This window comes from Polypterus senegalus, chromosome 12 (assembly GCF_016835505.1).
Source record: "Polypterus senegalus isolate Bchr_013 chromosome 12, ASM1683550v1, whole genome shotgun sequence".
Taxonomy (NCBI): Eukaryota; Metazoa; Chordata; class Cladistia; order Polypteriformes; family Polypteridae; genus Polypterus; species Polypterus senegalus.
This window is the reverse complement of record NC_053165.1, coordinates 66332756-66461169: the sequence shown is the minus strand read 5'-3', so window position 1 is coordinate 66461169 and position 128414 is coordinate 66332756. Positions and strand designations below refer to the sequence as shown.

Here is a 128414-nt window from a genome sequence, read left to right as displayed (position 1 = left end):
TTGTTGCCCCCCTCAGTCTGCCGTCGGCTTCAGGATTCTTCTCATTCGTGGCTCCATGATGGTATCTGAAGGTGCAGCAGCCGCCTTTTCACATCTCCTTCCCCGAGAGGAAAGCAAACAATTCTTTTTCTTTTCTTATTTTTTTCGTACTAGAAAGTGCTTGTTGTTTTCCTGCAGGTCCTCATTATAACGTGCACCCTTGCGAGGAGCCAGCGGTGTGGCTCAGACAGGAACGTCGGCATTCTGTGTATTCAGGTCACGCTGGAGCCAAGCAGCTGTCAGAAGATGAGGGGCGCAGCACCGTCACCCGCCTGGCCCGCACTCCTCCTCGGCGGAGACGCTAAGCATAACACAGAGTATGTCTAACAGCCACCAACCCTGCACCCCCAGCGCCCCCTTGAAATCTGCAATCCATGCATTGTCATGCACCGGGGATTCTGGATTAACACGGCGGGCGGACACGGTCTGGGGATTTAAGAAGTGGCTGGCAGTGCCCACAATCTGAGTGTCTTATTAAGCCTGGCTGCTCTGCTGATAAGCACTTGTGTCGTTCGTCTCTCTGAGATTTGGGACAGGGGTGGGAGTGGAGTTACTCAGTGGCTGCTTTGGGGTCATTTTGCACCACTTTGGGTAATCCTGTTTGAGTGCTGTTGGTAATGCAGGGGTCTCAAACTCGGCTGCTGGAGGACTGTGGCAAATTGCAGCCACTTTCTAAACTAGTAACTGTCTATGGAGTGCAAGAAGCTGAACGTCCAGCTAACAGTAAGTGCTGAGGTGTTCCAGGCCAAAAAATATCTGTGTGGTGTTCCGAGTAGCTGAATATAATATGAGTGACGTCCGATGTGCCAGAAAGAGGGCACTGCCAAGTCCAAGTCAGCTGACTGGGGAATATGAAGTGACCAAATTGGAGTGATGGGCAGAGGTGCCTCCTGCCTTACACCCGGAGTTGCCCAGGTATGCTCAGGCCACATCCACACCATGGCATTTTTAAACCCAAAAATGACCTCCGTTTCACAGCTTTCATGAAAGTTTCTCCCTCCGTAAGAAAGATGTCTGAAAACAAGTGTGACGTAGACAGTTGCCTGGCAGATAAAGACCTTGAGAGGGCACCACGGGGTTTAGCACAAATCTCTCGTGACTGGTAAATGATTTGCGCACGTATTCAGCATTGACACGCTGTATTGGAATTCCCGTGAGGGGAGACCAATCGCAGAATGAGACCTGGTAATGAGCAGGATCCAGTCGAGGAAGGGCCGAGTAATAAACACGTGGGCACCGATCGACATTACAGTGGTGAAGTTCTCTCACCCAACTGGGCTATTTTTCATGGTCATCTGGGGGAAAAGAAGTGGGCTTTGGTTAGGTGAGTTTTCTTGGGCTACTTTTTTTAAAAAAAAAAGTGGTATTTTGGGCTGTTTTTCAAGCAACACAATTTTTATCATGTTTGTCATCCATCTGGCACCCCTTCCCCTGCTCTTCGCACTTCTTTACCTTTCTAAAATCCCCTCTCCCCCTTTCGTGTGGTGGTATATACCCATTCTGTCACTCAAAGAAGACCCCCAACCTGTCAACTTGGGCTTCAGTATGTACCTAACCCTCTTGTTCTGACGCAGCCCCCCTGCTTTCTGGCGTGTCATTTTTTCTACCACAGGCAGTGTCATTTTTAAGCAGTCGTTGAGCTATACACTTATTAGGAACCTGGCAACCCGGTGCTGTGGCGAGCATATTCAGGGGGTGTGAGGACAAAATGCGAAAATGCAGACTTTTTAAATGAAAATGTAGCCGTGTGGACGGAGCACAATGGCACTTACATTGACTGGTGGGTGCTGCAGTAGCGAGGAGGTGCGGAGCCTGACCTGATGTGGTCCTGCTGCTTACTAAGGGTGACGGACACGAATGGGCTCTCCTCCCTGTTCTTCAAGATTTTGCATATCTCTATTATAAAAGAAAATCCTGAGACGAGACTTTTTCAAAGAGATCATTTCAAGTCTCACGAGATGAGACTTTGGCCATGAGAAGTCTCGCCCTCCTCTCTACCATTTGCGGATAATGGCCCACGCCCTTGGCCCTCTCACCTCTCATTGGTGTGAATGCTTTTGTCAGACATAGTTCCTGCGCTCACAGCTCTTATAAATGTTTATGTTTTCCTCACTTTAAGTTCCCAATTAAAGAAGACTTATTATGTCCAGGTCTTATATTAAGAATTTCATCCCGAACAGAAGAAATGAGTACACGGGCAATCCTAGCACCAAAAAACGATGAAGTCAAATGAATTAACGAGACAACTATTGACTTAAATGCGTATCAATAGACTCTGCTGAAACAGTTGGTGGTGATGGTGCGGAAGATGAAAACAACAACTTACGATAACAAGAAGAATATCTGCAGGCGTTAACACCGTCAGGTCTCCCACCAGCCAAATTACCGTAGAAAGAAGGATGTATCGTAATATAATTGCGTAATTGATGTCTGAGTGATGGGCTATGAAATAGGACAAGATTAGTTGTATTCAAAATTGATCGAATAATTCTGACATGTAAAATTTTAACAGGCAACAAGAAAGGTAATGTAGTACATCATCAGGGGATAGCATTGGACACCAAAGGAGATCTCGATATGCCATTCGTATTAAAACGTTTACAGTTTCCCGTTAGAACAGCTTTTGCTTTGACAATTAACAAATCACAGGAACAAACATTCGAAAAAATTGTTTTATTTATTAGAGAGAAAGAAACAATATTCACTCACAGGCAGTTATACGTTACGTTGTCATGATGCAAGTCCAAAATTTAATTCGATATTGACAATAAGTTTTTACTGAAGTGTTACAGGAAAAGTGTATGTTTAAAAAGTATTTGCGTGTCAATTTCAAATCCAAACAGAACGAAAATGTATAATGCAACGAATGACTCTAACGCAACATGAAACATAATTTACTTTAAAATGATTATTTTTTAATATGGTTAATTACTCGCCGTAATGTAAAATAGTTAGTTCTATTATGCATATGTAACAATTCCCATGAAAATAATAATCTATTTAAATTGTACATCCACATGCGTGTAGGACCTGCCCGGGGGTCGGCAAGCAAAGCGAGCAGGGGCCAAAAAAAAAAAATTGGAAACCGGGAGACAAAAAATGACATCCTTCTCCGGGGTCAGCGCCTCCATCCTGTACGCTGACTCATCAACCCCAGAAATCAGTCCAATGACGGCAGTATCATCGGCAAATGTAATAATGCTGATGGGTGAAGAGCATGTACAGCATGGGACTCAAAACACATCCTTGTGGGGTTCCTGTGTTTATGATTGCTGTTTTTGGACTGTTCTCTATCCTAACTAACTGGAGTCTGCCTGTCATAAAGTCCAGAAGCCAGTTGCAGAGAATAGGTGGCACACCTAGGGAGGAAAGCTTGTTGGTGAGCTGAGCGTGTATCACAGTATTAAAAGCTAAGCTGTAATCAATAAACAGCAATCGGGCATAGCTGGCAGGAAAAGCACAAAATATGGAAAGGTAGAGTCAAGGGAGAAGCTTTACCGTAACTACAATATAACAATCCTTCTAATTTCCACATTATTTACTTATCTCATTTAGTCTGCTGAAAACGTAAAGCTTTCATCGGTCTGCGTTTGTGTGATTGTGAGTTCATATTTGATTTGATTTGATATACTTTGTTCACCCAACTCCTGGAGCTCCTGAATTTGGAATTTGATGGCCATCTCTTTACGATTTTTCTCCTCATTCATTAAATGGAGTCTTTGCTTAGTGGCGCTTATTATCTTCCTCTCCATTTGGCTGAATTACGTCACTTGGCACAGAATTGTTTTATCCTTTATGATTCTGTCACGGGGCGGCACGGTGGTGCAGTGGGTAGCACTGCTGCCTCGCAGTTAGGAGACCCTTAAAGGTTCACTTCCCAGGTCCTCCCTGCGTGGAGTTTGCATGTTCTTCCCATGTCTGTGTGGGTTTCCTCCCACAGTCCAAAGACATGCAGGTTAGGTGCATTGGCGATTCGAAATTGTCCCTAGGGTGTGCTTGGTGTGTCAGTGTTTGTGTGTGTGTGCCCTGCGGTGGGATGGCGCCCTGCCCTGGGTTTGTTTCCTACCTTGCGCCCTGTGTTGGCTCCAGCAGACCCCCATGACCCTGTAGTTAAGTTATAGCGGGTTGGATAATGGATGAATGGATTCTGTTACGACACCATCTTTGTTTTCAGATGTGTGCTGCCATTATGGATGTGATGTTGGGCTGCTAGGGGCGCACTATGAAGCTGCCTCATTTTGACATCAAACCTCCCCATTGCATACGAATTTGCCTTGGGCTGATACTTGATGATGTACGTTTTTAGGCTTTGGTACTCGTTGCTCTTTGATCTCTCTGGTGTTTGTTTTGTTTCCACTTCTTCAGCCGTCTGTTCAGATGTGTTTTCTTTTTTTTGTTTTTCACAGGATGCTCTATTAATCCCCAAAAGGAAATTGTCATTTCACGTGACCTTTGGAGGTCAGGGCACAGGGTCAGCCATTGCCTGGAGCAGTTTTCAGGTGAAGGCCCCAACGGAGTTGGATCCCTCCTGGCAGTAACGGGATTTGAAGCAGCAACCCTCTCGATGCCAGCGCAGACCCTTAGCCTAGTAGTTCAGACTGACGGTGTGTGTGGGAATCAGCAGCACTTTACTGGTCAGCCCTGTGTGCCACCACTAGGGGGCATCAGGCCCTATTTAGGCTTCGTAAAAATCCATGTAATCCTTAAAGTGTTTTCCAAAGTATAGGTTATGTGCTTTATCAATTGCACTCCAATTGCAAGGCTGTAATCTCGGGATGGAATTTTCTTTGCCATTTACACAATGATGGGTAAGTGCTTCAGCATCATTATATAATTTTGCTGCCATGTCTCTAAGCACAGTGAAAAAAAAACTGAGGGAAAGATGTTAAAACACAGAGCGGAGGAGGAGGAGGAGGAGGAGGAAGGAGGGGGCGAGTAAGTGGCCCTTCAGGTCTCTGCTGACATACGTGCTGCTCGGGCAGTGGCGTGTGTGTCAGTCCTCCTCTGAAAGGTGGTGGGTACAAACTGCAGCAGAAGGGGGGTGCTTTTCATCTAAATGTGCGGGAATAGAAAGAGGCCAGGCGCACAGCCAACCCTCCACGAAAAGTAAGAGTTGACCCTCAAGGACTTGGCTAGACACAGCTCTGTCTCTGTGAATCGTGAGGGGCACAAATACAGCGGTCTCTAGTCACATGACCCGTCTCTAGAGTCGTGTAAATAAAAAAATAAAAGCGTGTAACCTAACAGCGGGTACCTCCATGTCGGGTTTGTTATAAAAAATCAAATCAAATCTTGCCTTGGCTTTACTTTTGTATCACCCCCCCATCCAACCCCCAGAGGTTCAGCATAAGGCTTTCTGGTTGTCGTTGGTCAGCTTGTCCCATCTTTTAGTTTCATTAACCTTTCTCATCCCCCGAGTTTGATCTGAACACCCACCGGCTACAGATGTTCCTCACAGACTGGGGTCTCTCCCAGCAGCCCTGGACAGACCACCACTCCATTTCCCAGTTCCATGTCTGCCTTTGGAGATGTGGCAGGATAAGCTAAGCAGGCATTGGTGCATAGGTAATGCCACCCTGGGACACATCACTCACATGTCACTGTCACATACTCTGTGTCCCCAGTTTGGAGTCCCACAGGTTGAGGGAATAGAGGTGGTGACCAGTGTGCCATCATGAATACTTGGCAGGCAGGGACCGACAGCCTGAATATCTCTTTTCATTTATTTATTTATTTTGATGACTGTGGAGACTAGAGCAGCAGACACACAAGTGCTTTTTAATTTCCGCTCTCACAACATGGCAAATGGCCCACATAAACTTTAATTAAAAATGCTTAGGAAAAAAAAAAAACAGAACAGGCTACTTATTGCTAATTTTAGGCCCCAGAATTTAAAATATGATAAAATAACGTGTTCAAGCCCACCTAATCGGAGTCTGCCCTGGTGCCATCAGACTCGATGCAAGAACCAGTGCCCACTCGCACCAGTCAGCATAACACAGTAACTAATTCTAAACCTATAGGTGGGCTGGCTGATCTGAGTAGGGGACAGCTGCAGGGCTCTGGTGATGGCAGTTACCTGCCACTCCAACGGGTGGCGCTGTGTACTAATTCCTCTGCAGAACAGAAGACTGGCTGCCATTCCACTTCCTCTGTCTGCACCCCCTTTCCTGCCAGGAAGCCATATGACCCAGCAGTTCGGCCACCTTCAAGTGACGACTCCTCATTTATTGCCTGTTTTCGTTGTTTATTTTCTGCCTCTGATTTCCAGCTCCTTCATGTTGTTGTGTCTCCTTTTACACCGCGTTATTCTCCATTGTTTTACAAAATCTAGGGGCGAGCCCTCAGAGGTTATGACCTCCGGTTATCAATGGTGGTCTTGGGGAGCATTTCACTCTCCGAATTTCGAAAAACATCCCCTTTTGCTTTCACTTCTCTGGTGTTTGACGCAACTCGGTTTTTCGGCTTTTGTGATTTGTTCTCAGTAGCCATGGAACTGTGGTCTTTGCTTTCGACTATTTTTGGCATTTTTGATTTCACCTTTTGAATAATAGTAATAATGCATTTTATTTACATAGCGTCTTTCCTATGCTTAAGGTGCTTTTTCTTCCAGTTACTATTCAGGTATTCCTGCTAGTTTGCCCTGTGCAATTGCACACACGTTCTCCATCCCAACTAAAACCACACTTGCCGTCACAACCTAACCAGAGCGTAACTTCAGCACATCGTCACTCGGTCGCGACTCTGCTTTGGAACTTCACTGAGACACCGGCTGACGGTCACATCCTCAGGTCAGCAGCAGAGACCGCCAGGACTGCACAGCACAACAGTACGCTCAGTTCTACTTCCCCACCCTCTCGTCCCCCTTTTCTCCACCCAGGTGAGTGTTGTGCTCACTCCAACAGATGGCACATCACAAACAATTCTTGTAATAAAATCTATTACATTTCTCATTCCAACAGAAGGCGCATCACAAACATTACCACAGCTTATACAGATCCCATACCAAATGGCAAATAACAGACATATGCATTGCATTTGTCATTCCAACAGAGGGGCCATCACAGCCATTTATAGTAATTCATTTTATTATTACAAATGTTTGTGATGAGCCATCTGTTGGAACAACAAATTCAATGCATTGTATCACTACATGCACAACAAAATACTTTCCAACAGGTGCACTACAAACTTTTAACACAGAGGTCTATGTCGATTACTCAGATTTCCACCCATCTTAGATTGTGTATCACCTCTTAGTGGTCCATAAGAGTGACGAGAGTGGCTGTGCAGGATGGCCGTCTTTAATTATCCAGTGAGTGTCGTGTAGGTCCTGAAGAGATGGCAGCTGGGTGCCAGTCGTATTCTGTGCCACTTTCACCACCCACTACAGTGCTTTATGATCTTGATCTGAGCAGGTGCAGGACCAGGATGTGATGTTGCCAGCGAGGTTGGACTCCAATGGGCACCTGTAGAAGTCTGTCAGGACAAAAGGAGAAACGTGACCCTCAGATATTTGAGGAAGGTTCATAGTGGTGGGCTTTCTTGACAAGAGCTTGTCAACTCCAAGAACTTTAATACACTCGCCCTCCCCACAGCATCCTCTCTGAAGAAGATGGAGTGTGTTCAGCTTCCTCCTTCATAACCTCCATGGCCATAGTGTTGGTTGTTCTGATATTAAAAGTGAGCCTGTTGTCCTGGCACCTCCTCTCAGTAAGTGGTCTCCTGATTGGTGGTTGATAAGGCCTATGATGATGGGGATTTGGAATGGGGGTCTGATTACACTGTCAGAGGTGACCATGTATTACAGAAGGGGTCTTGGCGTGCTACATTGTGGAGTGACTGCCTTAAGGGTCAATGAAGGAGGGCTACTGCATGTTAGGCGTTCCACAATCCAGCTGCACAGGGTGCTGCTCAGTCCTAAGCTGGGGCGTTTGGTGGTCTGCTTTGATGGCACAAGTGTTCAATAAGGGGCTGTCATCAATCAACAGGACTCTGGTGTAACGGTTTTGGTTATCCAGCATGTTATTACCTATGTTATCACCTCCAGCATCCAACATGGCATCACCTATGGACCGGTTGTGGTCCACTGGCTGGAATATTCTGTTTAATGTGTTCCAGCACCTCTCCGTAGTGAGGGTCAGTGGTCTGTGGTCACTCAGACAGCCCACCTTTGTTTTCTTATAGTTGTTGGCCTTCTGAAGCGGGTGTGGTGCACAATGAAAGATGTCACTGAAGATGTCACTTGCGGTGTTTAGGACCCATGACCCCTGAAGTGCTGAATGGACGTGAATGTACAGAAACAAGGAGTGAGGGTCTGCTACTTGTCACAGTCCAGGTGGGTGTAGACGGCATTGAGTGAATCGTGGAGCCCGATGTCCTAACAGCCCCCCACAGTGTGTGTGTGCTGAGACCACTGTGGGGCGCTCAAACCCTGGGAGGAGTTTGGGTGTAAATCCAGTAATGGACAGACCCCCACCCCACAGACCATGGCAGACTCACGCAGACACCAGCCAGACGTGTCACTTGTCACTGCTAACCAGTCACCTCCACGCTGCCCTCTAAAGCACCTGCTGGCCGTAATTCCAAATGAGGCCATTAAACAGTAATGGAGCTCATTCCATCTTTATTCTGCGGCTCTGTCGATTGCCAGCCTCATTACTCGGGGAACATAAAATATTTTCCAAATGTCTAATAATGAATTTCCTCGTTAATTCACTTGCACACGGTTACACTCCAGCGCTGGTGTCTTTAAAAGGTGAGGCTCTGTGTGCCCTCGTCTCACTGCCCCCTGAATTCGGGAACAGGCAGCAAAATGTCACACGGAGGAAAGCAAAGGCCACTCAATCAATTGCAGTCCTCGCGTTGAAACGCTTAACGTGAGCAATGGAGGGCCGGGGGAGCGGCCAGGACGCGCAAATGTAAATTTCAGACGCCTTTATTAACGCTGCCCTGCACAGGGTTTCTCCCTTTAGAGCACGATCGCATTTTATAACGTGTTATAAATGGACATAAATTGCTTTTCGACACATGCGCTGCTCCTGCCGTTCGCGACGGTGCCCGCCAGGTCCATGCAGTGCGCACAGTCTCCACTTGGGGGCAACAGAGACACACTCCTCTGGGACTCAACGCCGGAGGGACGGGCGTCCTGTCGCTGGGCCTTCAACAAGTGGCACTTTGAGCTCGTCGCCATTCCAGAGTTTTAAAAATGAACTTCCTCTTCTGAATGCAACTGCAGTGCATATGTACTCACACGTGCTGCAGAGTGTCACAACAGGGGCAGCGCAACTGCAAAAAAAACCAACAATGCGCCCCCCCAACCCCCCGAATAAGCACCAACACCGACGAGAAGGTCAGCGACTCAGCCTGCCTTGGCCATTTGGTTTGATGAGCGCTAAGAGGCCTGCACGTCATATTCTGGGTACACTCGTCACCCCCGTGGAGGTGAGCGCAGCCAATGGAGGTTTGGCTGGGGGGGCCTTGCATAGGTCTCTGCTGCATGTTTCTACGGAAGAGTAAAGTGGACACCTGAGCACCTGACATTCTCGTGACAGGCTGCGGTTCCTTCATGTGTGACATGTTGATTTGTACATGCAAGTAAGAATCTCACTGTACTCTGCACCCGTGACAGGATACGGCTTAGAAATACAGGTAGATAGATAATAGGAAAGGCGCTATATAAAAAATAGATAATATGAAAGGCACTATATAATAGATAGATAATATGAAAGGTACTTTATGATAGATAATGCGAGGCGCTATATAATAGATAGATAATATGAAAGGCCCTATATGATAGATAGATTGATAGATAATACGAAATGCACTATATAACAGATAATATGAAAGGCCCTATATGATAGATTGAGAGATAGATAATATGAAAGGTGCTATATAATAGATAATATGAAAGGCACTATATAATAAAAATATAGATAAGGTGCTATATAATAGAAAAAACAATAGGAATATTAAAGGCATTATATAATAGATAGATAGATGCCAAAGGCATTATATGATAGATAGACAGATAGATAGATAGATGTGAAAGGCACTATATTATAAATAGAAAGAAAGATTGTGTGGTATGAGTGACAAAATTGCAAAGTCCCAAAGAAAGTTAGTGTGCTAGTAGGGCCACCCGATTTAATCCTGGTGGCCTAAGGAACAAAAGTAAATAAACAGGAGCACAATGGCGTAGGAACATAAAGAACTGGCAATCAACTTGATATTCACCTTGCCATGCTATCTTAAAGTAAGATGGCTGCTTTGGTCCAAACTGTAACCCCACCTTCCAGGGATGTTCACTTTTTTACCATCTGGCTTGGAAGAGGTGGAGATTCTCTGGCTCATTTGCCCTCATTGGGCGTCTTCTTGGCATTTTTAAGCAAAACCTTTAGTGACAGCACCCCCTCTTGTCCTTAAGTGGTACTACATACCTCAGGTAAGCCTGAGTTTCCAGAGAGAGCATCCATTTATTTTCTTATCCGCCTAACCTGGGCTGGATTGTAGTGAAGTGGGAGCCTATCCCAACATGAACACACACACACACATTAGGGCCAATTTTAACAACACCATTTAAAGGATGCAATTCAATAGCAAAACTTTCCAAGATCTGGAAAATGGTGGTCAATACAGTGGAATCAGTAGAGGAGCAAAGTGGTGGGCACGTTTTAAAACCAACAGCTGCCCCTGAGCCCTCACCTCCAACACACTGAGCACTCCAAGTGTAAAAAATACGCGTGTGTAACCGTAGAATGCTGAAAGACGTCAGATCATATAAAGGTTGTTTGTGTCATCGGCTGAATAAAGAGGTAACAGTTACTTACACAGCAGCCTTTTTTCCAGACTCTCTGGGTTTCCAGTTTTTTTTTTGTTTTTTTTGCTTTCTTTTGTTTCTCAACTTGTCTTACTAGTTAGTAGTTAGATGAAGATTAGATTTCATCAGGCTTCTGATGATGGCCATTAGAAACTGGATACGTGGATTTTAAATTTATTGATGATGTGCAGTCAACGCTCGTCTTGATTGACCTTATAGGAGGGGACATGAAGATTACCAGGAGGGCACTTTATATCTGCAACACCTGGAAATGTAAAAGACACAGAAAATAAAAGCGGGCTGTAATACAGTATGTTGTAATGAACTCGTGGCACTGTGATCACAAGCAGCTAAGCTTCACTGGACCACTGGAGCTGGGGAGGATGATGTGAGAATAAAAGGAAGGCAAGAAGGATTCCGAATTGGAATTTAAGAGAAATGTTTGATTGCTGTCAAATAAAATGGACGAACTGTCTGGTGTCACCTCGGCTCATGAAGCATACAAGTGCAGTGAGAGCTGCCTTAAGCCTGATGGACCTGACACTGGACGGGTCTCATTGTATTCAACCAGACAGAAACTCAGTGTGAAAGAGAAAGGATGTAAAAGGAAGAATATTATGGTTTGTAATTTAGACAATGAGAAGTCAAGCAGAATGACACATTTTATCGGCCAACTGAACAGATCACAATATGCAAGCCTTCAAGTCAGCTCAGGCCCCTTCTTCAGGCAATCAGCTGCATCCTCACCTCATCTGTAGTGAAGAGCAGGGGAGTGGGACCCGATGTAGCAGATGTTGCAGCAACGATGTTGGAGTGAAGCAACAGGAAGAAGCAAAACCTGCCTCGGCAATGATGGAAGAGGAAACCTATGACCTGTGACAGATTGCAGAAGCTACACACAAGAAAAGCTGTGGGACCAGATATAGGAGGCGTGTGGTGTCCTCTGTCACCTGGTCAGTCTGTCCCAAAGGTGTCAGAAAGTGACACTGCTATGGAAAATGTGCCAATTGTTCCTTTTCTAATGAAGACAAGTGCCTCTTCACCTAGTGACTACAGATCAGTGCCACTTATGTCTCACATCATGAAGACCTTTGAGAGGCTGGTCCTGGACTATATGAGCCCTCTTATGGTAGACCACCTGGACCCCCTGCAGTGGTGGATGCAATTATCCATCAGCTGCACAAGGCTTATTCTCAAATGGACAAAGCTGAAAGCAGTGTGACAATGTTGTTTTTTTGACTTCTTCAGTGATGGCCGGTGCAATTTTCTATGGTGTTGGTGTGCAGGGCCGGTCCCATCACTTCAAGAGAGGCCCACCAGATCAACAAACTAATTTAAAAAAAAAGCAGGCTTAGTTATGGGACTCTCCCCGGAGGTCATAGTGAAGGAGAGAATGAAAACAAAACTGAGCGCCATCATGAACAATGCTGCACATCTTCTCTGTGACACACAAACACTTAGGACTTTCAGCCAACAGCTGATTCAGCAGAAGTGCAACAAGAAACACAACGGGGTACGTAATGCCATCAGCAATGTCACTGGGCCTGAGACTGGCAAGTCAGTTCATTTTCTTCCTTTTTTTGTTATTGTGGTGTGTGTTCAGACCATAGTGTATGCATAAATAAATTTATCTGTTTATTTACTCTATTTAATGAGCATCTGTAAAAATCAAAACTTCCTCCTGGGGACAAATAGTGGTCTATCTATCTATCTATCTATCTATCTATCTATCTATCTATCTATCTATCTATCTATCTATCTACTGTATTATATAGTGCCTTTCACATCTATCTATTATATAATGCCTTATCTATCTATTATATGGTCCCTTTCACATCTGTCTGTCTATCTATCTATTATATAGTCCCTTTCACGTCTGTCTGTCTATCTATCTATTATATAGTCCATTTCACATTTATCTTTCATTATATAGAGCCTTTCACATCTATCTATCAATGAAAGGTGCAAGTCGTCAGATGCTAAATTGATGCATGAAATGAAATCTAACAACATCAGCATTGGGCACGGTGCGCTGTCCGTCGGCGGAGTGGCTTTCCTGTTTGCTCCTACGTTTGCATCATGCCGAAGTCCCTAAAGCCTAAATCTCGGCGACATTCCAGAACTAACTCGGGATCTTCAGGATTGTTGTGTCCATTCCCGTCTCCATTGCTTGTGCTAAGTGACAGCTGAAAGGGAGTGTCGCTTGTCCCGCGGTCACCTCTTGTCCTGTTGACGTGAAAGGGGGCGTTACCTTATGCACCTTGAAATACTTAATATGAGACTGTCGCTCTATTACTCTTTTTACACTTTTAAAAACAGATCGAGGTGCCCACACACTTTTCAGTGTAGTACAGCAGAGTGCAGGTCGATGACGGCCATCCTCCTGCAAAGAAAGGCGAGAAGTAAAATTGAAGGAGCGCGAGTTTCGCAGCAACCCTTCAACATAAACGTGAAAGCTCCGCCTCCTGGCCCGGCGCGCATGCGCGCTGCCCTCTCCTGGCTAAGGGTTAGAGGGCTTTGTTCAGACACCGGGACGTTGTTGTTTACAAGCGGTCGTTTTTCTAAACTCTGAAGCGAGAGCTGTTGGAGTCAAGAATAGCATACACGTCGTGTTTACTTTTGTTCTTTGGAAGTATTGTTTCGCTTGTGAAGACAACTTAACGGCGGCCGCTGAGATATTTCAGACTTGCTTTTTGTGTACAAACAAAAGTGGGTCCGGAGCTTCTTAAGGTGGAATTGCGCCTCTGTGGCCCCGTCGACCATGGGGAGCTCTCTGCAGTAAAATACGGCGGTCCTCTTCAGCGCCATCATGACTGACAAGCGATCGCTTTTCGCCGAGAGGCAGCCCATGGAATTGGGAGGAAACGGGCAACTTTCCAGCTGCCGGGAGCCTAGCAGCAGCGCAGCCAGGGGCTTCTTTGTAGGGGTCCCCAGATCCTGATCTAAATCATCCATCCCTCCCTCTCTCCCACCCCACTCCTACATTCGCACCCCCAGCGTTTAGAAATTCAGTCCAGGAATAAAAGGGAAGGCTTGCCAGGCATCGGTGTGTAAGAGCATCAAAGGGAGAGATGGAGTCCGTAGGAAAATTCGAATTCAGTCGGAAAGATCTGATCGGGCACGGCGCATTTGCCGTGGTTTTCAAGGGAAGACACAAGGAGGTAAGCCCCGCATTCTTCGATAGGTACGTGGATTTGACGTGCCGCGTCATGGCTAACCAATGCTTTCGTGACATCGCGGGCCTACGGGCAAGTCGTTATGGTACTACCTTAACTCGAGGCCTGCGAAAAGTGGCAGGAGAACCGACGTGCGGGGAAAACATGAAACGGTTGATTTTGTCACCCTTTGGGTTCAAAATGGATAAGAGGAGGGGGCGACACGCTATGTACCTCTTGTGACTTCAGGGCACGATCTGTACTAAAGTTAATGTCGTGAGTCACTTGGCACACGTTCCCCACTTGCCCACCCAGCACCGATGTGTGTCAAACGCGTTGACAAGGAGATCCCCTCATCTGGCAAGGGCCATCGTGTCGGGTGCTAACGGTACCTCGTGGCTTTGGGCATGTTGGGACATGTAGCGACGGCAGGGGCATCCATCCGAAACCGTCAAATGGAGTGGCTGCTGGAGCCTGTGCCTTTGGTCTGACCGCACACCATTTGTTTTTACTCCAGAAACAAGACTGTGAGGTCGCTGTCAAGTGCATCAACAAGAAGAACCTCGCCAAGTCGCAGACGCTTTTGGGCAAGGAGATCAAGATATTAAAAGTAAGTGTGCTGTTCGTGGCTTGATGTTCAAATGTGTCTGTCACGGCCATTGTATAACTGTTTTTGTTTTCTTATTTCTGTCTCTCGAAGGAACTTAAACATGAGAACATCGTGGCGTTGTACGACTTCCAGGTAATGCTTTAAATATTTAATTATATGCCTCTGTTAGTACTGCCCAGCGTACCTCATTGTATTTGGGGCCAAAGAGGCTGACGGCCACCAACAAAAATGAGCCTTTATTAGGAGGAGTGGCCTCGCGCCGAGATTCTTTTATTTGTCATCGTCAATGCTCTCAGCTCCACAGCCGCCGTCCCGGACGCGCAGCCTTTTGGTTTGTTTTGTTGCTGCACGCTGTCAGTCACATGACCCTGCTTTGACAGCTAGCCTTCCTCGCTGTTGATTGGTGAATGGAGACTTTGCGTCATTTTGCTTTCCGCTGAGGCTCTTGGGAAATGTAGTTGTCCATGTTTTGAAGATCAGTTTTAAAGCTTTGGTCGTTTTTCCTCTTCGCCTACAATTCCCATCACGGGTAGAGATGAGCGCATGAAAGTTTTATTTGTGGTAGTTCTTAGAAGTCATTGTGGGGATTGGATTACGTTATGTAGGTCAGTGGTTCAAATGTAGTGAGAAATATATATATATATATATATATATATATTTATACAAGCAGGAGGTAGTAATTTTGACCTACGGTACAATCTGTGTTGTGATTTAGGCCTCACGGACATGTTTTCCTTAAACTAAATGCACTGAATGTTTAATGTTAAGCTATTTTAAGACTTTCATAAAATAAAGAAAAAAAAATCAGATCACAATCACAAATACAAATTTTTCAACATTTGTTGTAAGTGTTTTCTTTTTTTATTAAAATGAAAAATCTGAATTGGCATAAGACAGCCCGGATTTGTCGTGTTGATAAGAAATGTAATGTTTTACTTCCTAAAGTAGAAGTACTTGCAAACATTATAATGTGTGATTCAATTTAAATGTTTAAAGTCTAAATATTCTCGAATGTAATAGAAATGTGTTCTTTTTCTCTCTTTGATAGAGGTCCATTGGGTTCTTGATGTGTAGTAAAGGATCAAAAACATCATATTCATCAACCCTCATGCTTATGCTTGAAATTTGTCTTTTTTAATCTTTTGGGAGTGGCTGTTAGAGGGCAGGACCACCGGTAAATAATTAAATACCTGCAATATTATTATATTCATCATCAGCAACCTTGACATAGTATAAAACAATACTCCATGTGCCTATATTACTGATCCTCAGTTTTTCAAAATTTTGTGAAAAGGAATAACTTTGGCCTCTCACATCCAAGTGGGAGCTGAACCTGTGAAGTTAGTTAATGTGACATGCACAGCTGCTGGTCTGTCTGATCATTGTTGCCAAATTGGTTTACTTTTTTTAGTAAGGTTGTAATTTCCTGCACACATATGGCACAATATGACCTATAAATGGTGGTTTTTAAAACTTCCTGGGGGCCAGAAATGGGTGGCGTGTGGGTGCTCTAAAAGCTCAATGTGTTGCATAACTCGCCTTCAAGGCGCATTAAGTGCCATATCACGTGTGAGGGTTTTCTCATAACTGTGAATCAGGAGGCGCCGGGCAAAAAAACAAACATGTCAGAGTGTTCAAATATAATTGGTCTGAGCACGTTAACCGTAAACATGAATATAAGATATTTGCACTGTAGTAACATAAGACCTGTTGCATGCTGATTAGCACACACGTGTAACAATGCTACTGTACACTGTGCATCTGACATAAAAGAGCACATACACAATCTATAATAAAATGTTCCACAAGTGGAAACCATTAAAATTAAAATTAATCTTTTGTTTTCAGAGTAAAAAAAAATGACTCCAAAAAATGGATGCCCTTTTATTTCCTGATTGAAGGCCTTACTGACCCGTTGGCTGCATTTGCTGCCTAAATCTCTGAAGAATTGATGATGTTTATATTTCCTTTTAAGTTAAAAATGAATATTGACCCTGTGCTTGATGAGACTTCTACTGCAGCTCGGGGGTTTGGCTGCTTTCTCATTCCTCCATGCTATGGACTGCTGTTACAGGGTCCTCTGCTGTATAAATGCTGAAAACCCCCTCAAATTCAGAGTCTGTTTTCATAAAAAGTGCATTGATGTGTCGAGCACTTGCTCTCACAGCCACAGCTCCCAGTCCCATTTTATCACAAGGCCTGTATCAGTACATGGCTCCTAACCCTCCTCACTCTACACATTACATTTGTGCCTTGGTGGTCCTGATCGATTTAAAAACAAGCCTAGGGATGCAGTTTAAACATTTATGGACCGATGTTGCGATTGGCCGCCTCTTGAATCTTGAAACCTGCTGTCCAGCTAATGTCCACTGATCTGTGTGATGTGCGCTGCCAGCTTTCACATCACGATACACCAGGCAGACAGTAGTTGTGTGAAAGTGCAAGTTCTCTGCTTTCAATGAAAGATGTTTTCTTTTGTCTTTGTGTTTCATTTCCAGTATGTGGTAATGTCATACAGTAACCAATAAAAGGCCACATTTCACATTGCCAGTAAATTCAATACAACAAAAATATTGTCTCATGTCTATATGTGTATATTTAAATGTTTGTATTTGTGCGTTTATAAGTTATGTAATGTATACATTTACAAGTTTGGCTCACACCTTTATCCAAGGCAGCTTATAAACATTGGAGATACAGTTGGTTACTTTTCTTTTGTTTTCCAGTTGGAGTGCAGGAGAGTGAAGTGACTTGCTGGGGGTCACACATGATCACTTGGTGCTGGGGGTCCTCAAACTCGATCCTGGGGACCCTCAGTGGCTGCAGGTCCGATTCCTAATCAGTGACAACACCTGATAGCACTGATCTCATTTAATTAGCTGGGGTTTTTGTTTCTTTTATTCTCCATTCAGAAAAGTACAGCAGCATGGTTTTTACATTTATTAGACACTTAGAAATATTTCTGCTTTTGCTATCGATTTAAATGCTTAACTCTCTTTGCTGATTTCATTATATTTTGCCCTTTCTCTGTGCAGTTTGCTCCCTTCATTATATCTTAATAGTGACAATTTAAAATGAGCAGAGCAGACCCCCAGGCAAACAACACTGACTCACGAAAGGCTGCAACTACTTTAGTGTTGGACTCTGTAATTAGTAAATAATGGACTAATTAATCAATTAGTATATAAATGGAAAAGTGGAATGAAAATAAAGATGAAAATCTTGTTAAAAAGAAAAAAATACATTATTCCCATAAAACTGCTTATTATATTATATATATATATATATATTTGCAGCTGGAGGTCCACAAAGGGAGAAAATGAATGACGTATCATAAAGTAGTTTTTATTCCTGAGCTTTCAACCTACCAGGGGTCTTCATCAGAGGATAATGCTTAGACATACAAGAATCAAAGGCAATATATAGCAATAACTTATGGGTGGGGGGGGGCAAACTTAAGAAGAACTTATTCATAATAAACAAGACTTTACACCCAATAACCTCGACCACATGGACATAGCCACCCCTCCACCCATAAGTTATTGCTATATATTGCCTTTGATTCTTGTATGTCTAAGCATTATCCTCTGATGAAGACCCCTGGTAGGGGTTGAAAGCTCAGAAATAAAAACTACTTTATGATACGTCATTCATTTTCTCCCTTTGTGGACCTCCAGCTGCAAATATGCAAACCGTATCACAGACCTTCTCTTCCATATATATATAATATAATATTTTAACCAAACTTAGTTTTCTAATTTCTATATTGCTCCCAAAACACAGAACTTGTGAAATAACACATCACTTAATTAGCCCTGGAGTCCAATTGAAAACGGAAGCTGGTGGGAACAAAAACCTGCAGCTACAGGGGTGCCTAAGGACTGAAGATGACAGACCACTGGTGTTGACGCACACCAGTGATTTGTCCCGCCAAGGCGTCGTCGGTGTGCTGCAGCAGAAACACAGACACAGTGAGGTCACCTTGACCTGTTGATGGCACAAACGTGGCCTTAGCAGACATGCAATCCCAGTCGTTTACACATCCGTCCCTTCCACTGTTCATGCAAATTCTTTACTTCAATGTGTGCTGGTCACTGTGTCACTCGTTGTGCTGGTCACTGTGTCACTCGTTGTGCTGGTCACTGTGTCACTCGTTGTGCTGGTCACTGTGTCACTCGTTGTTCCTGTCAGTGTGTAACACAAGTATGCTGTGCCAGTTTAGGGAATCGAGTGCTGCTTGTTTGTTTGTTTGTCTCTTTTCATTTGCGTTGGCGTCACTGGAGATTGTCCACACTCATCGCTGTCTCCTGTCCGTTTTGACATTGTGTTTCTACTGAGCAGCTTTTCAAGCGTAATGACGTATATTTGAAGAGTTTGTCCTCTGGCAGTTTTCTTCTTGCCTTTTAGTTTTCAACTGTATGTGTTAAGAAATAAAAAAATAAGTGGCGCAGTGGTGCCATGCGTAACTGTGTCGATGTTTCATGCAGTCAGAGCTGTGGACTGGCATTCAGATCAGAGCAGGTAACACAGCAAGCGGGCTGGCCAGCCGGGGCTAAAGCTGAGACTGATGGTGGAGGAGGCTCCCGGCCCTCTCAGTCCATTCATAGCAAGTTTAGTGTTGGTGTTCACCTTTATGTTATTTGTGTTTTATTGTATCAGAGAGCAGTACTGCATTTGAAAATGGCAGGAAGTCGTATTAAATATAAAATCAAAGTTGACTGTTGTCCCAAAGATGTTTGTGTGACATGGATTAAAGTGCCCCGCTGTCTTCTGGGAATGCCAGTTCTGTAACTGGCATTGCTCGGGTGGGCTCCACCTCCTGAGCCTGGTCTGCTTGACTTTTTGAGGGTCCTCTTAGATTAGTTTAGGTAAACTTTATTAATCCAAAGATTCGCTTATTAGTGCCATATAATGCCTACCTGCAAAAACGTACTGACAGGCTGACCCATTACTCAATTAGAGTTGCTTCCTAGTTTTGGTTTTTTTTTTTTTGAAATAATAATTTTTTCCATACTGTTTATTATTCAAATGTTTACTTTTTTCTGTTTTTCGTAATCTCTGTCTTCTTTCATGGGCAGCACGCTGATCTGGGTGTCGTTCCCGGCCCTCTCACTGTCTGTGTGTGGCTTACCCGCTGCAGGTGCCATTGTGTTTCGGGGGTCTGCTCTCATCCTTCCCCACGCTGGTTATTGTTTTGTTCCTGCTGTTTCCAAGATGCTCTGTGTACCCCTTCAGCAGACAAAGCGGGTTGAACAAAACTGGCTGCATGTTCATATCCGCATGTTCTCTAACTTTTAAAGAAAAGCTCACTAGGTTATAACAGTTGTTTGGCCCCTGGTGCCCCCAGCCTGACCGGTCTGGTGCCCACCTTCCAGAGGACACACATTACAGTGTGTTCTGATTGGTTGTCATGGCAGCAGCTGATATTGCAGCCCACGTCTGTGCCCTTAGTAACCGTGAAGTGGCACGTTGGATTCACTGCCGATGTGCTTCAGAATGAACGGTGAGATGCGAGGAGAATTGAGTCATCCGCTGTGTCAGGCGCGCCTCGCATGCTTCAGAGTCCAATTTCTCTGCCTGTGCCGGCCGTCGTGTTTTACTGGTTTGGGGAGTTTTCTTTAAACTTGACTGTGAAGTTTGACCTGTGACTCATAACAAACAAATTTACATTCTTGTGCTGACGTGATCTACATGAGTAGTTTTCTTCGGAAGGTTTTAGCAGAAGTGTACATTTCTTTCTTGGGTTCAGGTTAAGAATAAACGGATGAGCAGAAGTGAAATGCTAGCTTTTTCTTTGTGTAAACTTGGAAGGTTTGATTTGGTAGACATAAACGGGTTCATCCTATCGAGATTCAGGCTGTGCTTCTTACTGTCCGTCTGTCTGTGTGTATGTGGCGTGGGCTGAGCGCCGTTTTAGTAGGAGTTGATGCTGAAAGTCAGGCTGGATGGATTGGGATTACTCGGTGGGCCGGCAGCAACGTCCTCATATTTTTATTTTAACTCGTCCTGCACCGTTGTACTATCGGTGAACTCAGGTGTTCTTGTTTTTAAGTTATTCATTTATCTTTTTTTTGAACCTGAGTTTGTGTTTAGCACTATCCATTAAATGCTGCCTAGGTAAGCTTTAGCTGACTATGATTGATTATTATATTAAATATTGTGAATTAAATAAAGCCATTAGTCAGGGAATGCAAAATGAAATGAAACCTGGGGGATCAGATCGTGGAGCGTTGATGGCTGAAGTATTAAAAAGTAATTTGTTTGGGTCTCTTGAGGAATCTGCAGTGTAAGCGAAGTGACTGGACTGCATGTGAAGCTATAAAGGATGGTGGTGCATCAAGTAAGATAAATTGAATTTTCTCTTCAGGAAAGTGAAGTTGTACAGAGAGAGTAGCCATGCCTTATGGGAGAAAAACCTGGTTAAGGAATACACGACAAGAACATTTATCTAGTCCAAGGGCTTTTTTATTTATTTATTCTTTTTTGTTTAACTTTTACAAGAAAAAGTAATGAAGACGGAAGACAGACGTAAGGTGTTTGGGAAGAAGTTATCTCTTTGTAATCCAGAACAAATATAATTGCGTTTTCAAGCCGGCTTAAACTCTACAAACTCTTTGGGTCAAATTTGATCCGTTTTTGTGATTTAAATCTTCTCATATAATACACTACTGTGGCTCTCCTTTTGTCTGTCCAGGATTTTAAATCACCTGTAGTTCGCAAACCGTTTGACCTATTGATATAACATTTGGTACACATATGCTATGTGACCTCAACTGTCTGATTTTTGGGGTGATGATTTGAATTCCTCTTTTTATTTTATTGTTGAGTCGACTCTTGCATGCGTACGGGCGCCGTTCTCATTCTTTACCACCTTCTCCATCACTTCCCCTACCTCTTCATATCTTAAATCATTCTTGAGGCAGATTGAAGACTTGAGTGCCAACTTAAATGAAAAATTAAGAAAGATGTACTAAGTAATTGCAACACAAACTCTGACTTAATCAGTTTTAGATGGCGACGAAAGAAGAGAAGAAGTGGGCCGCTAGGGTGGGGAAAAGAAGAGCTGCTCAGGAAGCAGCAAGCACATCAACCTCTGAGCAAATAAATGTTAAACATACAGAGAAAGAAAGAGGATGAAAACTATAAGTTGAGTGTATTCACCTTACTGGTAATAAATAAAAGCACTGTAAATATCCTCTGTTAAACTGAAAAAAATAAAATAAACAACATGTCTAAATGTCACCTGTTCTAAAAGTTAGGATTATTAAGACTGTCAGCCAGTATTAAAAAGGTTTGGGTTCAGAAATTGGGTGTCAGAATCGGCTCACAAAACACCTGTACTGTTCGGCATATGAAGACATTGTAGGGGGGCATTTAGTTGGGTTCATCAGGCACATGGCAGGATCTACCCCAGGAAGGGGCACCAGTCAGTTGAAGCGTCTTCTAATGAAAACATGTTTTGGACCATCTAGTTACCAGACACAGTTCCAATAACTAAAGATCTGAAAGTGAGCTGGACATTTAAATAAGTAGTAAATTATTAAACTGTCAAAAGAATCCCCAAGTTAGAGGCATTTGGTTAGGATGATGTGTTTGTGCTGAATGGTTGTAATTGGCCTGAGGCTCTTGATTTTGAACATTTGTATGGGAAACATCTGCCTCTTCTCCTGTAACGTATTTGTCACCTTAGTTCATAGAGCCATCCAAGTGAAGATGGCGTCACACCGCATTTACTTTGTAATGCCAGGTGAAGATCGAGCACAACGTGGACTTATAAAAACTCCTCCCTTGGAAGAGGGGCCCTGTTAGCACTGAAGTTTATTTCCCTGGCGTTCCTGGTGGTACTTTTTGGCAGACCCGACTTGTACAACCCAACCTTTTTCCTGATATTTTCTTTTGTTTCTCTCTGTCAGCCTGATGATCAGCCTGCTTGCCAGAGTGTGTGGGAGGATAAACAAAACAAATCCAATTGAACAATATGGGCATTAATGCGTGAAAAGGGTAGAAGTGCTTCAAAATGTCTTCTGTTACAGCGTATGAGTTTGGAACTGTGATTCCTTGCAGAATTCCAAGTTGACGAAGCCAGCTTTGTGAGTTCTCGTTGCTAATCATTCAGGGCGCGGAACGCTGTGTGTCTTGCTTTCTTTTTCCTCATCCTCTTCTTTGACCTCCCTGTCCGTACAAGTGGGCTTTAATGAGCAACTCACTCCACCCAAATGGGAAAGGCCAACTCCTGCTGCTAGACACAACATGGGCTAATTTGACTTGCAGGATGGTTTCATATCTGAGATGTTGGTTCATGGAAATAATTAATTGAAGCAGAAAAGAAATGTTGCCAGCTGTGGCATGGTGCCATGTTTGCCATTTTATTCAGTTTTTTTGTTCTTTTTTCCTCTGTGATTCTCATTTTTTTTCACCTGGTTGGAGGTCCGTGTAGTTTATGTCCGTCTACCTGTTTAATTTTAATTAAAATATTTTGTGGAAAATAAAAGAAAGACCTGCGGTGGGCTGGTGCCCTGCCTGGGGTTTGTTTCCTGCCTTGCGCTCTATGTTGGGTGGGTTTGACTGCAGCGGACCCCCTGTAACCCTGTACTTCGGATAGTGGACTGGATAATGGATGAATGGATAAAAGAAAGACATCAAGCAAAAGGAAGGATTGAATACCAGAAAATGAAAAGATTGGCAGGCAAAATGATGTTGGGTACAATGAACTACATATTTATATAACTGGATTTTCCGTTGCGCAAAAGAATTGGGTTCTGATAAAGAAATGAATTGGAAAATAAAAGCCGTTAGCCCCTGGAGTCACGTAGCATTTGCCTGGTTTGAAGGGGCGTACGCACGTTTGAAGTGGTCTGTAATTAGTTTTTGTCCTTGACGTGACAGTGCCTGCTCATTCACATTTTACTCTTGAGTTGGCCATTAATGTGAATGTCAGTCCTAAATGATGGGGGACATAAAAAAAGGTGGTGGCTGCGAAGAATGTTTAAAAGGCACAGCCAAGTGTAAAGTGGCGACTGGTGTACCCCATGGGTATGATGATGAGAGTGGGCACCACGTGTGCGGATGGCAGCCTTCTTCCATGGATGGTCTTGAGCGTCTTGTGTGCTCTTAGTGACCCCAGCTGAAATGTTTAAAGTGGAGCTGACAGTGTGCACTCGCTGGCTGTGTGTGTGTGTCTGTGTGGTAAAGGGGCAAGATGTCTTCATTGGTAGGCCATTGTTTATGAGAGAGTCTGAGAAGTGGCCATTATCCAGTTATGTTTTATAACGGTTCTAGTGATGCACCAATATGGAAATTCTGGGCGATACTGATAACCGTTGTGTTTTTGTCCAATCTTTGCCAATACCCATAACCAAAGGCCGATATATATATATTTTTTTTTACTTCAGGTATAAATGTTTTAGGTATGCTGAAAATATTTTATGCATTATCAATGAAAAAAAACGGTAGCATGTGAAACAGAAATTAACTTTTTATTAACTTGCTGAATTTTATGCTCTTTTTTTCTATATAACCAACCAGTACTTTGTGGGGGAAAAAGAGCAAGATATGGCTCATCTCTATAGAAAAAATACTCCCAAGTCATGTACAAAAATCTGCTTAACATACACATTTTGAGTAACTTAAGCACATCAAGACACCATGCCATTGGGTATATTAACAAAAAAAATGAATGAATATTCTTTGTGTTATAATCAGACATATATTACTTTAAGTAAAACTGAAATAAAGAGTACAATGAGGCCAGTAACCCTGGGCTTAAGTTGGCTTCTTTAAAAGTACAAATGGTAGGTTTTCCTTAACAAAAAGAAGCATTTCTGCCTTTTCACCAGCAAGCCTGTTTCTCTTTTCATTTAATAATAATAATAATAATAATTCTTTGCATTTACATAGCGCTTTTCTCACTACTCAAAGCGCTCAGCAATTGCAGGTTAAGGGCCTTGCTCAAGGGCCCAACAGAGCAGAGTCCCTTTTGGCATTTATGGGATTCAAACTGGCAACCTTCCGATTGCCAGTGCATATCCCTAGCCTCAGAGCCACCACTCCGCCAGATATACGTATATATATTTGACACAGCTGAAAACGGCGTTCACTGTCTACACTGGTAAAAGGTGCCGATACTTGATCACTGCCTTGGCCAAGGTTGGGAAATGGGCTGCATTGCTTTTCCAATACTGGAGGGCGCAGTTATTTCTGGAGATAGGGGCTCACTGAGATAGTTATTCAGCTGGAAAAAAAAAAGTTTACAAACGTTTACCTATATTATAATAAAAAATAATAAATTATTATTAGGTTGACCAGATATGTGGTAAAGAAAAAAAGGACAACCACCTGTACCAACCACAGCCATTAATAAAACAGTTGTGATGTTGAAAGCTTGATGCATAATGATTTGAGTCATATAAAGGGCATTCTTGTTGACAAGCCTGAATTTATATCGGTTAAAATGTACACATCTGACCGATTTCGATGTCGTCATTTAATGAACATCGGCCGATAACAGTACAGTTCCCGATATATCGTGCATCTCTAAACGGTTCCCTTGGATTATTGACCGAGGGGGTCCCCCAGGCTGCTTGTTGAGTTCTTCCCATTGGTGGCTTGCAAAGTAAACAGGAAAGTTGAAGTAATTTGTGACATTTAAATGTTTGAGTAGAACATACCAAGGCAGTTTGTCAATTCACTGTTTCTCTCTCTGACTGGCTCATGGGTAACCGTAGTTTTATCTTTTGCCGTTCCAATCCTTTATTTGCCTCTGCTGTTGTTATACACAGTGCCCAGTGTTGGATGCCCTGACATTTTATTCTCCCAGTGTCATTATCTGGTGACTCTTTGCCGGAGGCTCCTCGCTGATATCTGGAAGGTTGCCGGTTCAAATCATCTTAACTGCTACAAGTTGGGCCCTGAACCAGAGGTTTGCTCCAGGGGTGTTCGTTGTATTATGGCTGACCCTCTGCTCTGACCCCAAAAGTTCATGTGAAAAGACAATTTCCTCTCAGAGTAGATTCAAAATTAATATGTCTTTTTTTGACGATTTTGTATTTTAACCGGCAGCTAGTGGGTAGTGTTTGTACATCTCTGGCTGTGATAGATTTCCTGAAGGGAAATTTAGCTTTCACAAAAGCTCAAGAAATAAAGAAAATGTATGATAAATGACAATAACAACCTTCTTCAGACATATACAGGAATTAAAAGAAGAAAAAAAATTCTGACTTGGTTAAAAGTAAGAGAGCAGCCCCAGCAAGGCACTTAAAAGGTACAGTAAGGAGCTCATCGGTTTGTGTCCCCCTTGTGTTTGAGAGCAAGCGCTTTGAGTCGATATATAAATATAATTATTAATGTTGTATATGCCCCAGTAGCAGTTCTTGACACACTTAGGTTGTCCATAACGGCCATCATTCTTGTGTTCTTTCTCTCCTCCACTTCTACCTCCATCTGGGGCTACCTTCTTAATGAGCGCGTTGATTCGGTGGGCTTCTCTTGAAGTGATGTTCCCAACTCAGCCCAACACAGCCTGGCCATCACAGACTTACAGAAAATGGAAAGGGTGTCCCTGTCCACAGTAAAGGAGGATAGTCTCCGCCATTCATCTGTCCTTGGACCAGTCCAACCTCTCCTTGATGTGAATCATCGGACTCTTCTCGGCCGTGAATTCTAAGAACTGTCATGACCATCTGTATGGAGTGGTCCAGCTAAGCTCCTGGTGATTGAATTACTCGTCTGTCTTGACGGGACATTTAGATAGTTCATGGTGATGGAAGTTTCTAGGGAGGGCCTGTGATTGGTGGAGCAGTAGCCAATGAAGGTTGACAAGCACAAAAGCTGCAGTTGTCTCTGAGCTGCGCCTCAAGTGACCTCCTCAGCCTTTTGCTGAAAGTGTGGCTGTAATGGAGAGGTGGGGGGTTAAGCATCTCTCGACATCCTTTGTTTTTCTGCCTCTTTGTTATCCCTCGCTCTTTTTTCACCTGTTTGGCACTCACTAAGTGTGTTTCTCCTCCGTTGAGCCGGTTGGGGGGAGATGGGAGCTGGTATTTGTCTGTTAGGGCTCTGTAAGGGGGCAGCAGTGGTGGTTCAGCTGTGTGGCACGGGGCACCTTGGGTCTCACTTTAACACGTCCTTGCTCTGTATGTGCAGAGAAACACAGGGCTGTGCTGGCTTATGTTTGAATCTTGAAAACTGTGTCATTGAAGTTTGAGTCGGCTTTGTAATTTCCTCCCTTGTTGTCGTGGGAATATAAAAGAGCAGTCCGCAGTCATCTTGCACTTGTTGCCTCTTCTCTCAGAGCCCAGCCAAGTTTTCCTTTTTTATTTTTGTTTTTTGACTTCCCCACTTGCCCTTTTATAGTCAGCAAATGTAAATTCGGCATGAGAGAACATGTTGAGTGCAGTTCATTGTAGCTTATCACGTCAACTTCAGTCTGCAGGGCCTGTTTCTTAATAACTAGTTAATAACAAGTTCCGTTTTTATTTTTCCAATGATTCACACTTTGAGTTTTTAGAATTTTTTTTTAATGGAAGAAAGAAGAAATGGCTACAATAACACGAGCAGCAGTGCAATGGCACTCGGCACTCCTTTTAAACACAACTGTACCTTAATGCGCTTCATCACAATAGTGAAAGTGTTCTTCTAGCTTTAAGAGATTTTGTATTTAGTGTTAGGCTTTTGCCATTCTCTAATTTTAATTTTTATTTAGGTTTTTGTTCTTGTTTTTAGTTTTTCTGTTTCAGCAATTAACTTAGTTTTTGTCAAATTGTATTATTTTTATATACAGTAGTCTTTCATGGACTCCTTTTTCTTTTTAGCTTATCAAGTTGTATGTCGTCATGTTGTACCTGTCAATTTAATACGTACAATTAAACTGTCTGTGACGGAGCTCACGTTTCTGATGATAATGTGGATGTTTGAGGCTTCCGGCATATTCAGAAAACGCACAAATCAAATGGCAAGTGCGCTCTGAAGTCATTTGTCACTTGAACCTGCAATACGTTTGAGCAAAGGTGTTTTTTTTTTTTTTATTTCAAAGATGCTTTTTTTATTTTTGTGATTTCATATTCAAGCAGTGAGATCAATGCACACCTATACTCCTATTTTATAATTTTTTGGTATAACTACTGATGTTGTCTATAAATCATCTATGCCTTTTGAGACTAGATTTTTTTTCAGGGTTTTCTAATGTTGCTCATTTTTACATACTTTTGAAGTTACTGCGTTAATAAGAACAATAGCACAGATACAGATGAGATTTTAAATGTATACAGTGCATTTCTTCCATTTTATAATAAATACTATATACATGTACACAGGGTGAGTTAAAATTTGAAATGGCAGAAACAATTTATTGACAAAACATACTTGATGATTTACAGGAACGTCTCAACCTGTTAGCCATCACGTTCACCACACAAAAACAACCGAGTGACAGAACCATTTACAGCCTGGACACACACAGATGATGCCACAGTCCGTATTCTGTCCTTCACGTCACTGATATCATGAACTTTCCTGCTATACACGCACTCCTTCACCATAATACACATAACCAGAAATCACCGGGTGTCAAATGAGGGGAATGTGGAGGAGGCCATCAACCTGATAAAAAGAATGCATTGGTGTTAACATCGTGTGGACTCACCCTGTGTGTGTGTGTGTGTGTGTGTGTGTGTGTGTGTGTGTGTGTGTGTGTGTGTGTGTGTGTATACATATAATATACATATACACACGTATGTACATACACATGTACATGGTGGGCCATATGTTTCTATACATAGGAAAATAAACATGGCATCATATTCAAAAAGACTTGAGGCTGTAATTGCTGTCACATTGGCAAAGTATTGAGCAAAGGCTGTGAATACTTATGTATATATGATTTCTCAGTTTTTTTATTTTAAATAAATTTGCAAAAACCTCTAAAACTTTTTTCACATTGTCATTATGGGCTATTGTGTGTAGAATTCTGAGGAAAAAAATGAATTTAATCAATTTTGGAATAATATATATATCATATTATCATATATATATATACATATATATATATCATATATATATATATATATATATATATATATATATATATATATATATATATATATATATATATATATATATATATATATATATATAAAATAAATACAGCAACATCTCCAGTCATTCACTGAATGAGCAAAATGCAAAACCCAAACTGGGAGGATGCCATCTAACAACATATGTAAGAGTAGACATCTTTTGTAGCAATTGAAAGGGCTTAATAACACACTTCTAACACCCATCTGTAAAGCCGTCTATGACATTGTACACACTCAGTCCACATAGACATGGGGAGAACATGCAAACTCCATACAGACACGGACCAGGCTAGCATTCAGACCTGAACTCAGGGCACTGTGTAATGATGAAAATGCTTTTTTTTATTAGTTAATTCTCATGCTCAAGAACTTTAGAAATAGTCAAAAGAATACAATAGGAATAAAAGCAAAAATTACATTAATAACACAGGATACAAAACAATATTAAACATTAAAAACCAAATAATAAATACATATTTGTTACCAGTTTTGAATTAGATTAAGAAACAATCAGGAAAAAAAATACAATTCAGGAACAAATAACACAATTTTGTCACCTTACATATTGGAACATAAATATTGACATTACAGTCAACCACAAGGTTAAGGAGTAATGAATAGGATGCGAGTGGATTTCATTATGAAGTTTACAGCTGTCTGTGGCGCTGACATCGACCATTCAGTGGCTGTTTGTTTGCCAGACCACCGTGCCACTCGGACGCATTTCAAGTTTTTGTTGTTTTCTTTGTGCATCTTCTTTTTTTTCGAGCAGGGTGTCCGTCTTTACAAACGTAGCCATAGAGTCTTCCACATATGGCCGATGTGTTATTTTCCTTTCTTACTCGTTGCTCTTAAGAAATCCTCCTTGTTCTTCAGATGAGTGTTTTTCCATATTCAATCTAAGCTGTGCTGACAAAACTTGCTGAAAGCTTGTTGTCCTGGTTCTTTGGGTTATTGTTGTGCGCTGAATTTTGTGGTTATTTATTTAATTTTTTTTGATGTAGTTGTGGTATTTGATGCCACTCTCTAATGCTTTCACCGATCTCGTGCAGCCAGCTAACTCGAGTACCTTTGTTAATGAGCAAACATACATAAATATGTGCACAAACGGAGAGAGGTATGACAAGATTTCTGTGAAAAAAAAACAAAGTAGAATCTATTATCTGTATTATAGAAGGACAGAACACTCCAAAGTGTTTAGCATATTGAGTTTTAATAATAATCACTTTTCAAAATCTCTAGATTCCCCACATTTAAGTGTTAATTTTGTTGCGTTAATTTCATGATTCTCTCCGTGTCCTCTGCATTGCAGAACTCATAGGGCCGTACATCATGCATGTCACAATCGGGGGCCTGTGTGGAGCACCGCTCTGTCAGAGGGGATGTGCACATCTGGGCTGTGGGAGGAATACCAGAGCACCTGGAAGAAACGGCACACATGCACTGAGACAGTCAGCAAACTCCATAGTGGGGGTGCTGAATATGTGAGGCAGCTGCAGTAAGCACTGCGCCATCATGAGACTTTTCAGTCAAGGAAATGCACGGCCCACATGAATGATGGCTCTGAGATATTATTGCTTCCTGCTTCATGCCAGACAGCCTTTCCTGGGTGACGTGCTTACCCGTATGAATGGTGAGCTCTGAGCAGGCTCGATCTGTCAGCATTTTAAAGCCTCATTTGTTTACAGATCGTAAAAATAGATTAGTTTGTTTTTGAACTGTGCCTTTTGTATGCCATCTGTAGTTTGTTCAAAGACAAAGTTAACATTTCCGTACTTATGATACCAGTATGTTGCCGATTTATTTTGAGTAAAGAGAGGGAGAAAGAGAAGTTACCAGGCTGAAAATGGTCCCAAGTGTTCCGAGGTTCTCAACAATCACCCCATTGAAAGCAATGAGTGGCACAATAAGGCCAGGGATGTGGGCAAAGAATTAAGGGGGCTTTTAATAACATTAAATACAAGTCACATGATCACACGCACTGAAGTTTGTTGAAAGTTCTGTTCAGTAAGCAAAGTGAAGGATTGGTTTGGGCAAAAACACAATTACTAACTTTTAGATAGAGAAGAGCCAAGCAAAATGACACCTTTTATTGGCTAACTAAAAAGATTACAATATGCAAGCTTTTAGATAGAGAGAGAGAGAGATTCAGTGGTTGGTCAGATCCTGTGTCAGGCTGCTATCTCTGTGAAGTCTGCTCATTCTCTTCATGTCTCTTTGGGTTTTCCTTCTTTATGCCCAGAGTGGTGATTCTAGATTGGCCTGTGTGCACTTTTTCCTTAAATGTCACCCAGAAAGGCTCCACTCCCCTGGGTTAAGCAGACCTGAGTAGGTTCAGGTTTGGTTGCATACTAGAAAACACTTGTACATTTCATTCACTCTCTTGGGCCTTCATTTTTGTTTTCAGTTTGCTCATGGCCTATCCTGTAGGTACAAGGGGCAAGAATAGACATTTGCCCATTCCAGGTATGTCGCGGTCACCTGCTGATAATCAAACACCCCCCTGGAACACAAGAATTGTGTAAACCCTGCACACTGTAGTCATGTGGACAAGGGGAGAACAGAATAACTACACACAACCGTCAACCGGACCAGAATTGAATTTGGGTGCCAGTTAGAGGCAGCATCTCCAATTACTGCACCCTTTGGCTTGATGATTATTGGTCAAGTTCATTCATTTAACGGTAATCTTTTGGGGTTTTTTTTTCTTCTTTTTTCTTAAAATAGCTGCCCAGTGTTCAGTGTAGTGTCTTTCATACTGGGAATTAAATTGAAGTAAAACAAAAACTTGGTTAACAAAGTTATCTGAAATTTTTGAATTGTTTGCTGAACTTTTTGAGTTGTTTGCTGGCAAGACTGCACGGGCAATATGCTGACCCCAGGATACCGGGAAAAGGCCACATCGTTCTCCTGCCATGTGATAAGTGGTAAGCCCCTTATCATCCTGGTAAATCATTTGTAGGCCCTTTTGAAAGTGTGGGCTGCTGCCGTTGCTGCTAACAGGTCAGTGGTGCTAATTGTCAAAGCCGCATGAACCAGATGGCACATGTATCTCTTTCATCCGGACAAAAACCAACAGACAAAAAGAAAGAAAGGGTGCCTGAGTCAGCAGCTGACCCTGCTGCAGTGCTTAATTGGCCCTGAGGCCTGTGCTGCCTGGATACTAAAGGGACTTTTCAGAATAGACAACACCTTTGTGGTCAGTAGGATTGCATTCTGCCCAGAGATAAGGGCAGCAGGGCCCGATGAGCACCAATGAGGAGCGGTGAAGCTGCCATGTAAGGAGCCATATGGCCCGGCCTTGGCAGATAATAGACAGACGTCAGCACCTGCAGTGCATTCTGAATTCTCTCCTGGCCTGCTCTGCATATTTATATCTCCTCTTTCACATTTCGAATAGCTAGTTGACGCCGCTTTGGGAAGTGAGATTAAATAATGTTAATCTTTATTGTTACGCGGGCTTCATCCCAAGGGTTCAGGGCCTTTCTGTGGGAAGGGACGTGTGGTTCTGTTAAACTGAGTTTTCTAGGTCTTTGTGATGTTTCAGAGAGATACATTTTTTTTTTTTACTTCAGTTTGATTCATTTTGAAAAGGGGGCATTAATAGCTCCTTTGAGTGTCTGTGATGTCTGGGAGCCGCGCTCACTGTTTTAATGGCTAGACGATGAAAGGGCAAGTGGGTGCTGTTGACTCCTTATGGGTTTGAGCCTTGTGCCCCGATGCATTCTGGTTACACCTTCTTAGCGTGTCTGCATAGATCAGCTTTTCTCCCACATCCCCAGAGTCCTACTAGTTAGGTTCGTTCCAAGCTAACCCCCTGTGTAAGTGAGAGTGTAGTTGTTTGAACGAATGGGCTGTGTGACGGACTGGCGGGCTGTTTCTGCCTTGTGCCCACATATCCTGCTGGGATATGTTCAGGCCTCACCGTATCCCAGAACTGGATTAGGCAAATAGGGGGGAGTGAGCATTCCCTTAAGATGAGAAAGTCAAATGCATAATGGTGTCCTGTCCGCATCAGATTTCTTTCGAATTAGGAATAAAGGCTGACATGCTGCTGTGAACGGGGTTTCATGATTCAGGTTGTCAGCACTGACAGTCGTGTAACGGCCGAAATTAGAAGATCTTATTGAGTATGTGTGGAAAGCCGCTGTAGATTGGGAAGAGCGTCCCTTTAATTGAAAAGTTATGTCAGTGGTGTAATGTGCTCTGTGACTTCTTGTCCTCAGCCTGCCATAGTAGTCGATAACTGAGACAGGGAGGTCCTCAGAAAGAGCAGACATTGTTAGTTGGCTCAGATCTAATATCTTTGCCATCATAAGGGGGGGTTGGGGGGACTTGCAGTTAAAGAGGCGCTTCCTTTCATGGCTTAAGCTGATCCCGTGTCCAGAATGTATTCTTCCCTCTCTCGCCACATGTCCGTTGTGTTTGATGCTCTGACTCCTTACCGAACACACTGTGTTGTTGTCGTGTCGTGCATGAGTGGTCTAGACTTTCTTCGCCTGGTTAGTGCCATTTATGACATTAATTGACCAGATTGCCTTATTTTATATCAAGCGTTTCCTCGAGATTCAGACAAGTGTCTGGCTGCCTGCTTGACATGCTTGCAATTTGTTTTCTGCTTTAAATTTCCAGTCTTCCCCATGCTTGTTTTGAACTAATCTGATGTTTTATTTGAGTTGGCATACTCTGATTATTTTCATACTCATGGAAGTTGTCCAGGTTGTTCTGCCTGCCTAAAGTAAAGTCAACTCTGATGGAGGATCGCAGGAATCGTTGGGTAGGGGGGTCCTTTCATCGGATTGGCTGACCCAGTGCTGACTCAGCTGTAGAATGGCCATTAGGGGGAGGCAGCGTGATGGCCGAGGTCTCCAGGACTCTCTGAACAAATCCTATTATGGGATTTCATCTATTGTTGAAGTCTGTTGTGTATTTATAATATTTCTATTGCACTTTTGTATCGTATTGAGGTTTACTTGTGTTCTGTTCTGTGTATTTTATTGTATTGACCCTCTTTATTGACACCCACTGCACACCCAGCCTACCCGGAACTGCCTTTCCCAAGGTTTCTTCCATTTTTTTTACTACAAGGGTTTTTTTTTGGAGTTTTTCATTGTCTTCTTAGAGAGTCAAGGCTGAGGGGCTTACAAAAGACAGGGCCTGTTAAAGCCCATTTTGTGATTTTTGGGCAATACAAAAATAAATTACATTGTGTTGTATATGTTAAAACAACTTGGCCCTGCTTTTTGTGGCCATCTTAATAAGCAGAACAAAACCGAAAGTACATTTCAAACAGCAGCTTGATGTGAATATCCAGTTCTAACATCTAACAACCATAAATCAGTGTGATGGAGCAGCAGGGTGCAGCGGCCGTGTTCTGCCACATTCCACTTCTTATGTTTTTATTTGGTGGCCTTATCCGTGTAGACTTGTCTCTAGGGGCGGCTGGCAGCACATTTCACCTTTCTTTTTCTTTCAGACTCATTAAATGGCCATAAGGAATGATCTGGCTGTCACGACCACCTCCCACCCCCAATGAGCTCCATTTTTAGTTTTGAGCTTCTGTCCATTGGAACAATTCGGTGGAGAGTTTTATATTCTTTCTCCTTTTAGAATTCAATCTATAAAGTGCACTGCTGGACTGCGGCCTACTGCGTTTTTGCCTTACATTCCATTTTGTTGATTAACTGCTAGTGTGTGAGAGTTTCATATGTCCTTTCCAATTTGTCCCTTTGGGTCTTTTAGGATTTCTGGGGGCCCACAGGCAAGTGAATAGCGTCATTTTTTTTGTACCTCATCTTTGATTAATAGGCAAAAAGTCCTCCATTTTGAAGGTCATCATTATGAATGCAATGGCAGATTTGACTTTAGCAGGCAACAGAATCAAACTGGGAAAGGTTTGAGGTGGGCATGCCAAGGTGCTGAATAGCTGCCTAATGCTGTTTATGTATAATCTGAATGTGTGCCTGGCCAGTTTCCAGCCCTGAAACAATGCTTTTGAAATGATGTCCTGACTGTGTTTTTGTTTTTAAAGAGAAGGAAAGTTTCTGAGGGACAGAAGTCCAATTGTGCTGAATAGCTCTGTCATTATTCCAAAACTAGCTGTGTTACATTTTATACAGAATACATGTGTGTAAATGAGAGGGAGGTCAGTGGAATGGTGAGGATGAGGGAGTAGAGTTGACAAAGGTAGTTAGTGCAGGCAGGGTGGAATGGGTGGAGAAGAGTGTTAGAAGCAACCTGTGACAGACGGGTATCAGGAAAAGTGAAAGGGAAGGTCTACAGGACGGTAGTGAGATTCAGGTATTTTATATGGGTTGGAGACGGTGGCACTGACCAGAAAGCAGGAGACAGAGCTGGAGGCGGCAGAGTTAAAGATGCTAAGATTTGTACTGGGTGTGACGAGGATGAGCAGGATTAGAAATGAGTACATTAGAGGGTCAGCTCAAGTTGAACAGTTGGGAGAAAACGTCAGAGAGGTGAGATTACGTTGGTTTGGACATGTGCAGAGGAGAGATGCTGGGTATATTGGGAGAAAGATAATAAGGATAGAGCTGTCAGGTAAGAGGAAAAAAGGAAGGCCTAACTGAAGGTTTATGGATGTGGTGAGAGAGGACATGCAGGTGATGGGTGTAACAGAGCAAGAAAGATATATAATATAAAAAAATCTTTGGTCGAGATGTGATCATCTTGGAGAAACACTTTGAAGTCCTATGAGACTTCTTGCACATCTCGCCCTACTTACAATTTCTCGGAGACACTTTAGCATCCCACGAGACAAGGAAGTGAGACAAAAGGACATCTGCTGTACAGGCTTTTAAATGATCGACGAGCAGCACAACATGCAGATCACACAGCACGGTAGCAGCTAGCAGCAAACCAGTAGCTGATCCATCCTTAGCATGCGTTCAGCCCCCCCACCCCCATCACAACGCGAGCGGCAGAGACGTGAAGTTGGTAGCGTGAAGCGAGCCCCCGGTGCTGGGGTTTGTGGGGTGTGCGAGCAAAGTGAGTAGGGGGCATAGCCCCCTAGTGTGTGTGTATATATATATATATATACAGTTGCAGATGTGACTCACCAACCTACCATGGAGGACTGTTCATGCTGCTCTAGCCACTCGCTCTGTTCTACCAGTCCTTTCTCTTGGTGCACCAGACACTTGTCTATGTTTATCTGTGCTGTGATGCTTTATTCTTCTTAGTGATATTTGTTAAACGGAGTTTTATGTATTCGTAAACATAGGAGCAAATGTGTAACAGGGAATTTTCTTCTAGGCCAAGTAAAGCATGCTATCATCAAGAGAAGAAAATCCATATACAGGCATGTTGCTGCCGTTTGGGGTGCTTGTGAAAGGCAGGCTATGTTTGGGGATTTGGGGAGTATTTTGTTCTTTCCACAGGGCAAATTAGTAATCTAAATGGTGAATGTATTTTACATGTAATTCATGATGTGAGTTTTTGAGAACATTGAGTAAATTGCTGTACTGGCTTAAATCAATTAAACTACTTTTTTAATAGGAAGTGTGGAATTTTATTGCGTTTAACATGAAGAATCTTTGAAAAAAATCATGAATTCTGTTTATGTTTTCCAATAAATGGAATGTATGTAAATTGTGCATAATGAGGTTTGTAATTTTTAAAATATAATAAAGATGAAAATTTAAAAAGCAACACATTCCAAGTTGATTTGGTAATGTTTAGTAGATGCAATTCATCTAACATTTTTATTGATGTATTGATGTTTTATGTTGGCATTGCTAAAATGCTGCTTTCCTATGTGTCTTAATTATTTTTCATTGGCAGCAAATGTCTTGTTGGCTGTTACTGTTTAAAGTAGGCTCAATTTTTGTATTCGCTCAGTCTTAAAATAATGAACATTTGGCGAATCTTGGTTGAAGCTGCATTTCTGCTAAACAAGATGAACTTGCCGAGCAGTGCACATTCAGATGAAACACCTCCGCCGTGCACATTATTTATGATTTGTCTTTTCTTTCAGACAGATTTTGTTTTTGTAGTCTCCTTTGGGCCTTTAAGTTTGCTTACATTGTCTGCTAAAGCTGCAGGCTAATTTGCATTTAGCTTCATCCATTTCTTATCCGGCAAGTCGAAACGAGGAACTCGTACCACTGGAGTCTCCTGAGCTGCTAAAATAAACAGCCACCAGTTGCTTCCTTTCTGCCATTGCAGCAGTCCTCTGTTTGTTTGGAATTTCAGTGCATACAAAAGCTTGGGAAATACTTGGCTTGTGTGAAATACTAATCTTCACAAATATTTATTTTTGTTTTTTTTTTTAGGAGATGGCAAGTTGTGTCTATTTAGTAATGGAGGTATGTATGTATGTTTATTCTTCTTTGTTTTTCCCCCTCCCCAACTTATTTTTTGAATTTTGAACTTGTGAAACTCCTCAATAGACAAATTTAGGACCTTGCTTAATGGAAAATATGTCATCCAAACACAAATGATGCAATGGCAGCAGAGAATGGTGTGGATGGGCAATCCCATGGGACCCCAAGCTTGCAGGACCCCTCTAGGCACCTTTCCTCTTCTCTCCTCATTTCACGTTCGTCATACGTGTGTGTTCAGAATTATGACCGGCGATTTGAAAACGTATAACTACAAACTATTCCCCCATTGACTGCTCCTGTTACAAGTTCAAACAGCAGCTCTTACTTATGTGAAAGGCGCTGTATAGGTGCCCAACGCAACACAGAATTATAATAGAGGCACATGTAAAACAAAAGACAATTTTTTTTTTTTTCTTCATCTGTGGGGCACGTCTTCCCCGTGTCTTACAGGCACACCACAGTCCTAAAAAGCACACATACCCAAAATCAAAACACCAATACTAAAATTCTTCCTCCATTCCTTGCAGGCAGCTTCGTCCTCCTCCTCCCGACTCTGCCGCCCTAAGTAGTGGCCGCAGGCAAACTTTTTTAGCCCACCTGGAAGTGCTTCAGGTGGCAATTAACCTAAATTAGGCTGCATTTCTGGGTGTGGCTGCATTATCGCCCACACGGGCTCAGGAAGCCTTGCAGCTCCCCCTGGCAGTGGCCACGGAACCCAACAGGGATGAGCTCTAAAGTCCCATGCATGTGGCCCCGATTCAGTCCAGGGGTGCTGCCACAGATCCCATGACTGCTCCCCCGTCTAGTGTCAAAGGGGTGTCCCAGCTGGGCATGGGTCCCAGCTGTCCACCACACTGATCATACGGTGTAAGACAGGGGGATGCTGGGTAGCAGCGTTAGTGATTGGGCAGCTAGTTTGGTTTGTGCTTCTAGTGACTGAAACTCGATATGCAGGGTGTTTGCGCACACAAGCTCTGTGCTAGGCAGTGTTGGGTAGAAAGTAATGTATGTTAGGTAGTCAGATTCCTTTTAAAAGCAGTGAATTAGGTAATTAATACTTATTTTACTGGAGTAAAAATACTTTTTTTTTAAACGATGAAAGGAACTTGCCCTGTCTTCAAACCTTGCTGGACCAACAGTTGGCAATGGCTACAATTGAATAAAGTGTAATAATAATGATGTGCTGGTCAGGGGTTTCTGGACTCCACTCTTTAAAGCAGGAGTGTAGAACTCTGGTCGTAGAGGGCCGCAGTGGCTGCAGGTTTTCATTCTAACCCTTCTCGTAATCAGTGACCAGTTTTAGCTGATAATTAACTCCTTTTCCCTTCATTTTAATAGCCCTGTTTTCAAGGATTCTATCCTCTGAATTTATTCTTTTTTTATTAAATGACAGCCAAACAGAAATGAGATGTGAAATGAGCCAACAGTTGACCAGCTGAATTGGGATTTAAACTCCAACTAATTTCACTCCCAACTAATCTCTTAATGAGAAGGTGATTCTTGCTGTTAATTAAACCCGTTATTTAATTCCATGGCTTGTTGCTGCTCTCATTCTGCCACACCAGACATTTCCAAAACTGTTAATTTTCTATTTTTTACTAAGAACATCGTCAAAAAGTTTTGGTGACCTGAGAAATGAGAAGGCCTGGAGTTCGACACCTACAGGACCCCAATATATGGTTGAATCTACCATTAAATTATATTCTTAATATTGCCATTTAAAAATATATGCAACTCCCCTGTATGTTAAATTGTTCCAAAATCCATGTGCTGCTTCAAAGCGTCATCACAAAGGATCGTGACAGTTACTACGATTGGCTTATTTCATGTTGTGGTGCCAGGCCGCCACAGTGCTCGTCGAGCCCAAGTGTAGATGGCTTATTGCTCATTTACACCGTTATTTCAGGTCCCTCGCCATTGCTACACTAGTTGGAATTTTGAAGTTGTTTTGACAGGCGTGCCGTTTGTTTCAGCTCCTCTATAGCTGGCACTGACGCGGTTTATTTGCCAACACATACTATGGGTGATCCCTTGACAAGGTTAAAAAACAAAACTGTTTTTCCTTCTTTCAGCATATGAAAGTGTAAATTTTGACATTTGACAAATCTTGACACAAGCCAGCTCTGGACTTAGGATTTAATAACTAATGCTGTCTCGTAAAATGAGCAGTTTGTCATACAACAGGAGAAAAAGTAGCACAAAAGTAATAATGCACTGTTTGTAACGTGTTCCGTTTTAGAATAGGTGACGATATTCCATACTTTAGCGTTCCTCAACACTGGTATTAAGTATGAAGTATGTTTTGTTTTAATTGAAGCAAATTATTTTCTGATTTTGTGATTACATAACCTACACACAGTGTATATACATAGAGTTCATAATACAAAGCAGGCAAAGCCCGCTGAGACACGATCAAAGTCGTGAAGTCGCTGACGTGATATTCTACAGTTCATTTTGTGGTCTCTGTCACCGATATCACCAAATACATTCACAAACTTAGCATATAAATCAATAAAGTGTCCACTCAGTTAAAAAATCCATGCAGTGGTAGTTAAATTCATTTTGCATTAAATGTTCTTGCAATTAAATAACTAGCCTACAAAAATTTTCCTCATTATTTTTTTCCGTGGCCTGTGCATGTTTTTGTATTAATGTATTTACCGTGCCGTCCTCTAAATCAAAAACTAAATATCTGAAACTCTATATTCAGTTAAATATACCTACATTTTATTAAACTTTTTTCTTGAAGTCTTTATAATCTTTTTTTTTTTTTTTTTTTAATATTATAATAGGGTGTTGCGGTGGCTGGCGCCCTGCCCGGGGATTTGTCCCTGCCTGGCGCCCTGTGCTGGCTGGGATTGACTCCAGCAGACCCCCATGTCCCTGTGTTAGGATATAGTGGGTTGGAAAATGACTGACTGACTGACTAATAGGACATCCCTTCAATATTTTTCCCCACAGGCCCCCAATGTACTAGCTATGCCACTTACATACCCTGAATGGACACTTCCATTAAGTTAAGGACCCCCTTTTTGCCACAGAACAGCCTGAATTCTTGAAGCCTGGTGTCAATGTTGCTACAAACATTCTTTTTGGATTTTGGTCCATGCTGACTTGGCAGCTTCGCTATATCCTAACTACAGAGTCACGGGGGTCTGCTGGAGCCAATCCCAGCCAACACAGAGCGCAAGGCAGGAAACAACCCCCAGGCATGGCACCAGCCCACCACAGGCACAAATAACACAAAGTTCCAAATCTCAGTTTTTCACAACAAAGCTTTTGAAGCCAATACCTACAGTAGGTAACATGTATGTTTGAACAGTGCAAACTACTTACAGTGACATGATATACTGTACACTGACAGTATAATATTGCATATTCACTTTGTGGTATAGCGGGTCTGTGGCTTCAAAAAAAAAAAAATCCATAAAGCTGTGTCACTCTCCGTGGGCGCAATTGCACGACCACGGGGAGATAATGAGGTAGTTGGAGCGGTAGTTGAAAACGATCACATGTGCAGGTGCGATTGTTCTCAATTGCTTCATTGGCTTCCTGCGGCGTGTGATTAAGGCCCACGGAGACGGGTTTGTATATGTACAGGTCAGCACAAAAAAAGAAGGGGAAATCAAAGAAAAGGAGAAAAGAAAAGAGCCAAGACGGAGGTCGGCCGAAAGGGGCTCATGGCTGCAGGGTCGCCGCCGGCTACACGAGCAATGGGTGAGCCAGAAGAATGAGACTGAGAAGGAGGTGGGCTGAGATCAGGAGGAGTTAGTCTGCATTTTAACCTCAGATTTATTTATTGATTTTTTTTATCCTTACTTTTCACAATGATTTTTATCGATTTATATACTGTTTTTTAGAACACTGCTCCATTCAAACTTTTGTTGATTTTACTTTTGTTTTGACTGTTTTTTTAATAGAAGCACTTGAGCACTTTTTCCACCATCCTCTGGCCTCATCAGTAAATTATCCTCATATGTCAGCTCATCTCGGTCATAACTATTGACGGTGTGGGTTCAGTAGACTCTCATGTGGGAAGAGAGAGTCTGTAGGGGACCAGCATTGTCACACACCTTCCCTCCAAATAGTACAGCTGATAGAAAATAACATTAGAACAAGGCAGCTTGTACACGTACAAGAAGTCTCACTTTACCATGACTGCCTGTGCATGTTTTGGTTAAAATGTGCTTGTTCTTCACTCAGTGAAGATGGTTAAGCTTCTCAAGGTTCTTGTAGTGAAGCTGTGACCGTTTAGCAGTGAACAGGAGCCCCGCATGACTAAAAAGTCTCTTGCAGGCTGCAGACGCAGGAAGTTTGTGTGTGGTCATGTGACTGCATGGCTACATCTGATTGGTAAAACAGTCATGCAGTAGATCCACTGGCGACTTCTCTCTGGCAAAAATATAGTGTAATGTATAAATGGAAAAAGTAACGAGTCGAGTGTTGCCCAATGTAGTAACGTTTCTTCATAAATGTACTCAAGTAAAAAGTATGGTGCAGTAAAGCTACTCTTAGAAGTACAATTTTTTTTTTTTTAAAGTTACTCAAGTAAATGTAACGGAGTAAATGTAACTCATTACTACCTACCTCTGTTCCAAAGAGGCTCTGTTTGCATTGAGCTCAGGCGACCGTGGGGGCTTCTGGAGTAAACTGAAGTTGCTGCCACATTTGTGGAACCAGCTTGAGATAATCTGTAGCTTGTGACATAAAATTATCCACTTGAAAAAAGGGCACACTGTGGTCATGATGGAATACGCATGGTCAACAGAAATACCCAGGTATGCTGTGCCACTCAAAGTAAGAAGATGTTACTGTGGACACTATGCAGGAGGGATCTGTGTATGCCTGTCGTTCATTGAAAGTTTGGAGATTTATCAGACCAGGCAGCATTTTTCCACTCTTCACTCGTGCACTTTTGTAAGTCACATGCTTACGGTGATGGACTTCTGGTTCTTGACTGACTGCCCCATTCCCTGGTTTGGTCTCTTGCTGATGTGGCTCCTTTGTTTCATGGTCTGATAACAGCTCATTTTCTGAGATGGCCTTCTGCACATCTCTGTTGCTTGTCAAGTCTGGCCATTCTCTTCTATCTGGTGACCTTGATCATTTATTTTCAGTCTGCTACTTGCAGGATGAGTTTTGTTTATCCCACCATTGTATGAAATCACCACTTCTGGCAGCAGCAGTCATGCCTTGTAGATTGCCTATTCAAATGTTTGGTTCAACAGTAACTTCTTGACCCCATCTACAAGTTACATATCTCAAATTTTAGCCACGTGACTGGCATTTTAGAGGAGGTTAGTGAGTAGTTGGACTGAAATTAATTGCCCACTGGGTGCAGATAGAGAGAGAATTGTCTAGTTTGTTTGTTCAAGAATCAGTGATATTGTCTTTGCAAAGTCTGAAATAAATGTAACATTTCTTCTGTTTTGTAAAATGAGTTCTTTTCATTTGCTTGTTTTCCAGTATTGCAATGGCGGTGACCTGGCTGACTATCTCCACTGTAAGTTGAAAACTGCCTGCTTTTTCCTTTAGTTTTCTGAACATCAATGTAACTGTCATGAGTTTTACCCTTCAGGTATGCATTTAAAAGTACTGATTATTTCAAACTCTGTGTTTAAGTGTGTTTTATTTATATATAATATGTATATGTGTGTGTGTGTGTGTGTGTGTGTATATATATATATATATATATCTATGTATATGTATGTATGTGTGAATATATATATATGTATATGTACAGTATCTCACAAAAGTGAGTACACCCCTCACATTTTTGTAAATATTTTATGATATCTTTTCATGGGATAACACTGAAAATATGACACTTTGACACAATGTAAATTAGTCCGTGTATAGCTTGTTTAACAGTGTAAATTTGCTGTCCCCTCAAAATAACTGAACACACAGCCATTAATGTCTAAACCGCTGGCAACAAAGTGAGTACACCCCTAAGTGATATATATATAAATGTAAACATAAGATAATTTAAATATGTTTGTCTAAACAGGAAGGTAGTGAGCTTTGATGATCTGTTTCCTGTTGCTCAATCTGAAATATATTCTTAGTGATGCAATGTTTTTTTCAAAAGAAAATAAGAACTTGTGGTATCAGAATATTTGCTGCTCTTCTCTGTGCCATTTCGAGACATAAAAAGCTGATTACTATTTACTTGTTCAAGCAGATGTGCACATTAAGGGTGTATTCTCAAATGGCAGCCGCACCAGCATGTGTCTGCAAACTGAAAATAAAATAACAGAAGTCATTCCCTGCTGAAAATAACAGATAATATGTACAATTAACTTTTATGAACTGACCCCCAATACATTATTTGTGTGACTGCATGGTGCCTTGTTAACATAGTTTTATGTGAGTGAAGTACTGCATCGTCGTTGTAATTGGGTGGCATCATGTTACTGTAAATAAATTCAATTGCTGCATTTTGGTAATGTCAGACTTTTCCATTGTGACCACAGAATGAGTGAGAACATAAACAGAAGATGATTTTTTATATGAAACCTGAGATGTCAGGTCCACTCTCAGTTGTGCATCTGTCTTCTGAAACATTGTCCTTGGTGTGTGAGCTGCTCAGGCCCTCATCCAGCAAAGCAACCCCTCATAATTTTTCTCCAAGCATGCTTTACAGTTGGCATCAAGTTCTTGTGGTCAAATGCTGTCTTTGTTTTTGTTTTTTGTTTTTTTTTTGCCTTGATTGCCCAGTGGACGTTGTTCCAGAAGTCTTAGTCTTTGCCTAGGTTGTCTCATCCTGATGTTCTCCCTGTGTAGTAAAGGTTTTCTCCAAGCACAGAGTTTTAATTTGTGCAGCCTCTTTCTAATGGCTGACTCGTACACTTGGACATCATCTTTGTTCTCGTGATGAAATTCTAGGCTTCTTATTGACTTTTTTAGCTTCTTGAATTCTGTACTCGGGCTGAACTTGCTGGGGCCACCTGCGCCAGACAAGTTGGCAGTTATTTGAAATCTTCTCCACTTGTAGACGATCTTCTGATTTCCAGTTGCTTGGAGATCTCACTAAATTCTTTCCCAGACTATAACCACCCTTGTGAAGGCCTCAGAGAGCTCTTTAAGTCTTGACATGGTGATAACACACACTTCACCAATGAAGAGCAAACCTAACTAGATGTCTGAGGTTTAAACGAGAGGGCCGCTCCAGACGAGAAGCTTTCTGATGACGAGCTAATTCTTTGGACCACATTCTGATTCGAGCTAGTGATAAATGTAGGGGGGATCTTATTTTTCCACTTATGAAACTCGCTTTTAAGTTTGTTTAAATTATTTGGCATAATATTTGTTATACTATAATACTTTTATTTAAAGATAGTGTTCAAATGGGGATCAAATGTAGATTCATCTACATGTGTTAAAAAAAAAAAACATTTCACTGAGTTGCCGTTTTTACATGAATCGTCGGTCTGATGGACAAGGACAACGTTAGGGTGGAGTGGTGGCTCTGAGGCTAAGGATCTGCGCTGGTATCCAGAAGGTTGCTGGTTCGAATCCCCGTCACTGACAAAAGAGATCCCAGTCTGCTGGGCCCTTAATATTCAATTGCTCCAGGGGAGCTGTACAATAGCTGACCCTGCACTCTGACCCCAAGGGGTATGTCAAAACTAACAAATTCCTAATGCAAGAAATTGTAAGGCAAAATAAAGAACAAAAAAAAAAATGTCAGTTCTGATGGACATCCTTGATGCGAATCTTACCAGCTACCATTTAACCCTCTGAGTTGCATCACAAATTTACATTTTTTCAGAAATACATTATGAGGGAGCCCCTCAGAAGATTGCACATTATAAAACATTCAGGTGTATTTTTAACTTATGGTATTGCTTATTATTAAAAAAAAATAGTGGACATGGAAATCCTCTGCAATTGAAGAGATGGCTCTTTGAGATTGCTGTTGCATTTGCCAGTAATCAACAGAGAGGCCTTCATTGTCACAGGAGCCCAGGCCATGGCTGATTTTCTAAATGATTTTCTTCCTCCAACTGCATAGATCAGTTTGCTTTGCCTCTTTACAGCATTTGTGCAGTGGCATTGTTTTGTAATTTGGGTAAAGCAAATGTTTTGAAGGCTGCATTGTAAGGATGTTCTCAAGGACTGGACTAATAAATGAGGAACACCCATAAAGCAATGGGTTGCTTAAATACAATCTTGAGTTAGTCACTCAGGCAAACAGAACTTGACACCAAATAATGTACGGTTTCTGACATCAGTGGAGGTCCTGTTACAGATCAAGTCCTCTTGCAGGCCTCATTTATTCGTTTTCATCTGATGATGTTGGCGTAGGCTCCTCCTGTAGTGACTGTGGACTGGATTAAGTAGTGTAAGTTGATGTTTTATTACTTTGTAATCATGAAGTTTTGACTTTTGTCCCTTTTAGTCGGCCACATTTATAAAACTGAAAGTTTAGGCAGGATGACATGTTTCAATGATGTATGCTTATTAGATAAGGAATGATGTGGCATGTACTCGTGGGGAGAACAGCTTTACAGTAGAAAATAGAGACTAACCCGTTACTGTGTCAGACTTTAATAGCATGCCCAAGTTCCTATTTGTTTTCCATTCTGTAAGATTAATGTGGTCTTCATTATTCTCATGGTCAATGTCTCTTCCTTTCTTGGTACTATCTCAGCATTCTCGGGTCTGCTAATTTTATTTTAATCTTTCAAAAAATTCAAACTGTGGAAAGAAAACTGCAGTCCTGGGACTGACTTGCAGTGTGTGGACCTTTGCATGGCTTTCCTGAAATGATGAAGACAGAGAAATGCCGTAGTGAGTTCTCCCAAATATTCAGCCACCAAGTTGGGATTATGAGAAGCTAACTTGTCTGTCATTGGGGTGCAGTTCATCCTGTCCATTGTGTTAGATTGATTACCTTAAGAAACGCCAATTTGCTGGGGAAGAAGAGAATCAACCACTCCCGCATGTCACACATAAGCCATGTTGGGAATGTGAACAGCATGGTTAGACTAAAAGATGCCTGGATCTGTTATGGGGTCATTTTATTTTTGTGACCTCCACTTTGTATTTCCTTAAAAAAATATTTGCCGTCTTTGCCTTGGTGTTGTACAGTTATTCTTCATCCAGCATCGCACTTGGTTCTTTGCCCTTCTGTGAAGTGTTACTTTGAATTCATCGAGTGATAATGTGCAAAACTGAAGGAGCGCAGTAAAGGCTTTCTGTACTTAGATGGAAAACTGTCAACAAAAAGAATCCAGAAACGAGGCACTGGTATTTTTTTCCTTGTCTAAAACCCACTTCTTAGGTCAGATACTGTTCAGGTGGTCTCTTCATTTTCTCATCCTTTGGTATGTTCAGTTGCTTCCAGCTCTAGTCCACTTAGTCTCGTGTTTAGCAGAGTACACATGAAGAACTGTATTCTGTCAGCGTGCATTGCCACTTTTAGCCGCTCCCCACTCTCTTCATTCATTGCTCAGTCTCTGACGGCTCCTTCTGCTCTTTGTAAGACTCCACTGGCAGGTACATTTGGTGAGTTTTTTTGCACACCATATCTTATATTTTGCCACGTGTCATATTTTTCATTATGCCTTTTCTCTTTCTATGCCTGAAAGGACATTTTCTTGTGTTTCAGTGTGGGCTTTAAAAATTCTTTCTCATCTTTCCTTCACTTTGTTCTGCATTTCGTGAACCTCCACACCATCTCATAAGGCTTGACTTACAGATTCTGTTTCAAGGCCCTTTACTCGAGGGCAGTAGCCAGCTTTACCATTTTGGTCAAGTGCACTTAATGTGTTCTCACTGACCTACTGTATGTTTGTTTCTTCATTCTTTATCTTCACATCTTTTTTTCTCTTTAGAAGAAATTTTAAATTCCTGTGTCCCCATATCTTTTTATTCGGTTATCCCATTTGTATTTAAATATTTCTGAAATGGTTTCTGAAATGTTTTTAAGAATTTACTGACTAAGCCTTCTGGATTGCCCTTTTGCAAAAGTTCACCCAATCGATGGATCCTGCTTATTTCATCATGATTAAATCAGAGTTTTCTAATCTCAGATGTAACCACTGAGCAGTTGTTTTCATGGAAAGCTGTGCTCACTGTTCTAAGATGGCTTTACCTTTGTTTAATATATACGTCTTACAACATTTACCCATTGCTGAACCAATTCCGCTATACCATTGATTTGATTAAATGATGAACTGATCACCAATTAAGCAGCATTGTATTGCTGTCATATAACAAAAGAATATCATGTGTTACACTTATAATGTTGTTACTACCGTGTAGAAAGTACAGTGAAATTTCTTGTTATGTGTTGTATTCATCATGCAACACTATGGCACACTCTGTTAACATCATCAGTTACTTGGAAACATCCTAAAAATGTCCATATTGGAAAGAATTTGGCTGTTGTTTCAATACAGTGACATCTCTCTATTATATAAAAAAAATCCTGGGACAAGACTTTTTAGCCTTGGACGAGACATCATTTTTTCAGAGAGATACTTTCTCGTCCTGCGAGACTTTATGCCAAGAGATTTAACCACGTCCAGGGACGGAAATAAAACACAAAGAGTAGATGACAAAGTAGAACGTTGTAAAGAATTCACAAACATTGGCACGATACACATGCAGAGCAGGTTAGAGTTAATGAAAGTACTAAAATTCGAAAGTCTCAAAAAATGATAGTAAAGATTGCATTAGCGCAAACAAACGGAAATTATTACTCGGTGAAATAACAGAACAGCGCAAAGAGATTGAATATATTGTTCGGATTTAAACTTTAAGTTAAAGAGACTTGTAGATCGTCTAATTTGTGTTGCCATCAGGGAAAAGTAGTGTTTCTTCCCACTGAAGAGGCCTATCAGTGAGAATTAAAAGATTTGTTGTTTGGTGAAAGTGAAATCCACATATGCAGGCAGCAGAGACGCGAAGGCCGAGGGGTTGTCAAGTGAAGCCCCATAGTGTAAGAAATAATAATCCTTCTTTTCAGGTTTACTGCTAATGAAGAACAAGCCTTTTCTTTGACAGCTGCCCTTTTTGCAATGCCGCTGATAAGACCATATTTACATGTGAGCTCCGGTGTCGTGACTGGCGATGCTACAATCTGATTGTGCTGACTAATAATGCTCACTGCTTGAGTGACTCCTCCTTTCTAGTCCTGCTTGTGATGTATGTTATTGGCTAAGAGTTAAAGGAACCGTTTTTTACAATGCTAAAGAACTCTGGGGAGGAAGTACAGAAGTAACACGCAATGTCGAGTCATTTTTTTATTTTTAATTGTAGGGGAGTTGACCCATCTGTGTTTTCTAATTTGATTTTGCTAAAAATGTTTTTTAGCTCCTTCAGGTCCCTTATTTTTACAAAATGGATGCAGAAACCTCACTCACATCATCTCATTTACACAATGGCATTTCTTTGTACTGAATGAGTAATATTATGTACATTTGTGTCACAGAGTAGTGTTTTGTTCATAGATAAATGTTATCAGTAATTATATGTGCATTTGGCATTTGCCACTTCGGCTGCTAAGTTGAGCAGATGTATCAGGCGATTAAGAAATATCTGTCTTATCAACAGCCTTGTGTTATCTGCTCAGTTTAGAGAAGGATTTAAGTACATGTGCCAAAGTAAATGTCAAACTGGGAAAGGATTTTTACAAGATTCTTATTAGCACCAGTTCCCTGCTAGTTCTGCTTGCTCCTATCAAGTATTAGGCGGTTTGCCGTTCATTTGAACTCTTTGCTTTTGTTGACTCATTTCCACCTTTTCTCTTTTCAGCCAGTCTTTAGTCCTTTGCTCAGTTTTACTTCGTGCTGGAGATACTTGCAGTTTTTTTTGGAAATGCTCTAACGGTGCCTTGGTGGAAGTCTCCCTGCAACCAGTAATGCTGTTGTTCACTCGTAGGGCAAGAAGGGAATTTGAAGTCGCCGCGGGGAATAGGAGAGGGTTCATTGTCATTGTGATAAATGAAACCCTACTTTGCGTTCTGCTACTGCTAGTGTAGAATTGAACATTAGGATAAGTAAGAAATGAGGATATCACAGAATGATTTTCATTTATATCTTAGCTTCAGCTTCTCAATTTGTAGCAACCATTGGAATTTTTTTTTCTGCTTGCTGAATATTCATCTTGGCATGTGTAAAGAATGAAAAATTTACAGGCTGTAGGCCACCAGGGGGCATCCCAGCCATCCTACCCAACCCAGACAGTCCGAACACAACTGTTGTCCAGCACATACGTTTTTATTTAAGTGGGGCAGCGCCTTTTCTTTGCTCCCCACTACAGATCACAGTACAAAAGTCTAAGGACACAATGCTCAGTCCCTTCTCTCTTTTTCTTCCTCCTTCTCTCTTTCTTAGCTGCCTCCACTCCTCTCCCAGCAAACTTCGTCCTCCTTCCTCCCAACTCTGGCTCCTCGAATGGAGTGAGGTAGCTCCTTTTATTCAGGTCCTGGGAGTGCCTCATCAGAATTACCTGGAATCACTCCCAGGTGTGCTTGAAAAGTCCACTGTAGGCCTCTGCAGCTCCCCCAGGCGGCCCCCACGGAGCCCAACAGGGCTGCACTGAACTCCAGCTCCCAGCATGCCCTGCGGGAATCCGTGGTGTCACAGCCACCCAGGAAGGCTGCCCTCTAGTGTTCCAGGGGAGGTAGTGCCTTAAAGATGCTCTCTCCCCAAGTCCTTCCATCCTGCTGGCATCCCGGCTGAGGCCACCCTTAACAAAGCATCTGATAGATTTGTGAAGCTTCATGGACTGAGTGGTCCCTCGCAGTGGGACACAGCCACTGCAGCATTGTTAGCTTGATATGCCTCATTTACTAAGGGGTTTTAAATTTGAGTTTTCTCATTTTCATAGTATTTTTCAGATTTCATTAGCCACATTTTGCTTCTTTGCATTGAACAACAGCTTGAAGGTTAACTGCACCTCTTGCTCATGGCAGATGCTCATTTCCTTTTCCTTTACAGCAGGAGTGTGTGTAAGAGGCTGCCTCTGTGTGAATTTTTCGACTACAGCCACTGAAATAGCGTCCTTAGTGTGTTAGCGTGATTGACTGCTTGTTGACTTTGATGATCTCTTCATCTTTGTAACCTTTCACCATTGACAGGTCATCTTTATTTCTGTGATGCAGCTGATGGTGGCTTACAGAGCAGTTGTGCTGCTGTAAATGGGAAAGAAGTAGAGTAGCTATAAACGAAAGTGCCGATAAGGGCTACACGGAGTGATATACAGATATATAGTGCCACGCAGCGGGTGACCAGCAGATCTGCTGTGTTATACACATTGACAAATATGCAACATTTTACAAGGCCTGTCTGGAATATTTTGAGCCTACGTTTTTTATTTAAAAGCCATACGTAATGTACTGACAGTCCTCCCAGAAGACAATTTCCAAGAATGCTCCCGGGGTGGAAGGCCAGACGTGTAAAAACACATAATCATTTTCACAGTAGAATTGTCTTTATTACTGGTTTGCTTAATTTCATGGCAGACCTGAAATATATAACATTCTCAAACACACTTCAGTCCACTTCAAGAATGTGGTGAGCCAGAGGTGGTCCGGGTAGCATTGGGCACAAGGCAGGAAGTAACCCTGATGGGTTCCAGTGTAATAGAAAATGTCAAACAATGCATTCAAACAAATGAGCCCGTCTAAAATTTGGAGGCTGGTTATGTTTTCCTCAGTTCTGTAGTAAAATGTTAAAAATTGTCACAAGTATCACACTGAGACATCATGAAGGTTTGGGGCAGCCACCCGTATATTATGTCCTGGCTGCAAAATGGTTTGAAACAACAACAGATCTTTACAGATTGGAGTCCACAGTTGAACTGCCAGTGTAAAGACAAGATGGCTGGTTTAAAGGCCAGCATAGGAAGTGACGTCATCAGAGGTGGGACCAGAAGTGATGTCATCAGATAAAACCACACACCCCAGTGGAGAAACGGAAGTGACGTCATCGAAGTTGCCAGAACCCTGCAAGATTTCCCGAGAGTAGTCTGCAAGGGATCGATAAAGACAGTTACTGCACCCTGCCGGCCCCTGGTCAGATATGGACTTAATATTATTCAGGCCCTTTAGTTGTCTCCTACTCGCACGTGTGTGATTTAATATTTGACAAAACACTCCAGTTCTGCGAGCAAGATTTAGCAGTGCATTTCCTAATCTTGCTGTTTGTAGATCTCAACACAGAGGATTCGAGTTTGAGTTGCAGTGATTGTTTAATTTGGATGCACATTAGGCACGTGTTTAGTGACCGCTGGTTCGAGATACGCATGGCTTTTGAACCTGTCATCTTTTGAATAGCTTGCATTTGACTTATTTCCTCCTAACCTCAAGTCTTCAGTTGTTTTTAATAATTCTACCATAACAGTAGCAGTGAAATACCAACAGGTGTGGCGACCAGTGCATTTCATATTTGCTGTTGTGAGTTTTGAGTTTCTTTATCCCATTCCAGTGGTTTGGGACGCTGTTTTCTAAAGGATCTCCTTGGAAGAAAATGAAGAAGAAGTCTTGGCAATAATGTCGCTTGACTTTTCACTGAGCAGTATTGTTCACACTTCAATGATGCGTACATCACACTGTCGCTGTGAACTTTAAAGGCAAGAGAAAAGGTGACGCATTGGGATTTCTGTGCCTGCAGTGAAACCTGACATTTCTGTTTTATGAGCAGTTTCACCATAAGCTCAGCACCATTACTCGAGAGGACAATATACAATGCTGATAGAAAAGATTTTCTTTAATCTCTAATCACACACGACTCTCTGCAGACTTGTAACAAAGCTATAATGTGAGTGTAATCGGTATTAGGGTGCAGGATCCAGCACATCAACAATAGGCATGAATTAACTCAATTTGACATTTATAGATCAAACACTTCTTTGCAGCTTTTCATAATTCAATAAGAGCCAAATATTAATAGCCTAAAGCAGTACTGCTCAGAGCCCAAATGAAGCACCTTTCATATTCTTCCTCAAATGAGGCAAAATGGAGCAATAAAAGCACACTGCCACCGCTTAACTACTATGTCTGTTTTTATAATAATATCAAGTGTCAAAGGTTTATAAATTGTGTAGCAATGTTAGCCGGTTCAATATTGGAATAAAAAGAAGTATCCGCTAGTTTGCAATAAAATAACTCGCCTAATAGCTACCATCTGTATGGCCATTTTTCTTACTTTACTATTCTCACAGTGTCGGTGAAGCAGAGCTGGAGCAGCTGCTGGTCTGGTGGAGAGGAGGAAGTAGTGGGCTGGCATCAAGTAGGGAGTGATGGTCCGAGAAACCCGGGGCGAGAAAGAGGGGGGCAGTGAGAGCTAGAAGGGTGGGACACACAGAATTCAGAGAGAAGCCCGGCGGACATGAAGCTTTTGAACAATCGTCTCAAAAGAAATTAGCAAGGCCAAAGATAGTGGTGATGCCCTTATAGTGACTCTTGGGTACATGTGGCCTTAAAATGATAGGCACCCATTATAAAGAAAGGAGAATGGATCCCTGAATTGGTGTGTTGGGTCCCATCATTAGAAAATATTTCAGGGTACGTTTCTGTGAGCAATCTGCAAAATATTGTAAAATGAGTATCTGGGACGGGTTACTCCATGGCTCTTATTTTCTTCAAATATACCTGCTCTCTTTATGGGAATATTCTGAATTTTATTTATTTATTTACATTTTTAGAGCCTTTGCCAAATGAGAAAGCAAACTGTCAGTGTCAAATAGCATGTTAAGCTCATGAGGGTGAAGGACAGCATTTCATATTTCTAAGTAAACTTGTGGAAGGCGCTAAAAACAGGAAGCGGAGAGCACATTATATATTTGATGTGTTACATCCATAATGATGTTATGCCTGCCCTGTTATTATCTTTTCCCCTCCACTTGTGGGGCATTGCCTAGTTTATAAGCATTTGCCAATATGACATGAGATGGCACAGGTGAGATTTAAAAAACTTTAGAAGAAGCTCTACAAATCAGTTAGTAACCGTTGTGAAGGAATCAGCCTCAACACACGAAAAAAAGTTTGGGGCAGCCCCTCGTACATTGTCTATGGCTGCAAAAGGGTATAGAAATAAGTCGAGATGTGCTCTCATTGAGTTCCAAACTGAACTGATTTAGCTCAGAAAAGATGGTGGCTTTATGAGCTGAAACCTGAAATGAAGTCGTTGATGTTGAATCAGGCAGGTTTTCCCGTATTTGGCCTGCATAGACAACAGAAGTAGGTTTAGTACATCTCTCCACCCCCTGGCCTGGCGGGTAATTACCTCCACTTGATCCTCCTAATCGCATGTGTGTGACACCGTGTAATATTGCAGTGATGGGTCTGTAGCAATCTTGAATTATCAAAGAAACAAAAGGATAAATGAATAAAGTTCAGAACTTGCAGTCTGTTTAGTCTACTTTGTTGTAGTGTTTAAGGGGTGCTACTGAAACTGCCAGTTGAAGGACCAGCTGGATCTTCATTGAAGGTCTGAATATCAAGGCAGAGGCACCTCAATGCTGAGTGAGTCTTTGATCAGGATGGACTAACAGGGTTTTGGACCATTTAAAAGGTCGCTGCATATTTGCTGGGACTCTGTCTTATACTGTACATAAGTATGCTGGCATGTTGAAATAAAGGATGTAATAAGACTAGAGAAGAGTTTTGATTATGATTTTTCTCTCAAATAGCTTCAGGACAAAATGTATGAGCTACCATGTGCAGTCGCAACATTCAGGCTTCACTTTTATTGGAAATGTACCAATAGGCTAAGGATCTACGCTGGTATCCAGAAGGTTGGCAGTTCGAATCCCTGTTGCTGCCAAAAGAGACCTTGCTCTGCTGAGCCCTTCAGCAAGGCCCTTAACTTGCAATTGCCCTAGGGGCACTGTGTAATGGCTGACCTAATACAAAAAATTGTATAAGGCAAAATAATGGACAAAAAAAAAAAAAAAAGCACCTTGATAAGGTCAGATTGTCTTAACTCTCATGATATACCCTCTGCAGTAGTCTTGCTTAGCAGACAAGCCGGAGTGGATTTTGCTTAAAACTGGGTGGGAACAGATAGACTACTCACTGAGTGTCACATTTCTGAACCAATCCAACGCCTAAATGAAGGTGGGGCTCCAGGGTAGAGCTGATGATTGGGAGCTACGAACAACAGTGGTGCTCTCGTTAAATTGATCATCCAACAAAGAGTTTCTCATTGTGACAGATTGTCTCCTGAAAAGACCCCAGTTTAACACGTTTGTGTAATTCAAACATTCAAGCCTCTGTGCCATCAGAACATGGAGAGATGCTGCCCACAATTTTTCTCCTCATTTCCTGCCCTCTGCCCATTTTGTTGAATTTTTTTGTTTGTGTTCTTTAGGTCTTTTTTTTTTTTTTTTTTAATTTTCAACTAAATCAGAAGTTTTATGTTAAACAAAGATGTGCTGGTTGTCCTTGAAAGATAATGGCAAACCATGCCAGCAGGCGGATTGGCTTGATGCTTTAAATATTACATGACCGCATGTGCTGAATGAGGATTATCACAGCGGTGCTGCGGCCTAAACGTGTTAGGAGGCTGTGACCCTCAGGACATCTGTGTTGTTATTGGGCTGAGCAGGCCTTTCAGAGGGGCATTTTTTAATAAAGTAAATTTTGCAGAATCTTTTTGAATTGTGTAGCTGATGCTAGGATTTTCCTTATTTAAGGGTCCATTCTCTTTTGGCATTAACATACTGTAGCTTTCTGCATTCCATTATGAGCATTTTTAATTACCAAGTGAATGAATAAATATGTAAATCTGCACTTTTTGAATAATTTCATAAACTTGCAATATTATCTACTATTTGTTATATGTTTAAGTAACTTATGGTCTTGCATAGATACCGGTAGCTTTATTTTGTTTTATTTTTTTTCTCCAGCCCTCTGGAGTTTTTTTGTTTTTTGTTTTTTCTGTCCTCCTGCCCATCGGACCTAACTTTTATTCTTTGATAATTAGTATTGCCTAATCTTATTTTTACATTTTTCTTTTTCCTTTATTCATCTTCCAAAGCACTTTGAGCTACATCATTTGTATGTAAACGTGCTTGAGAAATAAATGGTGTTGTTTCTTGAGTAAGCTCTTGGATTATTGTTGTGCTTGAAATGGTCAGTTGGGTTTCCAGTAAATGCAAACTGCCTCTCGTTAATGGGACTGTATTTGAGGTAGTTTAATCATTTATTATACAACATACAGACCCTTTGGTTCTTCTAGCAGTTCGGTTTTAAAGGTTTATGTCTGAGAAGTTGATTTAACACATTCTAGTGATTCGGACAGAAACTGAATTTTGTAGTTTTATCTTGTACATTATGACTATATGAACCACAGAAGCCGTTTAAGTTCAGGTTTATATTATAATAATGTGTAAGCTCTCAATTCAGAACAAAGTAATTTAGCTGCGGTCATTTTATATTCAAACAGGTCAGTGGTTCATTAGAGGGAACAAAAAAGAAATTTGCCTTTGAGTATCCTGCAGCAACGTAACCCTGCCGCTGACCGTCGCGTGTCTTCACTTTTACAGCTAAAGGAACCTTGAGCGAGGACACCATCCGCCTGTTCCTGCAGCAGATTGCTGGAGCGATGAAGGTGTTGCAAAGCAAAGGCATCATTCATCGCGACCTGAAGCCACAGAACATCCTCTTGTCTCACTCTGGAGGGCGCAAGTCAAACCCCAACAGTACCCGTATCAAGATAGGTGCGTACTCTCTTGTCTCTGCTCCCTGATCAGTTTGAGTGGTACTTTTTAGGTGGACCAGAGTTGAAATAGATGTCCCAATTAAGAGCAGGAATGGTCAGGTTTTTAAGGGAAAAGACTCCTTTCTCTCTTTACTACTCTCAATAGTTGGCATTCCTCTCTTTCTCATGGGTGGGGATTGATTTGAATTTAGTTTTGTGAAGTTTTGACTTGATTGATTGGAATGTTATGTTTTTAATAAATTCAATAAATGTTTAAAAAAAAAAAAAGTATAATATTTTTGGTTGGACCAGGCTAATTTAAATCCTGGTGACTAACCTGCTTTTCAGATGCGTATGCTATGTCTCTTACTTCTCTTGCTTTATTCCTTCAGACTTGTTAAAGGTATTGATAATTAGTAGGCAGCCCTTGCCAACCCTGCACCCTTGGTCCTTCCTGAGCTGAACCATGGGCTAGTTGTTTTTATGACCGAAATGAATGGAACACAGTGGGTGGAGGTCTCCGTTCTTCCTCCTGATGACTAATTAAAGAACAGCAAAATTAGGTGTGACCACTTGCTGAAGTTAAAAATAGAATCGTAGTTCGCAGAGACAAGCAACTCAGGAACAGGAAAATGGTGTTTGCCAGATTTTTCAAGTTCAGCAGGTGAACATTGTGCAACATGGCCATAGTATGATTGAAGATTTAGAAGAGGAAATCGGGCAGTTGGTGCATACACCAGTGACTTGGAACAGTAAATGAGGATCTCAGTACTGGTCAGCTGCAGTGCTAGAGGTTCTTGAGTCTCTTAAATTAGTTTTCTCCCTGCGGGCTGCAGAAAAAGAAACTCTTAACTTGTCTTAGTTTGTTATTGGCTCTCAGACATACAGTAGAAGAGTTCTCACATTCCTGTGCACCTTCCTTGTCTGTTTTTTGGCTGCAGTTAATCCTTTTGTATTTTAGGTAAATTCCAACTTGAATATAATTGGCTTAATTTGAAGGATTTCTATGCTCCAGGCAGTCTTCCACTTTTATTTTCTTAAGGATTCCAAGTGCCCAGTATGAATGTTTGTACTAGGTTTAGACAAAAGGAAGGAGCTCTTAAGAGTTCAAACAAAAGACGTTTATTTCTATAATGCTCAGCTGGCACACTTAAACGGTTTACTGGGTAAAACTTCATCAAATCCAGATGAACATTCTTGGTGTGAATTTCAAGTAACAAGTGCCCAGTCCTAACCTGTGCGAAGAAAGCACAACATGCCTTCAGGTTCTCATTGTTCTTCTCAACAACAGGGTTTGTTTGTCTCTCGGATATAAAGAATAGAAGCGGTTATCTGCAGCTTCCTGTTGAACTTCCTGCACTTGATGCTCGATTCAGAGCATAGCAGTTGTCATTTTTATTTTTAATTTTTGGTTTTCAAGTCTGCACGGCTTAGTGTCATGCATTGTTCTTGGATACTTTTTACCTTAATTACCTTATTGTTATTTTTTTTTGATAGTATTCATTTGTTTTTTAGTAGTTTTCATATCTTTGGAGCAAACATGCCAAATAACACACCTTAAATGTGAAAGATGCAGTTCCTAGAAGATAAAATCATTATTTACACTATACCCGTTCTGTTCAAAATGAAAGAAATGCAGCGTCTCGAACGTATCATCTGACCAAGATGTGTGTAGATGTAGCTCTGGAAAAACTGGAATGTAGCAAAGTTGCTTTGTTCATTTATTTGTGCTGCCTGTGCAGACATCTCTGAGGGGAACATCTAATCCGAAGGCACTTATCAGCTTTGACTGATATTAGAAAAACTTTGCACCTTTAGCCTAAAAATCAATCACTCTCGTATTGCTTTCATTTGTAAAAATAAATAAATAAAGCGATTGCAGGCCAGAAAGCTGTGCCTGCAGCTTGTCCTCCAAAAATGTGTAATGCATGCATCCACGCAAAATAATTTAAACTTGTCTTCTTCATGGTGTTATCTTGAGGGCATCTTAGTATAGAAAATCCAGGGATTATGATGCCAGCAGTGCCACTAAGGAGACTCTTCACCCAGCTTGTTCAGTGTGATTTACTCTTTAACTTCCTCAAGTTGACTCTTACCGACTGAAACCCTGGACTGGAATTAATTGTGTATTTTGAACAGTTGATCCAAGCTAATTTATCATTTTGAAATGTTCTTATATTTTTGTTATCCAGCTGACTTTGGATTTGCCCGATACCTGCAGGATAACATGATGGCAGCAACACTTTGTGGCTCTCCCATGTATATGGTGAGTTCATGTTTGTGCCAATGTCTCTGTTGTTGTCTCATCAGACTGAATATCCATGTTGTGTGTTTGCCAAGCACAAATGAATGCATTTTCTTACATAATATATTATAATTCATGTGCAATGAAGTCCACCCTTGCAGTTTTCAAATTATAATCTGGAATCTTATTGACGTGAATTAGATTTATTTGACCTTGTTCAACCCAGAAAGCTCTCTGACAGAGAAATGCAAACAAAGTCTTTCTATATCCAATAAATAAGAAACTGTCTGTATTTGTGTCTCCGGAACTAACATATTCACAACTAATAAGGATACCAAAGTTAAATCTTTGTGACAACGCTCGGAAAGTGCAATGTAAAATCTGAGCAAGTAAAAAAAAAAAAACACATCAGAAGACAGTCAAAGTCACCTGAGCACTGCTGTAGAGGAATGGTTTGAGCAGGACAGAATGGGAAATTTTCAGATACTGGAGCAACAGGTTATCACGGTCAAGAGTGTATGGTCTTGTAGAGTTCAATACACTTCAGCCTGTAATCATTGACAAGAGAACCTGCTGAAAGGTGATTGAAGTGACTTTGAGCATGTCATTGTTGTTAGTGTTAGGCTGGTCTGAGTATTTCAGAAACTGCTGCTCTACTGGGATTTTCACACACAATCATCTCTAGCGTTTACAGAGAATGACCCGAAAAAGAGAGAACGTCCAGTGAGTGGCAGTTGTCTGGGAGAAAATTCCTTGTTGATGCCAGAGGTTAGAGGAGAATGGCTACACTAGTCTGAGCTGATAGAAAGGCAACAGGACCTCACATAACAAATCGTTACAAATGAGGTATGCAGAAGAGCATCTCTGAACATACAACACCTCGAACCTTGAAGCATATGGGCTACAGCAGCAGGAGACCGCACCGGGTAACACTCCTGTCAGCTAAAAACAGGCAACTGAGACTACAATTCACACGGGCTCACCAAAATTGGACACTAGAAATTGGAAACACGTTGTCTGGTATGCTGAGCCTCGATTTCTGCTGTGACATTGAGATTGTAGGGTCAACAATATGAAAGCATGGATTCATCCTGCCTTGTATCACTGGTTCAGGCTGGTGGTGGTGGTGGTGTAATGGTGTGGGGGGTGTTTTCTTAGCTCACTTTGGGCCACTTAGTACCAAGTGAGTATCGTGCCTCAGCCTACCTGAGTGTTGTTGCTGACCATGTCCATCCCTTTATGACCGCAGTGTACTCATCTTCTGATGGCTACATCCAGCATGATAACATGCCATGTCACAAAGCTCAGATCATCTCAAACTGGTTTCTTGAACATGACAAAGAGTTCACTGGACTCAAATGACCTCCACAGTTACCAGATCTCAGTAGAACACCTTTGGGATGTGGTGGAATGGAATATTCCCATTTTGGATGTGCAGCCAACATATCTGCAGCAACTGCGTGATGCTATCATGTTACTATGAATCAAAATCCCTGAGGAATGTTTCCAACACCTTGTTGAATCTGTACCACCAAGAATTACGGCAGTTCTAAAAGCAAAAGGAGGTCCAAAACAGTACTAGCAAGGTGTGCCTAATAAAGTGGCCGGTGAGTGTACTACTTGGCGACGGGCCATTGTTTTATGGATTAACTCAATTCTTGTGCATTGCTTTATGAGAATTTGAAAGGGAGCTAGACTGGCCCATCTGGAAATGTCCCGGTGTTCCAAATGGCCACTGTGACCCTGGACAAGGAGGGTCTGACAAGTTCAGGAGAGCTTCTGGCTAACAGAAACAGTTAACTTTTTAAATTGCTGTACAATGTTAAGCACTTCTGCTGTAGCCAGAAAAAGTCATTTGAAACCTTAGGGTTTTGATTTGTTTTGTTTGTCTTGAAATAATTATCAGTGGGCAGTAGTCGGTGTTTACATGAAAATAAAAACCGAGCTTCTTATCTTTCTATTATAATAAAAAAATCCTAAGATGAGACAAGATTTTTTAGCCAGGGACGTGACGTGACTTTTTCAGAGAGATACTTTCTCGTCCTGCGAGACTTTATGCCAAGAGATTTAACCACGCCCGGGGCCGGAAGTAAAATACAAAGAGTAGATGACAAAGTAGAACGTCGTAAAGAATTGAAAAAAGTTGGCCCAATACACATGTAGAGCATGTTCGAAAGTCTCAAAAAATGATAGTAAAGATTGCATTAGCGCTAACAAACAGAAATTATTACTTGGTGAAATAACTGAACAGCGAAAAGAGATCGAATATATTGTTCGGATTTAATCTTTAAGTCGGAGACTTGTAAATCATCTTATTTGTGTTGCCATCAGGGAAAAGTAGAGTTTCTTCCCAATGCAGCCTTAAGCTTAGAATCCCCCAATTCCCAGCAGGTGTGGAGTTTTAAGGATAATGGAAGATTTTGTGCATGTTATACATTTTTGATGCCTTTGGCACAACTGCTTTTGCAGCCGTCTTACTGGTCTAGGAGTCTGGATTTGAATTCAGCCCAGTCATCATCTATATGGAGGAGACATATTTGTCTTGGGCACTCTTTTTTTTTTTTTTCTTTCCATTTCCCAGTAGCAGGATGATGGGCATCTCTAATTTCGTTTGAATGTGTGTGTGTGTGTGTCAGTCAGTATGCCTTGTCCTATGCTGGAAACAAGACTTTGGTTGCATGGGCTCACTATCAATGTGAAGTGGACAAAGTGAATCCAGGAAATGACTGAAAGTGCTTTCTTTTAATTATTGGTTAAAATAACATGTTGTTGTCACATGGTGACAGCAATATATTGATTAAAAAAAACCTAACTTAATATTGCTTTTCTTGTTTTATAGGCACCTGAAGTCATAATGTCACAAACATATGATGCCAAGGCAGACCTGTGGAGTATTGGAACCATTGTGTACCAGTGTCTGACCGGGAAGGCCCCATTTCAGGTCATCTTCTAAAATAATTTCCTGTATTTACAGTGCATTTTTCTTTGTTTTGTTGGGTTAATCTGGAAAGAAGACAGTGTAAATTTTATGAACATAAAACAGTAAAAGAGAAGTAGAGAACTATTCGATGGTGGCATTTTTGCAACTGATTGTTTTTTTTTATTAATATTAAACAATACCATCCTGTAGGTAAAGAATCTGATAAATGTATTTGGACTGTTTTCAAAAGATGGAAATATTAACTTGGCAAGAGCAACATGAAGTTAATAAACCATTAGAGAACTTCAACTAGCAGAAGGCAAGGCATTTTAGTAGCTGAGAGGAAGAACTCTGAGGCAAGGCATTTTAGTAGCTGAGAGGAAGAACTCTGAGGCAAGGCATTTTAGTAGCTGAGAGGAAGAACTCGGAGGCAAGGCATTTTAGTAGCTGAGAGGAAGAACTCAGACCCACTTGGTAATGTTTCTTGTGAAGGTACACTTGTAGGGATTAATTTTCTTGCAAGCAGGCAATACCAGGAGTACACTGGTCGACTGCTGGGCCTAGAGAAGGAGAGTACAAAGTTGGAATCTACAATCCTTGGAAATGCAGCCTGGCCCCATCGCAGCTTAAGGCATTAATTAAGTTGCCTTAATCGTTTCCACAGATTTGTGGGGTTTAGAATAACTGGAAGACAGAGCTGAAGGTGGCAGAGTTAAAGATGCTAAGATGCATTGGGTGTGACGAGAATGGACAGGATTAGAAATGAGGACATTAAAGGGTCAGCAGAGGTGGGACGGTTTGGAGTCAGAGAGGTGAGATGGCATTGGTTTGGTCATGTGCAGAGGAGATATGCTGGGTATAGTGGGAGAAGGATGCAATTGATGGAGCTGCCATGCAAGAGGAAAAGAGGAAGGCCTAAGAGAAAGTTTATGGATGTGGTGAGAGAGGACATGCAGGTGATGGGGGTAACAGAACAAGATGCAGAGGACAGAAAGATATGGTCCGCAGTGGTGACCCCTAATGGAAGCAACCAGAAGAAGCTAGGTCCCACATGCAATGTGTATCATGACAGGTGTTACAATGTAGTTGTTGATGTAAGTAAAGCAATGATAAGTAGGCCTTGTGCATTGATGAGTGGTCTGGTCCTTTCACAGGATTGAGTTTGTTTTGCAGAGTCAACATTTTAAAAATCGTCTACAAATTGAGGGTCTGAAAAAGGGTCGTGCACAGTCCGCTTAACAGATATTTTTATTTTAGTAAACTGGAAGCCTTTTCCATCACCAAATTGCTGGAAAGCACCAGAAAAATTGGAAGTGATTTTACAACATTTGTGAGCCCAAAAAAAATACTCTTTGTGTTTTAAATCTGGTTTGGGCCTGATTCAGGAGGCCTTGTGTGACTGTGATGATCCTGGGAATTATTAGGCTGTCCCAAGCCACATACTGCTTTCTGGCTTCTTTTTCTCGATGAAGTTGAGTTATATGGTTGAATATGTTACACATACTGTAGCTAAGATCAATCGTGCAAGCAAATTGTGTATTATGCACTCTGTTCCAGGAGTATATACATGCTAGTGATGACCTTGTAAATTGGCTATGCTTTTTTGACATGATACCGACCAAAAATTGACCTTCCAATGATTCCAAATAAGCCATAATTTTACCATTGCAATTACTGGACGATATGTTCAGTTTGCATAGCCAAGTGAAATACTTGCTAGTTTGATCGTGCTTTTTTTATAATATGCCTTAACAATGCATGCATTAGTCTTAGGCACTTGCCTAAAGCAGGGATCAGAAAAAGGTTTACTGCTGTTTCTATGAAAATGAATATGTAACTAAAATTTGCAAAAAAAACTCAGTTTGAATGTTAAAGAGAAAAAAAAACAGTACAGAAATGTAGAAGTTGTGTCATGTGCAGCGCCTGTTAGAACCTCTTTGAAGTTCTTGTGGATGATTTCCCTCACAGGGTTGCAGGGAAATGCATGAAGCAGAGATTCACATGAGATTTCTGTCTTAATAAAGTATGAGTGAAGACTACGGTGTGTTTGTTAAAGGTCGTTAGACTTAATTGTCATACTCTGCCAGTATTCAAAAAGGAAACAAAAGCTTTCTACTGTGTGATGAGCAAAGTCTGATCAGGTTTCAGTTGAAAACGCACAATACAAAGTAAAAGACGTGTTTGAGATTTGTTTCAGCTCTCATATGTCAAAGACTACAGTACAGTAGAGTTTTAAATGAATGTCCGCGTCAGTCATTTAGCAGCAAAGGCTGAACTTTTGTTTTTTAAAAGCTCAGTGACGGACAGTCTATTGAGCAAACCCATTAGTGGCACAAGGCTAAGTGGAGCTGCAGTGTCTATGGCAGGAATGTCCAGTTCCATTCCAACATTTTGTTCCACGTTTCTATTAAAGTCAATTAGTGGTGGCCTAATCTCATTTCATAACTTGACAGGTGTCTTCAGAAATCGTCAGCCATGCCTTATTCAACTCAAGTATATTTTACTCTCTGAATTTGTCTTCTAGTCTTGCTGTAGGGTCTGTTGGGTTACTTCAGTTTAAAAAAAAATGTAGTTTATGTACAATTAATTCCCAAAATAGACAGAGAATGGTCTGTGCAGCATGTGTTGTGGAGAATAGTCTCCCTCTCTCTTCAGAGTAAACACTTGGAGTCTCGAGATGGACAAGCAGGACAGACTTTACTGCAGGGATGCACAAGCCGTCTCAGTTCAATGAAGTGGGTGCCCTTTTTTTGGGCGAATCTTACATTTATTACAATTCTTATCAATATCACTGTTTGATTGTCACCCGTTGCACTCGAGTCCCAATCCAGGTGATGTGGCAGCGTTCTTTCGCCGCTTTCAGTATGTCCTTTACACTTTAACATTATCTGACTCTAAAAACATGAAACCTTCATTTGTAACGTTTATCTATATCAACAATATTTTCTCATGATTTATCAGAAAGAATTGCTTTTCTGCCCCCTTACTTTGCCACCATTATTCTTAAAACCAAAACACAGTCCCACCCGTCCCTAGGAGTGACCTTCCCTCTGTGTCCACTAAATCACTTCTCACATTCCCGACACAGGGCTGGTAGATAAGGGTGGCTCTTTATCCATCCATCCATCCATCTATCCATTATCCAACCTGCTATATCCTAACTACAGGGTAACGGGGGTCTGCTGGAGCCAATCCTAGCCAACACAGGGAGCAAGGCAGGAAACAAACTCCGGGCAGGGCGCCAGCCCACCACAGGTGACTCTTCATGCATTATGAAAAGTAAAAAAATACATACAAGAGCCTTTTAATAGTTTAACTCGGTCATAACCTAAGGCTTGCTAGTACAATGTGAAGATTACAGACATGCAAGTGTTAAATGTTTTCAACATTTAATAAGACAACATGTGTTCCTGCCATGACTCTTCTAGCGTTATCTTATTTTTTAAAACTGTTTTAGCTTAATAAAGAAGACCATCTGTTCCTAAATCCACTCACATCGAAAAACAGGGAAACAAGAAACTTTTTTGAGCCAGCAGTTTGTTTTCTGTTCAGAAGAGCATTTCCTGTCAGGTAAAAGGGCTGAGTTGAAATCTATGAGACATTACAGCTTTAGATGGTCTTCCATTTTTTGAACCTGAGGAAGGCGGAAATAAGCCTCTGGGAACAAGTTCTCCTGTAACACTAACAAGAAGTCACTCGAGCCACCCCATCCTGGGGCAGTGTTCCTTATACAGAGAAACATTTGAGATTTGGCTATCAGAATGTTACTGAACTGCATTAGTGTCTGTCTGCTGCATTGACAACAAATCCGTAAACGTAACGCCAGCAATAGCACTTGTATGATGCTGGTCATGGTCCTGTGACAGGTTGGGAGAGTCTGCTGTGTGCCTCTAGACTTGCTGTTATCAGCCCAACCTGAAACTCCATCAGACGATTGATACAAGACATACTCCTTCCCATGAACCTGAAAAAGAAGTCGGGATATTTTCATATGGAATTTGACTCACCATTTTTTTTTTTTTATAATATTAATTTGGGATTTTAACAATTAAAATAATTTATTTTTTATTAGCTTAAAAATGTTCATCAGGCAGTTTGTTGGTTTTTGCAAAATGAAACCCATTTTATGTCAACTTTTGTCTCCCCACCATGCAGGCCAGCAGCCCTCAGGATCTTCGGCACTTCTATGAGAAACATAAAAGTTTGACCCCAAAGTAAGTAACGCCTTTTTTGTTGCCTTATGTAAGCAGCTTGATTTCACCACTTACTCTGCCAGTGCATGTCGTGCTGTGCTGCTCACATTTTCCAGATGTCTGCATTGACCTCTCTTAAGTGAGTCTTGTGACCTAATGTTGCATGCATCGCCAAGTTTCCAGACGACTCATATGTTGGCACCAAACCCGGGGGGTTTACATTTGCATTGTTACCTGTCTCTCTGCAACTTTGCTTTTTCTGTCTACCTGTCTATTTTTACTGCAGATTCTCACTTTATTACCTGTGTCTTTGTGCTCAATAGATAGTTTTATTCTTTCTTTCGGCTGCTAATAAAGCTACAAATAGCTACTTCACCACACTTACGAGATTTTATTTCCTATTTTACCTCCCCTTGGTGATTTCTTTTGCAAGCATCTATTCAAAGCAAGGGTATTGTAAATTCTTAGATCACAAATGACATGTCTTTGTGGGTTTTGCTTATGCGGCTGAGTGCTCCAAATGGGTCAGGATATCAGAAGACGGTTCACCTAACACTAACTATTACACCGACATGAGGCAGACCACAGGTGCCATTCCTGGTAGTACAGTTTAAAGTTAATGGAAAATATTTGAAGATGGGAGATTAATTTAGTGGCAGAAGTCATTGACTGTGGCCTCTTCCTTTCATTTTTAATCTCTCTCACTTTGAAGTGCAGACCTGTTACACTGAATTAATTGTCCCAACATATCTAAATGTGTGCACACAGGAAAGCGGCCTGTCTTAAAAACAGTGTGTTCAGTTTCATAATTCAAAAAGGTTCTTAATCTGTGTGTGTGCAGCTTTAGTGGTTCGTAACCTGTGACAAACATTGACCATGGTTCTGAACTGCCAAGAATATGTCCATCAATACTTCATTTTATATCTTTTTTTTTTTTTTTACTAGTTTTATTAAGATTATTGGTCACACTGAAGATTCTCCTGCTGACCATCATGCTTCATTTGATGAGGCTGTTAGGCCAGCTCCAGAATTTGCTGCTGGATTAAAGTCAGCATCCCTTAATTTAAGGTCTCTGCTCTTCCTTGGAAATGTATTGGCTGCAGGGTGAAGGTTGTGGGGGTGCTAAAGGGGTATCCACTCATGGGGTGGTTTAAAGTGAGGGTTTGAGATCCTAGTATGCATTCAGACAGCTTGGCACTCCTGCGGCCACATAGTAGTAGGGTGATGTAATACAATACAGTACAGCACAATACAATTTATTTTTGTATAGCCCAGAAACTCCCAAGAAGTGCCACAATGGGTTTTAACAGGCCCTGCCTCTTGACAGACCTTCAGCATTGTCTAAGGAGACCAGGAAAAACTCTTGTAGGGAAAAAAATGGAAGAAACCTTGGGAAAGATGGTTCAAAGAGAGACCCCTTTCCAGGTTGGTTGGGCATGCAGTGGGTGTCGAAAAAAAAAGGCGTCAATATAATGCAATACACATAACAGAACACAAGTAATCCTATATACAGTATAACAGTAAAATAAAAATATCACAAGCACAGAGCAGAATTTAATAGTAGATGATATCACATAATAGGATTTGGATTTGTAATGAGAAGTGAAGCAAAATGGCAGAACAGATCTGTGGTGGGTCTTTTGAACAAATCTCCTAGGTTTCTAATTAATTGATGGCCGTGTTGTCTTTTAACTTTAGCCATCTGTGAGTATTTATGAAAAGGACAATATCTGGTTTCTATAAAGAAAGGCAAGTTACTGGGGTTTACTGCCTCTAACGAAGTGAAGTTCTTTGAAGCCCAGGAGTCCCTGTGAGGAAAGTGCCTGTCCCTAGAGGTGCTAGGTGAGGTGCCATGCTAGCCGTGAGTCGCCTTCTGTTGTGGTCCTGCTGTGCACGGCTCACTACTTCAAAAAAAGATGAGGACTGTGCATGTTGCACAGGAAAGAGATTATCATCTGCCCTCCTTATGTCGTTGCCATCACAACAAGGCAAGCGATATAGAAAATGCATTGATGGATGAGCAGCTGCTAGAGTAGTTTGACACAACTACCATCTGTTAAACGTACATCACGCTGCTTAAAGGCCACAAGACTTTGATTGCACTGTAAGTACGAGAATAGATCTAATTATCAAAATGTGTGTAATTGGGGTCAAGGTTAGTTCAGGTAGTCAAATAGTTGACATATTCAAGCATACATGAGAATACTCAGTCTATATGAAACAAAGTGCAATTAGGCCTACAGTTAATTTAGTGGACGCAAGGGTATTAGTATGTTATTTTGAATTATGAAGAATCATTAGAAGAACTAAATTTAGGATATGGTTTGTAAATAATGACTAAAACTTATCAAATTTTCCTAATTATTCTACATTGTTTAAACAGTAAATTTCACTTTCCCTATATAATAAGAGTTTAATAATCTTTGACAGTTTCTATTTTTAAAATGCTACAATCTAGAATTGTTCTTATAACCCTATGAGAGTGTTTTGTGCCAAAGTTTAATAGCAGTATCTCCACAGAACTGTATGCCGACTGCAGCTCACACCATGCCATTGCAGTTTCTAACATATTTTTCATCTCATCTGCAGCCTTTTGTTCATTTTGTAAAAGCTTGGGAAATTTTATTCTAGTGCAGAGCATGAAAAGTGGGGAGCAGGTAGAGCGCTCGTACCTACATACATTTTGAGGGCACCTCCTCTCTACTAAGATAATTTGGCCTGGGTACATTATTGCTAGCGAGTCTATGAAAGAATCCTGGCTAGGATCAGCTTACAGAGTTGAGGAAAGTGAGTGCAGATGGCGTTACCTCTGACCTGAAGTGAGCGGTGTCAAGTGTGAATGTGCATGTGGTGCATGAGGCAGATGAGAGTGCATAGAGCTGTGTGGAAGGAGCCGTGGAAGATCAGGCAATGCAACCCTTGGGAGCAATATTCCTTACGTTTTACTTCAAACAACTTTTAAAAAAAAAAAAAACAGAAAATAATTTTAGTGACTTTCACCATTGCAAAATTTCTTGCAAAATTAATTTTTGGGTAACTTTTCAAATCTGCATGGCTAAAGGTTTGTGGTGATTCAGATGATTGACATGCTACTATATTTCAGAAATTAAACCCATACCTTGAGTGTTTATGTCTAAAGTGGACAAGCATTTTTTTTTTATTATTATATTTATCTTTATATATAATACACTACCGTGGCTATTCGTTTGTCCAGGATTTTAAATCATCTGTAGCTGGCAAACTGTTTGACCTATTGACCTGCAATTTGGTACACACATACAACATGACGTCTACTATCCGCTTTCGGAGTGATGATTGACCTCCAAGGTTATTCCTCTTTTTATTTTTATTTTATTTTATTGTAGAATCCACTCTCTGCAGCGGCTATGAGGAGCATGTGTATGGGCGTCGTTCTCATCCCTACCACCTTCGCCATCACTTCCCCTACCTCTTCATATCTTAAGTCTTCAATCTGCCTCAAGAATGATATAAGTGCCAGCTTAAGTGAAAAACAGGCCGCTAGGGTGGAGGGAAGAAGAGCTGCTCAGGAAGCAGCAAGCACATCATCCTTTGAGCAAACGAATGATAAACGTACAGATAAAGAGGAATTCAGATGTATTCACTGCACGTTATCAGTATGTAGATAGTTAATGTCGATACTTTATTTGTTGCAAAAGGTAAATTTAGCTTTTTATAGCAGCTCAAGAAATATAACAAACAAACAGCAACTCCCTCCAATACGCAGAAAGAATTACAAATATGGAAGAAAACGTCTTAGAGCAGTCATGGTGAAGCATTATAAACGCATATAGCTACGGGAATGGAGGAACCTCAGTAGCATTTCTTGACACACAAAAATCCCAAAGTAGAATCAGTTAGTAAGTGATTGCATACTCTGTCATCTAATAATCACACGATCACAAATTTAGGTGTGAAAATGGATTCCACTTTAAAACTTGATAGCCATGTCAATGCAGTGGTAAAATCTTGCTTTTTCCATTTGAGGCAGCTGTCAAAAATCAAGCCTGTTTTGTCTAAGCGCAACCTTGAAACAGTGATACATACTTTTATAACATCTCATCTAGATTACAGCAATGCACTTCTTTTTGGAATTAGCCAAGCCTCCATTGCTCGCCTATAGCTGGTGCAAAACGCTGCTGCTCAATTTTTAACTGGCACAAGAAAGCATGAGTATGCTACCCTGATTCTGGCTTCCAATTCGTTTTTGAATCCATTTTAAGATCCTTGTATTTGTTTTTAAATCTTTTAATGGTTGTGCCCCACTTTATTTGTCGGAATTGCTGCACCCTTACGTACCGTCTCTCTCTTTCTTAGTTCAGCAGGCCAGATGCTTTTACGTGTTCCCAAGGCACGATGCAAACTCCGAGGTGATCAAGCTTTTTCATTTGCAGCCCCAAAACTCTGGAACAATTTGCCATTGCACGTTAGGCAGGTTCCTTCGCTAGCTGTCTTTAAATCCTATTTAAAAACACATTTTTAGTCTCTGGCTTTTAACCCATTATGATATGTTGACTATCTGTATACTTTTTATTAAGAATCTCTTCAGTTCTTATGTGTTTCTGTTTCATTTACCCTTTGGTTTTGTGTCTCTGATATGTTGGGTTTTCTTTTTTTTATTGTACAGCACTTTGGTCAGCCTTGATGTTGTTTTTAAAGTGCTTTATAAATAAATAAGATAATATTTGATTGCATAATGCAGCTATGTGATATTTGTAAACAGCAGTAAGACGTTTGTGGTGCTGCCATCCCATCCGCTGTGCCTCTGTGATTTCTCAACGGCCTGAGATTGATGAAAGCCACATGGTTCACATTCTGGGACATTAGCACTTGTGTTCATGTGGCATGTTTTGACACTGGATGTTGTCATATTACTCTTAAGGGTCTGGTAGTAGGGAAGGACTAAATATAACTTGAATCTTTCCTTTTGCTTTGTCAAAATGTTCTCAAACTAGTGTTAGGCAACAGCTTTAGTGCCTAATGAAGTGGTTGGATGGACTTTGCCTTCGTAATCTGCAGCTCGCTTAGGCAGAGGCACTTTTGCTTTGCTGTATAATTTTTTGGAGGAGCAGTGAAAACGTTCCTAATTTCTTTTTTCTGTTTGGCACCCCGGCATTAACAAGGCTTCACTAGTGAGTCACTTCAGTAGCTTATAGGATTTTGATTCAGTAGCAAGAAAGCAAGTTGTTTCTCTGAATGGTTTTGTGGCATGGAAACAAACAGCTGCTTCAGCAGAACTAGCACTTAAAATTGAATGAAATTGCGTAGCTGCCAGTAGAGGAGCACACAGTCATTTAAAGCAACGTCCCACTTACCCTGTGCAACTCTTGCATCCTGCTGACACTTAAACCAGAAAACAATAACGCTTACTTGACATCTGAATGGGAGTGTGTCTTAGTTCAGAGTATAGGCCTCCTTCATTTTCTTTTTTAAAACCCAGTCCATTCAGATGCTCTTTCTTTGTTTTTCCTCATTATGCTTTGAATAGTTGCTTGGGATATGTGGTCTTTTGACTTCCTTAATTTATCTGTCCACAAGGATTGGTGATCAGTCGGTGTCTCTTATCTTTCTTCTATCTTGGCTTTATCAATTTCAAGCTTTTCTGATTCTATGCTTCATTTTGAAAGGGAGGATAGATGTCTGAAAAAATTAATTAACCAGTGTATAATCTTGGTAAGTGTTTCTGGGCTACATGACCCATTAGGTATCTTTTTCCTGAAATGTGTCACTTGACAGCTTCAGAAGCATTTATTAATATTTTAATTGGTGCTCCCCGGTGGAGAAGTGGGAGGTTTGTGTTATTCACTGCTTTGTCAAATGTTTGGCCTCCTGTGCATTTGTCACTGAGTGCGTTTTCATGCATTTTAATAAGCCATTTTCAAAAACCTTATGCCTAGAAGGAAGAACAGGCATCTTGGCAGGGATAACAGAAGGTTTCATACCTGGCCAAGAGGCCATATGGGAAGGACTGGGAGAATGGCCTTACCAGGAGCAGGACATTTCCCCACACAGCTGGTGGCAGTGTGCCTCTGGGCTAAACTCAATTAAGACAAATGCAGGGTTGCATAGGAAATTTAAGTCAGAAAACACAACTCTTTTTGGGGTCCTTGGATAACGCCAGAGGGTATTGCTGGTGGAGGACTATCCTGGTTTCTGCTCAACCTGGAAGTTCTCTGGATGACTGGGACAAGAGACCAGGAGCAATTCTTGGGTCAACTTTGAAAGGAAGCCTGCTTGCCTCAGTTTGAGGAGTCGGGGTCGGTAGGCAGTGGGCTACACTCTTTGATGAGGAAGGACAACTGTGCTTGGTGTGTGTTCCTGTTATTCTTGTGGAGAACGTGTTGTGACTCAATAAATAATATTATATTTATTGACAATATTATATATATATATATATATATATATATATATATATATATATATAAAATAAATACTATTTTCCTCCCAAATTGTGTGCAGCAGTAATTCTAAGATGAATAATGAAAAATGACACTAAAGAAAGGATACACTTGACACTTTTTAGTATCGCCTTACACTCTAAGATATCATTAGTTGAAGGAACCTGCTGGCAAAGCCCAGTGCAGTAGGGAGGTCCCTGGCAGTCGAGAGTGCAGGAGGTACGGTCCTAAACACATGCGGGAGTGACGTCTTCCATCCCGTCCGTAGGGGTTGCAGAAGTTTCCACAAAGTTGCCAGAGCTTTTTCTACTTTTCTCACATTCTTTGGTTCCTAAATAACCAAAGCAGTTGCCGAAATTGGGATTCAATCTTTGACCAACACAGTTGAGTTTTAAACAGACCATCGCCAAACAGGGAGCACACCAACGCTTTTTAATAGCCTTCTTGAGCTGCTCAGTTTGTCCCTCCTTATCTCTGTTTCAGTCTCTTCCTGTCAACGCACTTATATTACTTAAATACTTCAAGTGTGTCATGGCCTCAGTTACCAGTTTTTAAGTTAAAATAATGTAATGCGGAGTTAAACTAGCAGATCACAGTGGCACACTTAACACCTTTGGCTACTGGCAGTCATTTTGTTCCTTCTACTTGTTGAGCTGAATGTGAAGCCATTAACTCAGGATACATGGGCTCCATGCTTGTGTTTAGAGTCACGGCGGCCTTTGATGTTTTTACTCTTGCGCATATAAGCGGGGTTTATTCAGGATTATGTGGGACTTGTGCATATAAATGGGGTTTTTAACAAAACAGATTTCTGCCTTGACTGGGTTACTTGCCTTATTCCGGTTTTGTGTGTGCATGTAAACACACTAGACTGTTAACTCCATAGTTTAGATTTTGATCGTGTTCTTATTGTCCTATAAAATATTTTAAAATTACTGATGTGATTACATAATTCTATGTTTAGAAATGCATTTGTTTCGTTGTAACCAATTAATAATGCTTTTTATTTTTTTTGAGTGCAGCATGTTTGTATAATGATCCATTTTCTGCCCAGTGGGGTCTTAACCTTTCCATACCTTTTGTAGTTACATTTGCAAGTTCTCCCTGCTGTTATTAATTCTAAAAGCACTTAAGGCGTGTTTAAAAACAATGGGGTGTTAATGGCTTTGCATTCCATATTTAATTTGGTAGAAATGGTCTGATGCACACTAATGTCATGGGCCGATTATTGTCAGACAGGGTAAAATGCAAACATCGAATAAGCTCCTGAACAAGCAAAGCCTGAGAGCACCAGCAACATTAATGTTAATAAAAAAAAAAATCATACTTGATTTATTTACGTCATCAGATTATACATCACGTCTGCCAGTATCTTATGAGACATCCATTGTTTTCTGTTCAAGCACCTCAAGGTTCACGTGAAGGCCAAAAAAGCCTTTCAGAGCATTCATACGATACGTTTCTGTGCCATTTACTTGTATTTCACATCCTTTGACTCACCATTTTACACCGATCGTCTCAAGATTAAATGAAATGCTGTCATAACCTTGAAGATATTCCCTGAAACATGTTATGATTGAATCAAAGGAACCTGTAATTTGTTGCGTTATCAAGCAGTCGTTTTTTGTTGTTTTTGTTTTTCCGAATTGCCGCTACCACATGGTGAACTCGATGAGTATTTCTTCACTTATCTCATTTACAGCCTCAGAGGCAGAAGCTGGGGAGTGGAGCAGAGAATCGAGCTACTGTGTAATTTCTGGGACAATTTTAGAATTCTCCTACAACATAATTTACTTGATGACCTAAAATCACTCAATTTGTTATATAATTAGAATTATTTACTTTTAGGTAAATGCTGTAACTCTTGTTTTTCTCACCAACCGTCTATCTTCTAATCTGCTTATCCAGTTAAAGATTATACAGAGCTGCTGCTCTGAGCCTAACTAAGGCAGAACAACCCAAGGCTTGACAGGGTGCCAGTTCATTTTAGGTTATTACCTCATATTCTTTTTAAATGTTTTAACTGTTGTAGCATGAGAGTTCTTGCACTTTCTCTCTTTAGTTAAAATGTGTGCTTCTTACAAAAGCCAGCACCTGTAGTAAAGTCATATGTAATGAACATGGCACGTGTTGCCAACAAAGTGGCCTGCAGTGTAAACAAACCCCTAGGGGAGTCTGATTTGGAAAGTGATCATTTCATCCAGCCATCCGTAATCTTCTTAATCCAGTTCAGGGTGGCAGCATTAGATGTAGAGAAGAACTTGACACTGAGTAAGGGGGCCAATTCCTCAAAGGACAGATTCACGCTCACACCTTTAATTATCCAGTTTACAGTTAACAAATGGATGCACGTGTCTTTGGGGTGTGGGAGGAAAGCGCTGCTGTCTTGTAGCTCACATCATGGTTTCTGTGGGGTTTGCCTGTTGTTGTTGTGTCTGCATGTGTCCTCTGCAGACTGATAATTAGAAGGGAGAGAATTATCTCTGTTAACATCTGTTGCTGCACTTTTGACAGATAACACAAGCCTGTTGATCCGACAGAATCTCCTGTGTGTTTAGGTTCATTGTTTGCTGTTAAGTATGGACTTCGTGCAACCTTTGGAAACACCTTAGTTCTCTTTCTGAGTAAAATATTGTGGTATTTGTTTTAGGAAGAGGGGAAAAAAGCAACCTTTAAATTAGTTTTAAGTAAATCATTGCAGAAATGCTCCACATGGAGTCCCATAGGGGTCTGTCCTTGGATCTTTATTTTTTCTGATTTATATTAATTTATGTAGATTTCGGTATAGTTAGTAAACTCGTGACTCTCGCAGGTGATACTGAAACTGGAGGAGTGGCACACACTGTGGAGGTAGCAAAATCAATTTGAGAAGGCGGCACTTGGAAAATGTAGTTTCATACAGGAAAGTGCAAAATGTTACACGTTGGCTACAAGAACATCAATTATAAATACAAGATGGGAAACTCTGATCTAAGAAGCAAACTCTGAAAAGAATTTTTGGGGTTTATGTTGAGATAACATTTTCAACATCTAAGCAGTGCATTTAAGTTGTTATTAACAAAGGCATATAAAATGATGACGCGACTGGAGTATTTTGTGAAATTCTGTTCACCTTAATACAAAATAGTCATAGAAGGACTTGAATCTGGATAGAGGAGAGCAACCAAGCACATTCGGGTACTTAAGGACATGTCAAACTGTCACAGACTCAGAGAATTAAACCTGTTGAGTCTCGATTAGAGTAAACTACATGGGTACTCTTAATGGCATCGATAAAGCAAATCCGGGGGCGAATTTTTTTGAGCTAAATGGTGAATCACATACTCAACGACACTTGTGGAAATTAAGAGAAAGTTCATTTAAGACTGAAGCCAGGAAGCACATCTTTATGTATGTAAAGAGTTCTGGGAATTGGGACTTGAAAAGTTTGATAACCTTTAAAGTGAATCAGGATGAAATAATTGGGATGGCTTAGCAGTTCGTCAAACTAACAATCTTGATGGACTGAATGGTCTCTTCTTGTTTGTCAAATTTCTTACGTTTCGTGTTCTAAAATTATGTCTGTTTTGCAGCATCCCCCGGGAAACTTCTAGCCACTTGCGTAACTTGCTGCTGGGACTGCTACAGCGCAACCACAGGGACCGCATGGACTTCGGTAAGTGTTTAAGTGAACTGCAAGTAAATGTGAAGCTTTCATTTGGGTTCTTCAAAGTACATCTGGACATGATTTACTACTTAAAAAATAGACAAGATAGTTAAGAGCATCTTTTAAAAGTGAGTCATTTCAGTTGAAACTCCGCTGATCTGCCCATTTTATTATCTTGAGAGGTAATAAGGCCACTCGTGTATTGATTGAATATGTAGTCTTCATCCACATCTTGCAAGTAAAATTGTCTCGTAATGTCCTCGGGAGGAGCAAGACTAACCATACAGTCTGCACACATGACACTTTAAAGCTAGGGTTGGGCATGGGGGACATGTATTTATGCTAACGTTTTATCTGGAAATGCTCTTCTCGCTGTAATGTAAGCAGAAAGAGAGGAATAAAATGTCAAAACTGCAAGATGCTAAGACAGTTGGGCTGCTGCTCCTCTCCAGGTCAGATAAAGTTGTGGTGCCCTAAACGTTGTTGACCTACTTCTCCTTCTTTCAAGTCACATAAAATTTGCTGAAGTAATCTGATTGACGAAGATGCCCAACTCCAGCACCGCAGCTTTCATCAGAGGGCTTGCTGCTGCTGTCACAGAGGCCCACCATTGACAGATACAGATCCTGCCACACCTGACCACAGGTTGACTTTGTCATAATGTCGTTCCATACCCCAGAACACCATGAAGCAACAAAAATGGTCTTGGCTTGTTGAATTTTGTTGATTTTATTTAATCCATAATTATAAATAAATTGACTTTGCCTTGGTTAGTATGAATTTAAATAAATAGTGCTTTGCTGAAACTCTAAATTGGCTCATCTCAGTTCAAATCTAAAAAATACAATTCCATAATCATGATTCATTTTTTTGTACAAAATTCAGATGAAGTCACAGTTGCAAATGAAAACTATTTTTTAATAAAGTCGCGTTGTTTTTGTTCAGGCTTTTCAGAGCCGCAAGTGAGCATGACCGCCCTTTCAAGGGGTGTGACGTCACTCAAGTCCTGCAGTATTTGTTGTCACAGTATGCCGCTGGTTTGCTAAAGTGCCGTTTTCATGCTGCATTTCATCTCCCAGTGCTGAATAAATTAATTTTAACTAGGAGAAAGGGGGTTTGATTTCTCTAGTGGGAAACCTAATGAAATGCATGAACATTGCAAATGATTTTATTTGGTTTGTAGACAGCAGCATATCCACGGGTTAACCGATGCAGTTTTGTAGCATTCTGTTTATCAGTAAGTGTTTATGAAAAATTAAGGTTAAGGTTGTGCTATTGTTGAAGAAAAATGTGGATCATCAAGAGGAGAAATTTAAAGGGCAAAATGCTTGGAATTAGCTCCAGTGGATTTTAGTTAATTTAAATGTGAAGGAAATGTCTTGGAGTAATAGAAAGATGCTCACCTGTTCATTTTGTTTCGATAGCCGAGCTATTTTTAAAGTCTTTTCCAAAGTGTTTAAATGTAGTCTGGCTGCAAGTTTTGCATTCTTAATCATTACAGCAGCAAAATGAATTATTTTGTAATTTATATATTAATTGACACAGTTTTGTAATTTGTTTGCATTTTTTTTTCTGGAAGCTTTTATCCACCTTGACATAGATGTCATGTCCATGTATACATTCCTTTCACTCTGTTGCTTATTTCTTTCTAGATGAGTTTTTTCAGCATCCTTTCCTAGAAGTTAACTCATCCATGAAGAAATGTAAGTAAATCACCCATGACAAGCTTCATGTTTTTTCCTCTTTTTAAAAGTAGCTTGAGAGAGTGCCCAGAAACATTTTTCCATTTAACCTTTAAACATTTATTTCCATTACTGCTGTATAGAAGTGGTTGGCTTGTAATTGAAACCTCAAGGATTTCTTAATCAAACCTTTTTTTAATCTTGTGGTGAAAATTTGATTACTTTGGAAGAGTAGCAGTCGCTGAGTACCCCTAGTAAGTAAGTAGAGGCCATGCAGTCATTCTTAACAAGTTGAATTTTTGCAGCTGCTCCCGTGCCAATGCCCTCCTACCCAAGCTCTGGTTCTGGCAGTTCCTGTAGCAGTTCCTCGACATCCCACTTGGCCTCTCCTCCTGTAAGTTTCTGTTATGGTCTTTGTATCTCTTGAATGTCCTGCCTTGTTTAGGATTAAAAGAATGGTGCCTAAACTTTTGTTTGTTTATTTGTTCATTCTAATTAGATTGTTATGGGCCCTTAGCAATATTATGGACTACATGTTGTTAGTTACTGGTTCATGATGGCATCTCTTACTTGATTATGTGCACCTGAAACAGACTTCTCTGCTTAACTATTTTTGTCGGATGTCGACTATAGTAGTGTCTTCACGCAGCTGCTGGCCGCTACACGAACGCATTCAGCACTGTGATCAGTTGATGCTGGTGCATCACTTTTGTTTTCGATCTCCAGATTACTTGTGGCAAAATGGGTGTACAATAAACCAGAGTCTGATTCAGCAATAATATGCAAAACGTTGTCTATGGAGTATTTTGCTTTGCACATTCGCTTCGCTCTCTATCACCAGGTCTGCGTTAAGCTCCGACGGTTGAATACAATGAGTTATTTTGTTCTTGTGTGCTTTACTGTTACATTATTAATGGATAGCTGTCCTTAAATACATACTTTTTGAAGTTTTTTCCTTCTCCTTTAATCAAAATGTTTATCTTCCTTCATGTAGCAGTCAGTGGCAGAGATGCAACAGCTGAGAGTCAAAACCCTGGTTTCCCCTACCCAGGATTCAACAAGCTTCCTTCATGGATCAAAGGACTCGGGTGGCAGCAGTAACAGCAAGAACTCTTCCTGCGATACGGATGATTTTGTTATGGTGCCAGCCCAATTACCCAGTAAGGCTGCCAATAGTTTTCAAAATCAAGTATTTTGTTGGAAAGTGTTTAGTGCTGCTATCCGAACTTTACTGCTTATTTCTCATTTCAATTTAGTGTGCATATTGTGGGTATTTATAATATCCATGGTTTTTAGCAGTTCTGTCTTGCAGGTGCATTAACTTTCAGTTTGAATTCTTCTGTCAGTGACAGTACCCCACCCTCAGATAGGAAAACCTACATTGTTCTCAGGATGAAGGAGTGTAAGACCTCTTTAGTGAGTTTGGATCCATCATAAAGTTCCTGCCTTGACTCTGTGATATGTTTGAGCCCTCTGTGACCCTATAGTTGGGTAAACTGAGTTTAGAAAATAGATGGAAAGCTTTTATTAAGGCAACACCTTTTTGTTTTCAATTTAGCTTTGGAACTGTTTGAAGGTAAAATATTTTTGTTTTTGGATATTGAAAATAGAGTTGTTTAGGTAAACCAGTTGGTTAACTATTACAATCTTTATTCCAGCAATATCCTAATTTGTAGAATAAACAGATTTTGTCTTAGACGCACCTTGGCAACAGCATCTACTAACATGAGCCTACATAGAGCTGAATGCCTCGGGCCTAGTCTCCCTTTTGGGAAAACCATTATTAAAGACTTCACAGTGAGCTGACTCTATGCAGCTCTTCATCAAAGCTTCCACACAGAAATGTTTCTAGATTAGAAAATGTCATTGTGGGGAAAAAAAAATGTTCTCTTTTCCTTGCAGATGATTTTGCGAGTGAAGCAGCAGGAGCGAAGCCAGTTCAGGATAGTCTCCTTTACAGTGGGTGAGTCGGCCTTTTGATCTGTAGTCTTTTCTAGTCTCTGCTTGATTTTGAACTGTTGAAAGCTCTTGGGATGCAGAAACAATTAAGAATTTTCATTGATTCACATTTGGACAATTCAGAAGGTTAAGTTGGGTGACTTAGGTTGCTCATAACATCAAGCCAATTCAAATGAGCTGTTGCGTTCAAGTTTTGCCTATGCAAATTAGGAGCTCTCTGCTGACCTCTGGTGCACTGGGGAGTCACGTCAAGGCACTGTCCCCATCTCCATCCCACAGCAGCTCCCAGAGTCCTTCAGGGTAAGGGTTATGCTTAGCTCAGTAGCTTGTGTGCAGTGTAGTGAATCCCCAATCCAGGTTTGTTGGGCAACTTTATATAATATTTACTTATGCCAGTCCAATCTGCAGGTCTTCACGTCTATAGACACTTATGCTATTTAAACATTATATCTGCATGAGCATTTCCAAGTACTTGGCAAGGTGATGAGTTTTGCCTTAAATATAAAGTGTAGAGTGTTTGCAATCTGATAGACAGCAGACAAAATGCCCTTTGGCGACAAGAGCTGAGACATGCTATCTTGTCTGCAGCGCCTGTGAAACCCAAAAAAATTTAAATAAAACATAGTGGCATTTTATATATTTAAAATGGGGACATCATCCTCCAACCCCACCCCAGTTTATTGCAAAAGAAGAACTAAAAAAAATAACCCCACTTACTGTGTAATATGCTTTGTGTTCCCGTGTTGCTGGTTTAAATTAATGAGAAGGCCTCGTCCATCACTGTTTCTTCAGTTCTGACTCATTTGCTTATTTTAGATTGCATCAAAAATGTTTTAGACTAGAAGTTTTAACCTTTTTCTCCATAATTAGAGGTGGGCTGCTGATATGTTTAAAAGATTATTTACAGCCCAAATTCTTCTTTTTTTTCTTGAGCTGGTGTAAATCCTTGCATCCAGTTTGTATTTTAATATTTATAAAGTTGAAGAACAAGAAACTATATGTTAAGTGATTATGTCTTGAAGTATGTCAGCAATGTTTTCAGTGTGGCATGAGGATTTAACAAAGAAATGATTTATGGGCATTTCAGGCAGAACTGTAAATGAGTGTTTTTTAGAAATCAAATGCTTTTATTGCAGAGTTGTGGGAAGTGGGAGGCACAAGATGGACACTCTTCCGAGATTGAACAGAAATCGGTTGCAGGTCTGTGGTGTAGCAGGTCCACAGCTCAGGCTCACTCTTATTTTCTGGTTTTTCCCCTAACGTTTTGTCAGATTTTTAGACAGTAGGGATGGTGATTCCACTTTAATGCCAGTGACACTCATATTTATGTTCACGCTAAGCCATACCTCTGACTTTCCAACAGACTCACCAATCGATTTTATGGGTCATATTAAATCTTGGCTGTGTCACAACCTTTTTAAAATTTAATGGGGAGAAGAGAGACGTTTTGCTCGTCGGGAGAGTACAGAAGCCAGTTACCCGGTTGTCCTTCTTCAACATGTCATTTGAGACTTGTGTGTGAAGAGTTCAAGCAAATATCCCTTCATTCAGCTGAGGAACATATCGTGACTTAGGCCTTCTCTTTACAGTTACGCTGGTGGCACACTTATTAATGCTTTTGTCCCTTCTTGGCTTGGTTATTATAATGAGCTTCTTCTTGGTGCTTCAGGCAAAGTACTAAACTGTCAGAACCTTGGGAACATATCCCTTGACTGGTCTCTGTTAGATATTGCACATGTTATTCGCTTCTTTTGCTCCCATATTAAGCCCTTCTTGGCAGTGGTCCCATCTGGATTTCACACATCTTATATTATTAAACGGTACGTCTCAATTTCAGCCGTGTGTCTGTCTGCGGAGGGAGCGTTGACTTTGTCGAGAGGTTTACTTACCTTGGCAGTGATATTCATGTCTCTGGTGACTCTTCTTATGAAGTCAGTAGATGGATTGGGAGAGCATGGGGGGTCATGAGTTCACTGGAAAGGGGTGTGTGGCGCTCCAGATATCTCTGCTAAAGGATGAAGGGCTAAGTGACTTGAGACAAAGACTGGACTCCTTTGGTACTGTGTCTCACCAGAAAATCCTTGGGTACTGTTGGTTTGACTTTGTGTCAAATGAGCGGTTACTCATGGAGTCCCGAATGAGGCACATTACCTGCATTGTAAGGGAGCGTCAGTTACGGCACTACAGCCATGTGGCGCGATTCCCAGAGGGTGATCCAGCTTGTAGGATCGTCATTGTTGGGGACCTGAATAGCTGGACCAGGCCAAGGGGTCGCCCACGTAACACCTGGCTACGGCAGACAGAAGGTCATTTCTGGAGGGTGGGACTGGACCGACCGCGTGTCTGCCTGGGGGGTTGCCAACCGGGATCCCAAGCTGTTTCATCATGTGGTGGGTGCGGCAATGTGCTGTACTAGTGCATGCTCTCCAACTTGACTTGACTTGATGTCTCAATTTGTGGCCTTTAGTTTTGCAGCTTCCAGGTGAACGGAACTTCCCTGTCCCTTTACATTTTACACTTCTTAAACTAGCTTAAAGTTTTATTTGTTGAAACAGGTTTTTATGTGTTGATTGTATTGTGTTGCGTATGGAAAACTTTGTTTTTTGCTTTATTCTTGTATGTTTCTGAATTAGCTTATCTATGCGTAATGTCCCTGAGTGTGATGATAGGCACTATGTATTATTATTTTTATTATTATTAAGACCCCAGAACACTATATAATAACATCACTGACCTGATTTTAAAGCCCAGGGAGAGATCCCAAATGGCTGCCACGGCACAGCAATGTTTTTTTAAGGCCTGCCTCCTGTGCGTTTATAGGATACGCATTGATGGGTTTTATCACCAGTTGTCAGAGCGGCTTCTATGGAAGGGGAGTTTCTTTTGCCCATGTGAGAGCTTTAGAAATGCTCGTAAAAATAAAATTGAAATGAGTTCTACTCTGTGTCATAATGGAACGAGAAAAATGCATTACAAGTTATGTGGGCAAGATTTGAGCAACATTTGTAACAGAATATCAGCCTGCTGTTACGTGACGAATAATTTGTCTTGCAAGAAGAGCTGAGAAAATGAATTTGGCTGCTGGTATGGTCACATGTGCATCACACTTGGTGTCACTAAAGAAAATTCACGCTAATGATGCTGATGAAGAGCTGAATTTTGATGCTAGTTTACTTTACATTTGAATTTCTGCTTATCCTGGAGGCATCCTGCAATTTCAGTAAGCAAGCCTTTCTTTAGCTCAGTAGATGAGCATGTTTGTTTACTTGTCACACACACCCTGATTATACTGTTTTTTTTGTTTGTTTGTTTGTTTATGCAGCAGACCAATCGAGTTTTCAGCTACCAACTATGGACAGTCCGTGCCAATTCCAGTGCCGACCCAAATTCAAAACTTCCAGCGCATCGAGCAAAACTTGCATTCCCCAAGTCAAAACAGCTCCCCAAGGTAAGAAGAAGTGGACTTCTTGGATGGCATATTGGCCCCATCATAGACAACCCACCAATTTATATTTATAAAAAAAAAAAAAAAATACCTCAAGAAGTTGTTTTGTCACTTTAGGTCCTTCCATTTTGGTTTTGTAGCCTGTTTTCCCGATATAGTCTACCCTGTGTGTGTAGTTTTCATGTTCTTTCTATGGCTGAGTGGTGTTTTATTGTTATTCCAGATCACCTAACACAAAAGGCATCCAGTAAATCTTGGCCCATTTCTTAAAGAGGGTAGGAAGAAATGTTTAAACAGCTATGTACCTGTTACTTATAACCTCTAACCTGCATTGCAGGCCTTATTGTGCCCTGCATATTAATCCTTGGGGACCTCTGTGGTAGGCTTTTAGCCGACTGGGGCTGTGTTATATTTTTTACTTTTTTACTTCAACACAGTTTACCACCATTTGAGAACTAAGTGTTCTTTTGAGCCCTTAAGACACTGCATCTACACAAGGAATTATCATTCGTAGCAATCCGCTCGCTAGTAACAATTAAGAGACTTCAAAATCATGTGTTTGTTTAGCAAATACAGGCCATACAAAGAATTGCACAACCTGGGTGGGTTCATGCAGTCTTCATTCAGTCCCAGATGACATTTCCCAGATTGGCCAGTATCTTTAATCAAAACCTGAAGAGAAAGATTTCTTGCTGGAGACAGAGCTCCTCAGAAAGTGTCCAAGAGCTAAGCTTCAATTATCTATCCATATTCAGCTGTAAGACTACTCATTAATGTCCATTTTTGCAGCGGAGCTGAGCTCTTTACAAACACGTCAGAAAAGCAACTGAACCTTCCCTTCATGTCCAAAGTGAGCACCTGGCTTTCTTTCTGGTAGCAAAGCAGCTAACATTTTTACAGTTTCTCAATGCACGGCAACGTTACTAAGTCATTATCACTAGGGCCCGCAGAATTTAGTGTTTTGCAGCGCTAAAATGCCACGCGCGGAATTAACCTAACTGCCGCGGAAAAAACCTAATCTGAATGAAATCTCACCATTTGAGGCATATTGATATTAGTATGATTAGTTCTGATTACTTCTTTAAGTTCTTTCTTTAGCCTATTGCATCATCTCATTAATATCTCGTTCATTGCTACTGAAATCGAACACAGTGGAGCTACAGTCCAGTTAAAGAAGCTGTCGGCGTTGCTGCAAAGTACAGATAAACTTCACTGCCATGCCAGCCAATTATGAACACTCTGACTTCTTTTGAGGCTCATTCATGGCTGTCGATGTCTACAACAATGTGTCTGACTTACTGTCTTGCCTGAAATCGTCCGGATTTCCAATTGCAACCAGCAGCTGCTAAACTTGAAAAATATTTTTTGGGAAACAAACAGCTGGCAATAGACCTACTGTATTCAGATCAGTGAGAATATTTGATCCACGACAGCTACCACTCTTATTGAAGAATTTTGCTGATCATGCACCATCAGTGCCAACAATGATGGCTGCTGCAGTTGAATGGCAAGCTTATCTGGACATAGCATCTTGTGAAGTAATTCCAGCTAATATCACTGCTTTTTGGCGTGCCTTAGAGGACAGACTGCCTCGCTTAGCAGCTCTTGCTAAAGTTTACATTGCGTTGCCGATCTCTTCTGTTGATGTGGAATGTTCGTTCTCAAAATATGGATCTGTGTTGTCACCACTGCGATATTCTCTGTCACAAGAAAACCTACGAGCTTACAGTGCCATTTTCTTCAACAATAAATAAACAATAACTTAAAAAACATTATTTGATCGTTTGTTGAGAATAATATTATGCCTACATATGTTTCAGCATAGTTAGCCTAATTAAAATGTGCGGATGTGAACGCTTTGATATACCTATTTGATTAGTATTACGAATTATGATTGATTATTATTAGGGATTAAGAATAAGAAAAATTGCATTTATTTTGCTTGGGTTACGAATTAGTCTTATGGAGTTCTGGTACTGCATTTGTCCTTTCAGTTTTTACATAATAAACTTCACTTATGTACTTGGTATGTATCAAATGGCAAATCCAAATTTCCCAATTCCAATTTTTTTGGTTTGACTTTTGCCTTGACAAACTTTTATATCTTCCGGACTGTAGACTTTACCGCATGTCCACTGAAAACAGGTAAATTGATGGACAGTGCTTCTTTTCTGTAAAATAGTTGCAACTCTTTAAATAAAAGATTTGTTGTTTTTTTTTTGGTTTGAGGCCCAGTTTTAGTGTGTCTGCCGAAGTATGGTGTAAGTAAAGTGGAGGAAACAAGGTTCGAGTAATTGCAGATGGATACATCAAAAATGTCTGACGCAGCTCTTTGACCGCCAAAGGTCATGCAAAAAGACAATTTCCCTTCGTTGATTAATATGGGGGCGACACGGTGGCGCAGTGGGTAGCGCTGCTGCTTTGCAGTTAGGAGACCCAGGTTCTCCTCAAGTCTGCGTGGGTTTCCTCCCTCAGTCCAATGACATGCAGGTTAGGTGCATTGGTGCTTCTAAATTGTCCCATGTGTGTGTGTGCCCTCCGGTGGGCTGGCGCCCTGCCAGGGGGTTTGTTTCCTGCCTTGCGCCCTGCGTTGGCTTGGATTGGCTCCAGCAGACCCCCGTGACCCTGTATTAGGATATAGCGGGTTGGTTAATGGATGGATGGATGGATGGATGATTAATACAGTGTAACAAATTGTTCACATAGTTTTTTCAGCCATTTTGTTTAACACCAATTGTTGCAGTGGTCATGCAAGTTGAAGTTGGTACCCCCCTTCTGTATTTGACCAGTATGCCTAGTCTGTTATAATATTGAATTCAGGTTCTCTGTTGGCTTTTATCTGAGCTAAAATGTAACCATAGCTCATGGAGGCTGTCAGGTTATTGATATATAGACTGAATAATACTGGCAGTGGTATTGAAGCCCGAGGTAAGGCATTTAATTGCTTCCTGTGACGACTGACATTATCCCCCATGAGAACTTTAAAGCAGAGTTCTCTTTAAAAAAAATGTTCGACAAATTCTGCAAACCACTAAGATCTATCCTTGGTCATTTTTTTGCAGGAATCCTTTGTGGTATGTTGTTTAGTTTGGAGCTGTTAAATCATGAAAGATGGCTTCTGTTTTCTGCCGTATTTGGGTCTTGTTTTCAAAATGTGTCCTTCCTGTTTATAAGGGACGTGCTTTTACGTGAAACTGACCTTAATGGTGCTAAACAGCTTTAGAGAGTTAAGTGACACTCCTCTGAGTGCTAGTTGGTCTAGAAGTGTGTTTTGGGTACTTGGGAGGCAGATGAAGAAAAGGGAAGTTTTTTTTAATCATGTGTTCAGCAGTGTTTCATAACTGTTATTATGTTGTAACTTTGTTGTATTCATTTGTTTCTTTTTAAAAGATGTGCCTCATTTTATGTAGTGTGTGGCCTAAACAAACGTTACATGATGTGTAATAAACATAGGCTGAACCAAAAATAGATACTAAAGTATGGTGTGTCAGTTGGATCAACGTTCACTGTTGTCTTGCTTCCCCTGTCCAGATCTGCCCCGCCAGTTCGTCGATCTAGTAGTGGCAGCCCCTTGAATTTGGGACGGGCCGGGGCTTCCCCACCCTACTCAGCAGAGCATGCGGTAGCGTTTAGTTCCCGCAGGATGTCCACCGGAGGATCAAAACCATACCAGCCTTCTCCACAAGGTATGGAAACAGTTTTGTAAATACTCTGGAAAAGGGGTGGTGAAGTGAAAAGAATTGGGCGCCACAACTCTTGAGACAAACAGAGGTTTTAAGATATGGCTTTCCACGCTTGAAGTTTTCATTTGTACACGTGGCTGCTTTGCTTGCTCATCCACCGTATTATTGTCAAACTAGGATACAGAATGCCTGCAATTCAGAGCAGCCTTGTAGGGCCATATAGCTCAAAAGTAAGTGACTCGGTGAAAAAACTGCATTATTTATTTTTGTTCTTCTCAAAGAGCAGAGTGCGGGGGCAGATGTGCTTTTCTTACCCTCTAGGTGGCCACTAATAAAACTGTTATTGTTAAGTGGAAGATTTCAAATGTTTATTTTTTCACCCAATTTTGATGTCTGTTAATTTGGAGATACTTGTGACAGAAACTGTTTTTTAGTTTGAACCTGGGGGTCACTGGGTGTGGTGGTACTTGCATGATGTGCCCTATGGTTCACTTTGTCATTGTGACTGTCAAGCCATTGGACCATCTCGGCAGATCTGGCTTTCAGTTGTCCTACATTTACATTTGTTCATGTCCTGACTTTGAGAAAGTAGCATGAAGGGTTAAGTAAGCCGGGTTGTGTAAGCAACAAGGAGAGGGAATGTTCCAGATGATGATGAGTAATAAGCGGTAACTTGATAGTTGTCACATACATGGTTTCCATAAAAGGATAAGAACTGAAGTTATGACTTAGCAATGAGACTTTTATTTAGGTGTGTAAGCTAACAAACCAATCCGAGTAAATGTCTTGTTGTGTAAGCATTAATTCAGTACTGATATGCAAATTCAATTGTTAATAAATATGGGACTGTCCCTTTGCTTGGTGACCATTCTGTGGCACCTCTGCTTTGGAAACATTCAGACTGCTGTGACAGGTGGCTCCTTCTTTGTGAAGAGAAATTAAAGACGCATGAACAAGCTTCCTTCTGCCTGGTCCTTTTGGTTAATTGTTTATGAATATTGTTGAGGACAAGATGTCCTCCTTTAATATATACTCCAATGTATTTCTATCACAAAACACAGCGCTTAAATGATCATAACGTCAGGCCAGAGGTATGTTTGTTTCATGTTAGATGTTTATATTAATGGTGCCTTTCAGTACTGCCCAGGATAAAAGCCCAGTTTGTTGGTATGTCAATATTGGTTTGGCCCTGCATTTACCAAACGTGGTGTCATTCGCTTCTCTTGTGCAGCGCACGTGGAGTATTGTGTATGAACGTTGAGTTACCCTGCCATTTCCAATTTAAGAATTTAAAGGAGGACTTGCACTGCGTTAGACAGATGCCAAAATCTAAAAGGATTTTCAAAATTACTTCGGGCCTAGTGTGTCCCTCATTGTCTCGCAGATCATTCTATCTTGCTGCTACACATGCCTGGAGGTAGAGTGTTTGTCTAGCAGGGTTTTAAATATTGGCAGTATTTCACGTTGGCTAGATCTGTGAAGTTCTAGGGCTGCTGCTGTTTACAGTGTTGACACTCCGCTCAAGTTTAGTTTTACTGCAAGGCAACTCGCTGCTGTGGCTGGCAAGAAGCCTTCGAGCACAAGTGTCGGCAATGCATAAATCAGAGAAAAGCAATCTCTTGTTGGATTTCTAGTAGCTCTACTTATCCTTGTACTACATTACAGCTTTACATCCAGCTGTTGAGCACCATTTAGTGTCAAACATACGTGCCTCATTATTTTCATATTCGTGGTTCAGCTACACATTCTGCGCAAGAGGTATTATACACATTTATTTATGTTAATATATATGATATTGTATTGTAGAGGGGATGCATCATTTTAATATGCTGCGGGGATTAAATTCATACTGAATGCTTTTGTTTGATGAATATTTTTCTGCTTTAGCTCAGTGATGCGCCTTTTTTTAGAAAATGTGTTATGTTGAGAGATAGGATGTTATCAGCCTTGATTAATGAGTTTACTTTTAACGCTGTTTTTTACAGTCACACCTGAGCAGTTTCTAGTCACTGACAATTAAAATTAATTGCTAGCATTTATTTATTTATTTATTTATTTTTTTATTTATTTAATGTATTTTCTCTTTCCCTCTTTTCATTTTTTTTTCCTCTGACTCTGAAGTTGGTACCATTCCAGAGCTGCCTGGCCAGATCTTCAATGCAGGAGGAGATGCTCAAAGCAGGCCTCAGAGCACTGGTATGAAAAAGCCTAATGGAGTAATGCAAATATTGAAACTGGGAGATCTGGAGAGCATGTCAGTGTTCTTCTGCTTGAGTCTCTGAGTGTTTCTAGGCATGTCTAAAATTAGGCGTGAATTTTTATATTACATTTGAGTCAGTAAATGCTAAAAGTTTGTATCAAATGCATATTAGTATATAGTTGCAAACAATATGTCTTCCATTTGACTTTTAGAGTGATTTTAGCATAATACAGTATATTATGAACAGAATTACCATAGCTGATACAGTAAGGATATACTTTGATGTCTGCTGTCAACAACAGATTATTTAATACATTTCACTGGCATGTTAAATGAGAACTTAGGTACTCACTTGGCAAAGCTATTAAGACTGAGATAGAGATGGGAGGATTTCTGGGAGAAAGCCTATTTTATGAAACAGGCGTTCACAAAATTAAAAAGATGTGGCCAATGATAGCTGAACATGAAGGAGACTTGAGGATTTGAGAACGAACTTAGCAAGTACGAAGTTTAAAAGAAAGGACATTTTGTGAGGAGTAAGAAGATTGAGTGATTTGGACATGTCCTCCAAAAGCAGAGAATGGGGTGCGCGGTGATCATAATACAAGGCAGAAAGCCAAGAGGGAAGCTGAAAGTGACAGGTCACTTGTTAAGAACGGACTTGTCCTTAAGAGGGACCAGTAGTGCAGAAAGTTGAAGAACTGAATATGGCAGCCGTCTAGGCAAACCAGATATCCCAGATAAAGGCCATTTAACCAGTGTGTGTATTCAGTCTCTCCTGTTAATGCTTGTTAGTGTTTCCTTTCATTCAAATAAAATGTAGTTGCCTTTTGAAAAATACTGTGCCTATATGAAATAAGCCAATATGTCTTAAGTAAATTGTGTAGCGTAGTTAGGCATCTAATGATGAAGTGTGGGGTCCATACAGGGTAAGGTCATTTATGAGTTTGCACCAAAGTGCCGTTCTGTTATCATTTAGTCCGTTTTCACCAGGCATAAAGAAGAAAAGTTAATCAAAAGGAAAAGGATTGAACTGACATTTGTCAAAGATGCAACGCCCAATGCAGAACTTGGAAATGAGAAATTTTGACTTTAATCCTATGATTTGGAATACTTTATATAGGACAGTAACAAATTTAAGTGAGGGGATGTGTGCATGATTTGTAATTTAGTAACAGGGAATCCACTATTTTATACAGGTCTTTAATGTAAATGTTAAGTTTGCTGCATAAAGTTTAAAGACCATCCACATGACTTCTTTTTAAGTTAAGTTATTATTCCCAGTGCATGTTTTATTGGTAATGGTGCCTAACCTAACACTATCAAGAACCAGAGTGTAACACATGGAGAGACACTGCTTGTTAAGTCAAAGCTTTCTTTGTTGAACCATTTTCAGGCCTAACTGTTGCTGGCAACCTTTCTCATCATGGTATGGGCTCAAGGCTCCACAGTGCTCCGGACCTGTTGGAAGGCTGTAAGTCTAACAGACAAAAAATAAAGAAGCAATACTCAGAACCGGTGGTACTTCGTCAGAACAGCCAGTTCCCTCCATTCCCCTCCCTACAGCAAAGTCGACAGCTGCGTTCCTCCCCAAAATTATCAGAACTAATGCAGAGGAATCCATTGCCAACCATCCTGGGCTCCCCAACTAAGGTGAGTTAGCAAAACCTTTATTGCTGGACCTTTGTTTTCGCTTCTGCCTTAGAACTTGGTGACACATTCCTCCCTGTACTCCATTATCACATAGGTGTAATATAACATAAAAGGACTTCCTCTTGGGGTGTCTTCATCTCCAGAGTACTGCATCTTGGAGACAGAGATAATTGAACATAAAAGGCCTTATGAAAATAACAGAAGTAAGAACCCAGGAAGATCCAACATTTGAGAAAATAAAATTGGGTCTGAGTGAGATAGACTTTAGCATTTCTGTCTGGTGCATTTGTACATGTCAGTGTATTTACACTCGCGTACAAAACCAGGATAGGGTGAGTAACCAGCTGAGGCAGATAGATACCTGGGTTCCTAATAACTTTAATTTACATGTGCAAGTACTCTTCTGGAGTTCTCCTTTGGTAAAATACTCTGACGTCATTAAATTACACAAAACAGCTAGATGTCATCATTGGCCACCATGAATCCAAAACCAAGTTTTGAAGCCTGTAATAATTTTCTTGTGCATTTTATAAATAACACTTAGTCCTTTATGTGCTTTGAAGTAAATAACATCCATCCTCTTTGTACATCCTCAACTCGAGCCACCAATGATTCTTGGTTTGAACGCTTGGGCAGAAGATGACTGAGAACTTGTCTTCTTTCAGATTTTTTAATAGTAGTAGGACCCCACTGCTGCTTTCTACTGTTAGGTTGGAGCCTCCCACAACACTGTCCAATCCCCTGTCTGTCGTTTTGGTCCTCTAGTCACAGACAGGTTTCCCCACCCAGCATAAGTTCCTGCTTACCTTTACTTATGGAGTTGCTCTGCATCTGGTGGAATTGTTCTCACTCTCTCTAAATGTCACTCCCTGTGAAACACTTTCCCTTTGCTGTGCTAACATAACAGTTGTTAATGGCTTTGTAAAACTCATTAGTTAGTGTTTGTTAGAAAAGCACAGTAGAGGCATTGTATTCAAAATGGAAACTAGAAATTGCATGTATACACGTGTTCTCCAGTCAGTTGTCCAGCAAGAGTCACAACATTTTAGATACTGGTAATCCATTTTTTATGGCTAAAGGAAACATTTTGTTAATTTTTGTAAAGTACATCAAACTTTAGAGAACTTTCACTATTGGTTAGATAAAACAGAAGAGAGTCTGTGATGCTTCTGACCTTTCTTTTTAGATTATTGAATATCATTACTGTTTTGCCTTGCATGTTTTGTTATATGAAAAAATGCTGGCAATATTTATTTTACTGAGTATTGAGGTCAAATGCATACTGCGCTTATATGTCTCTATTATAATAAAAAATCTTGGGTCGAGATGTGATCTTCTTGGAAAGACATTTTGACGTCCCGCGAGACAAGGCATAAAGACAAAAGGACAGCTGCTGTACAGGCTTTTAAATGATCGACGTGCAGCATGACAAGCAGAACATGCAGCTCGGCAGCAGCAAGCCAGCAGCTGATCTGACCACATCTCCTTAGCGTGCGTTCAGCCCTCCACTTTTCAATGCGAGCGGCAGAGATGTGAAGTGGCTGGCATGTAGCATGCCCCGGTGGAGTTGGGCGGGGGGGGTTTGTGTGTATATATTGTGGAGATTTAGCCTGGACACAGACAGGCAGACACCGAAAGTTCCAACACGCGCGTATTTATTTACAGTTTTGTCCTCAATAAAGTCCTGCACAGCACACAGTGCCCCTGCACCAAACAACCTTAACTCCAGGCCTTCCAATGGACCTTCTTTTCTTCACCACCTCTTTTCCTCTTTCCCGAGCTTTGTCCTCTTCCTCTCGACTCCAGCTATTGACTGGAGAAAGGTGACCTCATTTATATCCACCCGTATGTGCTCCAGGGCCCTCTGACGATCTTTCTGCAGCACTTTCTGGTGTAGCGAAAGTGCTGCATGAGCACCCAGAAGCACTCTGGGTGTCCCCGGTATTCCCTCCGGCAGCACTTCCGGGTGTGGCAGAAGTGCTGACATCCAGGGCTCCTCACTTCTCCAGGTGCCCCCGGGGCCCCTACAGGGTTGAGCTTCCATGCTCAGCTCCTGTGGCCCCTCATAAAAACCAGGGCGGCTGCCCTCTTGTGAACCGGGGGAGGCATAGTATTTTAGTTATTCAGAGAGCTGTAATATCACGAATGTAATGGATGCTGTGTCCAGTTGGAGGAAGAGAGCTGGTTTAAGAAACAAGTAGTGATTCACACACACATAGAGCACATAGAAGATCACATACAAAACAAAGCATTTAACGTGCTACTTTAATTACGATGTGATTTGAGAAATTGGTTAATTAAACGATTTTAAGATGAAGTTTATGATGTTCTACTTTAATGACAAAATAAACTACGTGATTAAAGTGGAAATGTCGAGATTGAAGTTGACATTTCGTGCTTTTTCCCCATCGTGTGCCTTTTTTTTTCTCTGTACCCTAATAACCTTTCATATGACACTCAGACAGTGGGCTACAACTCGGCTTTTCACAGCGACTTTGATATGTGACTTCTTTTTTATTTCCGGCACTGTGCGATTTTGTGAACGTGAGCTTTCAAGTTTCTCCAATACTCTATGTCACTCGATCAACTTCCTTTAGTTGATTATACCACGGTTTATTTGAACAAATAGTATGCTTTTCCTTTGCCTCCACTTGGTATTCGCTGAAATTCTTATGTTTCCCCCCATGCTTTTCCCATTGTCTTTTCACAGAAGGCTGAGCTTAAGGGCGATTTATATTGATTTGCATATTCAAAGAGGCGTAATTCTGGGAGGATTTGGGGCGTTACAAAATGCGCGTGCACGAGCGTTACTTTTCACGCTGATCGGGATTTATGTAGCGGAAGAACGTGGAAGTTGGAGTTGGACCATGGAGCATCTGGATTTTTCTGTGCGTAAGCACATTTCGGCTTTTGTGCTTATGCCATGTTATAGTGCGAGTTCTACGCACGCCGTTATACAGTACATGAGGCCCCAGGTGTTTTTGAAATTAAATGGAGTTGGCCAGAACTGAGCGTCAACTGGATGATAACATACATACAAGATCGCAAGACAAGCACATTAGTGAGTCTTCATTGTTAGTTAATATATTTTTATTATTAAATTATTTTTTTTTATTTAAATTATATTTTTCTCAAACAATTTAAAAAAAAAAAAAAACACTTTATTTTCTTCCCAGGCAACACTGGGTATTTCAGCTAGTATATATATAATTACATATTTTTTATATATATAATTATAAAAACATGTTATTTATGTATCTGTGTGTAGGTATGTATATAATATTTAAATCTTTAAAATCTATGAATATGTGTTTTCCTGCCATTTCTAACATGGATTTGTTCTGATTGTCATCACAGGCTATGCCTCCTTTCGAGTTTTCCAAACCACCGAGCTCACAAAACCTGATTGCTTTCCTAACACAAAAAGGTCTTGTGCTGACACCGACTCGGAACAGGACCGTACCAGATCTGAAGAACATGAGTCAGCTTCACTGCCAGCATCCTGGCCTCGGCACAAGGCCTGCAGAAGAAGGCAAAGCTTTTGGCAGGTAAAGGAAGCGTGATGTTCCTTTCAGACATGCATTTCCTCTCCTTTTTACCTGGCTGCATGGTGGATATTGATGAGCACAGTGCTGAGAAGGGTTTTTTAAATCCGTGTTTTCAAAACTTGCCTAGTCAGATAACTTTGAATCGAGAGGTGCAGATTAATTTAATTAGTGAGAGCAGTTTCTGAACAAAGTTTTTTTTATTTTTTTTGATAAAAATATATATATGCCGGCTGTCTTCAGTATCTTAGAATGTATTGGAATGTTTTGGCCAATTCTGAATATAATTGTTTGAAAGGAGGATGAAATTGTCTAAGATTCTTCCTCCTTTGACTGTCAGCATACACTGTGGCCTGTCATATTGGGCATGGCTTGGTACTGCTTAGCTTACAGCTGTCAAGAGCTAAAGGCCCATACTTGGGAGTTGGGGAGGAAATAAATGATGTAGAACTTAAACCTTCATCCTTAAAATAGAATCAAGCCCAGGAAAATAAACCTTGAAAACAGGAGCAATCCTGATTGGTACAGCCATTTATAAATGATGCCCACAAGAAGGCGTTTGCTAACCAGCTTAGCTGAGTAGGCTTACTAGTGTTTTTTTTTTTAATTTGGGCATGCGGACAGGATGATACTAAGCACAAACCTCTGCCCTCGATTCTTCAAGAGACTTAATATTAGTAAGTATGCTTTGCTCACGGTTACTCTTGTCATTTTAGCAAAGTCATGCTGACTACTGAGCTATTTACATCCGTCCATCCATCCATTTTCCAACCCGCTGAATCCGAACACAGGGTCACGGGGGTCTGCTGGAGCCAATCCCAGCCAACACAGGGCTCAAGGCAGGAACCAATCCCAAGCAAGGTGCCAAACCACCGCAGGACACACACAAACACACCCACACACCAAGCACACACTAGGCCAATTTAGAATCGCCAATCCACCTAACCCGCATGTGTTTGGAGTGTGGGAGGAAACCCACACAGACACGGGGAGAACATGCGAACTCCATGCAGGGAGGACCCGGGAAGCGAACCCAGCTCTCCTAACTGCGAGGCAGCAGCACTACCACTGTGCCACTGTGGTGCCCAGCTATTTACATGTTGCCCTTAATCCCGTATGTTCTTGGTCTTCTGGACATCAGAGTTGTGTTGTCAGGACAGGATGTGTTGGTCGCACTTGTTTGTTTAATGCATTGCACTGGTACTTATAATTTTTTGCTTTATTTATCATTTTACATGTGTTAGATGTGTGTAATTGACTAGAACTTTATCTTAGCACCTTGCTGTTTAACTATTTCCCATAAAGCATTTCATTTTAGAAAGGCAGCCTCCTTTGTCCTTATTAAGTTGTAAAAGCATAAGGGTTTTGAATACAAAATGATAAGAACGTATCATTCACTGTGTTATCTTATCGTTATGTTTCAAATACCGTGTTTAGTTAGTATTTTGATATTCTTTTTTGTTCTTTTTTCTCGGAAGATGATTAAAGTGTAGCAAACAGAAAAAGAAAACTGATGTCATACTGTTTATCAAGACCACCTAAAATTTTGATTATGTGAGGTGTTTTTAAAAAAAAAAAAAATCACCCTTGCATTTTTCTTTTTTAGATCTCTTAGTGCTGGAAGACTTTCCGAAATGTTGTTAAAAGCAGCTTTTGGTGGTGGTCACATCATTGATGGTGGCAGCAATGAAAGTCTGAACACAGAGAGAGCCATGGACACAACAGGTACAGTCCTGGATTGTTCTATTCATCCTCCTTTTTGTTTGGCATACTTGTGGGCATGCAGCCTTCACAATACCTCAAAGTTATTGAGGCTTTGGTGGTATCCATTGTAAAGTGAAATACTGTCAAAAACAACATGTTGGAAGGCAATGTTGAATTTATCATTTTCTGTAAATTTCTGTGGGTGCGTAACAGCATGAGGTCAATGCTGTTAGGAGCATTGCAGGATATTAAGAAGGCATAACTAGGCCTCCTGCCATCTATAAGCACAAAGACGTTTAAGAATGTTGACTCCCATTTCCATATTTTTGGTGTAAATGTCATTGCTAAGGATTTTTTATTAAATATCTTATTTAATAGACTAATAAAGAGAAATTGCGCTCAGTGAAGCCATGTTTTTATGATAAAAAATGTGTCCTTTGACTTGAGTTTTCGTCAAGCCGATTAGTAATGTCAATTTGACTACTACACTGACTAGCTGCTCTCTTTTCTTGCAGCACCATCTGCTAGCCAGCCATATGGAGCAATGGTTGTGGGTTCTGGAAGCCCGACTCCTGTGGTTTTTACTGTCGGATCTCCACCCAGTGGTAGCACACCACCACAAAGTCTTCGGACCAGAATGTTCTCAGGTAACCTTTTATTGAATATCTCTGCCTAACCTTTTTATCCCTGTGGTGAATATCAGCCGCTGGTTTACATGTCGTATACCATCAACCGATATTCTTGAACAGTTCACTTCATAACATAACTTGTTGACTCACTTATTCTGGCTTCTGCTAGACAGTTGTACCGGAAAATAAGCCAAAACCATTACTTCAAAAAATGACTTGTCTCTTAAAGAATTGCGCCACCTGCTTGAATTCCTCCACTTTGGGCCAAATTATAATTGGGCAGAAACTGAAAGTTTAGATTTATACACCATGACTCCTTCATACTTGTCTCTCAAACACTCAATTAGGATGAGACCATAAGGGTGGTATCGCTAGCCAACAGCAAATACGCCATTCTCATTACTTGAAGCCCCAGCTGCCTATTGATATGTGGCCCAATAAAATGAGAAACAGAAGGACATCAAACAGTCATCTTTGCAAGTGTTAAATACCTGCCTTTACCCACAGAGAAGCTTTCATTTTTTTGTTATTTTAATTAGTCTTAGGCTGACTTTTGTCAGGACGCGAGGAGATTACTGGATCGTTCACCCTGCTTAGCACCAGGCAGGCAAACTAACCTTCTCTGAGGTGGGCTGGCACTCTGCCCAGGGTTTATTTCCTGCCTTGTGCCCTGTGTTGGCTCCAGCAGACCCCCGTGACCCTGTAGTTAGGATATAGCGGGTTGGATAACGGATGGATAATTAGTCTTAGGCTACACTTTGGAGACAAAGCCAATAATTGAAGAGACTTGTAAACGCTTTTTTAGAATAATTTTACTAACTTTTCTGTGTGGCCCATAGACTTGGATGAAGAAAAGGAAATCACACTTCTTTTCATAAACGAAATAGGATAATTGCCTGTAATTAAGCACGGGACACTAGACAAAAGACAAATCACGTCAAAGCTAAACCTAGAACACCAAATTAGCTATTTTTTCTTTGTCTGCCAGGTTTGCATGAGGTAAATTGCTGTTGTCATTGTAGCTTTAGTGCACAATTTTGAGTGACAAACTAACAAAACATCAGCTCGTGACACAAAATCTATAGCTTTTATGCTTTATAAGCTGGTAGTCAATTGGCCAATTTTATTACTGATCCGTTTTACAGTTTAACAGTTTACAACGAGTGTGGTTTGACCTTGTGCACAGGTAAAGCAGTCAATAGTAGTTTAACGTTACTGAAGTCTTGAAAACAATCGTCGGTGCTCAGTGGACTGAAGCTGTCACTTTAGATCTGGTTTCCAGTGAGGAGCTCCAGTAGATGTGGTGGAAAGCACACTTCCATCTGAATCTCGTGCCCCCTTTGATCTCGGTGTAAAACATTTATTGAATTGTTTGTTTCAATTCCTTCACTTTACTTTACCTCTCTGATAGATCCTGTGATCTGTTGCTGTTTAGAGCAAGCGGCACACATCCTTTGGCATACAGACAGACTGCTTTCTGTAATTCGTGAATGTGGCCCCTGCTCTTAACTGAACCCTGTACATTCTGACAACCAGTCAGAGGTCTCATCTCCAGGTGCCCTCAACACGGGCGTATCCATCAGAGGTGGTGGGAAGTCCATTGGTGTTGAGGCTGTTTTTAGTTCTGGATGTGCCCTCAATATTCTCGGGAAGATCAGACCTTGTTCCCATCCCTCGGGTTCCCAGACATTGCCATGTGAATATTGTCTTGACTGGAAAGTCCTTATCAGATGAAATTCAGAAGGTTTTTTTTTTTTTCTTTTTCATCTTTAATTTTGCCATTTTTATTTGTTTACTGTACTTGAGCAAGGAAGGCTTTTAGACGAAGGAAAGGATAAAATGCTCTTAATTAAAAGGAAATGGAAAAGACTGACATGTTTACAAGGCTGAACAGGGCTCGTTAGGTAATTCTGCTATTAATTATGTATGTAATGGGAGGCTGTAGTTAATTTCTGTGTAAACACCAGGTCGAGTGAGCTGTGTAGTATTAACCCTTTGTTCCCAGTATAATAAAAGAGAAAAGTACATTTTGCATGATTCAGTGTTCAGACAGTAAGCTGTCACACTGCTAGGCAAACAAATCAGCATGTCTCCTGGGCAGCTACATCTCTGAAAATCGAGACCGAGCGATGACCCCCTCCAACTCTGTAGACGTTTGCTAGGCACATATTCTCACGGTACTTTTCCTGTGCAAGTTTTTATTGTATTTCTTCTGTCACTAAAGTTTTATTTAGTGTAGGATTTTAAAATGTTTAGTCATTGACCTTTACAAATTCCCATCATTTATTTAAAGCATTCATCTCCTTCACTAGACAGAACAAGTTATTTTCATCCTAAATAATATATGCATTTGCCATCTTTCAAGATCTATGAAATTTTATTTTAGCATGACAAATGGTGTATTAGGACACCATTGATTGATTCTACTAAGCAGTTTGAATGAGTTAAAGAACCAATATCTGCAGATTGTTCACTAGCTTCATATTGATTGTCGCTATTGTTAAAAGCACTTTGACAAAATGAGGGGTTTTGGGTCAGTGATGTATTTTGTGAAGGGTGTTATTTAGGAACTACAAAAGCCTGCAGTGGTTATTGGGATACTTAAAATTTTTTCACAATGTTAAATACGAGGGGGATTCAAGCTAAAGTTAGAAAATGGAATGAACCTTAAAAAAACTTGGTAATGTCATTCCTCAGCGTAGTCTCCTCCCTGCTGAATGAATTTGCACCACCTGCCTTTAAGTGCCAGCAGACTAAAAGGTTTTGTCTCATCCTCACAACCACTCGTTTACCACTTTCTTCATGTCGTCATCTGTCTTGAATCAACAACCACCCAGATGTTTTTTTAGTGGTCCAAAAATGGTCGAAATCACACGTTGCCCAATCTGGCAAGTAAGGAGGATGTGGCAATACCTTAAACTTTAGTTTCTCCAGACAAGCCTTGGTGTTCTTAACAATGTGTGGGTAGGTGCCGCCACCACCTGGATTGAATAGCAGGCTTCATATTGGTCTCCAGCAAGTCACAGTAACTTGTACTAGTCACTGTAGTGCCCCTTGGCTTGTAGTGTTTAACAGTAACTCGGGTGAATAAACTCGTGCTACCTACCTGCCTTTAAGTGCCAGCAGTCTAAAAGGTTTTGTCTCGTCCTCGCAGCCACTCGTGCACTGCTTTCTTCACGGCGTCATCTGTCTTGAATCAATGACCACCGAGATGTTTTTTTAGCAGTCCAAAAAGGTGGAAATCACACGTTGCCCAATCTGGTGAATAAGGAGTATGTGGCGATACCTCAAACTTCACTTTCTCCAGACAGGCCTTGGCGTCCTTATCACTGGGCCAGCTGGCACTGCCACCTGGATTGAATAGCAGGCTTCACATTGGTCTCCAGCAAGTCCCACTAACTTGCACTAGTGACTGTAGTGCCCCTCGGCATGTAGTGTTCAACAATGACTCAGGTGCACAAGTGGTTGGCGAGGACAAGACAAAACCTTTTTAGTCTGCTGAATCCATGTACCTCCAGGCATGTGGCGCAAGTGCATGAGAAGTGCGGAGACTCCATTGAGAAATGACATTTTCAGTTTTGTTAAGGTTTGTTCCATTTTCTTACTTTAGCTTGACTCCCCCTCATATTTAAAGAGTCAACTTTAAACTGAAAGTCACTGGGCACATCAAGAGTAAAAGCTTTGTATGCATACACTTCTCTCATTCTTTTGTGTTATTTACCACTGTATTCCCTTGCAGCTGGATCTTCTAGCTCAGTGAGTTCTGGAGGTTCCTTTAACAGCAGACAACTTCTGGCTGGAACATACCTGGATGGTTTTGAGGGCCCTTGTGGCATTCGTTATGGCTTTGCTGACCCAGCTTCCATTAATTTAGAAGGAATGGTCACTTTTGAAGTTCCTGAGCTGCCCGAGGAAACACTGATGGAGGTGAGAGAATGGTTGAAAATAAGCAATTACAAAATAAAATAAGCTTGCATTGAAGCAGAGAGCAACCATTATTTATTTATTTAAACACTAGTCATAAAGCATTTTACTTAGTTGTATGGAGCAGCTAGTGTTTGTTGTTTGTCTGCTTTGTTAGACACAACATCCTTGTTATAGGGAGATTGTTGGAAATGGGGAATCATGGAATCCATCAACACTCCTTAAGGAAGTTTAACAACCCTAGTGCACTTGAATGACTTAATACAGCAAAAGTAAATGGTAGTAGTCCAGCTGGTGAGGTCTAGGAAGAGTGCAAGGTGGCTGCACAGGACTGCCCATGGTGCATTTGGGGTGACAGCGGTGTGTTGCCAGGTACTACAATCCACCAAATGTAGAGCACAATACTACTGTGCCAGCTTATGTCATTTAAAAAGTGCACTATGGCACAATTACAATTACTTAGTAAATCCAGGATACTAGTGATGCAGGTGTCTTCTGCTTAGTTTTTTTGTTCTGCCTAATTTCATATTTGACAAAAATTAATTTGGCAAAAAATGAATAGAAAATGGGCACAGTGGACAGTCTCATACATCAGATCTGCAAAGATGGTGAACCTTGTGGAACCCCCCTAGTGGGGTTTGTTTATGTGAAATTAAGAATTGAAGGTCAGGTTTGTTATACAGTACAGTGTACGTAATTAAAGCCGCTTTTCCACTGCATAGTACGGCACGACACGGTTCAGTACAGCTCACCTTGGTTCGGCTCAGTTCAGCTCGGTTTGCGTTTCGACTGCAGTTTAGTACCGCTTTAGAGTGGGCGCGATTATTCACGTGTCGTTATAGTTGCGCCGCCTCTACTGCTCGCTCTTCATTTTTTTTTTAACTTGTCCCTACAGTGTTTGTAAGTCCTATGGTAGCCGTGTGCGGCCAAGAGCTGAGCGACCTCCTGGAAAATTTTTTCATTCCGCGTCGCCCCATCCAGCTCTCGCTGGATCCGCTCCTCGGCTACCAACGAGAGGAACGTCTTTACTTCCTCAACAGACCACGGAACAGCCATTTTTGGTTAAAACCAGTTCGAACCTTCGCGGGTCTGTTGTGTCTCGTGTCGCAAGTTCAGTGACGCAGTAATGAGGATTTTCTCCGGCCAATCAGTGACCAGCAGAGTTTACACGTCACATTTTGGTAAAGGTTCGGCACGCTTGGAACCTCGGCTGAGGTGGTACTAAAAAAAGGACCAGGTACCAGGTACTGTTCCCAGTGGAAAGCCCCGCAAAAGTGAGCTGTACTGAACCGTATTGTGCCGTACTATGCATTGGAAAAGCGGCTATAGTTATTCTTCTCAGAACAGTGGCACTTATATAGATCTATGTGCTTTATATATACAATCATGCACTGATTTACTGCCAGCCAAGTTAAGGTCATTCACACTTAGGCAGAAAGCATAAAACAAGAACGGCCTTATATTAATAACCCAAGCATGGTGAGAAACGTCAAGTATACCCATGGGTTTTGCTTTTCAGACTCCAGTTTGTTTTTGCTTACCCCTTCATGATTTCCCACTGCTCTCAAAGTACTGTCTATAAATGTATCTATATATTTCAGTTGTCATCCATCAAAGCATTGAGCGGTATCTGGACAATAAAGGGCATGAGTAAATATTTGCAGTTTTGTTGGTATTTCACAAATATTCAGACAGTATTCTATCTACTGACCAGTTTAATTAACCTGAGTCAACCACTTCGTGGCCTGGAACAGTTGGTGGTGATCATGCAGAAAATGAAAACATCAACTTACAATATCCTGAACACCGTCCGGTCTTTCACCGCACAAATTACTGTAGAAAGAATGATGTATCCAAGAAAGGTAATGTAGTACATCTTCAGGGGATAACATTAGACAACAAAGGAGATCTTGAGATATGCCATTCTTGTTAAAACATTAACAGTTTCCTGTTAGAATAGCTTTTGCAAAGACAATTAACAAATCTCAGAGCCAAAGATTCGAAAAAGTCATTTTATTTAATAAAGAGAAAGCAACGATATTCATTCACAGGCAGTTACACGTTGTGTTGTCACGATGAAAGTCCAAACAAAGAATCACAATTCAAAGCAATATTGATGAAAATGTAACTCAAAAAATTGTTTTTACTGAAGTTTTACAGTAAAAGTTTAAGTTTAAAAAGTACTTGCATGTTAATTTCAAAGCCAAACAGAACAAAATCGTATTACACAACGAATAACTCTTAATGCAACATGAAACATAATTTACTTTTTAAATTATTACGTTTTAATCTTTTTTAATATGGTTAATTACTTGCTATAATTTAGAATAGTTCTATTATGCTTATGTAACAATTCTCATGAAAATAACAATCTGTTTAAATTGTAAATCCGCATCCCCATACGCAAGCGGTAGAACCGCACTAACCCTAAGCCTAACCCGAATATTCTTTATCACCAAAGACACTTGTCTTCAAGTCACTATGGTAAAATAAAACTGTGCCCAAATTTAAACTTACATGGGAACTTGTTCAATCACGGGAAATTATACGTTACGTTGATGCATATGTGACAATTCCCATTAAAATAAAAATCTGGTTAAATTGTACATCCGCATCCCCATATGCGAGTGGCAGAAGTGCAAAGAGGCTAGCACGTATCGCAGGCACGGGGAGTTGGCGAGCTTATTTTCTTATTGGAACATTTTTGTGTTTTCATTAACAACTCATATTTCACCTAAATTTCTCATTTTAAATGGTTCTTGTTTTTGATAACATAAAAAACAAAGAAGTAATATCGTGATCATTTTTTATATGATGCATCCCTTTTGTGCTAAGTCAAACACATGCAACAAGGCATTGCTTAGTTTTCATTTTTTTGCTTGTTTTTTCCACAGCAAGAACACACAGAAATTCTTGGCAACTTGAGCTTTATGCTGTCCTTCGTGCAGTGTGTGATGGAGATTGCTGGTAACAAGGGCTACGTGGCTGAGACCTGCTCCACCGCAGAGGCTTTCCAATTGCAGGAGAGTGTAGTTGCTGATCAGATTAGTCTTCTGAGCCGGGAGTGGAGGTAAGTGCTGCCAGATGTCTCTTTACTGCAGTGAGCCAGAGCACCAGTACAAAGTCAATCGCTTGATTAAATACTGATTTGATTGCTTCTACTCAAAAGCTCAGAATAGGTCTAATAAATCAGGGCTTTGGTGAAAGGACATTTTATCTGTTGTTGTTAGCTGGTTTTTAAAACTTCTCATTCATGGAAACTTTACTGTATGTTTTATACAAGGGGTATATTTCTCTTTATTATAATTTAGAAAAAAAACTAACTAACTAATTATTAGTGTCATCTGCCTTTTTATTTTTTTTTTCATGTCGTATGAGTGTAGAGGTATCTCATAATACACACATTTTTCTCAAGTATTTTTAACATAATAAGTGACAGGTGATAAGACCTTTATTTTCAGTTTTCCATTAGTGAGTGTCAGTCTTGGCTGTTCATTCATAAACATCATTATCATCCTCATCATCATAAACATTTGTTTGCCTCTGATTGTCGTTTTCTCTAACAGGCAGTTTTGTCTCTTCTGCTTTTACAGCTACGCCGAACAGCTAGTTTTATATATGAAGACAGCTGAGCTGTTGTCGGCCTCCTTACACACTGCTATGGAGCAAATTAAGCAAGGTCGGCTGTGCCCCTCGACAGCTGTCAAGCAAGGTGAGCAGATAAAAATTGAGAGTGAGTTTTGCAAAATCTAATTTGTTTTCCAAAATTGTTTTATGCAGTGCGATTCAAAAATATTTTGCAAGAACTGATCCCTTATCTATTTTTCAACTCGCCTGTCCAGCTGTGGGTTTATGAGAAGTCACTTGACGCTTTCCAACCACAAGAACTTTGTTTTCAGGAACCAGTAAGCTCCCGTATGATGTAGACCCTGGGCCACTTGTGGTCCCTGACCCTGTTTTGTATTCCCACCACACAACAGGAACTGTAACCTTTATGCAGAATATGTGACATGGGAAAGTCAAGTGTTTGTGAGTTCACGTTGGACCCCCAACCCACATGGCATCGATGCAGCGCACCAGGAAGATGGGTAAGAAGAGTGAGGCGGTGTGAAGTGCAGCGTGATTTGAGTTTCATGGAGGACCAAATTCCAACCCCCCACCTTCCTTGTTGGATAGTGATTGCAACTTCCGGGGGAGATTATTACTTCAATTTGGTACATGCACTGTGCACTAGGGAGGCAAAGGCTGCTATGAAGAGTGATTCGATGATGCAAAGTTCAGCGCTCCATTTTCACTGATAACTCTGCAAAGTCCAAACTTGTAACAGATTTGTAAGATGACACCAGTGATTGTGGTCAACCAATTAGCACAATTCATTGCCTAAGGCCAGCCTACGATATTTCATGGTTGAATAAAAAGTTTATAACCTGGAGCGGAAAAAGTACCAGGAACTCCAAATGCCCCACTGTCCGTGCAGCAGGAATGCTTCAGAGGTTTCTGTGTTTCTAAAAGTTTCTGAATCCTGGAAAAGTTCCTGCAGTGGTAAAGCACTGAATGTCTATCCCAGCAGCACTAGACTCAAGTCTGGGACCATGTTGTGGTCTAAACACACTGAAGCATGGAACATTTAGCTTAATGCACATGTCTTTGGTAAGTCTGTGGAGTTGTGAGGCAGCAGCATTAAGCACGGCACCACCAAACATCCATTGATTTTACTATTCAGAGAAACACCCATCACATTAAACATTTTTTTTTTACCACTCTTCTTTTAACTTCACCTGCTTGTTATCTGGTACAAGTCTTGTAATTGATATTTAACCTACTTCCTTTTGTCCAAATGACTTGAAATTTTGCACACTTAACTCACTTCCGATGACAATACACAAATCAATAATCAGTTTGACTAATTAATCAATTAGTCCATGTTAATTAAGAAATGAAATTTTCATATGAAGAAGAATTCAAGATTTCACCAATAGATAGCGCTAGTAACGGATAGAAATATTAAAGGAAGTACTGTATTAAAATATTGATTACAAAATTATACTAAAACAAACACAAGACTGAAAAGTTGAAAATAATATATAATTTCTATATAATACATTACCGTGGCTGTTCATTTGGCTGTCCAGGATTTTAAATCACCTGTTGCTCGCAAACCGTTTGACCTATTAACCTAAAACTTGCTACACATATACTACGTGACATCTACTATCGGCTTTCACCCCAGTGATTGACCTCCAGGGTTATTCCTCTTTTTATTTTTATTTTATTTTATTGTAGAATCAACTCTTGGCAGCGGTCAGCAGGGCGTTGTTGTGGCACGGGAGCCGTTCTCATCCCTACCACCTTTGCCACCTCTTCATATCTTAAATCATTCTTGAGGGAGATTGAAGATATAAGTGCCAGCTTAAGTAAATAATTCAAGAAAACATACTAAGTAATTGCAGCACAAACACTGACTTAATCAGTTTTAATGCCAAAAGATGCCAATGAAAGAAGAGAAGCAGCAGGCCACTAGTGTGGAGAAAAGAAAAGCTGCTCAGGAAGCAGCAGGCACATCAACCTCTGAGCAAATGAGTGATAAACAGAGAAAGAAAGAGGATGAAAACTATGAACACTCAAGTAAAGAGGATTCACTGCACATTATCGTGAAGGGCACCGTTACTGATATATATATATAATATACTTTTTAAAAACCTCACTTCTATTAAGTTAAAAAGTGTACTGAAAAGTAAAAAATAAGTCTCTCATACATCACTCATAAAATAAAAGCTTGGAAGCTTTTCATAGTAGTATTTATAATATATATGCCCTTCGTCGCACAGCATTATGATTTTTTTATAAGGGAAACAAAATTACAAAAGAAAACCCTTGGATATTGATTCAATAGGAACGGCCTACTCAGAATCACTGACCGAATCTTAATTATGTGGTGGTGTAGGAGCATTTCTGCTTGTGTCCGTTCACAGTCCATCTAGTTTTCACGACGCTATCGTTTCCTCTCACGATGTCTTCTCAACCTTTCTCCAATCTCGCAGGTTGCTTTGTGGCAATCCAAAGAGTAAGGCAATATACACAGAGCAATGGTTATAAAAGGGGGACACATAGGTATCCAGGCTCTTTAAAGCATAAATAGGGATCACTTCACTGACATGTGAGCAAGCCACGGTACAACTGTGATTCATTTTACCCACTGTCTTTCTTTCACTTATATGTTACATAGGCACGTACCTTTTATCTTCGGCAATCTAATTCTCTAACCAGGCCTCAGGAGCTAACCAGCGTAACACTGTCCCCCACCCCTTTCGTTATTCTGGCACATTTTTGACATCCGTAAGTAACAACAACGTACTAAACTGAAAGGTGGTCTACAAATGCGTGGAATTCGCGGGCAGACAAAGATCAAGATCTAAATGAAGATCTCTTTAGTTAATTTAAAGCACAACAATTTGTTTAGTTTGAATGTCTGTGTTTTGAGGTGTGACTGGCGTACTACAGTCTTCAGTAGTATAAGCCTGGAGGAGATTCTTAATGCAATGCCTATGTTTTAGCTGTCTCTCTACTGCCATCTAGTGCTGCTGCTTCTAATTCATTCGCAGACAAACAAAGATCAAGATCCAAATGAAGATTATATATAGAGATATATATATATATATATATATATATATATATATATATATATATATATATATATATATATATATATATATATATATATATATATATATTCTGTATTTATTAAGTAAGGTCCTAAAATAGTAGTAAGGTCCTGAATCATTTGCTACCCTTTAGTAAGACTTTGACTTCATTTTGAAGACTGTGTTGTTTTTTTCTTTTATTGCTGAAGTTTTCATTGTGATATCATGAAATGCTCTCATTTACTTGTGGACATCTGTAGTATACAAACTCTACGGTATGTGCAGGCTTTCATAGCACAGGCAGGCAAATGGGATCGTAAGAAGTCCGCTTTTGGTCTTCATGTGGGTAACCAAATAGGTTTATCTTTTAATCCTTCGTGTGAGTAGGCGGCATAATCGGAAAGCATTAATTCAATGGGTCATCTTCTGCCTCCTCACTGGGGCTGTTATTGACATGAGCAGTTAATAAATTAAGAAATAAATCAAAGATGCCATAAGCCCATCTCAGGGCAATGTTATCTAAAGACTATGCCTTATTTATGTTACGTATGTATTTATTAATGTTCTTAATCTGGTATAGCAAAATAAAGTACTTTGTAATCTTGTAGATTAACCCTGATAATCCCAGCCTGGTAGATGAAATGATGCTCTAGGCTTTTTCTTTATCTCATAGTGCCCAGCCGATTATTTTATTTTTATCTGACATCTCCTCCTCCTCCTCCTCCTCAGTGGTGAAGAAACTGAACGAATTGTACAAGTCAAGTGTGACCTCCTGCCGTGCCCTCAGTGCTCGGCTGCAGCGTTTCTTCTACGACAAGCAAAAGCTGATGGACAGGATCAACAGCTTTACAGCGGAGAGGCTCATCTACAGCCATACAATCCAGATGGTGTGTAATGATGATTTTGCATTTTTATACCTGTGGGGTTTGCGAGTTGTTGTCATTGATGGATCTTGTAAATAGATTCTCGGAGCCCATTTCATTTCACTTGACAATCAGATTATTGAAGAACACCACTCCTACCTAAACCTAATCAAAATACTAAATAAGAACATCGGGTGAGGTGTCATGTGAATATAAATGTTTGCTCCATCAGCCTTTACGTGCCTATTACAGTATGTCAGTTATCACAGTTAAATCCATTACTGGCAAATTCAACTTCTAATACATTCTCACACCACTGAGTCACTCGCAATATAGCAGCTCTCTGCGATCTAATTACATTTTCTGTTTAGGGCAGTAGTCGATGTCTGTGCACAGTAGTAGAAGATCCAAACATTGACAGATTAATTCTTGGCTTTTACTCACATCATTAGTTATGCTCTGTGACTTCTAAATATTGCACACCCTAGTCCGGCTATTTATTTAGATGAAATGTGAAAATATTCTGTATGCTCATGTCAAATAAAACTTGTATACCGAGTGGTGTAAATTACTTTGGGTAGAGGCGTGTGCTAAATTAATAATTATAGTTCAGTAATGGACTGCTGATTCTAACATTTTAGCTCCTGACATGATACATGGTTTTGGTTTATTTATTTCTTGAACTGATTTGCTTCTAAGTCAAGAAATGTTTTCAGTCCATTGGGTGTTGGGATCATTTGGAATTGTACTGTTGTACCTGCCTTTTTAAAGTCAATCAGTCATTTCCCAACGCACTATATCCTAACTACAGGGTCATGGGGGGTCTGTGTGAGCCAATCCCGGCCAGTACAGGGCACAAGGCAGGAACAAACCCCAGGCAGGACGCCAGCCCACCGCAGGGCACACACACCTACACGCCAAGCACACACCAGGGACAATTTAGGATTGCCAATGCACCTAACCTGCATGTCTTTGGACTGTGGGAGGAAACCCACGCAGACACGGGGAGAACATGCAAACTTCACGCAAGGAGGACCTGGGAAGCAAACCCGGGTCGCCTTACTGCGAAGCAGCAGCGCTACCACTGCGCCACCGTGCCACCTGCCTTTTTAAAGTGCCCCCCCGCAAAAACAAAGTTAGGACCACTGACAGGTAGGACAGTACCTGCACACCTTTCCTTCTATTAATTTATTTGGTATGGCTCTGCACTCCTACCAGTGCCCTGTGGATGTATTAGTGATTTGTGGGAAATAATGTCAGCCTCAGAAGAAATAAGTGGATGGTGATTAGGTTGGTGAAGCATTGTTACTTCTCTATTCAGTCCTCTAAAAGTGCTGGGGATACTCGCTGCTCTGTGAATGTATAATTCTTGCACAGTCATCCAGTAGCAGTAACCTGATGTGCAAAAATACACGTAATCAAAGATCAAATTAGATACCATGAATCAGGCAGAAATGAAAATGTTACTGATTAGAGCCAAATGCCCAGGGAGTCGACTACATAACGACTGGCTAAATTCATCTTGAAAGTCACCACCAATGACAGATGGCGATAAAGCAAGCTTCATCCAAATTTCTTTGCTTGTGCTTGCAGTCCATCTTCTAAACTTTGATAAAAAGCTTTTTATTTCTTTATAGGAGCAAGTGTCTTATCTGGAATTGTTAGCTCATCATGGATCTGTGTGTTTTTTTTTCCTGTTTCTACTATAACTTTATTCAAGGAATCGTTCTTGTTTTAATATTATATTTATCTGATTGTGGTGGGTTTTTTATCAGGTACAGTCTGCAGCCCTGGACGAGATGTTCCATCATGGAGAAGCATCCATTCAGAGGTACCATAAGGCTCTGCTGCTGATGGAAGGGCTGTCCCTCATTATCACGGAGCAGGCCGATATTGACAACATCAACAAGTGTAAGTCAAAAGCTTCCTGATAAGGAGTCTTGTCTTGTTTAGTCAGCAGAGCTTTTCCTGAGGTTTATAAACTACAGTATCGTTTCGATGAATGACTAAAACACAGCGTCTTATTGAATGCTCCAAAGTCGTATTCCTTTAAATCCTATAATCTGACAAGCACTTCTACTGTCATGAACAGAATTCGTATTTGACAAGTAGCGATTATCCATAACACAGCTGCTCTCGCTTCCTGTGCAGCGTCCAGAGCACACCGTGCGGCCCCCTGCTTTGTTAAGGCTTCATATCGTGAGGGGGCTAATTTTGCTTCTGGACCTCCCTTTATTTTTCTGCACTTTGTTCTACAAATGAGAGGATATGATACACAGAAAAAAAGAAAATGTGTATGAATGTGTTTTATTTATTTAGTATTTGGCTCTTAGGTGGAAGAAGTTGCATAACTTGTGTGTTCTTCCGTGTAAAGAATTAGTTCACAGCTCTTTTCCACTTTGCAGTATTTTTACCTTTTAATGACATTACATTTTTGGCAAATCAAAATTTTCTAAAGTAAACTTTGCAGCTGCATCAAGTATCGGTATTTCATGTAAAATCTGGATTGTCTTTTAATGTCAATTAAAAAATCGGCATTTGGAGAAGTGCAATACATGCTAAAGAAATCGCTTGCTGGATCCTTTACCTGTGAGCACCAGTGTTGCTCTTTACAGTCCTTTCTGTCTTTTTCTTAAATATAACAAAAGTGAGTTCCAGCCATTCATCCCTAATACCAGTCTGAAAGCTCACTGCTTCTGGATTATTCCTCTGATGTACTGGGTAGGAGTTAAATGTAGTGTAGTCTTTAGCAGAAACGAATGCATTGTGTGATATAAAATGCAGTACCTGAATCTATAGACCTCACAGCAGAGCAGACAATTCAAAGCTGAACAGAAACAGGTGTCCAGCAGCAGCTAAACTGCAAAGCCCCATGGGAAGCAGATAGGAAAAGGATACCTCGACTGTGTCTTTAGATCAGAAGCAGATGTGAGGTCATTCTGTAGAGGGCTTTGGAAAAGGCGTACGTGGAAGACAATCCTCTGTTACTGTTCTGCAGCTCCCTTTGGACCATGAGGCACGTAGACTCTGCCACAGTCCATCCATCGCTCTGCCACTCACTTGGTGTATTTTTTCCTTTCCTTCTTTTAGGTAAGCTTTGTATTGAACGAAGGTTGTCCACTTTGCAGCCGGAACCCTGAGGGTCCACCCTCCTGGCACCTTGCAGCACTGTGATCTGCACCTGCCGTTTTCTCACAGTTCCTGCTGTGACTGGATTGGTGTGACGCAGCCCTTCTGCTACCTGCGCCTTGTCCCGTCTGGGGTTTTGGACTGCCATTTGCAGAGTGCGGCTGACGGACTTGACTTTCGGAGCCGTGGACACCTCTTTAGAGACTTTGATTCCGCAAGGAATGAGTGGTGTGGTCCTGAACTGAAGAAATAAGTAGACACGAAGCACTTCAGGGAAATTGCTGCTTTCATGTTGATGGTAATTTACTTTCAGCCATGCCAGGAGCACTTGGAGCTTAATTCCTGTGTGAATGTATTTTAGGCAGAGAGTGGGCAAAAAATATGAAAGCAGTGTTTACTTCTGGGGACTGTTGTTTGAACACTGTGAGAAGGCAACTTTTTCGGCCAAATAGATCCTTCTAATTGCAGTAGTGCATGAGTGACTGTCATCTCATCCAAAGCACCATGTTGCTGTTTAGAAGTGGATCCCAGGCAGAAGGTTTGAAAACACGAGACAAGAGACAGATTGTGTGATGGCCTTCAGTCAGTAGCAGTTTGTCTGGCTTATCTTTTTAATTATTATTATTTGTTTGGTTTTATTTTTCTGTCTTGCTCCTTCTGTCTAAAGTTGTCCATAACCTTGAAGCACTTATTTCCATACTTTGGTGTATTTTACTGAAGTGCTCAAGGGTTATGAAATTGTGCAGGAGAGTCCAAAGAAGAGCTGAAAGTTTTTTTTTGCCAGGAACACATTCATAATTTCCACTACATGGTCTTGGTGGGTTACAAATTGACAATTCTAGTATTTAGACAAAATTAAGAAGCGCAAGACAACCTCTGTCATAATGTCCTAGGCTGCTGATGTTACTGAACAATCAGATCAGAAATGTTCAAAATGTAATGGTGACTAGATAGGATTTTATAATAAAACTGAAACCCCAGTGTAGTCCCAACGATGTCGTCCTCCTGTTGAGGGCATCTCCGTTTGCGGCACACAGTTCATTTCCTTAAAAACCAAAAGAGAAACATACTGAAGGGAGTGCCCCATTTGAACTAAGCAGAAGCTGTCCACGTTAGCCAGAGAGTGACAATTGCCTGCCTGCCCGCCCGGAAACTGGTCACAAGACGCCTTGGACTGGTGTCATTGGTTCACAATGTTGATGCACTCGTTTGATATTTTCAAGGATCTCAGATTTCCTTTGCGTATCTCGATCACTCCTCACCCGTCTGCTGTCCAGAGTGAAGAAGACAAAGAATCATGTACAGTGAAAATTGTGATCTTTTTCTATCGACAAGCAGGTTGTACTAACTTCTGACAAACTATGAAATGTAAAACGCAATGATTTGTGGTGCAATCAAATGGAGCGAGTGTGTAGGCAATGGCGGGTGTTAAGGACTTGATAGGAGAGCACTTTATCAGAACCTTTGCTCGCTATTGACAAGCTTACAGGTCACAGCTACAACCAAACTACATCCCCATCGCTCCGGGTCAGCCTGTCCGACTAGGAATACTTGGCAGTGCCTGGCCAGGGCTGCTGCTTTTTCACCCTCATCCGAGTTTTCAGTACCCCCTGCACTCTCTTGATTATTTTTTTAAAGCTTCCTGCTCGAATGAGGCACTTCATTGTGCAACTCTGTGACCGCTACACTTTAAAAAAAACATGAGAGCTTAGTGGGCTTTGGTTGATTTTGCCTTGCAAATTTGTTTCGCCGAAAACGCCACATACCAAGGGCGCTGATCATCTCTGCCAATTTATCTGAATGCTTACAAAAATTCAATGGTGGTGTGTACGAGGCTTTAAAAAGCTTTTTTTGGTCTTGATCTTTGTTTATTGCCCTTATTAACGTTAGATTTAGGAAACCTTTTTAAAGGGTTCTTACGATGGGGCCCAGAATTCAATAGCATTAACCGTGAGCGTGTTTGCCTCAGTTGGCGGAGTGGGGGCCTTATACGCTAAGGGACGATTACACCACCAACTCCGCGTGCTGCGTGCTCTACAGAAGAGGGCTCAGTTGATGATTTTGCACATGGTTAGACCAGAATCGGACCCCGTTGTTCCGCTTACAGAGGGCATAAGTGGGCGATGGAGTCACTTCTCTGGTCTTCATTCAAGTACTTTGCATTAGTCAGGCAAACTGCAAGTGCCAAGCAGTGCGGCTTTGCGACGTCTTGGGGACGTGGAGGCAGCCTGAGTCACTGAGCATGCTCTGTCCTTCGATTTTGTTGCACTACTAAAACTGTACTGTATATCAGTGTATTAATACACCGTTGGGTACGGGCACTTTGGCCAGCCTGGTTTGAGTTTGTGTCTGGGCATCTGGCCAATCAGTATGGAAAGTGTGTTTAAAGTGAAATGCGAATGTTCGAATGTTAGTAAGGTGTTTTGTTTTGGATCGCTTGACTTTTTTTTTTTTCTTCTTTTTGTGTCTGTTTTGGACAAAAATTCTAATTATATTTACTTTAGAGAGCAGAAAATGTATTCTGAGTTTATACACTGCAGAGTTAAAAAAAAAAAAAATTTAAATAATTTCAATTTCTGTCATAAATGTGTTTTACATGTATCGTATCTCCACCAGTAGTATATGTGGCCACGTAACTAGTGGTAAGGATACAGATTGGCATGTACATATAAAGTTCGGTTTGGCTGACTCGAACAGCTTCTTTGTATGCGTGTGTTTGTTGGTTTGCATGCAAGCGCGCGTCTGGAGCGTGAGGGGCTCGACAAAAATACAGTGTTGGATATTCTACATTGTGTAACAATCCTGACAGGTATTTTTTTGTACTCTGGTGTCATTTGATTTTTTTTTTTTTTCTTTAAAATTGCTAATTGAGTCTGGGATTCAAAGCATTGCTGGTAAATTGTGTTGTATCGACAGAAAGGCCAATCGCAATGTCGAATGGCATGATTCCGTCACGGTCCATCCATCCGTGTGAAATGCCAAGGAGACTTGCGGTTGGACTTTCCCCTCCTCATCATCCCCGGTCCAGGCTCTCACGGCATCATTTCTCTACCGAACGTGCCGTGTAAGCACGGCTGGGATGAATGCGTCTGAGCTTCTCCTCTCCCTCACCAAAAAGGTATGACTGTGTTTTACAGTTTACCGCAAATATTGTATATTTTTTCACGTTACTTGAAAACTTGCTACTGTGCTTTATATATTAACGAAAGCTAATTTTTTTTTCCCTATCACTTTTTAGTCTGACGTCTTAGCTGTCCTTCCTGTTACCTTTTGTAAATAAGTGTGTAAAAATAAATATATTTATTGCTTCATAATTCTATTGAAAAGCAAAAACTTTATGGAAGCAGATTTTACATTTTCTTTCTGTGGCTGGTATACAGCCAGTGAGTGATAGATTCTAGAAGATGTGTGTGTGTGCGTGTGTGGGGGGCCGGGGGGGGGTATATACTATATCAAATCTATAATCACCAATGTGCAGGTGTGTTTTGAGTGTGTGCATGTGTGACGGATGTAGAAGATGTGAGCTTTTTTTTTTCTACTGTCATCATTGTACCCTTTATTTCCTTTATTTTTATTTGTGCAGCATAAATAAAGATTTTAAAACACTCAAATGGTTCCCCAAGCGAGTTTCTGAGTGTGATGGTTTCTGCCGCCCATGTCCGGAAACGCGTTCTCCCAACCGCCTGGCGGAAATGTTCATGTTTAAATATGGCCAGCCGGCCTCAAAGTTGTATATCCGAGACCCCCAACATGTGTTTTGCATATTGAGTGTATCTGCATGTCATTTAGGTGGGTTTCATTTACACTCGGCCTGTAATAGGTGTCCCCAGTGTCTAGACAGAGGTCTGATGGCAGAATTCAAATCCGTTTCCTCCCACTTTCGTGGTGGTCCTCCTTAGATGCTAAACTCGTATTTTTCTACACATGGTTGTGGGAGTGCGGTAGCCGTCTGACCTTGACTAACTCGTGTGTGTTCAGGTGTGTTTGTGAAAGCGGTCAGATGCTACCAAACGGAAAATGCGTTGAAAGTCTGGGGACAGGTTTTACGTTGCATTTCTCATATTTCAGCAGCTAATTTTCCCTTTTGTTAAAACTACAAGATGCCGGTGAGTAAACAGGCAAGACGGTAGTGTACAGGGTTCTCAGGATATGACCACCAGGTGACGCTCGAGAGGGAGAAGCTGACTGTGTAAGAGGGGAGTGAAGCTGGCATCCAGAGGCCTTCTGCTTAGCGAGCTGAGGATTCACACTGTCTCTGATGCCACATCACCTTTACTACATGACTCAACCAGAACAACAACTACTACTAACATAGTAATCCTAACCTAACCTGACCTGGTGTGTCCTGCATACATTACATTACTAACCTGACAGCCTTTCTTCATGCTGTTGCTGCATGTCTTGCTCAACAGCAGTAGCCCCCTTAGCAGAGTTAAATGAAGCCTGTGCAGAATCACCTGCCTATAAAAAAAAAGTCAACCAGAAAACACTTGACATTTCTGTACTTTTTAGCCTTGTAAAACACTTCCCTTCTATTAATTATACCCATTTCTTTTGAAATATAAACAAAATGTTTTTCATTTCATAATATAAATAATTGTATACACAAGGGGTGTCTCTTAGAGTAGCCAGGGATTGAGCTCTTCCTGGTCAGGATTCCAGACCAATGAATGTTCAGTGCAAACGGTCAAGGTTTCTTTATTTAGTCATGTCTTTACAAGAAAACACGAAATGTGCCTATATCAGACAGAAAGAAATAAAACAGACAAGAGGTTAAGGTCAGGCAGTTTTATAGCGCATATCTACACAAAAATGCTCACACAGGATACATATCAAACCTTAAATCGTTTTCTCTTGATATTCCTCATCAAAAAGGCGTATGGCAATAGGAAGAAAGGAATTTCTTTGTTGTTGTGCATGAGAGAATTTTCTGGAAATGGTTCTCTTTCTCAACATTTTAACAAATAACATGTGGGTGAGACTTTGACTCAATACCGGACACTTGGGTTATAAATCTGAGGTTTGCTCACGGATGATCTGAATCGGTGGTGCATGTCGCTGGCCCATGGCCAGCTGCAGAGAGTGGGGGGCACCTCTCGTGTGTGTGGGCGGCTGAGTGACGGGGTGGGAGATAAATGCCAGAAGGAGAGAGCAGCAGGACTGTATATCCTTAGGTCGCTGGTTTGTGAATTTCCCTTTGGGAATAATAAAGTAAGTGTCTGTCTGTCTGTCTATCTATGTATCTATCTATCTGCCGAGTCCTCTGTAGTGAACAGAGAGGTGTGTTAAAAGGCCACCGACGGAGAAAACAGGGAGTGACGACTAAGGGCAGGCAAGAGGTTGGCAGGTTATTCTTGTGGAGGTGTCGCCGCGACCGAGACAACAAGATGATGGATACCTTAATAGAGCGACGTTGGATGGAAACGCCAGTGTGGCTTCTGTCCAGCTTACTTCATTTGCTTCTGTTCAGATTTTTTCCCCTTTGAACCCTGAGTGTGAGGATTTTTTTTGCGTTCATTGTCCGTGAAAATATGAGATCTTTTTGTTTTCCAGCCTTCACTACAAGCAACATGGGGTGAGTAACAGGTAAGTTTTTCTTTCCTATTTTTTCATTCTTTTTCTGTTTTATTTTGAATGAATCTAATTTTTTAGCTCTCTAATTGTTATATCACCCCACACTATTATGGATGAATAAAGTACTAGGGTCCTGTACCATGTTAGCCATTATAGATGTAGTGAGAAGTCAAGCAAAATGACTCCTTTTATTGGCTAACTAGAAAGATTACAATATGCAGGCTGTTGAGGCAACTCAGGCCCTTTCTTCAGGTGAGATGTGATACAGAAACTGGAGTTCCCTATGTTTAAATACACACTAGGACCAGTACAGCATTGGAAAACCTGGAAGTGAGTCATCTTAGAAGGGGCCCGAGTTACCTCGACAGTCCTACATATTGTAATCTTTTTAGTTAGCCAATAAAAGGGGTCATTTTAGCTTGACTTCTCCTCACATGTGGGAATACAGAAATACTGCCTAGTTAAGAGTCCACTATTTAACACTTTCAAACCAGAAGTAATGGTGGGATGCCAAGAAAGAAAGGCTGAGCAGAATGTACAGTAATAGAGCAGGCGGCCCAACACCAATTGGGCAGTTTTTAGTGCAGCCGTCGTAAACAGACATCATTTAGCCCAGCAGCCTGCTCGCATAAGAACCTGAAATGCTCACCTCTGATCTGTCGTGGCACAATGCAGTTTAAAAAATAAAAAAGGGTGTGCAAACTCCATGCACAATCTGAACCTGGTGTGCATCCCCAGTGCCGCTGTGTGTAGCTCTGGCGCGGTTTTGGTTTGATCCTTAGATTGATTTCCTTCTCACGTTGTGTGTCACCTGATGTGTACACTACAACTTACACAGGCTCGCTCACTTACAGCCAGGGGGCATGATCTGAGCCTCCAGGTCACGAAACACACGTCAGACCCTTGTATTGCCAGCCTGCAGCCACTCTGAGAAGATTTATGAATGCATTCCATGAGTCCAAGTCCAGATGTTTGTAACACTTGAAATTCTTTTAATGAATGAGTGAAAAGGGGCTTAAGAGTATGAAATGACGAAGATGGTCCTGGGATGCTTCCTGTCTGGATGCAAGCTTCTATTTTGGAGCATGCGCCGTCCGAATGGGCACCAATGTCCAGTGCCTTTACTCTTTGAATAGCTCCCAGGGCGAAAGTGGCAGGACCTTGGAGGCTGTACCACTATGGCCTGCCCTGGGACTCGTCCTCATCTCGGGGGGGGGGGAGAGCGAAGAGGTGGTTTAGTGATTGTGTTCACCCTAGTACAGCACTCACTTGTCTTAACCCAAATGATCCATCCAGACGCTCCCCAAGGACATTTTGTTTTACTTGGAAAATGGACACAAAGACAAAAGTGCAAACAGTCACCTCATCTCCATGCCAAACAACCTCATAGCTTTTGGGCAAAGTTGTTGGGTTTTTTTTATTTCTTTTTTCACTGTAGCTCATTTTCCACACATACATTGACATTAAAGTAGAATGAAGTCCACGCCTGGAAGTGACACACACATGAGAACTTTCCGTCACTTGCAATTGGTGTGCGTTGTTTTGGTTCATAGTGACCTTTTCAGCTTAAAATGCCAACCTCTGCCAAAGCCTTCTTAATACCCAATCGCAGGTAGCCTGGTTTTGTAGCCCTATTGCATCTTCATCGTTTGCTGGTGATGGACACAGGTTCAGGGAGGCACAGTGGTGGTAGTACTGCTGCCTCACAATATGGAGACCAGAGTGCTCTCTGTGTGGAGTTAGCATGTACTGCCTGTGGGTTTCCTCCCAAAGTCCAAAGAAATGAGGTTAGGTGAACTGGCAATGCTAAATTGACCCCAGGTTTTGTTTGTGAGTGTGATGGACTGGCACTCTGTCCAGGTTTTTTTAAATAAACTTTGCATCCGATGCTTACTGCGGTAGGCTGCAGCATCTATTCTGGATAAGTGGGTTTGAAAAATGGGAGTGTGGATTCAGGTTCAAATAAAGAACCCAGCAAAGATCAGCATGCAGGCAGCGAGTGTGGTTCAGTTTTGTTTTAACACCTCGTCTCTGGCAGTGCCAACTTTACAGCCTGGAGACCAAAGAGGCATCAGCAGAAAATGTATTCCTGCATCCTGCAGTGCCCTCTGCTGGCCATTGGGTTAATTTGGTTAAATTCAAAGGTGTACATCTGCTCAGAAAAAGAAAAAAAAGTGGGGGTGTGCAGGGGCTGCAAGGTCACTTGGTAGGCTTACTAGGCCACTCTTGGCAAATCGTTTACCCTTTTTGTAACAAGGACTAGAAAAAATAAGAGAAAGTTGGAGTGACATCCTTCCATTTTCTAAATCTGCCTTTGTCATGATGGTTTTGTGAACTGTCCGAGTCCACCTCTATAGCATCATGAGCAAGGTAAGAACAGGACGTCCATCCTTGACGCGGCACACTCGACCATATTAGATAACATGGAATGTACATTGGATGCCCCCCAAGAAAGACTGGGAGAACGTGCCACCTGTAGCTTATCACAAAGCAGGCAATGCTGTGACTGAATGGGGTGACATGTTCACGCAGTGTTCAGCCGCGGTAGTTAGTCTGACCTCTTAATAGCAATGTGACACGCATGTCTGATGGAGGGACCTACAGTGTAATTTTCTTTACATGTGGGCTCGGGGGACACTTGTGCTTGAAACACCTGACACCGTCCACAAGGCTGGCATCCATCTTTATGCAGTGCCTTTTGCAATTATGTGTCTGTCACTAACTGTTCCAAGCGTTATTATAAAACAAAGACACTGTAGTCCAGTGAGGTGGGCACTGAACTTGATATTCCCAATAAGGCATTTCTGGATAAAATACCAGCAAAATAAAAAGTTTAAAGAACCTCTAAACTGGGTGCAGACGTTCAGGTCCTTCAAGTGAAGGCACTGGGAGGCACCATGGTTGGCATCAGGCAAGAAAAATCCATCCCAAGTGATGTGCTGCCCATTGTGTGTGTGCGTGCCCCTGCTCATCCTCTGGGCGACCTGCTGCCTCTCTTGGTCCTTTCCAGTTACAATATTGCAATGTGAGAGGACCCCGACCAGCTGAGAAGGAGGCAGCAGCGGGGTCTACCTTCATTGGCCTTGCACTGTGTCCACCACAACTGATGCCAATGGATATGTTTTTTATTTGTTCTTTTTCTTGGCAGAGGAACCCCACCACCCTGATCCATCGCCTACTTTTTATAAATGTCCTAAGAGGTGGTCCCCTGCTCACATGGTGTAGTATGGTCCTAAAGGAGGTCTTGCTGCTCTCATGTTGCACGCCGGGGGGATTAGCACAGGCTGACGGCTCATTTGAAAGTCAGCATTTTTTTTAAAAAAAGACTTCATTGTCCCCAAGATCTCATTTGTTCCGTTTTTGTTAACCCACACGATGAAATGTACTTTTACCTCCGTGGGGCAGAAGGTGCCAGCAGGTGGCGCAGTTAAACCGTCATTAACCACTGCTGCTGCCCCGCTCGTCTGACACAGGGTTTTTTTCCTTGGCAGCACATGGCTGATATGCTCTTTAGTCTCCGAGCCAGGCAGGACTTTCTCCAAGGGATAACTGGTTTATGTGCGGCTTTTAAAGGCTTCACTGCAAGCGACAAAAGTGCGGAGGACCCAACGATGGAAGAAAAGACCGGCTAAGTGTTGAGGTGGAAAGGCACAATACAAAAGAAGGGCTTCAGTGTGTGTGACGTCTGTAGAAAGACTGGCTGCTGTATGATGGGCTTTGTGACAATGCGCAAGGTGAAAGGCTCTATATAAGGAATGGGTGCAGGGTTAAAGCTTTAATAGATGGGAATTCACTATGCTGTAGATAGGAAAGGCACTAAACGAACAAAGTTTAATAGATATGAAAGACACTATAGAAAGAGTGGTTAGAATGTTCAGTGTTTTCTAGATATGAATTCACTACGTAATAGATAAGAAAGGCACTATATGAAATGGTAGCTTTACAAGGTACTGCAGTATGAATAGTTGTACTGTTAAGTCTTTGCTAGATATACATGTACTATATAACAGAAGTGTAAGGCTGTGTAAGTCACTATATAAAGAATGGCTGCAGTGTGAAATATATAATAGTTACGAAAGGCACTACATTAAGAATGGTTGCAATGTTAAATGTTAACTAGATATGAATTCACTATATAATAAATACTAAAGGCATTATACAGGGTGGTCCAGATCTAATTATGCAGATCCAGATCGTCTGGATGACTTTAATATATGCGGGGACGATTCTTCATGTCGTCAGTTCGCACACTTCTCGATGGTCCATTATTTTTCGGGTGATTTTCAGTGTAATAAACTTAATAAGTTATAGCGTAATGAAAATGGCATCATTTGATCTGGAACACCTTATATAATAGATGTCCTTAGGCTAGCTGCTAGTTGATCAATAACATGAAAGACAATATAATATAGATAAGTAAATATAAAAGGCACTATAAAGTACTTTATTCATTTTAGGATCATCGTAACGGTAACATCCCGGAATGGATGAAGTGTTTAGAATCTATGGATTTTTTTAATGTATAGGCCTATAGTGGACGCTCAATAAAACAGATCAATTTATTTTCTGAACCAATTACCTTTACCAGACGTGCTTCGTGGTGGATGTTTATTTCATTAGCCTATTAAAATATTCCAGTCGTGACATTTTTTATTACTGATACATCAACTACATGGCGCTCCACTTTAACTGGATACGCCGATCTTCAAAAAGCCTCGCGATGTTTTGTAAGGGGCGGGGAAGGTGAGAGGTCATGTGAGAAGACGCACGTGGCTTGTGCTGCAACGCCGGAAGGTGTTCGTGCTGCTGAATGCCACTTCAGTGCTTCGTTTGGGGGTAAAGCTGAGAGTTTGAGTTGTGACGACTTAAACCAGCACTTTGTTGTGTTTATTTTTGCTTTTCGTAGTCGTTTTTGTTGTATTTTTTTCGTGAATTGTACCCTGTGAACATAAGAAGACCAGGGCGTCGTAGCGACGGGATTGATTATGTTGAGGTTGCATTGCTACTTTAAGGAAAGGTGGAAAGATTGCACCCTCATTATAGTTGACGTAAAAGCAGGCAAATGAAATGAGCTAATGTTTTACAGAAATGGGTTTTAGTATTTTTTATAGTTTGTTTGGGTTTATTATAAAGTACGACGTCCGTCATTGACGGCGATTAACCGAATGAGCCCATCGCTGGCATTCATAGAGAGACATGCTAAAAGTGTGTGCACACATGTGTAATGTGGCCATACGACAGGTGGTCCGCCACTCAGGTAAGTGGGCTGCTTTGGCTTTACTTAGTGCGCCCTGTGCTCGCCTGCGTAGAGGGCAGGATGTTATGACCAGATAGGTTTCCAGACCAGTTCGTGCGTGGACGGTGCCTTACTGGGTTGAGCTGGGGCAAAGTCACTGACACGGGTTTAATTTATACTCGCCCAACAATATAACACGCTGGCTTTCATCAGTCTTGGCCATTGTAAAAGGCGCCTTATAAATTAGCGTATTACCGTTAGGGGTAGATGCTTGTTGGAGAGTATTATTTTGATTAGAATTTTGTGTGAAGTCCAACGTATGTCCGTTTAGGTATTTGAAGTCCATGATTAGTGAGCGCTTTGGCAGAAACACAGTCCATAAAATCCTGCAGATATAGGTCTGGAGCTTCAGTTAATGTTCACATCAAAAACCAAACTGGATAACAGTGTGATCTGAATGTTATCACCTGCAATATGATTGTTGGTGCACAGTGTTTTGGAGTATATCTGTAATTGCTGATCTCCTGGGGACTTCACGCACAACTGCCTTCAGAGTTCACCCAGAATGGTGCAAAAAAAAAAAAATCCAGTGAATGTTAGTTCTGTGGATGAAAAAGGCCTTGTTAATGAGAGAAGTTAGAAGAGAATGGCCAGACTGCTTTGAGGTGACAGGCTACTGTAACACAGATGACCTCTCTGTACAACTTTGGTGAGCAGAAAAGCATCTGGGGAATGCACAACACATTGAGCCTCAAGGCCTCTGCAAAAACAGAGCACCACATCAGGTTCTATTCCTGTCGTGCAATAACAGAAAGCTGAAGCTCCAGTGGGCACAGGCTCATCAGAACTGGACAGTTGAAGTTTGGAGAAATAAAATGAATCTCTGTTTCTGATGAGGTACACAGACGGTAGGGTCAGAGCTTTGTGCCAGCAGTTTAAATCCATGCACCATCCATGCCAAACCGGGCTGGCTGTGGTGTAATGGAATGTGGAGGGTTATCTTGTCACACCAAGGGGCCCATTAGTATTTGTTAGTCAATCGTCACTTGAATTCCATGGCCTGTTTGAGTATTGTTGCTGACCATGTGCATCCCTTCATGGTCACCATTTACCTATCTTCTAATGGCTGCTTCCGGCAGGATAATGCATGTTGTCACAATGCAGAATCCATCTCAAGCTACTTCAGAGACCAATGAGTTTAGTGCTCTTCAGTGGCCTTCTCAGTCACCAGACATGAATCCAATGGAACACTTTTGGGAGGTGGTGGATTGATGGCATGACCGTGCAGCTGACTAATATGCAGAAATGGCTTGATCGAGTCAACGTAGATAAGAGTCTCAAAAGAATGTTTTCAGCAATTTTGTGTTGCCCATGTCATGAGGAACTTACCAGAATTAGTATAGTGGCCTGAAGAATGTGCTCATTGAGTGTAGTGTAGAGTGAGTCCCCAGGATTAAATTAAATTATGTTAATGAATAGAAATGTAAATTCTGGCTTTTGGGAAGCATCATTAATTAGCGATCACACTTGATGCTCTTAGAAACTAAGGGCAGTTTTGCTGTATTGTGTATGGTAATGTCAAGGTGTTTACAATGGAGTGAATATCATAGTTGAATTAAAAAGTCTTTTTTTCTGGTAGTTGTTGTCAATAGTTTATGCCATATCGTGATTTTATTTTTAGATTATCTTATAGTCAAGTGTCCTTTTTAAAAAAAATATATATATATATATATATTTTGTTAATTTGTTGATCCTCAGTTCAAATGAATATTTCTGAAATATACTTTGACTTGTTAGTTTCAGGTAAGTGTAAAATATAGTTATTGCACAACCCCACACAGCATAGCAATTGTTATGAATACATATGCAGTGTTATTTTTAATAACTGGTAACAGAATATGTTTAGAATAAAAAAATGAATGTTTAAATATCTTATTGTGTTTTACAGGTTGGGCTAATAAAGGAAAGGTTTTGTGGTCCATGAGAATGACATCCAAAATGAGTGAAGAACAGCATTTATGTGATTTTCAAACCAACAGAAACGAGCCAGTAAAGCGAACTAAAGAATGTGTGCCAGAATTGGATGGAGATGGGAACAAGAGCAAAAAATTGAAAAGGGATGAAGAGGAAGTCGGTGACGAGCAGAAAAAGTTCCCAAAAAGAAAGGTGGTTCTTCTTTTGGCTTATTCAGGCAAAGGATATCATGGTATGCAGGTGAGCATTGACACTTGGAGAAATTCTAACCAGAACCCGTAAGGCTTTAGTTTTCTTAACCTGATTGGTTCAGCATAGTGTTATTTTCAACTGAATAGGACAGATAAAGAGCTACATCTTTACAAGGCCACTTACAGTCTAAGGACAGAATACGGATATGTCAAGTTAAAGCTTCCCTTATTCGCTGTCTTTCTACTAAATTAGTCCATAGGTAGTGCAGCAGTATTTGCATTTTGCACTTTTTTTTTTTTTTTTTACATCTTATTGTTCTGTTATTAAAACTGAGGACACTTTTTGCTATAAAATGTATTCTAGATTTAAGCATGATGTGTGAGTGGAAGACATTTGTGCCCATTTTTTCTGTTCTGTGTTTTGCTGCCTCTCATGCTTTAAGTTTCTGAACTCTTTAGGATCTCTCTTTGGAGACCTTGCACTAGTCCCCGTCCCATGTATGTGCCATGTCAGACTCCTCGGGCCCAATTTAGAGTCTCCAAACCATCTATCGCATTCCAACTTTAGGATAAGGCAGGAAAACCTGTTCATATTCAGGATCTGGACCCAAGACACACATCCACATTCACACTTTGAACCAGTATTTATTTTTAAATTATGGTCTTGTGTTGCCCAATTAGTATAAGATAATAATGAAAAAAAAGAATAATAAAAATACATAATATAATTTAAGTGTCTTGGTTGTCGATATTTGGTTATGTGGTAAAGCCAGGCATCTGTTTCTCATGTAACTGTGTTTTGTTTTTTTTTTTTTAAAGAGAAATGTTGGCTCCTCACAATTCAAAACTATTGAGGATGACTTGATCGAAGCGCTGGTAAAATCTGGGTGCATTCCAGATAATCATGGTACTGATATGAAGAAAATGTCATTCCAAAGGTGTGCAAGAACTGATAAGGTAATTCTCCGTGAAATATTTTATCCTCTGCCTCTGTTAAGGAATCTGTCGTGTTTGCTGCCAGTTGCAAAGCAGAAGCTACCTCATCTCAAAGAGCCGTATGGGCGAGCAACTCTCCTGTGCTTCTAAGGTGCAATGGTGCTTATCTGTGTTTGCAATATCAGGCTGGCTGTGTCTCCGGGTTCTTCCCCCATGTAGGCCTCAACTGTTGCAGTCTTGAATAATTCTGCTTAGACGTGGTACTTTGGTGACAAAGGTACTAACACAAGTCATTTAGTAAAAACTAGGTACAGCAAAGGAATTACAATCCCATATTGTATAACTTTTTTCTGATTTTTCATACATTTGCAGAAATATAATAAGCAAATATAGGTACTCCTAGGACAAACAAGAAAATTGACAGATAAATAGTAAATGCATATTGCGCAGAAATTGCAAATCAGTATAATCATTTAGCGTGGGACATCAGGAGGAAGTACTGAATTGACCATCAGAAAAAAATTTCAGGCTACAGAGATCATACATTGCTTACCTGATGGGTGTTTTCTCACCTTGGTTTCTATTTATTGAGTCATTTCTTTAAGGTCTGAATGTAGTTTTGTCATGTACTGTACATTCTCTCATTTATATAATAAGCTATTATGTGGCTTAAATCTGTTTTTCTCATGTGTCGTTTTATATGATTTATTTATATTACATAGTATAATGATTCCAGATAATCTACATTATTATGCAGGCCCTTGATTAAAACTGCAGTAAGGTTTATTCTCATGGCTGCTTAACTTTTATGTCAAGTCAAACAGACTTAATAAATTAACTGTTTATGTAAACCTTATCCACAGGGAGTTTCTGCGGCTGGTCAGATTGTCTCTCTAAAGCTGTGGCTCATTGACAACATTGTGGAAAAGATCAACGAACACCTTCCATCACAAATCCAAATATTAGGTAGGAGACGTTTGAGCATGTTCTCACCATGTCTGGGTGGGCTTTCTCCTGTAGTTTCCTCCCACATCTATCTTGACTAAATTAGCAGGTCTGGCCTCAGTATTTGTTTCTTGTACTTAGTAATATTTGGATATGCTCAGTCTTAGTTATGTAGTAGTAGTACAAGGTGGTCCAGATCTAATTATACAATTTTCATTACACTATAACTTTTTAAGTTATTTTTTTGTGAATTCTCTATATAATCATTTTTGTTGCCGATAGATGGCAACACCTGCCCCGCATTCCAAAATGGCGGGGAGACGGTTGTCAGTCGGACAGTAATTCTTTTGGCTTGTATTGTTTTCCTGCATTGCATTAAAGGTTGCATAATTAGATTTGGACCACCCTATAGTATAATTCGGGATACAGTGAAATGCAACTCTGTGTATGAAAAGGTAAATTCATAAAATAAATGAATGCCTAGAGTTTATGTGGGTATTTTATTCAGCTGTTTTTGCAATGAAATATGCTTGGTTTCATTTTCTTCAAATGTGCCAGGCCACAAAGTTTTTGTCTTTTCAGTGATTTAAAGAGAAGGCAAGCAAAATGACACCTTTTATTGGCTAACTAAAAAGGTTACAATATGCAAGCTTTCGAGGCCTCAAAGGCTTGCATATTGTAATCTTTTTAGTTAGCCAATAAAAGGTGTCATTTTGGTTGACTTCTCACTACATCCATATTGGCTAATACGGTACAACACTCTAGTACTTCAGTGATTTAAAGAATGAGTTTTCCACTATTTTAAATACTAGGTAAGTTATATCAGTCATAAGTAAGAATTAATAAGAATTGTTGTTTTTTCTTCCTTTAGGGCTCAAAAGGGTCACTGGTGGTTTTAACTCCAAGAATAAATGTGATGCAAGAACTTACATGTATATGCTGCCCACATTTGCTTTTGCCCATAAAGACCTGGAAATACAGGATGAAAAATACAGAATAAATAAAGAAACATTAGAGAAGGTTAACCGGCTCCTTGCTTGCTACAAGGGCACTCATAACTTTCACAACTTCACCTCTCAAAAGAGGCCCCGAGACCCAAGCGCAAAACGTTACATCATGAAAATGTACTGTGAGGAGCCTTTCATTCGTGAAGGCTTGGAGTTTGTCATCATCAAAGTGAAAGGACAAAGTTTCATGATGCATCAGATACGAAAGATGATTGGTTTGGTCATTGCTGTGGTCAAAGGCTATGCAGGGGAGTCTATTTTGGAGAAAAGCTGGGGTGAAGAGAAAGTGGATATTCCAAAAGCGCCTGGTCTTGGTTTAGTCTTAGATAAGGTTCACTTTGAAAAATATAACAAGAGATTTGGTAGTGATGGCCTTCATGAATCTTTGGATTGGGCAAATGAAGAGGAACGTGTGGAAGCTTTCAAAGAAGGGCATATCTATCCTACAATTATTAAGACTGAAATTGAGGAAAAGTCCATGATGAGCTGGCTCTCCACTCTGCCTATTCATGACTTTGAAGCTTCTGCATTGGATATTCAGTCCAAGAAAGAGGAGACCCAGGTATGGTGGCATATGACACACAAACCCATTATTTGAGATAAAAGGTTGTTTGAAAAGTTGTCTCACAAATGGTGTGTTAGAGTGGTGGTGTTAGAATACACTGAATGTGAGATGATGTTATGTGAGCAATTTGTATATCCACTACTCTGGATGTATTTGTTCTGTTACATTGATTGTCAGTGGTCTGCCTGAGCATGTTTCTGGGTAGAATCCATTTACATTTTTTGTTGGTCAAAGAAATAGTTAGGCTTAATGGTTTTGTATTCTTAACTGTAGTCCATCTTCACTACTTTTTCTTCCCTCATTCCTTTAGGACGAAGAGGTAAATGGCGACTCAGACTGAAAGTGTTGACATAGTAGCTGCATGGATGATTTATGACAACGCTCCAGAGAACCATTTAGTCGTGGCAGAAGTGGTGGAATGAATCACTACAACCTGAGCTTTTTTTAATTATGTTCATAAGGGGAAACCAGGATTTTTATTTTAGGATCAGTTTTATTCAAGACTTAATCCTGCAGTATTGGGGATGCAATAAACTGGTCATTTATTTTTCAATTAAGTGTGTGTGCATTTTTATTTATTTCTTTTTTGTTATTTTCATAGTCTTGAAGTTCAAAAGAATAACTGTCAAAGCAAGCAGCTGCTTTAGTCAATAAATTTACAGGTGCATGCATCTGTTTCTAGATTTACTGCTGTGCCTTAATCCTACATAGACATTTTTCTTAATAAATGTAATATTGGGAAGACAGCACATACCTATCAATTGGTGTTTTGCCAAATAAAAATATTTTTATATAGAGTTAGTAGTATTCATCTGTCTGAGAATTAAGAATGTTTAGCACTGTATTCAGTTTAACCTGTTTTTGTTAAATCGCTCCTCACTGCATACAGGTGCGCACCTACACATTTACAGCTATAATACGATACTGGTCAATTACTGAACCATATGATATTTACAGGTACAAATGAGCGTGTTACACACAAGATTAAGAGTTGATGCGCCTCAGTGTCTCAACATCATCTGCTTTTAAATGGTTAGTTAAGGCTAACTCTTGTGTTCAGTCGCCTGTTAGATGAACATCTTTGAGAGTTAGTGTCTTATTCTATATTACTCGTACTTCAAAAAACTGTAGAACTTGAGGGGTTATAATTGAGCAGAGTGTGCTATTCCTTTCCTTTTCACTGTATGAGCACCTGCTCATTATTAGTAGCCACTCGATAAACAACACTGACCAGTTGGTTTTTGCAGTTTCCTGCCATTCATGAGTTTAGTAATTTTCCAATACTTGCTTATTCTTCATTTGTTACATTTGATTTTCATTTGTTACATGTAATTTACTGGTTTCAATAAACCTGGGGCAGACAGACAGTGCATTTTTCATTACCTTTTACTGATACTATTTCAGTTTTCAGTGAAAACAGATCAAAAATGCACTCTGATGTACAGTTAACATACTGTATTGTTAACATTCTATTAGTATTATGTGAGCTAGAAATACTGAAAAGAGTTCCTTTTGGAATCTGTGTTTGTAGTAGAGAAGAAACGATGTTTCAATTAACTTGTATCTGCTAATATAAAAAGGTGAATGACACCAGTTGTATTTAGTGGCATAAATCCAGCGTAAGAGTTGTTTGTTTTGGTTTTTTTTTATGAGACAACTTTTCAGAGCTCCTGGTCTTAATCCAATCAAATCCTCTGTGACTTTGTGTGGAGATGTTACAAGTTAGTTGTGGGTTTCACCATCACTGTGTTTCCGTATTTGACATGGAGTGCTTCGCTTAGCCATTTGAGATGCTGTAAACACAAAGAAGGGCTTG

At 40.9% G+C, this 128414-nt stretch overlaps 2 protein-coding genes across 4 annotated transcripts; both read left to right on the top strand.

Moving 5' to 3' along the window:
* Positions 1-13354: 13354 nt before the first annotated feature.
* On the top strand, positions 13355-112728 carry LOC120540891 (serine/threonine-protein kinase ULK1-like). The gene is made up of 27 exons (XM_039772041.1): positions 13355-14019; positions 14531-14623; positions 14714-14755; positions 36984-37016; positions 42501-42537; positions 55539-55712; positions 57886-57959; positions 60778-60879; positions 65014-65072; positions 75040-75122; positions 76766-76816; positions 77101-77189; positions 77790-77955; positions 78698-78758; positions 82077-82202; positions 85731-85885; positions 88004-88078; positions 89479-89735; positions 93093-93283; positions 94887-95005; positions 95500-95631; positions 99353-99540; positions 102432-102607; positions 103131-103249; positions 106908-107065; positions 108817-108952; positions 110132-112728. Exons 1-27 carry the CDS (start codon positions 13930-13932, stop codon positions 110179-110181), a joined length of 3036 nt encoding a protein of 1011 aa, XP_039627975.1. The 5' UTR covers positions 13355-13929; the 3' UTR covers positions 110182-112728.
* Positions 112729-119230: 6502 nt separating this feature from the next.
* Positions 119231-127151, top strand: pus1 (pseudouridine synthase 1). Of its 3 annotated transcripts, none has more exons than XM_039772039.1 (6): positions 119231-119478; positions 122929-123194; positions 123965-124102; positions 124945-125047; positions 125898-126595; positions 126909-127151. In XM_039772039.1, the coding sequence occupies exons 2-6, from the start codon at positions 122961-122963 to the stop codon at positions 126936-126938; spliced, it is 1203 nt and encodes a 400-aa protein (XP_039627973.1). In that variant the 5' UTR covers positions 119231-119478; positions 122929-122960; the 3' UTR covers positions 126939-127151. The 3 variants fall into 3 exon arrangements, with proteins under 3 accessions (XP_039627973.1, XP_039627974.1, XP_039627972.1); XM_039772040.1 differs by lacking the exon at positions 119231-119478 and adding an exon at positions 120376-120580; XM_039772038.1 differs by lacking the exon at positions 119231-119478 and adding an exon at positions 120587-121001.
* The last annotated feature ends 1263 nt before the right edge of the window (positions 127152-128414 follow it).

What these genes read in the sequence shown, in the direction of transcription:
- LOC120540891 (XM_039772041.1), top strand. Translation starts at nt 13,930, where the DNA reads ATGGAGTCCGTAGGAAAATTCGAATTCAGTCGGAAAGATCTGATCGGG. An exon ending in CAGTACCCGTATCAAGATAG is followed by an intron (nt 55,713 to 57,885) that starts GTGCGTACTCTC and finishes TTTGTTATCCAG; the next exon opens with CTGACTTTGGATTTGCCCGA. An exon ending in ATACCAGCCTTCTCCACAAG is followed by an intron (nt 85,886 to 88,003) that starts GTATGGAAACAG and finishes CTGACTCTGAAG; the next exon opens with TTGGTACCATTCCAGAGCTG.
- pus1 (XM_039772038.1), top strand. Translation starts at nt 120,941, where the DNA reads ATGCTAAAAGTGTGTGCACACATGTGTAATGTGGCCATACGACAGGTG. An exon ending in ACAGGTGGTCCGCCACTCAG is followed by an intron (nt 121,002 to 122,928) that starts GTAAGTGGGCTG and finishes TGTGTTTTACAG; the next exon opens with GTTGGGCTAATAAAGGAAAG. An exon ending in GGTGTGCAAGAACTGATAAG is followed by an intron (nt 124,103 to 124,944) that starts GTAATTCTCCGT and finishes CCTTATCCACAG; the next exon opens with GGAGTTTCTGCGGCTGGTCA.